This window comes from Ctenocephalides felis, unplaced genomic scaffold, assembly GCF_003426905.1.
Source record: "Ctenocephalides felis isolate EL2017-DRISC unplaced genomic scaffold, ASM342690v1 CF-g0.4_SCAFFOLD_01604, whole genome shotgun sequence".
In the NCBI taxonomy this organism is placed as follows: Eukaryota; Metazoa; Arthropoda; class Insecta; order Siphonaptera; family Pulicidae; genus Ctenocephalides; species Ctenocephalides felis.
The window spans coordinates 2926483-3053465 of NW_020537758.1; the positions used below are offsets into that span (position 1 = coordinate 2926483).

Sequence of the window (126983 nt, forward strand, 5' to 3'; positions counted from 1 at the left end):
TTTCAGAAATATTCTAAGTGTCAAGGTCGAAATGCGCCCTCTACAATTGAATTTTTGAACTAATATTTGAAGATTCCGAAAAACTAGGATTCGAATTTTTCAGCCGAGTCTTTGGGAATCGATCCGAGGGACCTTTAGCCAGTCAATGTGATGTCGACAACTAAACGCTCTCGGCTATCCGATTAATACAGAACACCAATTTTTTTTTGGAAACGCTTTTGTCTAATTCAGGAAGGACTGTTGAAATTTGACAGCTTCAAGTATTTTGTGAAGATCTTTGCATCAGGCGCTCAACTCTAGTTATTTAAATTTAATCAATCCGCCATCTGAATTTATTTCTTTGGACTAACATTTGATCGTTTTGAAAAACTTTACACGAGTTATTTTTCATCCACATACATTTACTTCTTCTGGGATCGATCCGAAGAACATCCAACTACCACGACGACCACTTAACGCTCTTGGCTATTTAGTCGTTTGACAATAACTATTTTTAATGGGAATGCCTTTTGTCTATTTCGAGGATTTAAAGATTTTTGAAAATTGAATATCGTTGTTACGCCTGGAACTTGCACTGTTCTATACATTCTAATGCAACTAGTTTTTATCTATTATCTGAAGATTCGAACTACAGCACCATTGGGCTGGATAACTGCTCTTGCTACTTAACGACCTCGGCTATTCAATTCTCAATCGAAAAATTTTTAATAGGAAAGTTTTTTGTCTAGTTCGAGGTACTGAACTTTATGAAAAATAAACGTTATTTTCTTCTTTATCGTTTAGGAAATTCGAACTACAGAGTGCATCATCGAACAAATGATACTAAACGACCTTGTCCACTCAGTTGCTTCACAAAACATGTGTTTGAGTTCTCATAACGACTTCTATTTTGTCTTTGATATTTTATTAATTATCCAACAACTCATCGTTTATTTTCTTACAGTTTCATTCTAGTCTCCTGGAGGCCAAACAGTCTTATGTGAACAACTGGACTAAAACCACGCCATCAGGACTTGGATTCGAACTGGATCACCCTGGACTTCTGAACTGATGATATTAGTAAAGTCCTTCAGCCGATTCAGCTACCGAGAAGCAAAATGGCCGTCGACTATATGGGAGGACACTGAGAATGGATTTCTGGCCAATACGAGGGTGAAAAAATACTGGAAATTGAAAAAGTTGCCGGAGGGGTTGCAAAATGATGGCATACGATTCTTCAGGACTGTACGGGTTTCACGCGGGGGGTTCCAGGGGGGAGAATTTTGTCCGTTTTTTGCTCAGAACACCCCAAAATGATGATTTAAAAATTTCAAGCGTATTTGGGGTTGTTCAAACCCTAATGTTCTCTTTTATAGTAATTAGAGTGGCAATTACATATACAATTAGCAATCATTGAACAAATAGTTTATGCATATAATTGATTGATTTGATTTTTATACAATATATGAATTAATTGAGTATGTTTGAGCTTATAAAAATTGGACCTAAAATTATTATTGTTATAATATGTATTAAATATATAATTGCTTAATATTTAATATTTTGTAAACTGATATTATGTTGATTTAAATAAATATATAAATTAAAATGCATAAATTTCTTTTATTTATATTTTGTATATTTAATAAAATTTGGTATATAATTTAATTTGTATTTTATTAAGACTTAAATAGAGTCTATGTATATATTTTTTTCAGTTTTGCCACATTTTTTAATTAAAATAATTAATCAAACAACAAAAAAGTCCTCTTAAATATTTACTACACCCTCATATATTTATTAGGCAGTGTATGGACTCCCTCATAAAATTGGTACAGTCACCACAAAATTGTTAAGGAGTTGTTCATGCTCGCAACTATCTCTATATGTACTGATATATAACTGTCGATGGAGTCCCTAAAACACACACGTATTCATGATTTCACCACTACATACATATTCAATGCACTCACACATACACAATGCGTACATCTATTTCCCTACGACGACATAGACGCTAGCGCTACTCTAAACTCGGTGGCTTCGAGCGGAACTAACGTGGACTATGAGAATCTTATTGGAATTTATATATCGCTCAAAGAATCTTATAGGAATTTATATATTGCTCCTATAATTAAAGAGGCGTATATATATATATATATATATTTGTAAAAAATTTTTCAGCCCAACCGTCGAATTAAAAAAACTTTCATCATATATATATATATATATTCTTCATGTTCGTTCATAAAAATTCTATTTATTATAGTATCAACTATTTGAAATAAATAAAATTAATTGTTTTAAATTAAATAATTAATCAATCTAAATTGATTGTCAACAATAAAATCCTCCTAACTATTTAAATATTCATATATTTATTGGGCAGTGGATGGCCTCCCTAATAAAATTGGTACAGTCACCTTCAAATTGACAACGAGTCGTCTGCGCTCGCAACTATCTCTCTATATACTGATATATAACTGTCGATGGACTCCCTAAAATACACACGTATTCTTGAATCCACCAATCACGTGTATTCAATACACGCACACATACACAATGTTCATAGACGCTGGCGCTACTCTAAACTCGGTGGCTTCGAGCGGAACTAACGTGGACTATGAGAAATTCTTATAAGAATTTATATATCGCTCATAGAATTATAGAGGTGTATATATGAGTATCAATGATATTATATCTCACATATAATTATATATATGAGAAGTGTCTATGAAAATCCGTGAATATCTATCCATGGATTTATATACTGGCTTTTATATATGGGACCGTTGTTATATTATAAATTATAAATATATATATATCATGCACGGACCATATATATAGTATATGGACTGCGCCTAGAAGCATGAATGCATGGAGATATATATATATATATATATATATATATATATATGTATATATATTATAATTTATTTAATTTTGGCATTTAATATATTTCATTCAGACATACCTTGAACAGCTCAGCTTGTGTACTCGAACATATGCAGCACAATCGAAGAGTAATAATTATACTTGCTATAAAGAAATACAATACTTCAAAATTTATTTTTTTATACAATTAAAATACAAACTAGAAATAAGTTACATTTTACCTTAGGGCACGTTGTATGAACCTCCAGATATAATTATTTTAATCACCCAGAATCAAAATAATAATAAATATATATTTAATTGAAATATATAAAATTATTAATTCCATACTTGTATATATATATATACAAGGAAAGGATATAATAATATATATATATATTTATAAATATATATACACCAGGAAAGGATATATATATATATATATATATATATATATATACATATATATATAGAATTTTATGATATGAGTGGAACGAATATTAATTGTTTAATATGAACAAAACAGCACTCAGATTTTTTTATCACAACTTTATTTTATTATTACAAACGTTTCGAGACTAAGGTGTGCCTTATCATCAGTGTAATTTCAATAACAGTTATTTATTACTAAACATTCTTTTAATATTTTATTTAAAACTAAATTTGGACTTTTTAATATAAGTTATATTAATATAACTTATATTAAAATTACTTATATTAATATAACTTATATTAAAAAGTCCAAATTTAGTTTTAAATTTAACTTATATTAAAATTACTTATATTAATATAACTTATATTAAAAAGTCCAAATTTAGTTTTAAATAAAATATTAAAAGAATGTTTAGTAATAAATAACTGTTATTGAAATTACACTGATGATAAGGCACACCTTAGTCTCGAAACGTTTGTAATAATAAAATAAAGTTGTGATAAAAAAATCTGAGTGCTGTTTTGTTCATATTAAACAATTAATATTCGTTCCACTCATATCATAAAATTCTATATATATATATGTATATATATATATATATATATATCCTTTCCTGGTGTATATATATAAATATATATATATATATATATATATATATAATTATAAATATATAAGTATAATTTCTTATTGATTAAGTATTAGGAAGTTCACACAACCTGCTTTAAGGCAAAGTACCACTTACAACTAGTTTACATTATTTTAATAAATGCGCAAGACAATTGCATGTAATTTCTAAATTTGTACTTTATGCAAAATCATCATTAATATCAATAATTAATAACTGAGTTTAAAAACCTACAAATCATATATATATATATATATATATATATATATATATAATTAATACATATTAAATAATTAAAAAAATAAATCACTCGATAACAAGAATATAATTTTTAATTATATATGCACATTACATGACAACACTCTTCGTTCATGTCCAATCATTTCTATAATAGCATTAATGTGTAACTTATGGATGTTTGTTAATAGTAATCATCATAATTGTATTTGTAGTGTACATACTATACATATTATAAATATATCTGTCATTATTGATATTAAAACACTGTTTGTTTATATATATAAAGATCGTCTACAGCCTGGTTATGAATTTATATACAATGCAGCATACTACTTTCTAAACCAGAAAGAACTGCTGTACTTTCTACTGTACATACACACACACACTTGCTGGAGAGATAACAGTAAAAAAATAATTTAAAAAAACATTAGATTTTGTGCAAACAATAATGTAGTTAAATTATATCCCAAATTATTTCATAAGTACTATTATCTCTCAAGACAAATTCATAAATTATTATTAGCCCAAAAATATTTTAAAGTGTCGAACCAAATATAAAATCTTACAAACTAATTTTGAACAAATTTATATTATGAAGTTATAAATTTTACTTGCAAGCAAACATGATTTAATTTTTAAATAACATGTACCTTTATTTCATTATATATATATATATATATATATATATATATAACTATTTTTGAATTCTTATAAACTTTCTATTTAGTTTTGCACAAAGTCATTACAAAGTAAAAGCTCTTTATTATTCACGAATTTAAAACAAAAAATGCGGACAATTTACGAAATTTGCGGGTAAATATTTCTTTATTCGTAAATCTATTAAGTAACAACAACATATATAATAAACGGACTCCAATAACTATACAATTCAACATTTATTATAAATATAACTTTACCAAAATTATTATATTTTGTTAAATAATTTCGTCCGCGTTTCGGGCAATGTGCGCTTAACCTAGAATAAGCGGTCGTTCCAGGTTGCGCGCAAAACTGGAAAAAATCCTGGGAAAACATGAAACGTTCATAAAATCTTGACTTGATTTCTTTTAGCTCCAATATTCGACGATAGATATTTATAATAAAAAGTAAGTTTGAAGAACTATATCATTTACAAATACCTTCAAATAGAATAATAACAGGTATAATTTATTTTGTTATCTTGTGTAAAATTAATAAGCAAAATAATATAACGGAACCCGCGGAAAAATTAAGTGAAGCAACTTGCCCATAGGCAAATGTCGAACTACATTTATCATGTGACATATCATTGAATAGATCTCGAAGAGCTGAATACGAATCTAATATCAATTTTAATTCATTTTATCGTTTAAAAACCAAATATGCCGGCTAGATTTTTATAACAAAATTGTAAAATTAGCAAATTGCTACTAGGATTAAACAGATTCGTACAGCACCATTTAAATCAATTTTTAAATTTCATTAATATTTAATTAGTAACAAAATAATAAATCGAATTCATGGAAAAACAGCAAATTGCCCATAGGTGGATTTCGAACTGTATCCATTATGTGACATATAAAAAAATAGAACTTGAAGAGCAGAACACGAATTTAATATCTATTTGCGTTGCAAACTAAATTAGTGATTTTTTTTAAAAACAGCAACTTGCCCATAAGCAAATCTCGAACTGTATTTAGACTTGTGACAAAAAGAGAATAGATTTTAAAGAGCTGAAGACGAATTTAATATCTGTTTTCGTCCAAAACTGTTGAAATCTGATGTAAAATTTATTCCAATTAAATTAAGTGAAAAAAAAAACAACAACTTGCCCATAGGCAAATCTCAAACTGTATATTTAGACGTGTGACATAAAAAAATAGATTTTAAAGAGCTGAAGACGAATTTAATATCTGTTTTCGTCCAAAACTGTTGAAATCTCATGTAAAATTTATTCAAATTAAATTATATGAAAAAAAAAACAGCAATTTGCCCTAAGGCAAAAATAGATCACGTTTCGCAAAAATAGATCACGATCTCGAAGAGACGAATACGAATTTATTATCAATATTCGTTTCAAAAAGAATTTGTAGATAACTTTTGAAGAAAAACAGCAACTTGCCTATAGGTAAATCTCAAACTGTATATTTAGACATGAGACACATAAAAAAATAGATCTTGAATAGCCGAACACAAATTTAATATCTGTTTTGCTTCAGAACTGTTAAAATTCTATGTAAAATTTATTCCAATCAAATTATGTGAGTAAAAAAAAACAGCAACTTGCCCTTAGGCAAAACACGAACACGTTTTTGCATGTGACGTATCAAAAAATGGATCTCGATGAGCCGAATACGAATTTAATACCGATTTTCGTTTAAAATTGAATTTGTGGATAAATTATGTTGAAAAAACAGCAACTCGCCGATAGTCAAACTGTATTTAACGTATGACATATCACAAAATAAATCTAGAAGAGCTGAACACAAATTTAATATCTATTTTCGTTTAAAACTGAATTTGTTAAACAGCAACTTGCCCCAAGGCAAAACTAGAACACGTTTTTTGCATGCGACGTATCAAAAAATAGATCTCGATTAGACGAACACGAATTTAATATCTATATTAGTTGAAAACTGAATTTGTGGATAAATTTTGTTAAAAAACAGCAACTGGCCGATAGGCAAACTGTATTTAACGTGTGACATATCACAAAATAAATTTCAAAGACCCAAATACGAATTTCTCAAGAAGCTACGCAAGAATAAAGAGGTTTTACTGTATAATTTTTGCAAAAAATCCAAAAATAATTTAAATAAATAGTTTATAAATATAAATATATATATATATATATACACGTATATATATATATATATATATATATATATATATATATATATATAATGATTTCATAATCAAGGGGCTAATACAAGTTAAGTGTCCACATTAAAAGCTATAAAATATTTTACATTACTTTACAAACTAACTTATGCGCGCTCACGCGCTAAATTCAAATAGAAAACTTTGTAAAATTTGTATCTCGTATTGAGTATTTTAAAATATTTCCTCTTTAGCAACAAAAAGCATCTTTGTGAATTACAATGCTCCCTTATAGCTACATTCATAGAAACACAAGTAGACACAATTGGAATGTTCATAAATATTACAAACCGAGAACATTGTAAACAAACAACTATTTCTATACGTGCTTCTTAATAATAATAATTTAATTCATAAAATAGCCTAAAAGGTGATTTGTTGTATCTTATATCCAAAATTGTACATAAAAATGTAGCCTTTTAATTAAAATGCTTTTAAAACTTAATATTAATACATAATAAATATGCTTTTGTAAAGTAAATATGTTGTAAAATTGTACATAAAATCACAAAAATAAAATTGTAAAAATGTCTAACCGTTCCCTGATCAAAATGCTTTAAAAAAACTTACTTAAATACAATAAATACGCCTTTTTGTAAAATTGTACATACATGTTCAGCATAAAACTATAATTAAAGCTTAACACGTTTTAACTTTATTAACAAAACTCTTAAGCTAATATAAAAAAAACATTACAACAACACTTGTTTCAAATTTTAAATGTCCAAAATAAACCGTTTGTTTGTTTGTTTGTTTGTTTGTAAATAGATTAATATTGTGTATCATAATTCAAAAGCATAATAAAATTATCACTTTGACTGCCTACCTAGAAACGTCTTGCAGTCGGTAAATAAAATTGTCATCGATAAAACACACACCGTTTGAAGTGGGAAATCATTGTCTGGACAGGCGCCACTGGTGCTCCATGTGGTCCACTTCTGCCCAGGTGCTTCTTACGTCTCGGAACAACTAGAGTAAGTAAGAGTTATTAATAAAATTAATAGTATATTGAATTAATAGAGAATGCTGAGTAATTGTTATTTAATTGAATTTTTACAGATTCATAAGATTAATAATCAAGTATTCAACATTTAGCTAGTTTTTAATATTTTAAAACCAAAAAAAACCTTTCTGTCTCAAAACAAAAATATTTTAAATTGAGCAACATTCTTAATAATAAATTCAAATGACAAAGATTTTCTAAAAATTATGTAAATACAGATTAGGTCAAAACTTCAGATTTGTATATAGAAAAAGCAGTTAAATCTGAAGTGTTATATATATATATATATATATATATATATATATATATATATATATATATATTCAATAGATAAGTCCTGGATTTTTTCAATATATTGATTGTTTCTTTTCCGACCAGTAAATCCAAATTTAAAAAACAATTTGTTTTTTGAAGATGTGTAATAACGACGTTTCGGAACTAGGTACGTTCCATCATCAGGTTTATTCTGTCAAATACAATGTTTTTTAAAAATATTGATTAACATTAATTAATGATGGTCAATACAGATTAATTAGAAAAAAATTTCCATTCCTTTATAAAATTTTTTTCTAATTAATCTGTATTGACCATCATTAATTAATGTTAATCAATATTTAAAAAAAAACATTGTATTTGACAGAATAAACCTGATGATGGAACGTACCTAGTTCCGAAACGTCGTATTAAACATCTTCAAAAAACAAATTGTTTTTTCATCTTCAAATTCACATCTTCAAAAAACAAATTGTTTTTTATTATTGGATTTACTGTTCGGAATATATATATATATATATATATATATATATATATATATATATATATATATATATATATATACAGTAGAATCCGCTTAGTATGACATCGAAGGGACGCCGAAATCTTGTTATACTAACCGGTCGTCATACTAAGCATACTGAAGAAAAACTTTTTAATATGTAAATATGTAACATGTTTCAGTAATTTAAAAGAAAAGCCTATACAAACGTTTTAATTAAAAATAAAAATGACACATATTTAAATTTAATATAAAATAAAATTGACATAGGATAGGGCGGGAGCACAACGGTCCAATTTGACTTACGATAATTATACTGTCTAAACCCAATGAACAACACATAACATACATCAAAAAAGCATCTATCGAACTATGTTCAGAAAAAGTTACATACATACGTACATAATTCTTAATTATATAAATATTATATTTTTTACTATTTTTTAAATATTTGGTATCTGACCCATTTTACTTCACATACGGGGTAAAGTGAAACAACCAGGAGGCAAACAGATGCAATTTCTTCTATTAATTAATTAATTTTGTGGGTACATTTGTTACAAGGACAACACAGTATATTACATTGACCTGCTATTGGTCAGAAATATTCATCAGAAGAGCCGGAATAACAATTTATTCAATTAATCTCTTTTAAAATTGCTTTTTTTAAAAACTTTACTATTTTATTGCTTACACCTAAAGTAAAGGTTCAGCTGGTCCTTTTTATCGCAGTTATGTGCCGCTTATCTTCTGATAGCAAAGTCATAAGAATAAAGGTGACGGCTGGTTATGAGTTTATACATTTTTTGCCCTCTACTATCAAATATTTTTGTTAAAAAAAATCTAATTTTGCTTGTTTACGAGATATCCGTGGTGGGCCATTAATAATTAATCTACCCTACCCATAAACATACAAATGTGTTTTTTTTTAATATAAGTAATCAGTAATTTTTGATTGATTTCTTTACATAATTTTATTGTAAAAACAGTCCCTGGTGCTATTGTGCACAAAAGACATAGCAATTGCTTTCGTAGACTTGGCCACATCATGTAAAATCATGTCGGTCATTATAATTGGACATATTTTTTTGCAAAAATGGGTCATTATAAGCGACATGTCAATGTAAGCGATGTCAATATATCCGACTAGACAGCTGTTTTTTTAAGGAACTTTATATGGAAACCAAACTTTCTAGTGCGATTACGTCATATTAAGCAGTTGTCAATATATCCGGCGGCATACTAATCGGATTCTACTGTATATATATATATAATTTTATAAATTCAATCGAGAAAATAAATATATATAAATTGATATAAATGAATGTTTAAATTTCTTACCTGGCTCAACCAATTCTCATCGGCCAGCAGTTCATTCAGAATAACAGTGGTGTCCTTGTTGGGGTCCTGAGTGCGTTTTTCAGTAACACGTTTTGCACATTCAATAAACATCAAATATTTCTGATGCACCACTTTATTCAGAAGTTCAATTCGTGGTGAGCAATCTCGACACAGCAAAAAGTCCTAGAGGAAAAGGAAATTTATTATAAAATTCATACTTCCGAAATATATTACAATAGTATAAGAGAATAAAAAATAAAAAGATAAAAAATATACAACAAATTCAATTAAAAGTTACAATTTATAGTTGAGTTAAAGATAATGGAGATAATGGACTTGTTCTTTTAGACATTAAACTTAATTATATTTGAGAAAATAAATGAATTAGCTGTAAGTGGAATTCTGTCTTAAGGCAATTAAGGCATCGTGCCTTAAGGCAAATTGCTGGAACTTCCCGTACCAAATATTATTTTTTTAAAAACGGTTAACATTTTTGAAAAAAATTTACTTCGAAAAAATAAGATTTTTGAGAAACTATAAATTGGACAAAAAATTACTTTTTTTTGAAAAAAATTTTTTTTAAATTTTTTTTTTATTATTTTTTTTGAAAAAAAAAATGTTTTCTTTATTTTGACATATTTTGAAAGATCTAAACTTTTTTTCAAAGCAATCGTACTGCTTTAACTGCATAAAGACGAAATATCGAAGCGCGTAAGCGCCGCGTCGACGTCTAACGCGTAAACATTGGTACGGAACCCATAGAAATGTAAACCAAAATGTATACTTATTGTTAAAATCTCTATAAAATATCTGATAATTTTATTTGCATATGTCTAATGATCATTTTTGACCGCCAAATGGCATTTTTTTACTTTTTTCATTAGATCTCCGAAACCGCTAGACCTGCCTTCATGAAAATTTGATCGGTTCTTCGCCTTGTCAATACAAGTAAAATGTTTTCTGAATTATTAAAATCGGACGTTCCGTTCTCTTAAAAACTGAGTTACCGTTTTCGGCACTTTTTGCCCCGTATCTTCGGAATGGCTAGACCTGCCTTCGCCAAAAACTGATCAGCACGTCTCCTTATCAATACGAATCGACTGTTTTTTGAATTATTCAAATCGGTTGATCGGTGTTCCCGAAATCGTCGACAAAAATTTGTATCCGCACATACATACACACACACACACACACACACATACATCCATTTTTTCTAAGGTATGCCAAAATGTTCAGAAACCTCTGAAACGTAAAGATATATAAAAATTTTCATTTTCGATTTTTTTGCGATTGCTATAACTTGCCCTACGGGAAGTTAATAATAACAAATAAGTGGGCTGTTATATAAATTATTTGCAAATTTCATTTACAAATTTTAACAAATTATTCTTACCCTTTAGACTTAAATCTATAATTACTAGGAGACACAAATTATTTAATATATATATATATATATATATATATATATATATATATATATATAAAGCGAGAGGTTTTTCAGATGGTGAAATAATATGATAAAATAGTTCTTGGACATCAATTCAGTAATTAAAAAGTTTTATTGAACGAAAATGTTTTTATTAAGAAAACATACGTTTTGGGTCTTGATTTGACCCATCTTCAGTGCTACAATTAAATATTTCAGGGTTACAATTTAAAACAATATAACTAGCTGTAAGTGGAATTCTGTCTTGAGGCAATTATGGCATCGTGCCTTAAGGCAAATTGCTGGAACTTCCCGTACCGTAACTAAATGTTCGAGGAATACTGAATGTTTTCAAATAGATTATTATAAATATTGTAACATTGTCTAATATTTATAAGAATTATATAAACTGAATTGCAGAGTTGAAATTATTTGTAAAGTATATTAGAACTATAGTCAGAATTAAAAATAAAATCTGAAATGTTTTCGATTTACAAAAAACTAAAAAAAAAAAAAAAAAAAAAAAAAAAAAAAAAAAAAATGGAACAAAATTTTTTTTTCCAAAATCAATTATTTTGTTAAGAGAAGCAGAAAGTTCTTTGAATCATTTAAATCGGACGCTTAGTTCTCTCAAAAACTGCCATTTTTTACATATTTAGCTCCGTATCTTCAAAATGGCTGGGCCTGCCTTTGCCAAAAACTAATAAACACTTCTTCCAATCATTACTAATTGAATGTTTTTTAGATCATTCAAATCGGATACTCCGTTCTCTCAAAAATTCGATTTCTATTTTCTGCACTCTTTGCTCCGTATCTCCGAAACGGCTGGACCTGCCTTTGCCAAAAACTAATCAGCTCTTTTCCTTATCAATAGGAATCGAATGTTTTTTGAACCATTTGAATCGGTTGATCCGTGCGCCCTAAAACGTGACTGGATATTTGTATCCACACATACATACACACACACACACACACACATACACACACATCCATTTTTTCTGAGGTATGCCAAAATGTTCAGAAACCTTCAAAACGTCGAGAAATGTAAAAATTTTCAATTCCGATTTTCGGCCCATTACAATAACTTACCCTACGGGAAGTTAAAAATACATAATTACAGAAAAATATAAATAAAAACATGTAAAAAAACATAAATCTAATCAATTTAATAAATTTGTTTTATAACTAATATATATTGTAAAAGTATATAAAAATGAGAAACAAACGCAGAATAAACAAATGTATTGTATTTTCTTTCAATAAAACTGTTTTTAATTACTGATATTTTACATATATCTATCTATTACCTTTTCCATTCTGATACTTCCATCAGGCTGACAGCCTTCAAGCGTGACCTGATTATAAGGTTGTCCAAACAGAAGCAACCTGGCTTGTCCTCCGTCCCTCAACAAATTTTGACAAACAATACATTGGGCTCCTTGTTGCACCCCTAATTCAGTTATAATATTAAAACAAGGCCAGGTGGCCACAGATAATTCTAGGTTTCTAGGTATACGACTGATGTTCACTAGACAGATCCTTCGGTCGTTTGTTAGATCGTCTACCGTTTTAACGTTGCTCAGGAAATACTCATCTAAGTAAAAGAAAATTATTAGGAGTAAACTTATAACTTAATAGAAGTAAAAAAATAATAATTGTAAGAATACTTATTAATTAATAAAAAAATATATGTACTTATAATGTAAGCTTATAAAAATAAAATTAAAATTAAATAAAATTGATAAAAAAAAGAATAAATATATATATTAAATATATCAATGTAACTATATAAAATTTTGTAAAATATTGTCATGGGCCTTGTTAAAATAATATTATTGTATTGAAGTCTTGTAAAATAAAAAATAAACTAGTGGTGTATGGCATCATGCCTTAAGGCAAATTGCTGGAACTTTCCGTACCGTAATGAAATATTCGAGAAATTTTGAACGTTTTCAAATATATCATTACAAATACTGTAACTTTCATTATTTTTGCTATTTTGTTATATCTGAGCAAATCAAATGAAAATCATAAATCAATCAATTTATCTCTAGAACATTAACAATCGTCATTTCATTTCGAATTCAATTTCAAAATCAAAAAAATAGTTGCCTAATTTGCACAAAATTGAAAAAGTGCTCCTTCATAGTCAGAGTCTAAACGCATTTGGAAACAATTCTGTGCGACATTTTCACTTATACTGTGCTTAGGTTGGCGGCATTTTCACATTTTCAATGGTTTTCTCACAAAATTGGAAAAGTGCTCCAGTACATAAACAGTCTAAACGCACCTAGGTAAACATTTGTACCAAAGTGGCGCTTAGACTGTGCTTAGCCTGGGTCATTTTTTGAATTTTTAATCCAAAACTACAAAAATCTTTTATGGAAAATAAAAAAAAAGTGTAATAATTTTTTTATCCTCGAAAGCAATTGTTTTGCCAATACAAGCAGAAAGTTTATTAGATCATTCAAATCGGACGCTTAGTACTCCAAAAAACTGCCATTTTTGCACATTTAGCTCTGTATCTCCGAAACCGCTGGACCTGCCCTTTGCCAAAAACTAATAACCACTTTTACCCGTCATTACGAACTGAATGTTTTTTGGATCATACAAATCAGATGATCCGTTCTCTCAAAAACTCGATTTGTATTTTCTGCAATCTTTGCTCCGTATCTCCGTAAAAGCTGGACCTGCCTTTGCCAAAAACTAATCAGTACATCTCCCTATCAATAGGGATCGAATGCTTTTTAAACCATTCAAATCGGTTGATCCGTGCGCCCGGAAACGTGGACGAAAAAATGCGGACATATAAAACACACACACACACACACACATTAATTTTTTGAGGTATGCCAGTAAAATGTTCAGAAACCTTTAAAACGTCGAGAAATGCAAAAATTTTCATTTTCGATTTTCGGCCCATTACTATAACTTACCGTACGGAAAGTTAATAAAAAAAACAACTGTTACTCAAACAAATTAACAATACAGTAGAACCTCGATTATCCGGACTAATTGTTGTCGATAGGCATCCGGTTAATCGAAAATCCGGATAATCCAAATTATGAAGAATAATGTTCTGTTTATCAAAAATAACAAATACATACATAGATATCAACAAAAATCAATCCTCTACTTGCCACAAACGATTCATAGTCGCCTAATTTTTCATTTAACTGTAATGCCTTTTCACAGATATCGGCTGTCCAGTTGATCGTTTTTGTAAGAACCAATAATATAAAGCTTCTTCTAAGAGTTAATTTTTCCGTTTCTTCATCATTTTCCGATTTTCACTCCCCTCTTCACTATCTAACTTGCAAATGTACGACAAAATTGAATCGGCATTTTTTTTAATATCGCTTATAGTGGATATATCTACACTACACCATACCTATTAGCTAACTTACGGCCGGTTTCGCCATTTTAATGATTCTAAATATTTATTTTATCTTTAAGAGATAATACCACCCTTTAAAACTGTATATAAAATGCACGTCAAAACAGAGAACGTATTAATGCATATATGCACATCAGAATATGCAAGTTCCGACGCGATTATGTCCGGATAATCGCGAATCCGTATAACCGAGGTCCGGATAATCGAGGTTCTACTGTATTTCAATTTACAACTTGCCATGTGTCTATTATTACCTTGTTCTTGGAAGATCTCCGTCAAAAAGTTCGAATCCAACGACTGCGAAATCAGCGTCTGTATATAAACCTCAAAGTTATCCTGATACACCATCGTCGAATCCATACACCTCTGTATAAAATCATTATCCCTTCCACCGGCTCTCACAACACCACCATGCTGCACTTGCTGATTATTCGCAATCACCTGCTGCTGCTGATTGTTTGCAATCTGATGCACTTGCTGGTTATTCGCAATCACCTGGTGCTGTTGCTGTTGTTGCTGATTGTTTCCCTGCACCACCACTTGCTGTTGTTGTTGATTGTTTACAACGTTCTGTGGTGGAGCAGTCGGTGGATTGTTGGGAGCGTTTGTGTTGTTCTGGTGCTCCTGCTGCTGGTCGTTGAGGACGAGCATGTTGCGCAGAAATTCGACGATGGTTTCCTGGTGCGTGTGGCTGAGGATTCTAACGGGGGCCACTACGTACAGGCGCCTGTTTTCTGGGACCCAGGCCGCATACTGGAAAAAAAATTATATATATATATACATATATATATATATATATATATGTATATATATATATATATATATATATGTATATATACATATTAAATTACAATTCTAACACTTACAGTAGATATATTCCTATAAAGCAGTGTGCCATCTCTCTCAAATGGCTCAAACTTCTGCAACAGCGACTTTCCATCCACACGCCATAGAGTAGGCCTTTCGTGTACCAAATCAGCTCTTGCAATCACAAAGGAATCGTGCTAAAAAAAATTACATAAGTTTAGTAATAGTATAAGAAAATTTATATAAAATCTAGATGAGAAGTAGTAAATGATTGTGATTGTTTGGAACATATTTTAATTTAGAATAAATAGTTATAAACAAATGTATGTATGTAGTAAAGGTAATGTAAAATTACTGACAAAAATTCATATTTTTACTAATTTATTCTTATGAAACTATGTTGTTATATATATATATATATATATATATATATATATATATAATGATTATTATTAAATATTTGTTATATAAAAACTTACATAAATAGAAACCTGTGGATGATATTTACTCCTCGGCCGTGCAAACTACATGAAATGTTACAGAAAAATACATTTAAAGCAAAAGCAAGGCATGCAAAAAATCTACAACTAAATAATAATATTAGTAACTAAAATAATATTGGTAACAAAATAAGCATTATGCATACAAATTAATATACACATTGTTTTAGTAAGAAATAATCAGCTGAAACTCGAGTAACTGGATACAGAAAGTGTATAAAAAATGAAAAAATCATTGAAATAGTTTGAAATCATAAAACGTGCAGGAAGCGAAGATTAAAATTCTACTTCACAAATTGTGCAGAAATATAATTTGTATAATAAATTAGATGAGAAAGTCTTCAAAAAAAACATTTTATTAAGGAAGAAAAATAAAAATGTACAAAAAAAACTATAATATATAAATCTAACAAACAAAAATTTAAAAGTTGTTTCTAAAAAATTATTTAGAAAGTATACAAAGAATATTTTTAACAAATATTTAAGAGTTGTTTTTTAAAATAAATTAGAATTTAAAAAAATCAAAATTTACAAAAAAAATAACTGATAAAGCAGCATAACAACTAGCAAACAAAAAATTTAAAAGTTGTTTATCAAAATAAATTATAAAGTATATATTCTTAAAGTAAAAAAAACTGTAATAATGAGATGTAATAACTAAGTAAATAAATATATTAATAAATAAATGAGTTAATGAACGGATTAATAAATGAAATTATGCAAAAAATATTTTCAAAGTACAAAAATCTAATTTTACAAAAACTTTGATAGGACAAATATAAAACATTTATTTATTTATTCATAAGCAAGCCGTGAACAATAAATATTATTTTATTTAATTAATAACATTATAATTTGCTTCATAAAAATTCGAAGTCTAAGTCGACAAAGTATTTTCTTTTTAATTAGACTATAATTTATACTGATCCCAACAAAAATCAAATAAAACTTTTGATATACAAATAAATTTGTTAAAAATACGAATGTTTTGAAATGAAAAATATGAAGAAAGAATGTTATAAAATTAATTTGAAACCTTTAAAAGCAAAATCGTTTTTCATTTCTTATTTTATTCTATGCAATTTCATTTATCTTATTTATTAATTTTATTATTATTATTATTTGATTTTATTTTATTTTAAATCATCATACTACATTTTAGGATATCATTTTAATGTAAATTATATCCTTTGTACTCTTATTTATTTAAATTTATATCATTGTTTATTATTATTACTAGATGTTATTATTTTAACAGTTGTAATAAATATTGTAATTGAAAAAAAATTCTATGCCAAAGATTTGTTAAAAATTATTTGTTCTGTATTAAAATTTGTTGAATATTTGTTTATAATAAGACTGTTCCAGTTCTAATTGAAAATAACAAAAAAAATACAAGCCTAAAATAATATTTATTATTATTGATTACGGCTTGCTTATGAATAAATAATTAATTAAAATAGTTCTACTATCTAGCAAAAACAATGATGCAACAAGCAACTACTCCATGTATCCATTATCACCTTGAAATGATCCCCCGCAGGCTGCTGCTGCTGCTGAATGACATTCGTCATAATGGCATTGTTCTGCCTCTGCTGCATCATGTTCTGCTGCTGCTGATGCTGAACATGGTGCTGCTGTTGCTGCGAATGATGCATTATGACGTTCTGCTGCTGAGGCATCGTCTGCTGTTGATGCTGGATGACATTCTGCTGCTGCTGCTGCTGGCAGTTCGTGTTAACTTGATGGTGCTGGGGCTGCATCTGCTGGATGACTCCGACTCGCTGCTTCGGCGGAGGGATGTCGTCGTCGTCGGACGAATAGTCGAGGTCGTTTATGCCTGCTCCTTGGGCGGCAACTAGGAATAGAGGAAATAATTAGTATTGTATAATAAATGCACATTTGTAATTGAAAATTGTGAAAAGAAGTTTTTGGGAAAATGGTTAATTTTAATGGTGTTGTATATAACATCTCAATATTGGATTTCAAATTAGTGGAAATTAACAGCTTATTACAAATTGCTTATCCTCGTCTTGATATGTAAGTAGCAGACAACCGAAGTTTTAAGGGGGTATTCTAGTGTAGAATTCCAAAAAATTGTTTTTTTTTGTTTCATATTTTCAAAGTTTAACAACTATCTAAAAATATGGGTACGAAAAGATTTTTGAAAATTTGAATTATTTTCGGAGATATAGGCATTTTATTGACCCGGTCTCCAAACTGGTTTGGCAGGGTCCAATCGGACATAAGGCATAAGGAAGTCATCAGACCAATTTAAGACAGTTTATCGTCAGATGAATTATTAATTCGATGTATAGGTTCAGAAACTCAGAACAATAATGAGTCTCTAAACTCGTTGTTTTGGATTTTCGCGCCGAAACATATTCATTCCCGATCTCGGGTATTTGAAAAGCAACATTTATTGCTGTTTGCAAATTCAGTGAAGGTTTTTTTCCGATTTTAAAAATGATGACCCTTATGGTAATTCAAATTGGGCCAGAAACTCATTCATTTGCTGTAAGACGAGACAATCTGAAACGATCTGAAATACGCACATCCAACGCTTCAAAGAACTGCTCGATTGGAGGAGAGAAATGCAGAAAATAGTTTTTTTTGAAGTAGAAGAAGGTCCGATGCATGAAGCAGGAACGGCAGATTAAATAAAAGAAGTATTACATATCATTTTATGTCTTTGACAGCAAAAAACTTTACGCAAAACTTTAAATGGGTTTTTCTCAGAACAGGCTTTTTCACTGTTGACACGATTTCTCGAGTTCTACTCGACCGATTCACTTGAAATTTTCAGAGAGTCTTGTTTATAGACCTATCTGTTGCCCGAACTAGCAGTATCCCCAAATTCCAATTTTTACTGTTTTTAAAAACTTCGAGAAACTCAAAAAACAGTCAAAAAAGACACTTTTTTCTCAAACAGTCGTCAATTTGTAAAAAAAAATTGTTTTACTCATCGCTAGTTCGGGCGATTGCGACATCATTGTAGATTAATAATCTTTTTATTTCTTTTATTTCGGATGGCTAGGAGGGCTGAAATCATGTCAAGAATGAGGTGACAATTTTTTGAGACCCCCCACTTCATCAGCCGACAGTTTTTTCAATTTTCAACTTTTTTTAAATTTTTGTTTTGTATTTTAATAATATTAGTAAACAAGTGGTAAAAATAATGGATAGTAAAAACATTCATTGCTTTCTTTTACGACATTTTAAAAATGACCTAAAATTTATTGCTCTACACTAGAATGCGCCCTTAAGCAAACCATGTGCAATTTGTACAAATATTTATTAAAATCTCAGAATATATAAACAGAAATTTATTTACCAATAATGTCCAACAGCAAACATCAATGAAAGCGTGAAAAACACATATGCTCATTATAAAAACACATATTAAATATATAAATAATTTTGTTAACATGCCTTAGAATTTTACAATTATAATCCAAGTTTCTTGGATTAAACACCCAAAGCAATTATGAATGATTTTATATCAAGTAAAATTTTATTTATACCTGATAATATATTGGATCTTCTTGCTTTCCGTCCCTGATTAGGCACTTTGCTCTTTTTCTTCTTTCGGCCAACTCCTGATACTGCTGGTAGACCATCTTCATCAGCCTGGGAGGAAAAAATCATTATTAATAATAATTAGGGCTAGAAAATTCTATTAGCTAGGAGGGAACATAAATTATTATTATTAACTTCCCGTAGGGTAAGTATAGTAATCGCAAAAAATCGAAAATAACATTTTTTGCATATCTTTACGTTTCAAAGGTTTCTGAACATTTTGGCATACCTTAGAAAAAATGAATGTTATGTGTGAATTGATGTATTTCGGGAACACGGGTCAATCGATTTGACTGATTCAAAAAACATTCGATTCGCATTGATAAGGAGACGTGCTGATTAGTTTTTAGCAAAGGCAAGTCTAGCCGTTTCGAAGATACAGGGCAAAAAGTGACAAAAATGGTGACTCAGTTTTTAAGAGAACGGAGCGTCCGATTTGTATGATTCAAGAAATATTTTATTTGTATTGGCGAAATGAAGAACTGGTGAAATTTTTGGGAAGGCAGGTCTAGCGGTTTCGGAGATCCAAAAAAAAGTAAAAAAAAAGTCATTTAGCGGACAACAATGATCATTAGACATATGCACATCAAATTATCACATATTTTATAGAAATTTTAATAACAAGAACAAATTTTGTTAGACTTTTTTATGGGTTCCGTACCAATGTTCACCCGGTATATTGCGACCACGCGCTTCTAAAATTTCCAAATATTTGCCAATATATACATATAAGTATTAAAAAATCAATTTTTCAAATAAGGTCAATTTATATCAAGAATTTTAAAGATCTCAAATTAAAAAAAAAATTTTGGTACGGGAAGTTGCAGCAATTTGCCTTAAAGCACATCAATTTTTCATAAAAGGTCAATTCTTTACAAAAATTTTAAAAGTCGCAGAAATCGATTTTTTACATAGTTCTAAAAGAAAATTGAATCTTTTTTAAAAATTTTAGTTTTTGGTGCGGGACCACTTAGTTAATAATTGAAGCTAGAAAAAATCCAATTAGCTGTATTTATGTTTTAAAAATTTGTAAAACCTTCACAATTTTTTAAAAAAAGGTTTAATTAATTTACTCAAGACAATTTAAATATAATACAAAAATAAAACTATACAGACTAACGAAATCTAAGTTTTCTTGACAAAGAAACTGATTTTATTTTGAAGCAATAAATTTTTTAAATTGTGTGTATAAACTGTATAATATTTATTAAAAAAAATTAATAAGAAAAAGATGACATTCCATATTCGCAAAACGTTATATGAAATAATGTAAAAATTAAAGTGAATTAAAAAAATTAAATTAAATTGGAAAAAGGAGGTTTTTAATTCAAAATTTTAAAATCTTAATATATTACATGTATGTTTATATAAATATGTCTTCTTGAATGTTATATTCGCAGCCAATCGTGGAGTTAAAACAACAATAAATAATTCTTATTTATTTATACGTTTCGACACGGTATGTGTGTCATCATTCAGCTTTTTTTTTGATATTTATACAGTATTTAAGAGAATTTTTATAAAGTTTAAAAAACATTAATCTTTTATTCATTAAAAAGAAATCTTTAAATTTAATCTTTTTTAAACTTTGTTACAATTGTTTTAGGTACTGTATATATATAAAAAAATCGCTGAGATGATACTCAACGCCGAACAAAAAAATCTAAATCTTATAAATATGTATCTATTATCTTACCGTGGCTTGTGGGGTCCAAGCAGGGTCCGAATCCGAATCAACAAACTCTGGGGGCTCCTCAGGGTCATCCATATCACCTGCAGCCTGTCTGTCGATCAATTGGGCAATATTGTTGCGCTCCTTGGCCTTCCTCTTCGAAGTCTCTCTCCGTGGGGGCAACAATAATGGATCGGCTACTCAAATAACAATTTGCATAATAATGGATAAATGGATAAAAGATTTGTTGAAATTAATCAGATTAGTTAGTTGTGTCAGCATGCAAAAGCCATGAGAAAAGAAATTTACCTGTGATGATTTTCCTCCACACAATGTATTATAAAAAATATGATTTAAGTTGACCATCTTCTTGAAATGAATTTTAATTAAATTTTAATATGTCTCTGTTTATGAGACAAGCAAATATGTGAAATTAAAATTATATTAAAATTTCTGAAAAATAATGTGAGTATTATAGGCAAGGATAGGATGTCATAGGAGTTGAGAAAACAATACATACTCAGTAAATCATGTACAATTATCAACGACACACAAAAAACACAGAGCTATGCACACAACGGCAAGCCCTGTCATCAAACATCATCTTCGAGCACATAATTTAAAAAAAAAATAATCAAAATATTATCTCACTGGTGATCTTCATCGATCAGATGCTGTTCCATTCGGGGGTGTGCATAGCTCGCATATATTTGTCTGTTGTCTTCATTAAATGTACATGATGTCTGTTTTTGTTTTGATTTTTTTATCTCGTATCATATTGTCTTCCAAACGTATGGTGGGGTGCTACCAAGGATAAATTCACAGTCCGCAGAGAACAGTATACAGCAAACTCCATATATAAAGACTTTCATATACTTTGTATTTTATTTTCTGATTTGATATCAACTATATTACAAAAGTATTTACATAATATTATTAGAGAATCATCGTGCATGAACAAATAACAATAATTAAATAGAATTTTGTCAAATAAAATATCTAGAAAAAATTAAATGTCTTAGCTCAATTTGAGCGTCAATAATACTTTCATATAGTCAATAATTAAAAATTATTGTTGCAAAAATGTACAATTATTACTTAGGTAGCATATATGCGTTATGAAATACTATATACAGAGTTGTGTGTTGCATATATTTTACAACATTTTTATATGCATATAAATTATTTTATACGTATATAATTGATTGGCTGCCTTTTGTCCTATGCAATAGTTACTTATGTCTTTAGCATCAATAAAAATATGTATTTTCTTTATTTCAAAGCTACATTAAAAGTATGATTAATAATATCATTTTTCGAGTTTTTTTTGTGTATGTGTGTGGGTGTGTGTGTGTGTCTGTTATATATATCTAAGGCCTAACTAAAAACATTGAATACTGTCCATATTCAAATACACATGGTTGTTTGTTATTATATACATAATAAAGTCTGTTTGTCTGTCCGATACAGCACTGGGTTAAGATTTGTACAAAGTACGGCGTAGGAGGACACCATTTGTTTTAATAATTATAATATGTAAGACACTAAAAATTAATTTTCATTTCATTAATTAATTACTTTCCATTTCGATTAATAACAATACTGCACAGTAGTGATTTTATACCTGGTAGCACCCCCCGGGCCTATGTTCGAAAACGATTCGTATTCGAGCGAGAAAATGGCAACTTTTTATGAAAACAATTAACAAACGACATAACTTCACCACCTCTGTCGGTTTCGGAAGTGGAAATCTAGAAAATTGAACGCACCTTCTTCGGCCGGCTGTTGATAGTACTGTTGGCCCTGCATTTGCGACTGTGCCGGCGCGTTCGGAGGGTTCGGGGTTCGCGACTTTTTCTGGGCAGTGGCGGCGCACGGCTTGTTCTGCGCCATCGGCGGCCTGCCCGGCTTCTTGGCCTTCTCGGCCGGCATGCCGCTCGGCACGTTCAGCACGGGCTTCATGCGCGAACGGCCGAGGCCGCCGTCGTCGTCGCTCGTGTCGAAACCGTCGTCCGAACTGTCGAAGCCTTTGCGCTTTCGCTCCTTGGGCAGCGGAAAGTAGCGCGGGTCGTCCTCGCTGCTCTTCACCTGAGCGATTATGTTCTGGTGAGGAGTGGGCTGCTGCTGCTGCTGCTGCTGCTGCTGGTGCGACGACTGCTGCATGCCGTTGCTAGCCAGATTGTCGGCGGGTTTTGCTGTCACGACCGGAGCAGGAGATGCGGAACTGGTCACCGTCGGAGTCGGCCGAGACCACGTATTAGTCTTGCGAGCTCCGCGTGACGCAGGCGGCGGCGACGAGTCGCGTTCGCCTTGTAAGAATTTCAAATAGCTCGCCATGAACCCCGAACCGCTCGTCACGGGCACAGTCACTTTCTTCTCTTGGATCTTGGGCACCATGTCGTTGCCCTGCTGTTGCTGCGCCACCGGCATACTGTTCGCTTGCCCCTGCTGGACTATGCCTGCGCCGCCGGCGTTCGCTTGTTGCTGTTGTTGTTGTTGGTGTTGATTTCGATTGTTTTCTGCAAGAAATCCAAGTTCTTCCTCTATATTCGGAACGACAACTTTGGGCTGTTCGTCTTCACGTTGCTGTGATTCAGCAAATGCAGCAGTCTGTTGTTGGGAATTATTGGACGACTGATTCGGATTTTCGTAAGGGAGTTGCTGTTCAGAGGAATTACTGGCAGTGGAAGAATTGTGAAATTCACTACTCGCGGCGGACGAAGGATGATGCGGTGCCAAGTGAAAGGACGAAAAGTATGGAATAGGCGGCGCGTGGTGCGTATGCGGATGTGGCACCATCAGGCTCTGGTGTTGGCTATTGAAATTAGCCGAATGAGAACCGAACGCGGAAGCAGCCCCCGTAAACATTTTGGGAGGCGGAGGCGGTAAATTCCACCGTTCGAAATCGAAATATGTACCGTTCTGTTGGGGCTGATTAGTCGTAGAGCTGTGTGCAGGAGGTGGTACCCGATTCGTGAAATATTCGGCCATGGCAGCTCCAGCTAATTCGTTCAGATTAGGTTTCTCACTACTTTTCCTTCGCTTGGACGCTGCAGCCGTAGGTGCGGGTGAAACTGTAACCTTTTCCACAACAGGTGCTGCAACAGGTTTAACTTCGACCTGCTGTTGAACCTGGCAGCTTTGCTGCTGTAAATTTTGCAAATTTTTTACAATGCTCATAGGATCGCCTCGGCAACTCGACAAATCTTGCAAAGTGGTAGCGTTGCTCGTCTGTCCGTCGTAATACGCTTGTTGTTTATTAGAATCGGCGGCAACGGCAGGTCTCTGCTGCACCACCTGTTGTGCTATATTTTGTTGGTTAACTGAAGGAGGTATAACTAATTGTGATTGTATTTCTATCGTTCTAACATTTTGAATATCGGAATTTGTACTAGTGCTACTGTAAGAAGTGTATTTTCTTTGACGGTTATCATTATTGTCCCAGCAATTTTGTTGGCTTTGTGAAGATTGGGGTGTTGGATTTCTGTCATATCTCGAATTTGTCGATTCCGAATAGCCGGCATTCGATTTACCCTGATCAATGCCCAAAGCTCGAGTTATGACAGAGGGATATGCTACCTGACTGCCTTGAGAGGCAGGTCTTGAAACTGTTACATCTAATGGAGATCTAGGCGCTACAGAACTCTTATTGTAAGTGGACATTTGGGATTGTTCTGCATGCTGAGGGGATGCTATTGAATTCATAGGACTATTATACATGGGATAAGCAGGACTGGGAACATGACCTAAGGGAGATGCTTGTGAACGGGCTTGCAATGGACTGGGCCTTCTTGGGACTACAACTCCACAATCTGGCCCATTTTGCTGGTTCGAACTATTTGAATACTGACTATCGGTATTAGAATTTTTATTTCTTGAATGATACTCAGGATCTGGGTTATTTCCAGATTGATAATGACGATAAGATGAAGGTTGTGCTGATTGATATTGATTTGAAACTATAGATCTAGTTGAACTAGTTTTGGAAGAACTATTACTACCTGAATAACTTAACCTACCGGGGGCATCCATTATGGAATAACTAATTGGGGATGATTGGGGCTGAGCGTTTTCTTCAGATGACCTAGACTCAGGATACACTTTTGCCTGAGCCTTGGTCTGAACTTGAGATGATGAATTTTTACTAGAAGGTGGTACAAAATTACTAGAAGGCGTTGAACGAGAATTAGATACTTTATCAGAGGAACGTGATGTAACTGAGGAACTATACATTGAATTGGAAGTAACTGAAGATCTATTGACACGATATTCTTTTGACGGGGATGTGACAGAGGGAGGAGTGGACACTATACAAGACTGCTGTGATATATGAGAAGACGAACTAGCATTTTGTTGTTGACTGCTCGATGAAAATGACTTACTTCCACTCCCTGATTGGTATTCTTGTTGTTGTTTAGCTGCATTAGTCCCACTGTAACTCGTCAGAGGCTCTGAAGATCCGAAACTAGAAGGTGCTTGATAAAAGGACGCACTGTTGCTCGATGCCTGTGATGCGACAGGTTTCACTGGTGGATTGACTACTTGAGGTGATGCTGATCTTGCACTTTTATTGTTTGCCGACACTATTTGTGTGTTGATATGATTATTTAAAGTTTGTGCTGCTGCAAAATGTGCATTGAAATTCTCATACACCGCCGTAGTTGCTTTCGTTGTATTAGGAGGCCCAGGGGATGAGGGCACTACACTCTCATGTGGCAAAATGCCAAATGGGCTGGGTAACTGATTGTTACTTTGCCAGGCCAAAGCTGACGAGGCAGCTTGAGCCGAGGCCGTTGACTGGTCAAAGAAGCCACTGCTCTGAGCAGCGGCTAGCGACTGATGATGCTGGTTGTAATTCTCACGCAATGTGGATAGATCAGATTCGACACTGGCCTGTTTCGAGGCCGCAGCTGCTTGAGCTTGGGCCAAAGCCTGCCGATGCTGGGCATTGATGGTAGAACTGTAATGAGCCGGTTTCGGATTGCCGTGGTGAAATAGCGGCGAAAACATTGCGTCATAGGCCACTGGGGGTGGTGACAGAAAGGTCCCCGGATTGAATGGAGACGCCGTAGAGCTGCCAAGCTGTCCGGCCAGCGAGGCAGTCGTGTGGGCCGCTTGCAACAGCAGCTGCGAAGTGGTCGAAGGGACTCCGCTGGCCGCGTTGTGCGTCAACCCCGTGGCTCCGCTGGCGGCAAGGTGATGGTGAAAATCCCCGCCGGTAGAACCAGGCTGTACGCCCGTCAATCGGTTGTACGAAGCGTAGGCAGACCATGGTCCCACTGGATCCATAGTGCTTTTGGAAATAACCAAAATAAACTGTTGACGATATCTAGTGCTATCTTAAATATCGTTGCTAATTATTCATCTTCCACAAATGTCGTCCCTTACGCAAGGACTGGCGTTAAATTTTGCGCCGTATTTCGGATCGCCAACCAGGTACATACCTAACTTAGGCAAAATACGTCAGGCCAAGATAGACACTTACTGACCTTGTGTTGCAGGAAAAGATTTCTATATAAATACAAGTTTCGCCTTCGGCAATGGTAACTGCCTGCTTCTATTGAGGTAACTTACGGGAAAATCTGAAAAATGAAAAATATGAGTTGAAAATAGCTAGATAATAAAACAATAAAATGCTTCTGTATATATAATTATGAACACAAAAATTATACAGGCATTTACATTAAGTTGTTAAAAAGAGAAACTCAAGAATGTTTTGAAATTTTATTCAAAATGTATCTTCCATACATTTTGAGTCTCAATTTTAATTATACGTTTCAAGCTTCATTTTTTAATTGTATATAAATTTTTTTTTAATATTGGTTGTGTCACTGTTTAATACTTTTTGTTGATTATTTTATAAATTGTTTTATCATTTGAAAGAGTCAAACTGAGACTCCACATATATAAAAGCCATTAAATTGTTTCATTAGAAATTATATTAAATATTCTATTATAGACCCACACACAATATATATTGAGTTCTTTATAATAATTTTATGTCAAAATATGTTTATCAAATTCTTTAGGACAATACACATGAAATAACAATTAAAGATTTTATAAAGTATCTTTGTTTCTCTCAAAGGTTTTGATATATTCTTATGTCATCTTTAATGATAATATAAACTGGAGCATACAAAAATTGAAATATATTCACAAAAGCATAAATCAATTATTTTTTATAAATATAAACAGATAATTATTGATATAACACAACAATTAATAAAATATACCAAAAAACAAAGTAATTAATTTAATAAAAATGTAAAAAGTAACAAAAAGATAGAATAAGTAAAAAGTAAAAATATTGATAAAAATAAATAAAATTTTAGTATCTAAAATAGAATTAAACTAAATAAAGTCTTCAAATTTAAATGTTATTCACAATGTTATGTGATTTTATATTAGTTAGTTTATATTTGTATTGTTCTTTAATTTTTAGTACCACTGAAGATAACATAAGATAATATTTCAAAACATTGGAGAAAAAGTTATATAAAATATTTTTTTTTGAATTTGATATGCCTTGATGAATTTGATACAAATAACATATATATATATATATATATATATATATATATATATATATATATATATATACGCATACATACAAACATTAGATTGACAAGTTTTGGATACAAATGATTTAAATTTAATTTTTTTTATTTAAAACCAGAAGAAGAGCAGTAAACGGCTAAGTTATTAAAAAGTTAATCCACATAAAATAAGCAAAACTCATGAAAGTAAAATTTCAATAATTAATATAAAAAAAAAAATTGTACGCAATGAAATTGTAAAAATCAATCCAGTTGTAATAAAAACTGCAAACTTTGATTTATCTTCAACTCGCATACTATCAAGAAGATCCCATTTGAATTTTCTTCTTAATCTTATAAAACAACTTACATTTTACTGTAACAAATTTAATTAAAGTAGTAATTTGTTTAATGAGTATAGTTTTGTACCCAAAAATATGATATTTACATAAATATGAAATAAATAACTTCTAATCTTACAACATCGATGGAGTTGACATACAACTTTTTAAATTTATTTTCCTTCGATAAGTAAAACTCCACAGTTAATAATAGCTAATAGTTTTTATAAAATCTCTGAATATGCTAATTTTGACTTCAATCAATAATTTAGATTTTTTTTAGACAGATACTTCTTTTATAAAATATTTTCTTCGTCTATGATACTGGTTTCTTTTCCTAAAAAAGGTCTCAAATAGCTTAAAAACCAAAGCAAAAAATACAGAACACCATAATTTGAAAAAAGAACAAAATGAATAAATGAAATCAAGCATAATGTTTATAATTAGAAAGAGGGCTTTGAAAGTCCTCTTTGCAATATTGTGATATCCTTGTATTATTAAATAAAAAAGATATAAAAATATACCTCTATGTAAATAAATATATGTTCATATAATATATTTAATTAGATACACATTGTTTATTCAATTTACCTATGTAATATTGTTTCGTCTAAAAATTTCGTATCGATCAAAAACAATAAACAATAAAGTTGTGCAAGTGTTCTATCTGTTTGATAATTCGTACACAAAAAGTTAGCCATGTAACCCAAAGTGACATATACAATTATGATTAATTGTTTTCCCATTGTAGCCCACAAATGTAACGTTTTCCATTCCCAAATAACATTTTCGTCGCCTAAAAACGTACATTGTAACAATGTAATCCTTACCGGAATGAAATGAATGGCTACATAATTACAATACAAAAGACCCCGCGTCCACCTTGCCACTTCACAAAAACGCCGCCAAATATCCACCACACCAAAACATTCCACAACAAAACAATAAATCCATTAAACAACTTACATCCGATTAATCTTCTAGCACACTTCCAAAACGTTCCCGGTTTTCCTTCAAAACATAATAATCACAAAACTTGATAACATCATAAATATGGCTTCGTACTCGTATTCGTTTTCGGTTCCTGTGATTGTCTACGATTTTGACTCAGAACGCGCACGTATCTGCACAATTTAACATAACAAACACAACGGGGATGCAATCGTCACTCGCGCAATTAATTAATTAGTATTTGAGAGCGTTTTTATCGTTTGAAACGACGATTAAAATCAAACAACGAGTTGCCTTTCACATTATGCTACGCCATTTTGTTTGCAAAGGCAACTCGAGTATCACAATACAATACAAGCGATGGGGGAGACATCTAGCGGGGGATAGTCGAAACGCGCCGACGGGCGAGTTTCTTTACAAATTCTTTTCGCTCGGGAAATCGATAGTTGGCCACAATGATGGTATCGATATATAGTTTTATTTTTATTGATTGGGCGCGAAATTTAAACAAAAGTTGAACAGATTTTCAATATTTTTGAGATTTTTTTGTTTTACACAGAACAAATGCAAATAAAATATTTTTTTTTTTTTTTTTTTTTATTTCTGTTAATTTTAACAATCAGATTACAATACAATCTATAAGTTAAAAGTTATGGTATTGAAAATCAAAATCAAAAAGAAAAAAAAATAGAATAAAGGAAATTAAAGAAAAGAAATAGAATAAATGAATGAATAAATAATAATTAAAATAATAGTATTAATAATAAAAACGATAATCAATAATAAATAATAATTAAAAATAACTTGTTTGAAAATTTTCCTGTGCGAAACAGGGAAATTATGTTGTTGACGGTAGATCACTGGGCCATTTTCTTTTCAGGCGTTTTAATTTTTCGGCTGTTTGTACTATTTGCATTTCCGGATTGACGTGTGCATCCAATTTGTTTTGAAAGATAAAACTTCTGTTCTTAATAACTTCCGCCACTGTTGGAATTTTTAGGTCTTTATGGATCATGTGGTTGGTCATAAACCACGGAGCCTTACAAATCATTCTCAGAGTTTTGTTTTGTACTCTCTGGATTATTTGAATGTTACTCTTGCTGGCGCAGCCCCATAGCTCTATCCCATAAGTCCATATTAGAATTATTATTGCTTTGTATAAGAGGAGTTTATTTTCTAGAGACAGTTTAGATGATCTTCTCATTAGCCAGTTTATTTCCTTCAGTTTCAAATCTATTTGTTTTTTTTTCTTTAAAATATGCGTTTTCCAATTTAGTTTACTGTCTAAATGTATTCCCAGATATTTTACGGAATCCTGGTTTGGTGCAATATGCAAATTATTACCGACAAAAATATACTTTATATAATTTTTGTATAAATTTATCATTTATATCCAAAAAAATCAATGTGTACAATTATTTTTATCATTATTGTTTCGGCCAGATTCAAGAAATCATTCAATTTGATTGCGCAAGAATAAAACTAGAGCTACATGGCATTGTGCCCTTAACTGCTGGAACTTCCTGTATTGTAATAAAATATTTGAAAAATTTCGATTGTTTTCAAATATATTATTATAAATACCGTAACTTTCATCATTCATATTTTATAGACAGAGTATAAGAGCTAAATTAGACGATGACCTTTTATATAAGCTTACATGCCAAGTAAATGAAAAGAATTTAATAAAGGGGAGTTAAAATAAAGGATCTTATCTCATACTTAGAAGAATTATATAAACTGAATAAAGTTAAAAATATTTATTTGAAGTATATAAGTGAGTTTTAGAATTATAGCTAGAATTAAAATTAAAATTCGAATTATTTTCGATATTAAAAAAATAATTCTACAAAATAAAATAAGAAAAATATTTTTTCCGCTGTCCCCAAAAACAATAGTTCAATCAACACAACCAACCAACCAACCAAAGTTTCATAAATAATTCAAATCGGTTGCTCCTTCTCTCAAAAACTGCAATTTTTAACACATTTTGTACGTATTTCCGAAACGGCTAGACCTGCCTTTGCCAAAAACTAATCACCGCTTCTCTTCATCATTACGAATTGAATGTTTTTTGAATCATTCAAATCGGATGCCCGATTCTTGCAAAAAACGAGTTTTCATTTTCAGCAATATTTGCTCCGTGTCTCCGTAACGGCTTAGCCTGCCTTTGCCAAAACCTAATCAGCACATCACCTTATTAATGGGAATCAGTTGACCTGTGCTCATATACATACCACATACACACACATACATTCATTTTTTCTAAGGTATGCCAAAATGTTCAGAGAGCTTTGAAACGTAAAAGACTACTGTAATTTACCCTACGGGAAGTTAATAAACAAAAATAATCTGAATATATATTATTAAACATAATGAACAGTGTTGTCTTGAATTATGCCTTAAGGCAAATAAAAATAATCAATAATAAATAAAAATTAATCAATGATTATTATTCTGTTTATTATAAATACAATAAATTCCATCATTTATATTTTTTGTAAATATAACATAATGGGCGACGACATGTATATATATATATGCAGGGCCGGTCCTGGGGTCCTTAGCGCCCGCATGCAACTTTTTTTCTAGCGCCCCCCTCCCTATTAATTTTAACTGTTTTAACAGTTTTTCATTAAAATTATATAAATATGTACATATTATTTTTAAATTAATTTTTAATTATTCTGGATTTAGTTTTATCTAGGATTTTTAATTATTTAGGATTTAGTACACAAAATATTAGATATAATGTAAAAGCGTATAAAATAAATTGATTTTAAATTTATTTAGAAAATCGAGGCAATTCGCGGGTTGATTATTATCAAATATTTTTAAATTTTCAATTATTTTTAACGTATTTTAACGCAATATTAATATTTGGATTTTGAAACATTTTACTTATTTATTATGCGATTTATTCTATTGAGCAAATCATGCCAGGAGAGCTAAAAAACTAGCTTGCATGTATTTCATGTTGGATTTTTTAAATTTTAATTTAATTTAATTTTTCATTATTTACAATATCAAAAATTGCGGCGTAAAATTCTCCTTATTGATATCGTAAGACCCGAATTGTATTCATCCCTGTTTTCCCGTCACATTCAGAGTATCAGATTGTTTCAATTGTGATTGTGATAATTTTTTAACGTATTTTAGAAGTATTGTCCAAAAATCAGTAAAAAATGAAAAAAGAAAATACACATTTCTTGAACTATATTGAAAAAAAAATCTAATTATATTTTATATCTATTATTTCTGTATAATTAATAATTATTAAATTTAGAGTATGGGCACCACTAGATATAAAATAAAGCCGTAAGATTTTTGTTCCAAAGTAAATTTTGCTTTCATTTTTTAGATTTAGTCCATTTCCATAACCCTAATCACGCATGTCTTCAACATTCAAAATTCACCAGAAGCGAAACATTTGGAACAAAAGCAAAAGTTACAATCCAATTTCTCATAATCAGAATAAACATGCCATTTTCTAAGAACTGACTCCCCATTTTTTTCCCGATTATAATTTGTTTATATTTTTAACAAGTTCCGTTTCAACTAAATCAGCTCGCAATTTTTCGTCAATAATGCCCAATAATTAATTAAATCTTTCGCAGGTTTGCGCATATGGGATTGAACACTAAATAATTTCTTTTTCGATTCCACGGTAACTTCAAACAAAGAAAATATTGAATAAGTAGATTAAGCAATAAACAGAGCTGTTATTTACTAATTTGCAGAGTTATTAATCGGATAATTGTTCCTACTAATATCACATTGCAAAATAAATATGTTTTTTGTGTCTCCGTATCCCTAGTTAAGTTAGATTGTTTATTATAATTTATTAAAATATTATAAATTTAATTTCCGAAACTCGTTTTGGCGCCCCCTAAGGCGTGCGCCCGCATTTTTTGCATGCATCGCATGCAAGGCAGGACCGGCACTGTATATATGTATATATAATAATCAAAAATAATTGGCATAAAAACTTAAATTTTTCGAAAATCTCGAAATTTTTCTAAAATTTTGAAACTGCCGGACCTATCATCTTCAAAATCTATCTTCTTCACAAAGTCAACACAAACCAATTGTTTTTTGAATCAGCTAATCGGATAAAACTGATATTCTTTGCAATTTCTGTTCTGTATCTCCAAAATCGCTGGACCTGCCTCTGCCAAAAACTAGTCTATTTGAATCCATTCCATTCATATACATTATTTATACCTGTTTCATTTAATTCCAAAAGATAAAATCTTCGACCGAGGAGGTGCAATTGCAACATTTAAGAATATCTTCAAGGTAACTACATATAACATACATATATCGTCGTATGTAATTACGGTCGAAAGAACGTGCAATTATTATTTATTATATCTTTTGTTTTCGTCTTTGGAAACGAAACTTGATTCGAGAAGAGAATCTTTGAGACAAATTTGTGAGGAAGAAGAAACGTCCTTGAAAATGAATTTTTTGTGAAGAAAATAAAAGTAGTTTAAAAGAAACGATTTCTAGTTTCATCAAATGGCTTTTAAAATTTCTGATTACTTTTTTTTAGCTAGATTAAATTTGATATTTATGCATAATTTTGCAAATAATGATGTAAACTGCAAGGTCGCAAAAATCGTGTATTTTCCTATATAACTTTTTTAAATTTAAAGATTTTTACCCACTTTGTTTTATGTTTCAAACAAACCCATTTTACAATTACATATATATTTTTATCTGTTTGTACATATTACATAAATACATTATTATAATAATTATAATATCAGTATTATTTTTCACGTTGAATAAAATATATCATCATCATCTAATGTACTTATTATTATTAACTTATTATCTATACACATATATGTATTCTAAATCTAAATTAAAATATTGGACTTTTTTGAATTTTTTAATTTTCAAAACTAATATCACAAATATATGTTATATAAAATTATATATGAAGGAATATAATCTTTGGTAACTTTTATAAATAAATCAGATTATATTTATATATATATATATATATATATATCTTGATAGTTTTTTCGACGTTGAAACATATTTCAAAGTAACTAGCAGCCCATTCGTCGAAATAAAAAAGGTATAAAGTGTAAATACTTTTATTTATACGTTTCGACACAAGATGCGTGTCATCATTCAGCAACTACAACAATTTGAAAATTTTATTACTAATATAAACAACAATATAGATTAATTGTAGCATAGAGAAACATTATACACACCACAGGACAAAAACACTCAACAAAAATTTATTTTAAAAAATTAAACTTAATAACATATACAATTAATCTATATTGTTGTTTATATTAGTAATAAAATTTTCAAATTGTTGTAGTTGCTGAATGATGACACGCATCTTGTGTCGAAACGTATAAATAAAAGTATTTACACTTTATACCTTTTTTATTTCGACGAATGGGCTGCTAGTTACTTTGAAATATATATATATATATAATAAAAAAAAGTTTAAACAATGATCCATCCAGTTATTAAAGTAATACTAAATTTTATTTAAAATAATTTTGATTCTTCTTTTGTGTATAAAACTACAAAATTTAAACTAAATTATAATACTATTAAATTTTGAAATTATTAGGAATATTTTATTTAAAAATAGGAAACTCAAAATTTTCAATAAAAAGTTAATTATTTTTTTTCAGGATATATAAAAAATAATATACTCAATACATAATTAAAATACTGTTACAAGATTTACAGAAGTATTATTTAATTGTTTATGAAAAAATGTTTTAAACAAAAATTTAATTTTATTTTAATAACTGAAAAGTTTTTAGTTATGTATTTATATGTACCTTTTCCTACAAAAATTAGGAAATAATTAATATGATATATTATTCCTTTGAAAATTTTGTTTAAAAACATATAAACTATATGAAATTTGCAAAAATTTGCTTATAAAGCAAAAAAATAGTATTGTAACTAGTAAAAAATTACTAACAAAATTCTAGAAAGATTTGCAAAGACAAATAACTTTGAAATAAAATTTAGGAACATCATGGAAAATAAATCTATAAATTAATTACTAAATAATATTTTGAACTGCTCTCAATTTCAAATAACAAACAAAATATTTAAAAGTGACTAAAATTTGGAAGAAAGTTCTTAAAAACTAATGAGTATTTCATCTATCTGCATCTACTAAAACTAGAATTTTTATAAAACTAAAACTGGGATTTAGTTATTTAATATATATGTACAAAGTTAGTTAAATAAATAAATTCAAATATAAATATATAGGTGATGACTTCTATTGTCGTTTTTTTGGATTTTGGCAAGATGTGATATCAGAGATAAATATATATATATATATATATATATATATTTATTTATTACCTGGACTGAGCTTTGAATGTTAAAAAAAAAACAGATCATTTATTCCTGGCCGCCATTATCAAACGTCAAACGACTTTAACCACAATTTTTTGCACAAATATCACACAAAACTATTAACGTTATAAAATTTTTGGAACAAACGGTTTACCTTTATTAAAGGCATTTTACAGCATATGAAGTCACAAAATAGCTAAATAATTATAAAAAACTATACTTTTGTATAAATTTGTATCACGAAAGTCGATTCGACGAATATTTAGTGGTTCATATATTTTTTGCACAAACACCACAGAAAATTATAGCGATTTAAATTTTTGAACAAATAGTTTGTTAGCGTATTTTCAAACTTTTAAAGCCAAGAAATATATAAATAAATATATAAAAACAGTACTTTTTGTATTTCAACGTAAAACGAATGACAGTTCAACAACCATGAACAACGCGCGCTTCGCAGTGTTACAACCAACCGCGAACTTTGACATTTCGTTATTAATTTAAAAATAATCTTATAAAAACAAATATTTATTCACATATTAACTTATTTATGCAAATAGTAAAATAAAATTTAAAAACAATTCTTTTGCAACATTTGTGATTCGAAAATCAAAAAAATAACGTCCGTTAAACGTTGCAAACTTCAATTCAGTTTCAGCGACCGCAAACTTTGACAGTTGACGGTTCGTTATTAATTTATGAAAAATATTTTAAAAAGTGATATTTAATTAATAAATAACTTATATAAGGAAATATTTTAACTTAAAATAACTTAAAGAATCGTATGGTTGGCAAAATCCTATATGTTAAAAATACTTGTGCATAAATTATATTTACATTCAAAATTTAACCTTAACAAACTTTGACAGTTCGTTATTTATTTTTGAAAACATTTCAAAAATTGATCTTTACTTAATAAATAATTCGTTTATGTGAATATTTAAATGTAGAACCGCATAAACAACAACTTTTATAAACGATTTTGTGTGTTTAAACTCTCCGTGCACAAATTATATACATTGAAAAAAATTTCATAAAAAACTCAATCCAGGTAATATTAATTTGGTTATTTATATATATATATATATATATATATATATATATATATATATATATATATATATTCTTCTACAATTTAACGATCAAAATAAATATTTAACGTATTAACAAAAATGGTAACTTTCACAAATGGCATTCGATTTATATTTTTTTTGTAAAATTTAGTACAAATCATAAATGTCGTCTTGAATTATTATTTTTTACGACATTACCTGAGTTACTATATAGTATATATATAGTTTAGTATTAGATTCAATAAAACAGTTCAGTAAAATCTAATATTTCTAAAAATCTAACCAGGAGGAAGCACAGATTCATAAAAAAATATTAAAAATTGGTAAAATTATTGAAGATACACTGATACATTTTTAATAATATAAACTTAAATTATTATTGTTAATTTTTCATAATTAAAACAAATATATATGTACAATTTAATAACTTCGATGGTTTTTTTTTACAAACGAAATTTTTGTTTAAAAAGTGCTTTCTCCTGATTTTTATTTTAATCCCCAAATATTTCACTAATAATTTTAATTCTACGTCTGGGTGGTTTTCAAATATTAGTAATGTTGAAGGTTTTTTCACAAAAAATCAGTCATATATTTGGACGAGGTATGAATTTAATATTTGGCATAGAAAAGTCCGAAATAGAATTTAATATCTGAGAAAATTATGTCTTCGGACCAACATTCTACTAAAAAACTACTAAAAAAATATCTACTTAACACTAAAACTATCAACGACAATAATAATAAATTATTGCGTCGATAATTGGTTGAAATAAATAATATTTTATTTTTTAACAATGTGAAGGTATACCTTGGGTTATAGAGTTTTCCAAAACAATATGAAACTCGTCTAAAGGCTCCAAAATTTGTCTAAAAAATGTTAGAAGGCCTCTTCGACGTAGGAAAGACTGCTCTTCGTACATTTCTGCTGTTAATTTGGTTGCAGCCATCGGTTGCAACATTCTGTGGAGTAAATGCTCCCTATAACAGACAAAATAATTATGATTAACCTGGTGTACTAAAGGATTTTTGGAGAGCAAAAAAAATTACGCTAGTATTATTTTTACCTCAGACTGAGACAAATAAAAAGCTGGAACTTCCCATCTTTGCCCAAAGAATGGCAATGTGATGCGTTCTGTATCTCGTCCACCAAATGGCAGTAGCACCTCCAAACGGCCGCCACTTCTTGTTGGTTCTGAGGAGTCGCCGAACCACGAACTGCCGCCAAAGAATCTTCGACTAGATTCGCTTCGAATTCTTCTTTAACACGAACTAAAAAATACAAAAACACATTTTAACATTGTTATAAATCTTATATATAAAAATGAATCGCAAAATGTGTTGGTAAGTGCATAACTCAACAACGCCTGGACCAATTTGGTCAATTCTTTTTTTAAAATGTTCGTTGAAGTCCAAGGATGGTTCTTACGGCGAGAAAAAATCGAATAATTGCCGGGAAACCCCTAAAAACAGCGCCTTTCTTATTCTCATACAAACGTTATCAAACTAAAACGTAGAATAAATTTGAGCTTTATTGCTATTATAAAAAGTTCATATTAAATTACAAGCACTCGCTGTACACTCCTTCTAAACGATTATTAGGATTTTGATAAATCTTTCTGAAGTTTGTTAAGGACATTTTCTAAGGATGTATGAGATCATAAAGTACTGGGATGTACGTGCAATATTGTAGAAATAAATAGCAAAAATTGCAAAAACGACATGTCATTGTTTGCATTGAAAACAAATGAAAACTATCATCTGCCAAAAATTTCAATTTACTTATGAACCTAGACATTATTAGTGTAATAAATTTATGATTATGAATAAGAAAAATGAAATGTCTACATTATTATTGCCGAAAAGCAGCTGAGATGTGCCAGAAATTAAAATAATATAAAATACAGTATATGTATGGCAGATTGAATGATACACACATGAATAGGATATGACAAATTAATTCACTTAAAATATGAAATTAAGCATTAATCAGGGCCGGTCCTACCTTTAATGCGATACATGCGAAAAATACGAGCGCACGCCTTAGGGGGGCGCCAACACAAGATTCGGATATTAAATTTTCAGTATACTTTTTTTCAATATATAATTTCTTTACATCTTTTATTAATTTTTCCACAATATTTTTAAAATTCGTAAAATTTTTACTTTATAACAACAAATGGGAAAGTAAAAATGGATACATACAATTCACGATATCTATTAGGAGAAGTTTAAGACGCAATTTTGGATATCTTAAATAATAAAAAATTGAATTAATTTAATCCAACATGAAGTACCAGTATTAGGTTATGGTTATGGTTATGTTATACCGTTTAGTAAACTTCAATTTCCAATATTACAGTGTGGGAATCGAGACTCATGATTTTATTTAAAGCAGTTCTACATTTAACATCGATCATATTATATATGTATATGCATTTTGTCGTGAAGAGTAATTTAAAAAACAATAATTTTTATTTTTCGGTAAATATTAGTATATTATATTAAAAAATTGTAGGCATGGGTACAGGACAACATCTGTCGGGTCATCTAGTTTTATTATATACATTTGGTACTCACCAAAATAATCCCATAAATACAAGTTGCGTCCAAAAAGCCTGGACGAACGAAAACCGAACAGGAACGCCTGCTGCAAAGATTTGACCAGACCGTTTTCTCCGCACAAAAGTGTTGTTAAAGTACTAACATCTCTGTGCCGACTGGGTTTGTAGTGCCATTTTACTAAAACGTTCACGCAATCACCTAAAAATAAAAAAAACTATGAAAAACATGTGAATCCAAAAATCTCTTATAATGTCCAGAAGAAGTGTTATATATTTAGAGTAATATAAATATTTCCTCTATCTCCTTACTTATCATGGTTTGAATGTCGGACGGTTTCAAGACGGTGCTTCCTCCTGCTGCACAAGGTGACCTTGACCTCGGAGGCGTGCTGCAGGCGACCACGAGGTCCTTAGATGGCACCGTCGAAGGCACCAGGGTTCCTACCAGGAGACGTTCGGTGGAACCGTCGTCTATGCCTCGTCCTAGCCAGCGACCACAGGGAAACCTGGGAAAAAAAAATTAATAATAGTTTAACTAGAAAACTTGTTGTAGGTGTAAAATATTAGTACGATTTTAGCAAGAATATATCAAAAATCTAGCAGGAATTTAGCAATATTTATAAAGATGTTGAAAATATTTTAGGTGCAGTCAAGTCAGAATCCAATTAGAGTCAAGTCGGAATCTAGTAAAAAAAAAGAATTTAGTACAAGATATAACGTTAATTTTTTTAGTAAGATTTCAGTTATAATCAAGTTAGAATCAAGGTTAAATCAAGTTTTCGCTAATTTATATAATTCAGCAATTTTCGTTCGCCTGATTTGTATCATGAGGCGTCCATCGATCACGTGATCATTTTTTAAGAATTTTTGGATCCCTTCTTCCCCCTTGATTATACTTGGTGATATTTAAGATTACCCCTCCTCCTACTGCCACAAAATATCAAAATAGTATTTTTTTTTTAAATATTTTTGAAAATTTTTGGATTTTTTTTTAAATTCAGGTAAAAAATAAATGCACGTGATATCTTACTAGAATCTTTCTCCCTCGACGTGATCATTCACGATTTTTTGTCCAAACATAATATAATTAAATTCGAAAGTAGTAACACTAACATTGCTGCTTTTTAGAACCCAATTTCATTTTAGTAAGATTTCAATTTTTTGCAATTAAATCAGTTAGAACCCAATCACATTCCAATAAGAATCCGGCGAGATTTTGGTTAAAATCGATCAGATTCGAAGAATTCAATTAGATTTCAGCAAAAATTTTGTTAGATTCTGACAAGCATATATTTAGAATCCGAGGAAGTCTCAATAATCTCTAGAATAAAATTCTAAATTATTGTTAGAATCCGATTACACTTCAAGAAAATCTAGTAGAATCTGATAAGATTCTACTGAGAATCTAGTAACATTTCAGTTAGAATCTTCCTAAAAATTTCAGTAAAAGTTAAGTTAGAATCCAGTCAGATTGAATTATAAATCTAATAAGAAACAAGTCGAATTTAAGTTACAGAGACAATATTTTTAGTAATGTTTTATTAAGATTTAAGTTATAATTTAAGAATGTTGTGAAAATCCGATTAGAATTAGTGATTGTTAGTGATATTTTAGTTAATCCAGTCGGAATAAAGTTTTAATATCGTTAGAATAAACTTATAATTAGAATAAAGTAGGAATCAAGTCTTCTTTGAATGAAGTTAGAAGTTAGAGCAAAATCTTAGAATATTTGTACATAATTAGAGAAGTTAAATAAACTGTTTCAAAAGGTGACACAGATATAAAAAATATATTTAGACAATTAATAAAAATTATTAATAACTCTAAATTGTATTAGAATCAAATTGGAATTAAATTAGCTAAATTTCAATTCTTATTTAAGGGGATATTCTGGTCTAGAATTTTTAAGAAATCGATTTTTTTATATTTCCAAAATTTAACTGATCAAGAATCTATCTATGTAAAAAAATTAAATTAATGTCGGCGACATAGTAAATTTTCCACAATAACAATCTCTAAACGCGTTTAAACGATTTCTCAACTTCTACTGAACCGATTTACTTGAAATTTCCACAAACTCTTCTTTATAGACTTCTTTTTAGTATAAACTACGCTCATCCCCAAATTAAGATTTCTACTATTTTTTTAAATTAAAAAATATCAAAAAAAGTTGTAAAAAACACGTTTTTTAAATAAATTATGAGAGGTTAATGCAAGACCGATTTTTTAAGGATTTTTTGACCCCTAGGTCATGATATTTAAAATTACCCCCCTCCCTCAACAAACATCACGTGTATTTTTAGTTACGTAAAATTTTTGAAACAAATTTTTCGAATTTAAGAAAAAATCGTAAAATTTTTGAAAATTTAGGCAAAAAATAAATACACGTGATATCTTCCTTTTCCCACGCGATTTTACATCATTTTATGTCAAACCCACCGTCCCCCTAAAAGCCTCACGAGATTAATGGACTCCCTTTTAAGGCAAAATGCCACATACACCTAGTATTTAGTATTTTATCCCAACTTACTTATAAGAATGTCCAGTAACTTCGTTTCGTACAAGAACATTCTCAACTTTCCAATTGGCCGATAAACCTGTGCTATCATGACCTATCCTCAAAGTCGTCAAAATTCCCAGATTTTTATGCTAAAAAAAATAATAAATCGATATCATTCATATATAAAAAAAACATGTAATAATGTGTATATGATTTGTTTCCTCTTACATTAAATACGAATTCTAGAGAGCCTTTAGGTATGGGGATGTGTTGGGTTTCAGAAATTGTCCCCGAGATCACGATGTAACAATTGGCAGTGGTGCTGCTCGCTGCACTAGACTTCCTCGAAGGAAAAATTATCACACGATAGGGTAAAGCTGGAACAAACAAAATTAAATTGAATCAAAGGATAACTTAATGCAGATATGTCCTTTAATAGATTTGATCAAAGCTTAATTTCATATCCATATATCCTTTCTACTTACTCGTTGTGGGGTACGTATTGGTAAAACAAAAATAATCCACGGCGTTCAGTGTTAGCAAGTGGTACAAAAATTGTTCCCGTTCGTCTTCGCATCTCAAAAAAGCACAACGTCTGTACAGAGTTTTTAGGAGCAATCCTTGGGATAACAGAGTCCTTAAATGTCTCGACAACAACTTTTTTTCTAAGGATAATCTGACCCATGCTCTTGCGTAACCTATGTGGGTCTTTATGTCTGTCATTGCTTGGATATTCCTAAAAATAAAATATTTATAATATTTTTATAATATATTTTCGTTTGTTATTATATTATGTACCTTATATCGAATATTAGAGATTCTGGTAAAGGTTTTAGTTGTTTTTCTGTTAAATTTTTGGTTTCGTCCCTGGGACTGTCTTTTGTACTCGTCGAGGCGTCTTCGATGGTCATCGTGGATAAATCTGAAATTTATTAATAAATAAATATTTTTTTTCATTTTTTCTGATGTAAGTCTTTAAATACACAGTGAGCCAATAAAATTTAAAACTTGTGGTGTATGGCATCGTGCCTTAAGGCAAATTGCTGGAATTTCCCGTACCGCAATGAAATATTCGAGCAGTTTTAAACGTTTTCAAATATATTATTACAAATACTGTAACTTTCATTATTTTGTAAATAATGTTAAATAATTTGTAAAACAATAAATGTAAATCATAAATCAATTTATCTCCAGAACATTAACAATCGTCATTTCATTTCGAATTCAATTTTTTTAAAAAAATAGTCGCCTAATAATTTGCACAAAATTGTGTGCGACATTTTCACTTATACTGTGCTTAGCTTGGCGGCATTTTCACATTTTTCAATAGTTTTCTTTTCCAAAATTTCTTTCACAAAATTGGAAAAGTGCTCCAGTACATTAACAGTCTAAACGCACTTACGTAAACATTTGTACCAGAGTGGCGCTTAGACTGTGCTTACCCTGGGTAATTTTTTGAATTTTTAATAAAAAATTACGAAAATATTTTATGGAAAATAAAAGAAGATGTTACAATTTTTTATCCTCAAAAGCAATTGTTTTGTCAATACAAGCAGAAATTTTTTGAATAATTCAAATCGGATGCTTAGCTCTCTCAAAAACTGGCATCTTTTGCACATTTTGCTCGGTATCTCCGAAACGGCTGGACCTGTCTTTGGCAAAATCTAATCACCACTTCTCCCAATCATTACAAATTGAATGTTTTTTTGAACCATTCAAGTCGGATGCTCCGTTCTCTCAAGAACTCAATTTCTATTTTCGGCACTCTATGCTCGGTATCTCCGTAACGGCTGGACCTACCTTTGCCAAAAACTAATCAGCACATCTCTCTATCAATAGGGATCGAATGTTTTTTAAACCATTCAAATCGGTTGATCCGTGCGCCCGAAAACGTGGACGAAAAAATGCGGACACACAAAACACACATACACACACACGTCCATTTTTTTTTTCCAGGTATGCCAATATGTTCAGAAACCTTCAAAACGTGAAAAAATGCAAAAATTTTCATTTTCGTTAATTATAATCTAATTATTATATCTAATACTTACAATCCAATCGCTTTTTCAAAACACACCAAGACAATCCTATTTAAGCAGCGTGAAATATTATAATATTAAAATAACATACTAAATTTTTACAATAATTTGTTATCAAATCTTATTAGTTTAAAATTAAATCTACCACTTACCAGGTGTTAAAAAATTCGGGTCAGTAGATTTGAGATCATCACCCTTTTGCAATTCTTGATAACTTGTAAGGTGCACCCAGAGGGCAGATTTGCCCTTTTTATCCTAAAATAAATATACACAAAATTAGTTAAAAATTGTGATTTTTTACCTTGAATTACTACAAAATTATTTACCTGCAATCCGTGTGACCAAATCCTTTCCAGAAGGTCACAAAGGGATGAAACAAGGGTGCTTTCTTCGACGCCTCCGAGACCTCCATTGCTTAGACCCAAAGTTCCTGCTTCTGGTCCTAATTTCTCTAAGAGCATCCTTTTCGTCCTACTTTTACAATCCTAAAGGACAAAAACCAGAAATTGATAATGATAAAAAACAGAACCAGAAATCCATGAAGCCAACATAACATTTTTTCAAAAATAAAAGTCTTAAAACGCGTTTTTCTCCAAACTGTTTTTTTCGATATGTTCACGATCTCTCAACTTCCACTGAACCGATTTACTTACAATTTTTAATCAATAAAAAATAAAACTAAATGTACATAAATATATAAAGCATATAATAAATATAAGAAAATATTATAAAAATGTTGAGTAATAAATATTATAATAAAATGCTAAATTTCAAGTATGGATCACAGACATGAACTCTAAGGAATGACTACTTAGTATGATGGTTAAGAGTGTCTTCTGCAAGATCTTAAAAAAATTACAAGAACTGAAAAAAGGAAGGATTTATCAGGTTTTCTATATTTTTTTTATTACCTTTAGTAGTTTTTCGACAAATGTCCAATTAGCCTGAGCAAGGATTGCAGGATTTAATTCGCTAGGTGGAAGTGACAATTTACTACCACTGTCCTCGTTTCCGTCCGGGGGTTCCCTTATTCCCTGATTTTTGTGACTTTGTTTGATCCTTCTGAGACTATTGAAATTCCTGTCAAAAAATAAATTTTTTGTATATATAATATAAATATTTTGTATATATAAATAAATTGATAAATAATAAATACATTTTGAATACAACATCTCGGTATAATAAATTTTTACTTTAGCTCCGATACTAATTGCAACTGATCATTATGTGACTTATTTTTAGAAGTGCACTTGTTTATTAAATCTCTTGTAACTTTTAAACGGTTTGTTTTAAATGCATAAAATATTTGAAAAACTCGTACAAAATTAAATTATCTGCAATATTTACTAACATCATAAAGCCATACATCTACTCGGTATACTTTAAAATCGCGTTTGAAACAGATATATGTATCTGAGAGCCCTACTTACGTATTGACGTCTCTTAGTGGAAGTGCATTTATTTACTATATCTCTTGTAACTTTTAAACGGTTTGTTTTAAGTAAATAAAATATTTGGTAAATTTGTACAAAATTGAATTATCTATAATATTTACTAACACCATAAAGCCATACAACAACTTGGTATACCTTAAAATTGGGTTTGAAACAGATATATGTATCTGAGAACCCTGCTTACGTATTGACGTCTTCTATTGGAAGTGCATTTATTTATTATATCTCTTGTAACTTTTAAACGGTTTTTTTTATAAGAATGAAATATTTAGTTTTATATTTATTTACAATATTTACTAGCATCTTAACACCCTACAGCAACTCGGCATACTTAAAAATCGCAATCGAAAATGGAAAATAAATCTAATGCATTTAATTATATATCGCTTATAGATCTTGAACTATTTGATTAAAATTAATGATGTACGAGAAAAAATATTTAAAATTAAAAAAATGTGATAAAAAATACCTACTACAACTTAGTATACGATAACGAATATTAAAATTAATAGTTTTATAAATTTTGAACTATTCAAACAAAATAATTGAAATAAATTGACTATTGTATAACATTTTTTGTATATGTGTATGTAAACTAATAAATTTCGTTTAAAATATCCTCCAAAAAAATTGTGGTTGTTATGAATTAAAAAATCAAATAAATTTGCATGATAAAAAATATAAAATTACAATATCAAACATGCATTGACATAATTTTACACCAATATTATGTATCTGATTTTTTGTGTTATAAAATAAAATAATTAAATTGTTAACCAATGATTTAAAAAGGATTTTAATATTCTACATTTTCATTACTTGTTAGTATTTTTAGAAAAAGAAATTAACAAAAATATGAAAGATGCAAAGATAGAGTGTTGTGAAAAGGTGATAATTAAAACCCTTTTTAATTCAATTCAGCACATAAATTTATTTATAACAAACTATTCGATTAATTAACAATCAAGCATAAAATATAAATATTTAAAATATATTAATACAAAATTGCACATTGAGCATAACATATAATAATTATTTATTTATTAATTATAATAATTTATTTGCAATATAAATATTATTATATGTCATCATGCTAAATTTTACATTAGTATTTTTTTTATTTTCAGCACCATCTAAAAGTCTTTTATAAAAAAATCAGTAATTAATAAAAACATATAAAACGTATAAAAATAAATATAAAAAATACTTTATTACTTAGTAACAAAATAAACTGGTCATTTATTATATTTTAGTAGAGAGAAGAGTATTTGCTAATTTTCTAAAACTCGAGTAAATTTCCTTAAGAGAAGATATTATGTTTTATATTATCATAACACTTTTTTTAATCTACAATTGCACTAATTATGAGAAGTATATAATTAAAGAATACTATTAATTTTTTTGTACTACCTAAATAAAATTTTTGTGACATCGTACACACCACCTAAGGATAATTCTATTTGGAATGATGCAAACCGAATACTTTATTTTTGCTAATTTCATCTCTAATTTCCTTGATAGTTATAATACTTATTGTATTTTCAATACTGTCAATAATGCGAAATTCAATTTCTTCTATTTAAATACTGCATAAATTTCTACTAACATCTAACAATAGATATAATAATTTTCATTCCTTTTATATTAAATATTTTAAATTATTATTAGCATCTGTTATATATTATATAATTTTTGTTGGCAAGACAAGACAACAATTATACGAGTACAAAAGCCAAAATGATACAATAAAGCCAATACAAAAGACATGACAATTAAATTAAATTTGTTTTTAATTAATATCAAATTATTAATTTAATTATTCATGTACAACATATAGTAGACGATAGGGAATGCAATACCGGTATACCGGTATGCCGAATTACCGGTAAACCGCCCGATTTTTCCCGGTATTATTCCAAAAATACCGGTATTTTCGGTAATTTTACATTAGCGCTATTTGATACATAATACCCTAATGTTTAAATTTCTCGGAACAAATTTATCTTTAAATTCCATAATCGCATAAACAGCTATATCTTCAAGTGATTCTATAAGATAAACAAATGTCAAATATTATCTCAACTCGTCATTAATCTGAATATTTATTGCTTTCCAAAGGGATTCATATCGTGTTACAATAAATAGAATAGGACTGATAGATAATTCAGTTTGTTTCATCTTTTGTAAAAATGTAACGATTTTTTAAGTGATATTTGCGCCAAAATATTTTATATCATACTGCGTAATCTTTATTTTTTTCTAACTTTATACATAATAATTATGATAATTACTAAATAATTTTGCTTCTTATTACAATTATAAAATATTATTTTTCGAAAACGTTTCGAAGTTTGAAAATACTATAGAAGCATCACATTGTCTTAAATAACAATACTCAACAATTATAGTAACTTGTTATTTATCTCGACAAAGAATCTAATCTTAAATTAGTGTAGACAAATTATTTTTTTAAAATATTGAAGATTATGCTTACTTAACACATTGGATACAGACAATACAGTTTATTATAATAATGTAATATGATCTTTATGAGTTTTTGGTCTTTCTCACTCATACGTTTGTTTTTGGTGAAAAGTACTCAATATACTCGATGGTGATAATGAATTAATTAAATTGCATATACTTTTGTTAAATTATTATATAAAAAAATAAATTTATTATTTTATTTTATTGTTTAGTTGAATATAGTTGTAGTTGTATATACATTTTTTTATATTTGTACTAGTAACTTTCAATTTTGTTTACGTTTTACGGTAATTTACCGGTATTCCGGTTTTAAAATGAAAAATTACCGTTATTGAAATTTTCTATTGGTATTGCATTCCCTAGTAGACGATAACACAACATTTATTAATTCTAAAAATCAATACTGACATATGTGTGGACTGATAAAAGATAATTTCAACCAGAAGTTAAAAATGCAATAAAAAAGGGTGTTCAATATTAAAAAACTAACTAAAATCTATTATTTTATCCCCTTGGTTGAAACTATTCAATAAAAAAATCCACAACATATAAAAACTTATCCTGTTTACCTAGGCCTGTCCTGGTTGAGTACACTTTTGTCCAGCAAAGGAAAAGACCTGAAATAAGCTGGTCTATTTGGTAGCAATTCCCTCGGAGGTGGTGCCTCAAAATCAGCACTTGCCAACCTTCTATCGAGAGCCCTTTGGGACTCCCTTGAACAAGTACAAGGCTCGTAATTGGGACTCCTGGACAAACTGTCTCCACCGTAACGTTTCCTAGAGGAAAAAGACATATGTTGTAGGTATTTGGTACCAGAATAATTTAGTTGTGTATGTGTAGACATACTTTAAGAGGTTCAGTCTGTGTTCGAAGACTCCCAGACTAGGATGTGGGTGATCTGATGAAGGTTGGGCTTTGTGATCGATAAGCGAAGCAAACATTTGACTTTCCAAAAACCTCGATAAGAATTGTCTGTGTAGTAAAGGCTGGTCGGATAAGAATGACGCTTTGTCGAAACTGTGCAGGGATGAGTTTGGAGATCCTTGTTCCTACAAATAATTAAGTAAATAATTGCAAGTATAACTGGTGTATGGCATCGTGCCTTAAGGCAAATTGCTGGAACTTTCCGTACCGTAATAAAATATACGAGAAATTTTAAACGTTTTCAAATATATTATTACAAATACTGTGACTCTAATTATTTTTGCTATCCTGTTATATCCGAGCAAATCAAATGTAAATTATAAATAAATTAATTTGTCTCCAGAACATTAACAATCGTCATTTCATTTCGAATTCAATTTAAAAAAAAAATAGTTGCATAATTTAAACAAAATTGAAAAAGTGCTGCCGTATAGTCACAATCTAAACGCATTTGCAAATAATTCTGTGCGACATTTTCACTTATACTGTGCTTAGCTTGGCGATATTTTCACATTTTTCAATAGTTGTCTTTTCACAAAATTGGAAAAGTGCTCCAGTACATAAACAGTCTAAACGCACTTGGGTAAACATGTGTACCAAAGTGGCGCTTAGACTGTGCTTAGCCTGGGCAATTTTTTGAATTTTTAATCCAAAATTACAAAAATATTTTATGTAAAATAAAAAAAAAAGATGTAATAATTTTTTATCCTCAAAAGCAATTGTTTTGTCAATACAAGCAGAAAGTTTTTTAGATCATTCAAATCGGACGCTTAGTTCACTCAAAAACTGCCATTTTTTGCACATTTAGCTCGGTATCTCCGAAATGGCGGGACCTGTCTTTGCCAAAAATTAATCACCTCTTCTCCCAAACATTACAAATTGAATGTTTTTTAGATCATACAAATCGGATGATCCGTTCTCTCAAAAACTCGATTTGTATTTTCTGCACTCTTTGCTCTTTATCTCCGTAACGGCTGGACCTGCCTTTGCCAAAAACTAATCAGCACATCTCCCTATCAATAGGGATCTAATATTTTTTGAACCATTCAAATCGGTTGATCCGTTCGCCCGGAAACGTGACTGGAAATTTGTATCCATACATACATACACACACACACACACATACACACACACACACACATCCATTTTTTCTGAGGTATGCCAAAATGTTCAGAAACCTTCAAAACGCCAAAAAATGCAAAAATTATCATTTTCTCACCCTACGGGAAGTTAAAAAGTGAGTCTATTATCCTTACCTCAGTATTTTGAGGATATATCACAAAGTGCTCGTAAGCTGCAAACATTTGTACAAATCTGTTCAAAAATATTTCACGTATAGCATTGTTTAATCTCATGTCTTCACAATATTGTTCCATCGGTGGTAGAGGTCCTTTGGGTGATGACGGAAGAACTGCACAATCTACATCACCTGAAAAAATAAGTGAGTGATACCTGTTTTCCAAATGCAATTTCAGTTCTCTTACCTGTTCGTCTAACCCTCTGCAAAGCTTCAGACCTCGGTCCAAATTTCCCATCATGTTTTGGAGGTTTCTGGTTCTCGACATCTGGTGAATTGGGTCTGTCCCAATCCAAGACATCGTGCAGAGAATGTTTACGCCTTAGATGCATACCTGAACCAACAAAATTTTTTAATATAAACCACAACCAACCAAAATCGAAATTTATTCCCACCTGACGGTAAAGTACAACTGGCAGTCATAACATCAACTTTAGCATTACCACCAGCAAACTGGTTCTGAACAACAGTTTGCTGATTAGTGACAACCTCATCCTGATGGCAAACAACCTGGTGTTTATCCAAGACAGCTTGGAGTTCCTGGATAAACGCGTTTCTGTGTGGAAACACTGGAATTTCTTCAGGAAGTTGGAGTAAAGGTTTGTCTATATCTACGAAACACAAGGCAGCTTCTGAACCAATTTTCAGTATAGAATCAGCTTCTGCATGCAAACCTGGGGGAAAAGACATAGTAAAAATTGTGATAGTTAACTTCCCGAAGGAGAAGTTTATGTTTTCATCAATAAATCCGACTCGCTAATTTTATGTTTTCTCGACGTTTCAAGCCATTCTGAATCGAATGAGACCAAATTTGGAAAAAGTATGTGTGTGTGTGTGTGTGTGTGTGAACAGATTTGTTGCCGTAAATCGACGTTTTCTCGAAAGCGGCTGGGCCGATTTCAAAAATTTAAAAGCAATTCTATGTATCTCGACGAGGACTATTGTTTGTTAGTTTTGTGCGACGATCGACCAAGCCGTTTCTTTATAAATCGCAGAAAAGTGAAAAATTTTTCGTCTACGTTTTAACCCGCAATTCTAAATCGATTTCGAAAATTCAAAAACCGTTCGAAAGATATTGATTGGGAATCGTGCTGATTAGTTTTTGGTAAAGATCGGCCGGGCCGTTTTCTCGTAATAAAGTTTTTAAAAAATTTTTTTCGAAGATTTTTATGATTATTTTTTTGACGGTAGATACCATAGTCTTCTAGATCATACTAAAATATTACGGCCCTACGACAATTGGTTTAACTTTAAACATTCGTCAAAGTTTGCAAAAATTGGTATCGTTTTTTTGGCATTTGCCAAAATTAGACCTTTCATCGACGTTTTCTCAGAAACGCCTGAACCGATTTCAGAAATTTAAAAGCCATTTGATGTATTTCAATGAGGACTATCGTTTGTCAGTTTTGTGAAACGATCAGCCCAGCCGTTTCTTTGTAATTTGAAAAAAAGTTTTAAACTTTTCGTCCACATTTAAGTTCAAACTACCGAATCGATTTTAAAAAATCAAAAACTGTTCGAAAGATATTAGTTGGGAATGATACTGATTAGTTTTAGGTAAAAATCTACCGAGCCGTTTTCTTGTAATTAACTGTTGAATAAAAAATTTAAGCCGATTTTTATGAAACTTTTTCTAGCGATATATATCATGGTCTTATAGAACTTACTGAAATATTACGGCCTTACGACAAGTAGTTTAATTCTAAAAATTCATCAAAGTTTGAGAAAATGAGTAGTTGTTTTGACGTTTGTTAAAATTAAAATTAGACGATTTACTTGGTGTAACGATAGAGTACTTGGTCCTAATGAACATACTAAACCATTAAAGTCCTGCGGAAACTTGTTCAAATATAAAAATTGTTGATCTTTGAAAATTTACTTCTAAAAAAAATTCCGAGTTAACGTGTTCGTTCGTTTTCAATTATTTGTAATAAATCCTCTCGGAATACTTTTAATCACTCATAAATTAATTTCTATTTTATTGATTAAGTCGATTATTTACACATATCGGGAAGTTCATGTAACTTGCCTCAAGGCAAAATACAAATACCAACTAGTATTTTGGTTGTTTTATCAACTTACCCATTACAAATGGTACAGGTGCGTCCAGAAAGTGATGTAACGAGGCAGGTAAAACAGGTACGTAAACATGAGGCCAGGCGAATGGAAATAGTAAACCTGTGATGCATTCTGCGACTACCATCAGACGTTGACAATCTAAAACACACATAAATACCAAACCAAATCACCAACACATATCGATGCTTTTCTGACGCAACCTCGTAACTCGATTTTGACGATTTTGAGTTTTAATCGGAAAATCAATCACTAAATATAGACGCATAGATCTGTGAAGTTTTGTAAAAAAAAATCAACCGAACGTTTTTTATTGAGGAAAATACAATCACATATCTCAATTCAGAAAAATGTGCCAAGCGCAACCTCGTATCTCAGAATACATGGTGGCGTATATAAACAAGTTTCGCTGTCAGCAATGTTGTTTAGTTCAATCCTTCTAATAAAAATTATTATTCAATTAAGTTAATTGTTATTAAAACTTAATGAACGATAATTAATAAATATATTTATTATTTACTTACCGCAAGTTATAGTAATTTTCCGAAAATTGAAAATGAAACTTTTTGCATATTTAACGTTTCAGAGGTTTCTGAATATCTTGACATACCTTAATAAAATAGATGTATGTGTTTGTGTGCGTGTGTGTGTGTGGATATAATTTTCTGTCCACGTTTTCGGGAGCACAGATCAACCGATTTGAAACGTTCAAAAAACAATCGTTTCCTATTGAGAAAACAGAGCATCCGATTTGAATTATTTAAAAACATTCAATTTGTATTGATGGCGTGGTGATTAGTTTCTGGAAAAGACAGGCCCAGTCGTTTCAAAGCTTCCGATTCGAATGATTCAAAAAACATTTTGCAGTATAAAGAATCGATTAGTTTAGGAAAGCAGAATTTTTTCTTGTCCATTTTTTTTAATTTACAATTATTTCTTTGTTTAAATATGAAAAATGATTCGAATAATTTTAATGCTAGCTAAAATTCTAAAATTCTCTTATATACTTCAAATAAATAAATTTAAATTTGCAAATTAGTTTATATAATTCTTAGAAATATGAGATATGTTCTTTTTTTACTTTTACTTACTTTTTATGTAAACATACATAAACGTCGTTGTCCAATTTATTCTTATATTTTGTCATTCAAATACGAATAACAAAAGTTACAGTATTTATAATAATCTATTTGAAATCATTTATTATTCCTCGATTCTATTTAATTACGGAATGGAAAGTTCCACCAATTTGCTTAAAGGCACGATGCCATGCACCACCAGTTATATTTTTATTATGTTGAGAACAAATATCACAGTAAGCAACAAAAATTAAACAATTATTATCAATTCTTACCGACAATAAATTCTCACATGAAATTAAATTTTGTATTTTTTAGAGTTAGATAACGTGTCATCCGCAAATAAAAAATCATTAAATAAAGAAATAAGAACGAAAAAGAATAAAAGTAACAATAAAAATGATAATCACAAAATAGTAAATTATAAATCCATGAAAGAGCTAAAAATCCTAGATATTGAAATACCTAAACTATGGCCAGATACTAAATTGTCGTAATTATAAACTAACATATACCACAAGTTTAATAATGTTTGTTTTTTATTAAGGATTATTTAAAAAGTTGATCGATTCTCAAAATAAAACAATTGAAAAAAGTTATTCATGTACTCTTATTTGAAAACAGCATGACGCAACCACGTGTGTTACATTTTTTTCCGTGCGACAAACACGTATCTCAAAGAATTGAAGAAAAAATAATGATTAATTGTTTGTAATATCATACTTGTCTCAAATAATTGTCACAAGGTTGAATATTTTTAAAATCTATAAAAAAAATTGTTAACAGCAGTTTAAAAATTCGGTATAAAACGTTTTTTGTCTCTCCTGAAAAGTAGTAGTTTCTGAGATACGAGGTTGCGTCAGAAAAGCATCGATATGTCAATTATCCCTTACCACTGGATCTTAAGAGAACTTGGTTCTCGAGCAACAAACACGTGAACAGCTGAACAACATTTTCAACCCCCAGCAACTTAAACAAAGTCCTTAAAGGATAATGCAAAGGTGGTAACTCGTTTAAACCAGGTTTCTGCATAACAGCAGCCAAAGGTGCTCCTGATGGATTTGGAGGCGGTAGAAAAAGTCTTACGGATTTTCCAGGATGTGGTGGTGCTGCATCATAGAGTAAATTATATATGTACGCCTCTGGAGACAGACCTGGACCAGGTTGACGTGGTAAAGATCTAAAAAAATATTAAAATTTATTTTTGCTCCAATGGAAGTGTTTGTCGATGTCTACTAGGGTTTATCGGTTTTCAAAAACCGGTTTTAAAAACCGATTTTTTGGCGAAAATTATGGAATTCGAAAACCGGGTTTTAGTGAATAAAGTTTAGCGGTTATAGCGGTTTTCACTGTATAAATGGAAAATGACAAATATAGCCAAATATAAAAGATATATGAAAGCGTTTTGATTCTTGAAATCATATCGGTTCAATAACATATGATATCTTATCAATCTGCAATCGTTCCCAGAAAGGTTTTGTATATATTAATTTAGATTTTTATACCAGAGTATATTTTAATTTAAATCAGTGTGACTTCTTCTTGAAGAAGAAGTACTCAAACTTAAAAAAAGAGTTTTAAACCCTAGAAGCCACAAATAAAAGAACAAAAAGCTTGGAATTATTATATCAGGCTTTAAAAACAATTAAGCATAATTTAGCCGCAAGTATGAGCGTATTTTCTATTTCAGTAACAATTCGATAGACGTTCTCAGTTTTTTGACATCATATTTTATTAAACAAAAAAATACAATTAGAATCTTTAAAATTAAGTAATTAAAATTGCTCGGAACAAGCAGTACCTGAGTTTAACTTAATTGTTTTTAAAACTAAAATTGATATTAACAAGTATGTATCAACATGTATCTAATTTTTTTTTAAATTTAATGAATGTTTTTTATTTAAAAATGTATTATTTTTATTTATTCGAAAACTTTACTTTCACTATCATAAAAATATTTTCATTCTTATATGTGAAAAAGATGCATGAATAACGAATAATTATTTTCAAAGTTATTCAATCAAGATAACCTCTTATTTCTTAGTTCTACTGATTAAACTTAAAATAATTTTGTTTACTATCCATAAAATTGAACAATAAATAAATTCAGTCAAATACTGCTCTAAATCACACTAAATTTGCGGATAAATTACAGAATATTCGAGCAAAAATTTATTTTTTATATAAAATTCGAAAACCGGATAAAACCGTTTTTTTTAGCATAATTAAAATTCGAAAACCGGTTTTCTGAAATGTCGGTTTTTGTATAAAACCTAGTGTCTACGTACTTGTACAAGTTGGTGAGGAATATTTCAGCTACATAAGAGTAGCATTCTTGGGTAAGTATCACAATGCTTTTGGAAACGAATAATTTATCTTTGGCAACATCATAGTAAGTCAAGGCAGAGCCGGAGTGTGGTGACATCAATTTCAAATGACGGGGCAGTGATCTTGAGTGGGGCCCTTTAGGGCGCACTATACCTTGGCCACTGGATAATTCGGTTAGATGCATCGCCTGAAAAAGAAAAAATGAACTAGGTGTAAGCGACATTTTATATAAAGAAATAAATAAATTTTATTTACATTCCGCAAAACAATTTGGAAGTTATAAATTATTTAGTAAATTTAGTAACATCAAATGTATTAGTCACTTTTCTTTTGCGATTATAAGTACACCTAGTTGTTCTAGAGATTTCAATTATATGATAATGTTCTGAATTATTTAATTTTAAAGAAATTTGCCAAAAACATTATTTAGTTTCGACAAATGGTTTAATAATTATAAATGATTTAGTAATTAAATGTACTACTGCACGAGTAAGAAGTCGAACCGTTACTCTGACCAGAGTCAAAAAAATTCTTCATTTTAAGTGCGTTTTACAAGTAATACAAGTCGTTCTAGAGTCTTGTATCATATGACAATTTTGTAAATTATTTAATTTTAAACAATTTTGCCAAAAACATTATTTAGTTTCGACAAATAATTTAATAATTATAAATGATTTAGTAATTAAATGTACTTCTGCACGAGTAAGAAGTCGATGCGTCGCTATAAGAACAGAGTCAAAAAAATTCTTCATTTTCAAACGCGATTTACAAGTATACCGAGCCGTTCTAGAGTCTTTTATTATATGACAATATTGTGTATTATTCAATTTTAAACAATTTTGCCAAAAACATTATTTAGTTTAGACAAATAGTTTAATAATTATAAATTATTTAGTGATTATATGTACTTCTGCACGAGTAAGAAGTCGACCCGTTGCTAAGACCAGAGTCAAAAAAAACTTTATTTTCAAATACGATTTACAAGTATACCGAGTCGTTCTAGAGTCTTTTATCATATGACAATGTTGTGTATTATTTAATTTTAAACAATATTGCCAATAACATTATTTTGTTTCGACAAATAGTTTAATAATTATAAATTATTTACTGATGTCGACTTCTTGCTCGTGCAGAAGTACATTTATACTTCTGCACGAGCAAGAAGTCGACCCGTTACTCTAAACAGAGTCAAAAAAATACTTCATTTTTAAGTGCGATTAACAAGTAACACAAGTCGTTCTACAGTCTTATATTATATGACAATGTTGTGTATAATTTAATTTTAAACAATTTTGCCAAAAACATTATTTAGTTTCGACAAATAGTTTAATAATTATAAATGATTTACTGATTAAATGTACTTCTGCACGGGTTGGAAGTCGATGCGTCGCTAAAAACAGAGTCCAAAAAATTCTTCATTTTCAAATGCAATTTACAAGTACTACAAGTCGTTCTAGGGTCTTTTATTATATGACAATGTTGTGTATTATTTAATTTTAAACAATTTTGCCAAAAACAATATTTAGTTTCGACAAATAGTTTAATAATTATAAATGATTTAGTGATTAAATGCACTTCTGCACGAGTAAGAAGTCGTGACCCGTTACGATGACTGGTCTGGTCACCAGAGTCAAAACAATTTTCATTTTTAAGTAGGATTTATATGTACTACAAGTCGTTCTAGAGTCTTTTATTATATGACAATGTTGTGAATCATTTAATTTTAAACAATTTTGCCAAAAACATTATTTAGTTTCGACAAATAATTTAATAATTATAGATAATTTAGTGAATGTACTTCTGCACCAGTAAGCAGTCGACCTGTTGCTATGAATAAAGTCAAAAAAATCTTCATTTTCAAATGCGATTTACAAGTATACCGAGTAGTTCTAGAGTATTTTATCATATGACAATGCTGTGTATTATTTAATTTTAAATAATTTTGCCAAAAACATAATTTAGTTTGAACAAATAGTTTGATAGTTGTGGGTGATTTGGTGAATAAATATAGAATTATCTATTACCTGTAGGGTGTGCATGGCATTACAAATGTTCCTATATCGTACTTCTTCGTAGAAAACCAAAGAAAATCCATAGCACCTCTTTCCATCTTCCTTGGTCATCAGGAACCCATGGAACCTTGGTTCCAAACAGTTTTTCTGGGTTTTGAATTGGAGACCCAGAGGAAGAGAAAGCTGGAAAAAAAATTCCATATGTATCAAAAATACATATCTATTTAAATACAAAAGTAAGTATTTAGCGTCAGGATGTTTGACCTATAAAGAGTCCTAAACTACTGTACCGATTTTGATTTTTTTTTGGCTCACTGTGTGTTTTAATATCGAACTTAGGTTATAGGCAATATTAGAGACCACAAATTATAGTCAAAATAATACATCATTTTTCAATTAATTTTGACAGTCACGCATTTGAAAGAAAATACACTCATATCACCACAACGATTTCTTCATATATATATATATATATATATATATATATATATATTTTTGAATAGTCTTGAATTTGATGTTGATATATATGTTTAATTTGAGTTTAATATTCGGGCGTAACATCAATAAAAATAGTATGAGTTTTTTTAAAAAATTTTATTTATTTAAAATCCATACGTTTCGGCTAGCATCTTAGCCATCATTCAGTGGTAATCAAGTTAACTATAAAAATTGAAACTAAATAAATTATATGAAAGGAAATTTCATGGAAAAACAATAATAATAATATTATATTATTATTATTATTGTTTTTTCATGAAATTTCCTTTCATATAATTTATTTAGTTTCAATTTTTATAGTTAACTTGATTACCACTGAATGATGGCTAAGATGCTAGCCGAAACGTATGGATTTTAAATAAATAAAATTTTTTAAAAAAACTCATACTATTTTTATTGATGTTACGCCCGAATATTAAACTCAAATTAAACATATATATATATATATATATATATATATATTTTATATATATATATATATATATATATATATATATTCATATGATTATTATAATTATGAATGAATATTATCCCATGTGTGCATTTATGTTTTTTGTCAAGTCAGCCGACCATCGTTTTCATACTGCGAATTAATTATCTTCATAGTTTATCTTTAAAGAATTTGCAAATTTATAAACAATATGCGGAATTTGCAAATTGTCAGGTCTAACAGTTGGTCGAAGATTGCTGAGAAAATTATTTTTTGTAATTATAAATAGAAAAACAATCTGCAACATTGTAAAATAATAATCTGTAACAATAATAAAATAAACTACTTAAATATATTTTTTTTAATATTTAAATAGGATTAAAATAAAACTATGTCAGGCTTAGGTTTTATAATAATTGGCCAAAATATGTAGTTGTAAATAATTTGCAATTATGAATGAAAAATCTGCAACAATTGATAGATACAGCTTAAAATTTTAATTTATTTATTTTTTTCAATTATCTTCTCTGCTACAGTTATATATTATAATTATATTATTATGTTGTAAATTATATAATTTTTTTAAATAATTTAATTATAAAAGAAATATTATTTCTTTATCAATTAATTATTACTTTGCTATACTATAATTAATTATTATTTATGCTGTACTTCAAAATTACAAATTGATTTTATGCCTCTATCTATTATATCTTTTGTAACTTCTAAACTCGATAATAAAGAAAATAACCTAATAAAATAATGACAATTTAAATTTAAGTGTTAATAAATAAATTTTATATATGAAATTTGATTAATATCTAATTAATTTATGTAATAAAGAAAAACGTGTCAGATCTCTATTTAAGATATTATTTGCATTAAATTACCATGACGTGATTTTTTGCACGTATAACATTTAATATATATATATATATATATATATATATATATTTATTTATTTATAATTACCATGCAGACTGCATGAGGATCGAAAGGATTCCATGATACACTTTCAGGATAATGTGCAAGGACTGCACTTTTATAAGATCTTTCCAAAGGAGAACAATGCAACTTATCACCTGAAAATAAATTAAAAAAAAATACTTAATATTCAAGTTATTATATATAATAATTTTGATAAACATAATATACAATTGAGACATCAAATATATAAAAAACTAAAAGAGTACATATATGGATTGAAATTGCTTCACAATTTTTCAAATAGCATGAAAATTTTGTTTAAGATTGTTTAATTTATTTGCATCATTAGAAGCTAGATAAAATTTACTAAGATTTAGTATAAATTGCTATATGTACTTGCATATAAAATTTTTAAGTAAAAATTGTCGGAACACAGACTTGTATATAATGGTGATTGCAAAAAAATAGAGTCAAGACATTTTTTTTACATTTTGTCAAATAACCTGGAAATTTTGTTCCAGACACTTTATTTTATTTACATTACCAGAAACTAGATAAAATTTACTAAAATTTAGTATAAACTGTTATATGTACTTGAATATAAAAAATTTATTAATTAACTTGAATAATAAAACTAGTCGAAACGCCGACTTGTATATAAACGTGATTGTAAAAATAGTCAGTACATTTTTTTACATTTTGTTAAATAATTTGGAAATTTTGTTCCAGATACATTTATAAGTAGAAACTAGATAAAATTTACTAAAATAAGGTATAAACTGCTATACATATGGATTTTTGGAATAAAATGAGTCGAAACGCAGACCTAAGTAGTTTGCTAAATATTTCGTTACAGGACATTTTTTTAGATTTTGCCAAATAACTTGCAAATTTTGTTTCACACATATTAGTTTGTTTATATAAATGAAAACTAAACTAGTGGGGTGGGTGGCATCGTGCCTTAAGGCAAATTGCTGGAACTTCCCGTACCGTAACGAAATGTTCGAGGAATACTGAATGTTTTCAAATAGATTATTATAAATATTGTAACATTGTCTAATCTTTATAAGAATTATATAAACTGAATTGCAAAGTTGAAATTATTTGTATCAACAAAAAACTAAAAAAAAAAAAAAAAAAATGGAACAAAAATTTTTTTTCCAAAATCAATTATTTTGTTAAGACAAGCACAAAGTTTTTTGAATCATTCAAATCGGACGCTTAGTTCTCTCAAAAACTGCCATTTTTTACATATTTAGCTCCGTATCTTCGAAATGGCTGGGCCTGCCTTTGCCAAAAACTAATAAACACTTCTCCCAATCATTACTAATTGAATGTTTTTTAGATCATTCAAATCGGATACTCCGTTCACTCAAAAATTCGATTTCTATTTTCCGCACTCTTTGCTCCGTATCTCCGAAACGGCTGGACCTGCCTTTGCCAAAAACTAATCAGCTCTTTTCCCTATCAATAGGAATCGAATGTTTTTTGAACCATTCAAATCGGTTGATCCGTGCGCCCTAAAACGTGACTGGAAATTTGTATCCACACATACATACACACACACACACATACACACACACACACACACACACACATCCATTTTTTCTGAGGTATGCCAAAATGTTCAGAAACCTTCAAAACGTCGAGAAATGTAAAAATTTTCAATTCCGATTTTCGGCCCATTACAATAACTTACCCTACGGGAAGTTAATAAATTTTACTAAAATTTAATGCAAACTGTTATATATACTTGCATATTGAAATTTTTAATAAAACTAGTCGAAAAGCCGTGTAACCTGAGTAACAGTTTCTTAACCAGTATTGTCAACAAACTAGTTATTACCTAAATTAAAAAAAACTGTAAAATAAACTTGTACGTATTTAAAAAATTACAAAATAATTGGAAGCATTACAAAATAATTTACTAACAGGAAATTTTTTAACATGAAATAAAACAAAACACAGAAATATTTTCAGCTATTTGTTGATGTAAAAATCTTACATGTTTTTTAGTTACTTAAGTTTTTGTTAAATAAAATCACAGACTTAATTGTAGTATTTTTTTACTAATTTGAATAATTTAATAAGTATCAAGCTTTTTAGCAAGTCAGCGTTTCAACTACGAATTATTAAAAATTTTGATATGCAAGTATATATAAAAAATTACTCTAAATTTTAGTTAATTTTATCTAGTTTTCGGTAAACTAAATAAATTAAAGAGCCCGAAATAAAATTTTCAAGTTATTTGACGAAATCTAGATGTCTAAATGTCTTAAATTTTAATCCGAATATGCTTAAAATATTCAAGTCTGTGGTTCGACTATGTCTTACTCAAAATTTCAATATCCAAGTGTATATAACAATTTGTACTAAATTTTTGTAAATTTTATCTAGTTTTCATTAATGTAAATAAATTAAAGCGCCCGGAACAAAATTTTTAAATTATTTGTAAAAATCTAAAAAAAATGTCCTAAAATCACATATTGCTAATAAGTAAAATATTCTGCGTCAAGTCTGCGTTTTGAGTAGTTTTATTCTAAATTTTAATATCCAAGTGAATATAATAATTTATACTAAATTTTAGTACTTTTTATCTAGTTTTCACTAATATAAATAATTTAAAATGTCCGGAACGAAATTTACAAGTTATTTGAAGAAATCCAAAAAATTCTGTAACTAACTGTATTTGTTTCATGTATTTTCCAAAGTCAGCGTTTCAAACAAGTATACATTAGTTTAAAATAAAAGCAAAAATCCACAAGGTTCCTACTTTATGATTTGTTCTATTTTTGAAACAATTAGTTTAACTAAAATAAATAAATACACAAAGAATTAAGATAAACCTTTTGGCGAACAATAAAATTATGTATATTTACTCTTGAACTAATTATATAGATAAGAATTTTGTTTAATCTCTATTATCCAAAAAGTTAATCTTTTTGTTTGCACTCTTATAATACAGATTGTTTTATATATTTTTAATATATATATATATATATATATATATATATATATATATGTATATATATATATATAAATATATTAATATAAATATTGATTACTAAAAATACTCTGCAATAAAATAGCACTTGAGCCAATTGAGATCGTAATTGAGTAATTCTGCAACAGACAAATAAAAAAATGATTCAATAAAATTGCTCAGGTCTGTTTTATATCATAATAGATATAAAAATATTTTTAAATTGGAGTCAGGAATAATTTTACTCCAATTGAGATAATTGGTATTTATTAATAAAGTTTCCATAATATAAACTTTTTAACAAGATTCGATTTTTTCGATACGATTTTTTTATAAATAAATCTAGATTATCTAATTCTTTAATTGGCAATCGATATTATTATATCATTTTGTAGAAAGTGAGAAATTTGATTGAGAAAGTGTGTCACACGAATATTTATGATTTTACGAAACCCTGAGTGTCTTATATTGTATTGTTGGGTTTTATATATTGATTTTTTATTGAATGTCTATTTATAACTAAAGCATTTTCAAGGAATCTTTATAAATAATAACATGAATTGGAGACTAATTTGTTTTTAACAAAATTATAATAGAACTCACTCGAGTTGAAATTTAGATTTTTTTTAAAACTGCAAGTATATATAACAATTTGTACTAAATTTATTCAAAATTTTTATATATAAGTGTATTTAACAATTTATACTATATTTTAGTAAATTTTCACTCATATAAATAAACTAATATGTGCGGAACAAAATTAGCAAGTTATTTAGCAAAATCTACAAAAATATCCTGAAACCAAATATTGAGCAAAATACTCAAGTCTGCGTTTCGACTAAATTCATTCATTTTTTTATATATAAGTGTAGGTGGCAATTTATACTACATGTTAGTGAATTTTATCTAGTTATTTGACAAAATTTAAAAAAATATCCTAAAACCAAATATTTAGAACAAAGTTTAGTATTTTTATTGGTTCTGCCAGATTTTATCTAACCATTTTAAGTTTATATTTGTAAAAGATATATGAATTTTATCACTTTTTATTTCTTAAACTTTTACATCCCTATCTGAATATCGTCTTTTAATTCCCTAAATCTTTTTTACATCAAAAGTCACCTAGTATTTACTTTCTGAGGTCCTTTCTATTTTACCAAAAATTGGCCCAACCAAATAAAATATTTAAACTTAATAAAATATTTTAAATTTATATTAAAATATTTCTAACGTTCCGATTTGTAATTTTATCATTCACCAGCTATCAAAATATTTAATTTACCTTTCTAATAATTTAACTCAGGAAGTCTGAATTATTTTTTATGAATGTCGTTCGCCTTGAATTCAATATCGAACAGAGAGTCTCACATTGAAATCGAATATATAAATTGTACTACATTATTCATATAAACTTTGTTCGCATTTTGTTATCTTTAACATATTCGGGGTTAAAAGATAATTCGAAAGGTTAAGTTTTAAATTTAAATTTAGATTTATTCGCGCCGAGAAAGAGGACACGTAAAATATATAGTACTGTCTCCGACTATTGTCTAAATAGAGTAGAAAAAAATTAATGGGTTTTTGAAACAGTTTTTGGGTATACCGAGTTGATATAGAGCTTATGGTATTAGACAATATTGTAGATTGTTTAATTTTGTACAAATTTGTTGAATACATCATTTGCATTAATCAATTAGTTTAAAAGTTACAGAAGATGTAACGCATAATTGTACCGAATCCATATTGCCATAGTGGATTAAAAGTTGTAAACAAGATTTTTTATATATTTTTTGTTTTGATTTTATTACTATTTTAGAGTATACCGAGTAGCTCTAAAGTCTTAAGAAAATGTTGTAGCCTTAAATTTAATTTTTTATTTAATTTTCCTCGAATGAGCAGTTTATTTATTATTTAAGGTCAAAGCATTGCTCTAGATTTCGCCAAATAATTTAAAAATTTTGTTCCGGACACTTTAATTTCTTTACATCAATAAAAACTAGATAAAATTTACAAAATTTTAGTATAAATTGTTATATATAATTGGATATCAAAATTTTGAATAAAAATAGACGAAACACAGACCGTAGTATTTTGCTCATTAATAATATACGTGTACAATTCTAAGACATTTTTTGGATTTTTTTCAAATAACATTTTGTTCTGGACTCTTTAATTTAGTTATATTAGCAAAAACTAGATAAAATTTACTAAATTATAATATAATTTATTATATGCACTTGGATATTGAAATTTTGAATAACACTACTCCAAACCTAGACTTGAGTTTTTTTTGCTAATAAGCTTATTTGCATTTAGGACATTTCTCTATATTTTTTAATATAACTTGGAAATTTAGTTCCGGGCTCTTTAATTTATTTAGGTTAGTAAAAACTAGATGAAATTTACTGAAATTTAGGGTCAATTGTTAAATACACTTGGATATAAAATTTAAAAAAAGAATAGTCGAAACGCAGACTTAAATATTTTGCTAATAAGCATATTTGGTTTTAAGACATTAATCTAGATTTTGTCAAATAACTTGAAAATTTTGTTAAATTTTGTCTGAAGTCTTAAGAAAGAGTGGTAGACTTTAATTTAATTTTGTGTAATATCAAAATATTTCTAATATGTCTTTTCATCAGGCCTGAATGCATTTATTTATTTCCCCTCGGTCGAAAGAGCAGTTTATTTATTATTTAAGGTCAAAACGTTTGATAAATTCTAAATTGGACCTAATTGGTGACCATTTAACAAAAGCACATGAACTCTATATAAAAGCACTGAGAAAGACATACATATAATGCAACTTGAAAATATTGCGTTAAATTCTTATATTGAAGTCTGCTTTCGACAATTTTTATTCAAAATTTTAATATCCAAGTGTATATAACAATCATACGGAATTTTAATAAATTTTATTCAATTCAATTAAAGTGCCCGGAATAAAATTTCCGAATTATTTGACTAAATGTAAAAAAAGTCCCAATTTCGCATAAAGCTAATAAGCTAATTAGCAAAATACTAAAGTCTGTGTTTCAATTACAAAATGGTCAAAATTTTGTTATACAAGTATATTAATTATTTATCTAGTTTTTAATGATATTAACAACTAACAAATTAATGTGTCCGGAACGAAATTTCCAAATTATTTGACAAAATGTGAAAAAGTGTCCTGACTGTATTTTTGCAATCAAGTTCATGTACCAACTAGTTTTGTTCAAAAATTCAATCCAAGAGTATATAAATTTTAAATACTTACAAGTGTTTTGCAATAAATGGTGATGATAAATTTGAGCAATTAAATGCAACAATGATTAATTTGAACAATAAATGTAGCGATAAATTTGAATAATTTGCAGCGCTAAATTTGCAGCGATAAATTTGCAACGATAAATTTGCGGCGATAATTTTGCAACGATAAATTTGCGGCAATAAATTTGTAACGATAAATTGTCGGCGATAAATTTGCGGCGACAAATTTGCAACGATAAATTTGCGGCGATAAATTTGCAACGATAAAATTGCGGCGATAAATTTGCGGCGATAAATTTGCAACGATAAAATTGCGGCGATAAATTTGCAACGATAAATTTGCTGCGATAAATTTGCGGCGATAAATCTGCAACGATATATTTGCGGCCATAAATTTGAACAATTTGTAGTTATAAATTGTAGCAATAAATTTGATATAAGAGTGTTTCGAGCAACAATAAATAATTTGTAGTTTTGGAACTGCTTTGCATTAAATTGCAGCTGAAAATTGCAACAAGTAAATTTTTCGATTTACAAGCGTTTTGCAATAAATTGTGACGATACATTTGAGCAATTAAATGCAACGATGATTAAATTATTTATTTGACAAAATGTGAAAAAATGCCCTAACTCATTTTTCCTATCACCATAATGTATAAATCTGCGTTCCAACTACAAATTGTTCAAAATTTTAACATCCAAGTGTAAATAACAATTTCAGTGAATTTTATCTAGTTTCAAGCAACGTAAACTAATTAAATTGTCCTGAACATAATTTCCAAATAATTTGACAAAATGACAAAAAATGCCCCTACTCTATACTTTTACAATCATTATTATGTACAAGTCCACGTTCCGACTAGTTTTAATCAAAATTTTAATAACCAAAATTATAATATAACAATTTATACTGAATTTTAAAATTGTTTATCTAGTTTCAATTAATGACATCAAAGTATTTAGCCAAAAATTACTGAGTTATTTGACAAAATGTGAAAAAATGTCCAAAATTTTATCAAACTCAAATCTGAGTTTCAACTACAAATTATTCAAAATTTTGATACTTAATTTTAGCGATAAATTTGAGCAATTTGCAGCAATAAATTTGAATAATTTGTAGCAATAAATTTGAACAATTTGCAACGATAAATTTGAAGCGATAAATTTGCAACGATAAACTTGCGGCAATAAATTTGCAACGATAAATTTGCAACGATAAATTTGCAACAATAAATGTGCAACAATAAATTTGCAACGATAAATTTGCGGCGTCGCATAAATTTGCGACGATAAATTTGCAGCGATAAATTTGCAACAATAAGTTTGAGCAGTTTGCAGAGAGCAATTTGCAGCGATAAATTTGAACAATAATTTGCAATTATAAATTACAATAATAATTTGAAGTACAAAATTTGTGTAAAAATGTGTAAAAATAAAATGTAGCAATATATTTGAACAAAACATGTGTAAAAATAAATTGTAACAAAAATTTGAACAAATTACATGCAATAAATTTGAACAAATTACTTGCAATAAAATTGAACAATAACTTGTAACTATAAATTGCAACAATTAATTGGAACAAAATTTGTGTAAAAATTTGTGTAAAAATTTGTGTTTCAAAAACACTCGTATCTAAAAATGCTCGTATTTCAAAATTTATATTTCAAGTTTACAGCTACCATTTATTGCTACAATTTGCCCAGTAATTGTTAAATTGCAATTTGCAATTTTTTAGCTCTACAAATGTCCTCTCTAAAAATTCAATAGACTATTTGCATTCGCTAAAAATAACTTAATCGTTTTTATTGCAAAGTAAACACTCTCCTGTCGAATAAAAAGGGCGCAGCTTTTGATTGATTGTGTTTATTTAGTACTAAGTACACACTTTTACATATAAAAATAATAAAAGTAATAAATCGAAATAGTAGATAATGTACAATGGAATTTTATTGCAATGTAATTGTTGTCAATCCATGAAAGATTGAAGTTAATAAGAAATAGAGAAGTTTGTGTTTGAACTCGTTTTACTCAAAATTTCAATATGTAGGTGTATAAAACAACTTATATTAAATTTTGGTGAATTTTATCTAGCTTTTACTAATGGAAAGAAATTAAAGTATCCTGAACAAAATTTTAAAGTTATTTGAAAAAATGTAAAAAAATGTCCCAAATCCGCATATAGCTAAAAGACTTTAGCTTTAGATTAGCAAAATTCTCAAGTCTGCGTTTCAACTACAAATTGTTCAAAATTTTGTTATACAAATGTATGGACAGTATAACAACAATTTATACTGAATTTTAGTACATTTTATCTTGTTTTTACTGATATAAACAACAAAAAGTGCCCAGAACAAAATTTGTAAGTTATATGATAAAATGTAAAAAAATGTCAAATCCACTTATAGCTAATTATCAAAATACTGAAGCCCGTGTTTCAACTACAAATTATGCAAAATTTTAATATCCAAGTGTATATAACGATTTATACTGAATTTTAGTACATTTTATCTAGTTTTGACTAACGTAAACAAATAAAAGTGTCCAAAACAAAAATTCCAAATTATTTGACAAAATGTTAAAAAAATGTCCTGACTCTATATTTTTCCTCCGCATTCCGGCCAGTTTTATGCAAAATTTCAATATCTAAGTATATACAACAATTTATACTAAATTTTAGTAAATTTTATCTAGTTTTGACTAATATAAACAATTAAAAGTGTCCGGAACAAATTTTTCAAGTTATTTTCCATAAATGTAGAAAGTGTACCATTAGTGTAATTTTCACTTTTCGCACATTTTTGCATTATAATAGATTAGAGAGCGTTCTGGATTACAAAAAATGTGTGATCTTTCTCATTATAGAATATGTAGAATCTATAGAACATTTGTATTTATAATTAATTGTTGTAAAATACCAATGGTTCCAAATAATTAGGAAAAAATGTGTTATTTAGCCACCAAACGTAATTTTGTAGTTGGGAGTAGAAATTATTTAAATTTACTACTTACTAAACTTACTTACTAAATTTATAAAGTACTTTACTATTTTGTGAATTGAAATTTGTATAAATACAATAATAAAAATCACTACAATTAACTAAAAAATTCACGAAAATCTTTATTATTAAACAAAAAAGCTAAAACAAGAACAGATGAGCTTTAAGTTGTTGACTCCATCTCATTTGAAAAAAACATTGCAAAAAAATATTTTAATATCGTTTTTAACAAAATAAATATTATTATCAATTATCAATATTAATTTTTTATTAATTACATATAAAATGTGAGCATTTTACATATAGTTTATATCAGTTTCTTTTCTCTTTGCCACAAAAACAAAACATCAACAAAACGAGATCAGAGAAAGTTTTCTATTAATCATAATAACACATGCTTATAGAATGTAGGAGAATTTATCAAGTTAAAATATAAAATTATGCTTGAAAAATAACAATACTAAACTAGGTGTGTATGGCATCGTGCCTTAAGGCAAATTGCTGGAACTTCCCGTACCGATAAGTAAATTTTTTTAGGTGCGCATGGCTTTAATGATCATTTTTGATAGCCAAATTATAATTATTAACATACTATAATAAATTAGTATTTTATTAGTATATTAATTTTTTTGAAGATAGTTAGCTTTTACCTTTCGACCTAATAATAAATATTTAGATATAATTATTTGGAATCGTTAACATAATGAAACTTAGGTTATTAAGAAAATGTTCTTAGATCTCTATATTTCTATATTACTGCAAATTTACGTTCTGACAAGTTTTATTGAAAAAAATAGTACAGAAGTATATATAATAATTTATACCATATCTTAGCAAAGTTTATTTAGGTTTTCCTGATATAAACAAATAAAAGTGTCCGGAACAAAATTTCCAAGTTATTTGACGAAATCTAGAGAAATGACTTTATTCCAATTATACTTCTTAGCAAAAAACTTAAGTCTGCGTTTCGACTAGTATTATTCAAAATTTCAATATGTAAGTGTATATAACAATTTATACTTAATTTCAGTAAATTTTATCTAGTTCCTACTAATATAAACAACTAGAAGTGTCCGGAACAAAATTTTCAAGTTATTTGACAAAATTTAAAAAAATGACCAGACTCTATATTTTTGCAATCACCATAATATACATGTCCGAGTTTTGACTAATTTTATTAAAAAATTTTATATGCAAGTGTATAAAACAATTTATACTAAATTTTAGTAAATTAATATAAACAAATAAAAGTGCCCAGAATAAAATTTCCAAGCTATTAGACAAAATATGAAAAAATGTCCTGGATCTATATTTTTGTTATTACATTAATGCAAAAGTCTGCGTTCCGACTAATTTTACTCAAAATTTCAATATGCAAGTATATATAACAATTAATAATTAATTTTAGTACATTTTATCTAGTTTTCATTAATATAAATAAATAAATGTGTCCGGAACAAAATTTCCAAGTTATTTGACAAAATCTAAAAAAAATGTCCTGACTCTATATTTTTGCAATCGCCACAATCTATAAGTCTGTGTTTCGACTGATTTTCCTCAAAATTTCAATAGGCAACTGTATATAATAAATTGTACTAAATTTTAATAAATTTTGTCTAGTTTTTATTAGTATAAATAAATAAAAGTGTCCGGAACAAAATTTCCAAGTTATTTGACGAAGTCTAGAGAAATGACTTTATTCCAATCATGCTTCTTAGCAAAAAACTTAAGTCTGCGTTTCGACTAGTATTATTCAAAATTTCAATATGTAAGTGTATTTAAAAATTTATACTAAATTTTAGTAAATTTTATCTAGTTTTTAGTGATATAAACAAATAAAAGTGTCCGGAACAAAATTTCCAAGATATTTGACAAAATCTAAAAAAATGTCCTGACTATATTTTTGCAATAGCCACAATTTTTAAGTCTGTGTTTTGACTGATTTTCCTCAAAATTTCAATAGGCAACTGTATATAATAAATTGTACTAAATTTTAATAAATTTTGTCTAGTTTTTATTAGTATAAATAAATAAAAGTGTCCGGAACAAAATTTCCAGGTTTTTTGGCAAAATGTAAAAAATGACCGAAACTCATGTATTTTTAAGTATCATCATAACAAATTTGCGTTTCAACTACAAATTACTCAAAATTTAAATATGCAAGTGTATATAACAATTTATACTATATTTTAGTAAATTTTATCTAGTTTTTGCTAATATAAACAAATAAAAGTGTCCGGAACAAAATTTTCAAGTAATATAAAAAATTGTCCTAACACCATATTTATAATTAGTAGAATGAAGAAATTAATTTTAATATTTAAAAAAATATTCATGTATTATCTTTTAAAGATAAGAAAATATTCGTGTTATATAAAATTATGTTTTAGAACGTGATATTAATGACATAACGATTTTAGATAAAATTTTGTATGTTTATTTTTTAAATAACAATTTTATGGAAGAAATATGAAATCTCTATTTTGCAATTTCTGGCAAAATTTATTAAGAGCATTAAAGAAATATTTAGAGAAATTTTGTAAACAATAATTATATAGTACGTTAATAAGTAATCATATAAATTCAATTTTTGTAAATACCAAAATTAAGTCTAAAAATGATAAACGTTTATATATTTACTGATTAAGATATTGTTACATTTAATAAAATTTGATCTAGTATTTTTCATATAACACAATATTGCAAATTATTTTTGAAACGAACTTGATAAAAAAATGTGATGGATAAATTTAATAATGCTTACTAAGGGATGATACATGGGGAAAAGTATTATATAAAATTGAGATTATATAATTAGTATATATATATATATATATATATATATATAATATTTATTAGTTATCTTACCAAAATATCTGTCAGGTTCGAGTCCAGCTTCAATATCAAGCCCGCATATCACAAAATAATCCACTAATCTATTATAGCAATCATGATTTGAAAATTTAGCACAACTTTCCGTTTCCATATTTATCACCACAATTTTCTTCTTCAATTAACTAATCACCATCACACCATTACACCACTCACATTTTAATTGAACTAAATTAAATTAAACTGATGAGTATTTCAATTAAGATGTAAACACTTTCTTCTCTCCGGGGATGCTGTAAGGGATGCATGGTAAAGGATTTTACATGACACGCGTTGGGGTTTGTTGTTGTTTGTGGTAATGTTGGGGTTGTTTAGAGGGTTATTTTAACTCTTTTTTTGTTATATACAGTGACATTTGCGTAAGCCAGCTGTATTTACAAGCGTTCTCGTTTCTAATCTGTGGCCTGGGCATTTAGTGACAGGCCGTGATGGTGGGGAATGACGTTTGAGGAAAGCATAGACATGCTTGTTACCTATATAGATCGGACTTTGCGGTTTAAGTAAGGGGTCCTTCACACAAAAACGATGACTTGAGGAATGAACTAGTGGGGTGTATGGCATCGTGCCTTATGGCAAATTGCTGGAACTTCCCGTACAGTAATGTAATAATCAAATATATTATTACAAATACTGTAGCTATCATTATTTTTGCTATCTATTGTTATATCTGAGCAAATCCAATGTAAATTATAAATAAATCAATTCATCTCCAGAACATTAACAATCGTCATTTCATTTCATTTCGAATTCAATTTCAAAAAAATAGTTGCCTAATTTGTACAAAATTGAAAAAGTGCTTCCGTATAGTCACAGTCTAAACGCATTTGCAAATATTTCTGTGTGACATTTTCTCTTAGACTCTGCTTGGCTGGTCGGCATTTTCACATTTTCCAATAGTTTTTACAAAATTAGAAAAGTGCTCCAGTAAATAAGCATTCTAAACGCACTTGGGTAAACATTTTTACCAGAGTGGCGCTTAGACTGTGCTTAGCCTGGGTAATTTTTTGAATTTTTAATCCAAAATTACAAAAATATTTTTTGGAAAAAAAATAGAAACAAAAATTTTTTTTCCAAAGGTAATTATTTTGTTGTAACAAGAAACAAAGAAAGTTCTTTGAATCATTTAAATCGGACGCTTAGTTGCCAAAAACTAATATTCACTTTTTCCCTTTACTCTATTAATTCACTTTTCAATTAAATTAATTGTAACATTTTTTACACAACTAGAAAAATTTTGTTACTTGCGCACCATCTGGTCGATCTGGTCACTTACCTTTTAGACAATCTTTTTGCAAATCTAGTCGCGGCTTTTTCTTAACGAATTTATTCCAAAGGCTTGTAAACTTGTAAAATTTAGATTTTAATTTAACACATTACAAAAGCGACTTTTTTCACAAATTTTGACTAAAAAAATTTTTCAAACCTTGATGAATTTTTAAAATTAAACTACTTCTCGTAGAGTCGTAATATTTTAGTATGTTCTATAAGACCATGATATCTATCATTATTCAAAGTTACATTTAAAAAATCGTTAAGAGTTAATTACAAAGAAACAGCTCGGTCAATCTTTGTTTAAAACCAATCAGTACGATTCACAACCAACATCTTTCAAATGATTTTTGAATTTTTAAAATTTATTATATAGCTTTATATTGTATTGTATTATATCAAGCTAATAAAATTTACTTTACATCTAAAATTATAATAATAAAAATTAAATGTTATGTTAAAGAAACATATGAGTAAACAAGAGTAGAATAAATTTTATTTAACAATAAATTGAAATTTATATTTTATCACTGACTGACTAAATTTGAATATGTAATAATTATATAAAGGAACTTAATTTGATAATCTGAAAACAATTGTAAAATAAACATTGCTCAAGTATAATTTGGTATTTTATTTAAATATTCAATATAAAATAAATATAATTTGGTATTTTATTTAAATATTAAATATAAATTCAAATTATTTGAATCAAGTCTTCAAAAACTAATTCAAATCAAACTTTATTTGATTTGATTGCACTCGTATAAAGCCAGAAAACATATTTGTTATATAATATGTATGAATATAAAGTTTAATAAATATCAAGAACATAATTTTGTTAAATATAAATATAATATTTGAATCATATATCTTTCTAATTCGAATCGCCATCACTGATCGACTGATTTGAATGAATATAGTTCTGCTTTTCGCTACCGAGCGGCGCTGCATGTCGATTTATCCATGTAATTTTCATCGTCAATGACGGCGATTATCACTTTGAGTCTGTTCGCAGTGGCAGTTTGTGACGATCCACAACTCTTCCAAACTCATTCTGATTTGTTATGCTGCGTCTCCACTGCACGAATCCGTGCGGCGAATCCTGTTCGCGACGCACGCATGCGTTGGCTCTTGTGCGCGACGCACACTGCGAGCAATTTGATACATTTGAAATTTTTAGGATTCCATAATATTTTTTTTCTTGATACAGTTCAATTATAAGAAGTGTAAAGAAGTATAACATCTTCTCTACGCATATCCATTTTCAAAATTGAGGATAAGATGAAATATCTCAATGCCTTCACTGTACAATTGAACTTATACCGTAGCACAGATCAACGTTTACGTACAAGTTCAAAGAAATAACGGATACGGATACAGAATGCAGGCTGACCAACAATAATTGTCAGTTTTGAATAAAAATTATTACTTCTGTTCTAAATATAAATACTTGTCAGAAAAGACTTAGAACAATAATTCAGTCTGCATATGAATAAGATTTTAAATGATATTTAGCGTAATTGCAAATAATACAATATTACCATTTTTTTTTGAAACATTTAATTTATTTTAATTATAAATATATGATACGTCATATAAGTAGTAAGAGTATATATATGTATATATGTATATATATATATATATATATATACATGATAATATCATGATGATATAAAATTAACTCTGAAATATGATAAATAAAGTGCACCAAAATATATTTTAGTTGGATATACATATATTTTAACAAATCTATAACTTAATTAACGATGTATTTTCTATACTAATAGTTAGATAAAATTATAATCAGTACATCAATTTTAATTACTGCTTACTTATTTACATTTTTGATCAGCGCTTTGACGCTAATTTATTAGTGTCGGTTCGGGTATTCTCGGCAGCCCGATGCGTCGGGTTGCTCGCGGCGGGTGGGAGCGCCGCGAACGCAAGCTATTGAAATTTTCGTGTCGCTTCGACCATGTTCGGCAGGGTACGTGATTCTAAAAATAAACCCCCTCCCATTTTCAAACAAAAAAAAAAGAAAAAAGTGCGCTATGGACATGCGCAGTGAACAAATTTGAAGGAAATTCGTGCGTTCGCACAGTATCACTCCGCTGCGCACATTTGTTCGTGACGCACCATTCGCCGCACGGATTCGTACAGTGGAGACGCGGCATTACACTGCGCATGCGCCGTCTCATGACTGTTTCCAACGATTTGACAGGATCGAACGCGACCTAACCTTCACAAACCGTTTAGTATAATTCGTTTTGTTTTTATGTTTGTTTGGGCAGTTGAATATTGATATAATACTACTAGTTTTAATTAAATTATATTATTTATTATTTATATTTTTTTTAGCTTTATTGTTTAATATAATAATAGATTAAAAATATAATAAATAAGTTTTTCGATGCTTATTTTCATCAAATATATAAAACAGTTATTCAATTATTTATTTTTAATCGTTAAACTCCTGTAAATTTGATGAATTTATTAATCTCATACTTTATTTGAGGTTAGAAAAGTCAAGAATTAATGTTTTCAAAGAATCGGCATCCATGTTCTCTGACAGTCACAAACGCATCAAACCGAGCTGACCGAACGCGTAGATAAAAATCCACAACAGTTTGGGATTCAGTTTGGACACATCGAACGGTCAAAACGATCTGCGCATGCGTCTGACGGTTGCGGACTGTCGGTGACTGTACTCCGAACAAACCCTTTGTTTTCTGTTAAAAAGAAATTCATTCTTCATTATACAGTTACAGTTCAATTGCAACAACTTGATTACACCGACACGAAATTAAAGTTCATAGAAATCATAACAGAAGTGTAAACTATTACCGCAAGTTTTCTATTATCATTTATCATTTATTATTTTATTTCTCTAGTTGTCTTTATCAGGTATGTTTATACATTCCAATGACAGTGCGTTAAACAAAACATTATTGTTTAATATTTTTCTATTTCCTTTACATATTACAATGCCGATTTTATACAGCGTTGTGTTTCGTGGCACAACGGTTTTAGCCAAATATGCCTCATGTACTGGTAATTTTGCACAAGTCACCGAAGAAATCATGGTCAAAATTCCAGCCCATGATATATCATAGGCAAACAGATAATTGGTAAGAGGAAATGTCAATTTATTATAACAAATTGACCTTTTCTCATACCAATTATCTGTTTCACTACATCTGCAAGAACAGGATCATTTATATGTGCCTCACGAACAATGTAAGATAACAGATGTAGGATTTATGAGTATATTGAGTCTTATTGAAATGCTATATAGATTTTGGGTTTTTGATTAGGATTTTGAAGTATACCGAGTTGCTGCAGGGAATTTTGATGTTAGACAAGATTATAGATTATCTACTTTTCTACAAATTTGGCAAATATTTCATTAAATTTGATATACGGTTTAAAAGTTACAAGAGTTGCTGTAAATGCTAGAGTCTTTTCTTTGAACTATTTAGTAATTTCAGATTGTTTTGCTGCTTTCAGTTGAGTTTTTAAAGTAAACTGAGTTGCTGTAGAGTGTTGGATGTTGGAAAATATTATAGATTATTCAATTTTGTACAAATTTGCGAAAAGTTTCATTAAAATTAAATGAACAGTTTAAAAGTTACAAGAGATGGAATAAATAAATGCACGAATATTTTTCTTTTGTTATAATAGTTAGAAAATTTTTTTGTTTTCAATTCTAGAAAATATTTTAAATTAGGTGGAAATGGCATTTTCTCTTGAATTAAGATTTATCTATTTAAATCAAGATTATCAAAATATTATTGGATTTTAAATATCCAAAACAACTTAGTATTCCGAGTTGCAAATTTAATTGTAATTAGATTTTAATCGTTTTGTTATTGTATAAACTATTATAATACATCACAATTTTTTATTTTATCTGTTATTATTCATCATTTTTAAATTCATTTTTAATTTTTATAATATCTGTATATAATTAAGTCTATTAATAGATTTTGATAATCTTGATTTAAATAGATAAATCTTAATTCAAGAGAAAATGCCATTTTCACCTAATTTAAAATATTTTCTAGAATTGAAAACAAAAAAATTTTCTAACTATTTCTAAATTTATAATAATAATAATTGTATTTATAATCATTAAAAAGGTTTATTAAATATCATATATTATATATAATATATATATATATATATATATATATAATGATTAATATTACATAATAGGAATAGAAATACATTATATATATATATATATAATGTATTTCTATTCCTATTATGTAATATTAATCATACCATATATATATATATATATATATATATATGTAAGTTGTAATTAAGTTTCAGGTTTGCTTAATTATTTATTCATATAAATACCAATTATTTATTACTGTATTTACAAATTTATTTTACTATAAACCTAGATCTTTACAAAATCATTTTTATTGCATGTTTTATTTAATAGACTTTCATTATAAAATCTAATTAATAATATATAAACAAAATATATAATGTATTTCTATACCTATATTTCTATTTCTCTTATAGAAGTTTGAAAGAGCAAGAGCCTTCCTATTTCTAAACGAAATCAAAAGAAGATCCTTAGAAACTATTGAAAATGCAATAGCCTATATTATGATAAACAGTGATTTTTCAAAAGTTTTGGCAGCAGAAATGAAGCACTTTTTAGAATCTCGAGAAATAGGCAAAGTTAATGGACAGTTAGATGAACTTAATAACAGTATGGTCAAAAATATATTTAATTATAATATATATATATATATATATATATATATATATATATCTTATATATAAAATTGTTCTGTAACTATGTATGAGTGGTTAATCCTCCTAAACTATAATTCGGATTTTCATGAATCTTCCTGAAGTTTGTTCGGGAATTTTTTTAGTATTTTTAGATTCATAGAAATATAGTTAGATTTTAGAAAAAAATGGAAAAATTTACAAAAAAACGCGTATCGTGTTTTACCCTACTTTACCAAATCACGATACAAAAATAATTTACTTATTCAAACAATTATTTAGAAGTTTCATTGTGTCAAAAATTCATATGTTTGGCATTGGATACGAAATATTTACTAGACAATGGAGCATTTTGGGTCTGAATATTTTTAATGTGCTCCAATTTGCATAAAATTTTGGAATTAGGTTCATCTTACTCTCTTAAGTTTAAAAGTAAAAATAATTTAGAATCATTTGCCACTTTCTGGGGTGATAACATCCCTTTTCAGTGGTGCAATTGTATCTCTTTCAAATTAACGACGGATATCGATAAAAGAACTAATTAGAAGAGAACTAGCTGTAAGTGGAATTCTGTCTTAAGGCAATTAGGGCATCGTGCCTTAAACCAAGCAAAGCTGGAACTTCCCGTACCAAAAATTATTATTTTTTTTTAAAAACGATTAACATTTTTGAAAAAAATTTACTTTGAAAAAATAAGATTTTTGAGAAACTATAAATTGGACAAAAAATTAGTTTTTTTTGAAAAAAAAAAAGTTTTTTTTAAAAAATTTTTTTTTAAAAAATATTTTTTTTTTTGAAAAAAAAATTTTTTTTTCTTTATTTTGACATATTGTGGAAGATCTGAACTTTTTTTTCAAAGCAATCGTAGTGCTTTAACTGCATAAGGACAAAATATAAAGCGCGTAAGCGCCGCGTCGCTGTCTAACGGATAAACACTGGTACGGAACCCATAGGAATGTTAACAAAACTTATACTTATTGTTAAAATCTCTATAAAATATCTGATAATTTGATGTGCATATGTCTAATGACCATTTTTGACCGCCAAATGGCTCATTTTTTTTTTACTTTTTCCTCTATATCTCCGAAACCGCTGGACCTACTTTCATGAAAATTGTATCGATTCGTCATCTTGTCAATACAAATAAAATGTTTTTTGAATTATTCAAATCGGACGCTCCTTTCTCTTAAAAACGGAGGTACCGTTTTTGGCATTTTTTGCCCCGTATCTCCGGAACGGCTAAATCTGCCCTCGCCAAAAACTAATCAGCACGTCTCCTTATCAATACAAATCGATTTTTTTTTTTGAATTATTGAAATCGGTTGATCCGTGTTCCCGAAATCGTCGACGAAAATTTGTATCCGCACATACATACACACACACACATATACATGCATTTTTTCTAAGGTATGCCAAAATGTTCAGAAACCTCTGAAACGTAAAGATATATAAAAATTTTCATTTTCGATTTTTTTGCGATTACTATAACTTGCCCTACGGGAAGTTAAAATTGTTTAATAATGATTCTCAAAAATGAAATTACTTTTCAAGTTACTGGCTACTAAAAATTTGTTGTTTTTTGCGTTTTTTATCATTTTTGCAAATATTTCTGAAAATATACATTTAAACAAAAATCATGTAATGAACAAAATTATATCAATTAAAATCCTAATAAATCGGTGTTCTATAAACTGTTCTAGGAACAATATTAGGCTAGATATGAAAATGGGGTTTTATAGTACTCAAAATAAGCTTTAAAATGAGTACTTAAATAAATATAGAATAATGTGAAAGTATCCTTTTCTCTTCGTGATTATAAATATCATGGAACTTAGTCACCTATTTCATGTTAATTACTTATCTAATTTTGTTATTGTATTATATAGGATTTGAAGAAACTGCATTACCTGCTCCAGAAATCAGAGAACCAGCACAGACGTAAGTACATATTTCAGATCATAAAGTCATATTTAGTACCGTTTTATTATTGTCATGTATTGTCAAGTTATTTATATGTTACATATCGAAAGTAACGGCTTCTTTTTGATATTCTTTAGTAATACTATAATATGTAGAATTAGTTGTAGGCTTAATTAAATATTTTCCCAAAAGGGTTACATCTATAAGCTAAACATATCCAACATCAAATCAATCACCAATGGGTGACTTTTTGACCTTTTTTTCTTTTATCTAATAAACCATCAAAATTACTAAATGTTGTATAAGAACGACAGATTGTAATCCCCAAATGTAAATTAAAAAAAACTAAGCTAAACATATCCAACATCAAATCAATCACCAATGGGTGACCTTTCAACCTTTTTTTCTTTTAACTACTAAAACCATCAAAATTACTGAATGTTGTATAAGAACGACAGATTGTAATCCCTAAATGTAAATTAAAAAAAACATATCGAAAGTATAATATTTGTCGATATCATTTTAGCTTATTTTACAACTTTGAAAGGTAATAAATTCGAATTAGCCTCTTCAATAAACTTAAAATTTTGCATACTATTTAATATTACTGCAAAATTTTTGAATGATTGGTTCAGCTGACGATTCTTAGCTGCTTAACTTCTTTTATTAAATGTTGGTAAAAAGTAAAATTTTGGCTCACAAACACATTCTCTTACCAATTCTGATGGTGAAACATAAATGAATTTGAATCGTTTAAAAAAATAAACAAGAAAGAATATAATAATCAGTCTTGAAAAATAAGTAAATTATGGGCTATTTCTGAATCTTCTCATTAAGAAAAATTAAATATATAAAATAATTGTATAAATATAAATGTAACGTTTTAATATATTTATGTAAATTACAATATTCCATAAAATTATTCTGCTGGAGTTTAGACCCATAAACATGCAACACTATTTATATAACTACTAGCCCGTACCAAATATTATTATTTTTTTAAAAACGATTAACATTTTTGAAAAAATTTTACTTTGTAAAAATTAGATTTTTGAGAAACTAGGAATTTGACAAAAAAATACTTTTTTTGGAAAAAATGTTTTCTTTATTTTGACATATTTTGGAAATTCTGAATTTTTTTTCAAAGCAATCGTACTGCTTTAACTGCATAGAGACAAAATGTCAAAGCGCGTAAGCGCCGCGTCGCCGTCTAACGAATAAAATTGGTACAGAACCCATAGGATGCAAACAAAATTTATACTTTATTTTATTTATTAAAATCTGTATAAAATATCTGATAATTTGATGTGCATATGTCTAATGTTCATTTTTGATCGCCAAATGTCAATTTTTTTTACTTTTTTCATTAGATCTCCGAAACCGCTAAACCTGCCTTTATGAAAATTTGATCGGTTCTTCACCTTGTCAATACAAGTAAAATGTTTTTTGAATTATTAAAATCGGACGCTCCGTTCTCTTAGAAACTGAGTTACCGTTTTTGGCACTTTTTGCCCCGTATCTTCGGAACGCCTAGACCTGCCTTCGCCAAAAACTAATCAGCACGTCTCCTTATCAATACGAATCGAATGTTTTTTGAATTATTCAAATCGGTTGATCGGTGTTCCCGAAATCGTCGACGAAAATTTGTATCCGCACATACATACACACACACACATATACATGCATTTTTTCTAAGGTATGCCAAAATGTTCAGAAACCTCTGAAACGTAAAGATATATAAAAATTTTCATTTTCGATTTTTTTGCGATTACTATAACTTGCCCTACGGGAAGTTAAAATTGTTTAATAATGATTCTCAAAAATGAAATTACTTTTCAAGTTACTGGCTACTAAAAATTTGTTGTTTTTTGCGTTTTTTATCATTTTTGCAAATATTTCTGAAAATATACATTTAAACAAAAATCATGTAATGAACAAAATTATATCAATTAAAATCCTAATAAATCGGTGTTCTATAAACTGTTCTAGGAACAATATTAGGCTAGATATGAAAATGGGGTTTTATAGTACTCAAAATAATCTTTAAAATGAGTACTTAAATAAATATAGAATAATGTGAAAGTATCCTTTTCTCTTCGTGATTATAAATATCATGGAACTTAGTCACCTATTTCATGTTAATTACTTATCTAATTTTGTTATTGTATTATATAGGATTTGAAGAAACTGCATTACCTGCTCCAGAAATCAGAGAACCAGCACAGACGTAAGTACATATTTCAGATCATAAAGTCATATTTAGTACCGTTTTATTATTGTCATGTATTGTCAAGTTATTTATATGTTACATATCGAAAGTAACGGCTTCTTTTTGATATTCTTTAGTAATACTATAATATGTAGAATTAGTTGTAGGCTTAATTAAATATTTTCCCAAAAGGGTTACATCTATAAGCTAAACATATCCAACATCAAATCAATCACCAATGGGTGACTTTTTGACCTTTTTTTCTTTTATCTAATAAACCATCAAAATTACTAAATGTTGTATAAGAACGACAGATTGTAATCCCCAAATGTAAATTAAAAAAAACTAAGCTAAACATATCCAACATCAAATCAATCACCAATGGGTGACCTTTCAACCTTTTTTTCTTTTAACTACTAAAACCATCAAAATTACTGAATGTTGTATAAGAACGACAGATTGTAATCCCTAAATGTAAATTAAAAAAAACATATCGAAAGTATAATATTTGTCGATATCATTTTAGCTTATTTTACAACTTTGAAAGGTAATAAATTCGAATTAGCCTCTTCAATAAACTTAAAATTTTGCATACTATTTAATATTACTGCAAAATTTTTGAATGATTGGTTCAGCTGACGATTCTTAGCTGCTTAACTTCTTTTATTAAATGTTGGTAAAAAGTAAAATTTTGGCTCACAAACACATTCTCTTACCAATTCTGATGGTGAAACATAAATGAATTTGAATCGTTTAAAAAAATAAACAAGAAAGAATATAATAATCAGTCTTGAAAAATAAGTAAATTATGGGCTATTTCTGAATCTTCTCATTAAGAAAAATTAAATATATAAAATAATTGTATAAATATAAATGTAACGTTTTAATATATTTATGTAAATTACAATATTCCATAAAATTATTCTGCTGGAGTTTAGACCCATAAACATGCAACACTATTTATATAACTACTAGCCCGTACCAAATATTATTATTTTTTTAAAAACGATTAACATTTTTGAAAAAATTTTACTTTGTAAAAATTAGATTTTTGAGAAACTAGGAATTTGACAAAAAAATACTTTTTTTGGAAAAAATGTTTTCTTTATTTTGACATATTTTGGAAATTCTGAATTTTTTTTCAAAGCAATCGTACTGCTTTAACTGCATAGAGACAAAATGTCAAAGCGCGTAAGCGCCGCGTCGCCGTCTAACGAATAAAATTGGTACAGAACCCATAGGATGCAAACAAAATTTATACTTTATTTTATTTATTAAAATCTGTATAAAATATCTGATAATTTGATGTGCATATGTCTAATGTTCATTTTTGATCGCCAAATGTCAATTTTTTTTACTTTTTTCATTAGATCTCCGAAACCGCTAAACCTGCCTTTATGAAAATTTGATCGGTTCTTCACCTTGTCAATACAAGTAAAATGTTTTTTGAATTATTAAAATCGGACGCTCCGTTCTCTTAGAAACTGAGTTACCGTTTTTGGCACTTTTTGCCCCGTATCTTCGGAACGCCTAGACCTGCCTTCGCCAAAAACTAATCAGCACGTCTCCTTATCAATACGAATCGAATGTTTTTTGAATTATTCAAATCGGTTGATCGGTGTTCCCGAAATCGTCGACGAAAATTTGTATCCGCACATACATACACACACACACATATACATGCATTTTTTCTAAGGTATGCCAAAATGTTCAGAAACCTCTGAAACGTAAAGATATATAAAAATTTTCATTTTCGATTTTTTTGCGATTACTATAACTTGCCCTACGGGAAGTTAATAATAAATATACAATATTATTAGTGCTAAATCCGTTTTAAAATATTAACCAATAAAATATAATATTAGGCGATAATTATTACAAATATTACAGGAGGAAGCCAAGTATTAGTTCGGAAATTGATTTAGATGAATTTCTCACTGATCCACGTCTAGCTGAAGACATTTTATTGGTAAGATTATTGGTATTTCATTGAGTTTGATTAGGATAAAAAAAAATGATTAATGATGTATTGAATAGTAGTTGAATCCTTTTGTAATGACATCAAAGGGACGAAAAACATGTCGAAAGAAGGAGATGACATAGAAAAACATATTAAACTACAGACATTGAAAATTTTACATATGTTTTATTTACATGATCACATTACAAATTCAGTGTAATTATATACAACTAGCAAACCCGACGAACTTAATTTGGCCACCAGATGGTTTCGTGAGAAAGATGAAGGAATTTTTTGTTTGTTTTATATTTGAAAAGGAAAAATTTGATTTTATTATACAACAGTAATGAATTTATTTCGATTACAAAAATGAAGTGTTTTTTAGTTGAACTTCTCTAAGTAAATGAAAGTGAATCCGCCAATTATCCGTTTCATTGAAGTGCTCTTTGGTAAACCACATTTTTTGTTTTTTGGTCTGACGTTAACACAAACAAAGCGGATGGTTTTCCAACTCGTGAACAGGCAACGTATAACTGCCCATGTGAAAAACAATGATTTTCTAAATAATCTATTTGAAATTTATCCCGCAAACACTAAGCGATTGGCCTTGCGACTTGTTATTGCAAACGCAAGGCAAACTGGGAATTGCAATCGTTTGAAGTCAAACGGAAGACCAGTCGGAATCATTGGTATGTCACCAAATCGCCAGAAATTTTTGATTGAATGGTGAAATTCAGTGCGTGTACATCATTATTCTTTGCGGCAAGAATTGCTCGTTGGCTTAACCAAGCATAATTCTGATAATTCTCACTAATGTCATTACTCGAATTTTTAATTACGGTGAGTAAAGTTCCAGCAGCTTGCATTAAGGCACGATGCCATGCACCACTTTTTTTATTTTTTTAGCTATAAACTTGCGGAGCCCGAGACCTTTCCAACGAATGCAAAATTGTCGAAATCGGTTCGTGCGTTCTGAAGTTATTTCGTCAGGAAGGAAAACCCGACTTATTTTTATATATATAGATGATAACAATGTTATTATTGTTTCGCCGTTCAAATGATTAATTTTTTCATTTATTATTTTATGAACTTAATATTTAATAATCAGGAACGCCCACCTGGTTGGCAGCCAGCACGGCGTCCCAGAGCAAGAAGGCGTGTAAAATTCGATAAAAAAATTTCAATCGATGACTGGCATTCACCAGAGCGTCTTAGCCACATATTACAGCCTAGATTAGATCCAGATGTAAGTTAAAATTGTCCAATAGCTTACCAACTAAAATTTTTCATTAGCATTTTTAAGTCTGAGTTTCATTTATATTTACAGCATTTCTAATTTATTAAATAGTATTTATATTTATCTTACAATTTAACCTATTGAATTAATCACCATCATCTTGTTATATTTACAGTGTATATATGTATAGATAACGTTGAGAAAATTTTATTACAGGAAATGCTCCCTCGTCCACGGCAGCAGGGGTTTTTCAGCAGAATTCCTGACGCTTGGTAATTATGAATTTATCATTTATATACTCATACATATTTACATATAATACAACAAATACGTATATCTCCGACACGTAGGTAGATGACATAAAATCCTATGTCTAAACGTTTGGGAAAATTAAGGATTAACTTCTAAATCTTTGCCTTTTATTTGATGTATTTCCCTTGAAGAACTTACTCATATTTCTCAACATCTAAATTAACTTCTTTAACATATATATATATATATATATATATATATATATATATATATATAAATATATATATATATATATATATATGTTATTTAACATATATATAATATATATATATATATATATATATATATATATATACATACAGGGCCGGTCCTGGGGTCCTCAGCGCCCGCATGCAATTTTTTTTCTAGCGCCCTCCTCCCTCCCTTATTATTTTAACTGTTTTAACAGTTTATCATTAAAATTATAAAAAGATTTACGTTATTTTTTTAAATAGTTTCTAATAACTCTGGCTTTACACAAAAAATTAGATATATAATATAAAAGCACATTGATGTTAAATTCATTTAGAATATCGTGGCGATTCTTCATAATCACTTTCAAACTACTTTTAAATTCTTATTTTTATTACAAACTTATTTATTTTGGAGATTTTATGCGATTTATTCTATTAAACAAATCATGGAAAGCAAAAAAATCTAGCCTTTTATTATTAAACATTATAACACTGGTGCTTTATGTCGGGTTATTTTATTTTGTTTTTTTATTATCTAAAATATCCAAAATTGCATCTTAAATATTGTTAAAAAATTAGTGAAAAATGAAAGAAATAATGTTTCTTGAATTATATTGAAAAAAAACTATATAGATAATTTCATTTCTGAATCTCGTTTTGGCGCCCCCTAAGGCGTGCGCCCGCATTTTTTGCATGCATCGCATTCAAGGCAGGACCGGCTTTGTATATATATATATATATATATATATATATATATATATATATACAGTGGTGTTTTGCTAATATTTCTTTTACCGGAACGCTAAAATTAAAAATCTGGTTCAAAAACCGTTTCTCATGTTTGTTCCGGTTCCGTTCTTCAAAGAAAAAGAAACAAAAATCATTACAAAACTCATTTTATACATATATATGTATATTTATTTCAATAATAAAAACGTTTAATAAAAACAGTTAAATTATAAATTAAAAAATTTACTTATCAAATCATTTTCTGTATGTAGGGGGAAGAACGATAGGAATTACTAGTAAATAAAACTGACAATCTGGGCAATAACGTAAGTACATAAATACATTTTTATCTTCCTCTGTTTCTTCTTACTCATTTTTTTTTATATTCAGTCTGTTACATTTCGCAAAACTTCAAGAAACCTGGCAAGAGCTATGTTTTGGAGAAAAATAAAAATATACTTGGTAATTGCTGGAGTTCTAATTCTTGGGACCTATCTAATCGGGTCCTTGTGACTTGCCTGGAAATCATGCACTGGATAAATAAAATTTAATCCAAGCTAAGAAACCTTATTATAAATCTAAAATTATATAAATCTAAAAGAAACATAATTTAACAATTAAAGTAGGAAATAATTTTTGAGTAGAATAAATTTTATTTAACATGATTTAACAATAAATTTAAATTTATATTTCATCACTGACTGTTTATATAATATTTGAATATGTATTAATTATATAAAGAAACTTAATTTAATAATCTGAAAAAATACTTATGAAATACTGAATAAATTTTATTTAACATGATTTAACAATAAATTTAAATTTATATTTCATCACTGACCGTTTATAAACAACTGTTATATATATATATATATATATATATATATATATATATGTATATATATATATATATGTATAACAAACTGTTTATAAATTAAGTTCTTTTATGTAATTAATACATATTCAAATATTATATATATGTAATATATTAATTATATAAAGGAACTTAATTTAATAATCTGAAAAAGTACTTATGAAAAACTGAATAAATTTTATTTAACATGATTTAACACTAAATTTAAATTTATTGTTCATCACTGACTGTTTATATAATATTTGAATATGTATTATAATTATATAAAGGAACTTAATTTAATAATCTGAAAAAGTACTTATGAAATACTGAATAAATTTTATTTAACATGATTTAACAATAAATTTAAATTTATTGTTCATCACTGACTGTTTATATAATATTTGAATATGTATTATAATTATATAAAGGAACTTAATTTAATAATCTGAAAAAGTACTTATGAAATACTGAATAAATTTTATTTAACATGATTTAACAATAAATTTAAATTTATTGTTCATCACTGACTGTTTATATAATATTTGAATATGTATTAATTATATAAAGGAACTTAATTAATCTGAAAAAATACTTACGAAATACTGAATAAATTTTATTTAACATGATTTAACAATAAATTTAAATTTATATTTCATCACTGACTGTTTATATAATATTTGAATATGTATTAATTATATAAAGGAACTTAATTTAATAATCTGAATAAATACTTATGAAAAACTGAATAAATTTTATTTAACATGATTTAACACTAAATTTAAATTTATTGTTCATCACTGACTGTTTATATAATATTTGAATTTGTATTAATTATATAAAGGAACTTAATTTAATAATCTGAAAAAGTACTTATGAAAAACTGAATAAATTTTATTTAACATGATTTAACACTAAATTTAAATTTATTGTTCATCACTGACTGTTTATATAATATTTGAATTTGTATTAATTATATAAAGGAACTTAATTTAATAATCTGAAAAAGTACTTATGAAAAACTGAATAAATTTTATTTAACATGATTTAACACTAAATTTAAATTTATTGTTCATCACTGACTGTTTATATAATATTTGAATATGTATTAATTATATAAAGGAACTTAATTTAATAATCTGAAAAAGTACTTATGAAAAACTGAATAAATTTTATTTAACATGATTTAACACTAAATTTAAATTTATTGTTCATCACTAACTGTTTATGTAATATTTGAATATGTATTAATTATATATAGGAATTTAATTTAATAATCTGAAAAAATACTTTGTTTTCTCAAAAAAAACTGTAAAATAAACATTACTCAAGTATATTTTAATATTTTATTCAAATATTTTAAGTAATTCGAATCATTTGAATCAAGTCTTCAAAACCTAATTCAAATCAAACTTTATTTGATTCGATTTAACTCGCGTCAAGCCGTAAATATATACTGTAATACAAAATATATAAATATACATTTCAATAAAAACTATATAACAAATAATTTTGTTAAAAATATATATAAGTAATATTTGAATCTTATATATTTTTTTAATTCGAATCAATGAATTTTCGAATCGCCATCACTGATCGACTGAATTGGACGGATATAGTTCTGCTTTTCGCCACCGAGCGGGGCTGCATATCTATTTATCATGTAATTTTCATTGTCTATGACGGCGATTATCAAAAGTCAAAAGTGAGTCAAAGTGTAAATATCGAGACTTGTTTTTCTGTCAAAAAGAACGTCATTCTTCATTATACAGTTCAATTGCAACAACATGAATACTCCGATACGAAATTAAAGTTAATAAAAATCATAACAAAAGTGTAAACTATTACCATAAGTCTACTATTATCATTTATCATTTATTATTTTATCTCTCTAGTTGTCTTTATCAGGTATGTTTATACATTCCAATGACAGTGCGTTAAACAAAACATCATTGTTTGATATTTTTCTATTTCCTTTACAGATTACAATGCCGATTTTATACAGCGTTGTGTCTCGTGGCACGACGGTTTTAGCGAAATATGCCTCATGTGCTGGTAATTTTGCAGAAGTCACCGAACAAATCATGGCCAAAATTCCACCCGATGATAATAAATTGACCTATTCTCATGGCAATTATCTGTTTCACTACATCTGCGAGAACAGGATCATTTATATGTGCATCACGGACGATGTAAGATAATAGACATAAGATTGGATTTATAAGTATATTAAGTCTTATTGAAATGCTATATAGATTTTGAGTTTTTGATTGGGATTTTGAAGTGTACCGAGTTGTTGTAGGGGTGTAGGATGTTAGAAAATGTTATAGATAATTTAATTTTCTACAAATTTGGCAAATATTTCATTGAAATTAGATAAACGGTTTAGAAGTTACAAAAGTTACAATAAATAAATGCTAGAGTTTTTTCATTGAAATTCCTAGTAAGTTCAGATTGTTTTGCTGCTTTCAATTGAGTTTTTAAAGTACACTGAGTAGCTGTAGGTTTTGAATGTCAGAAAATATTGCAGATAATTCAATTTTGAACAAATTGGCCAAATATTTCATTTATATTAGACAAACGGTTTAAAAGTTACAAGAGTTACAATAAATAAATGCTCAAGTCTTTTGTTCAAACATTTCTGGTACATACAGATTCATTTTTTGCTTTTGATTCAAATTTTAAAGTATACCGAGTTACTGTATGGATTTGGATGTTAGAAAATATTATAGATTATCTAATATTGTACAAATTTGCCAAATATTTCATTGAAATTAGATGAACCGTTTAAAAGTTACAAGAGTTACAATAAATAAATGCATAAATATCATTCTCTTCAACATTCAGAACAATTTTTTGTTTTCAACCCTAGAAACTATTTAAAATTAGGTGTAAGTGGTATTTAGCCTTTCATGAATTGAGAGCTATTTAAATCAAAATTAGTGAAATTTTATTATAATAATATTGAATTTTGAAAATCCAAATCAACTTAGGAGTATACCAAGTTGCAAATTTATTTTATCTGTTATTCATCATCATTATTAAATTTATTTTTAATTTTTATAATACCAGTATATATTCAAGTCTATTCATAATAATAATAGTATTTATAATAATTATAAAGATATATTAAATATTATATATACAGTTGCAATTAATTTTCATGTTTACTTAATTATTTATTCATATAAATACAAATTATTTATTTCTGTATTTATAAATTTATTTTACTATCAATCTATTTAAAATCATTTTTAATGCATATTTTATTTATCAGACTTTCATTATAAAAACTAATAAATAATATAAAAAGAAGATCTTGGTCAAACAAAATATATAATGTATTACTGTTCCTATATTTCTATTTCTTTTACAGGAGTTTGAAAGAGCAAGAGCTTTCTTGTTTCTAAACGAAATCAAAAGAAGATTCTTTGCATCTTTCGGTATGACTGCAGAAAATGCAATAGCTTATGCGATGAACAGTGATTTTTCAAATGTTTTGGCTGCAGAAATGAAGCACTTTTCAGAATCTCGAGAAATAGACACCATGGCCAAGGTTCATGGACAGTTAGACGAACTTAAGGACATTATGGTCAAAAACATAGGTAATAATATACATATGTATATATATATATATATATATATATATATATATATATATTTATATATATATATATATATATATAAGGGTGGTCCTTAAAATGGTCATTTTCGAATTTCCTCTGAAAGTTGTAGCTCTTAATATTAATGTTTAGATAGAGATAGTCTCCTTAAAATCTATTCTCTTTATGTCACATGTCTAAATACAATTTGAGATTTGCCTATGGGCAAGTTGCTGTTTTAAAAAAAAAATCACAAATTTAGTTTTCAATGCAAAGAGATATTAAATTCGTGTTCTGCTCTTTCTTCTATTCTTTTATATGTCCACCTACGGGCAAGTTGCTTTTTTTCCATGAATTCGATTTATTATTTTGTTACTAATTAAATATTAATGAAATTTAAAAATTGATTGAAGTCGTGCTGTACGAATCTGTTTAATGATATGCTAAAAGTTCTTAGCTATTTTCCTAGTGGCAAGTTGCTAATTTACAATTTTGTTATAAAAATCTAGCCGACATATTTGTTTTTTAAATGATAAAATGAATTAAAATTGATATTAGATTCGTATTCAGCTCTTCGAGATCTATTAAATGATGTCACATGATAAATGTAGTTAGACATTTGCCTATGGGCAAGTTGCTTCACTTAATTTTTTGCGGTTTCAGTTTTATTATTTTACTTACAATAAAAGTGTCTATCCATAACTAATATAAATGCAAACATTTCTAAAATGATTCTTTTTTTTTCAGGTCCTTTTAACATCTTCATTTTCGCATTTTTTATCTGGATATATTCTGGTTATAGTTTTTCTAACATAAGCGCGACGTCTTCGATGACTTTTGCTATCAACATATGAATCATTATTAACTTCTGAAAATTGTTTCTCTTCATTTGTGTACATTAAAAGAAACAGCATTAGCATAAATTTATTTTAAACCTAATTTTTTTATCACAATTATACCTCTAAATTGTTTAAAAGTTCTCTGATTTCTTGCAATTCTTTAAAAATGTACTGAACACTCTGTTCAAGACACTTTTCCACTTTGGTTAGTTTTTTTTCTTCTTTCGTTTTAGACATTTTGTGAGAAATATATTTATAATTAAATAAATAAATGTACTGCTTAAATTCTGCTTGCAGACTGGGTAAAAGTTGAACTAAATATGCCAATCGAAATAATATATTTCATATGTTTTATTTAATTTTAAGTTATTTTAATTCCATTGATGTAATTTTATTAAAATAAATAAATGTACGTATAGAAATTTACAAATGGTGTTTTATATATTAAATTATATATGTGTGCAATATTTCTTTCAGTTTTTGACAAAAACAAAATACTTTTTAAACAGACATGTTTCGAGTCCCAATTTGAATCTTCTTCAGTAGATGAATAAACGAAAAATGTTACAAAAAATAATACATAAAATATTTCAATAATTTCGTAGTTCTTACAATGGAAACAACTATAGATCCATATTCTCTAGTGAAAATTGATATCATCATTGCATGGTACAAAGTCAGGTTATATGTACATTTTATTTGACTATTTCATTAATATAATATCTATTATAATTAAAATATCTTTATATATATATATATATATATATATATATATAACTCTTCAGTTTTCTTTTTCTTCAATTTCCTTATACTCGTATGTAGTCTTTCTTTATTAACTTCGCGTAGGGTAAGTTATTGTAATGGGCCGAAAATCTGAATTGAAAATTTTTACATTTCTCGACGTTTTGAAGGTTTCTGAACGTTTTGGCATACCTCAGAAAAAATGGATGTGTGTGTGTGTGTGTGAGTGTGTGTATGTATGTATAGATACAAATTTCCAGTCACGTTTTAGGGCGCACGGATCAACCGATTTGAATGGTTCAAAAAACATTCGATTCCTATTGATAGGAAAAAGAGCTGATTAGTTTTTGGCAAAGGCAGGTCCAGCCGTTTCGGAGATACGAAGCAAAGAGTGCAGAAAATAGAAATCGAATTTTTGAGTGAACGGAGCATCCGATTTGAATGATCTAAAAAACATTCAATTAGTAATGATTGGGAGAAGTGTTTATTAGTTTTGGGCAAAGGCAGGCCTATCCATTTCGAAGATACGGAGCTAAATGTGCAAAAAATGGCAGTTTTTGAGAGAACTAAGCGCCCGATTTAAATGATTCAAAGAACTTTCTGCTTGTCTTAACAAAATAATTGATTTTGGAAAAAAAAATTTGTACCAACTTTTTTTTTTTTTGTTTTTAATTTTTTGTATATCGAAAATAATTTAGAATTTATTTTTAATTCTGATGACTATAGTTCTAATATGCTTTACAAATAATTTCAACTTTGCAATTCAGTTTATATAATTCTTATAAATATTAGACAATGTTACAATATTGATAATAATCTATTTGAAAACATTCAGTATTCCTCGAACATTTCGTTACGGTACGGGAAGTTCCAGCAATTTGCCTTAAGGCACAATTAGTGAATGATTATTTGTTTCTCTCTGTAAGTATTTGGTGGGTGTTAGAAGTTTCAAGTTTAGAAAATTTATTATAAATCTAAAATTATATGAATAGAAATTAAATGTTATGTAAAAAATATAATTTGGCAACTGCAATGAGAATTTTTAAACAAACAAGAGTAGAATATATTTTGTTTAACAATAAATTCAAATTTATATTTCATCACTGACTGTCTATTTAAAATTTGAATATGTATTAATTATATAAAGAAACTTAATTTAATAATCTGAAAAAATACTTTTTTCTCAAAAACAACTGTAAAATAAACATTGCTCAAGTATAATTTAGTGTTTTATTTAAATATTTCAAGAAATTCGAATTATTTGAATTAAGTCTTCAAAACCTAATTCAAATCAAACTTTATTTGATTTGATTCAACTGGTATAAAGCCAAAAAATATATTTTGTGATATAATATGTATGAATATAAAGTTTAATAAATATCAAGAAAATAATTTTGTTAAATATAAATATAATATTTGAATCATATATCTTTCTAATTCGAATCGCCATCACTGATCGACTGATTTGAATGAATATAGTTCTCTTTTACGCCACCGAGCGGCGCTGCATGTCGATTTATCCATGTAATTTTCATCGTCAATGACGGCGATTATCACTTTGTTTTCTGTTAAAAAGAAATTCATTCTTCATTATACAGTTACAGTTCAATTGCAACAACTTGATTACACCGACACGAAATTAAATTTCATAAAAATCATAACAGAAGTGTAAACTATTACCATAAGTCTACTATTATCATTTATCATTTATTATTTTATCTCTCTAGTTGTCTTTATCAGGTATGTTTATACATTCCAATGACAGTGCGTTAAACAAAACATCATTGTTTGATATTTTTCTATTTTCTTTACAGATTACAATGCCGATTTTATACAGCGTTGTGTTTCGTGGCACAACGGTTCTAGCGAAATATGCCTCATGTGATGGTAATTTTGCAGAAGTGACCGCAGAATTCATGGTCAAAACTCCAGCCTATGATAATAAATTGACCTTTCCTCATGGCAATTATCTGATTCACTACATCTGCGAGAACAGGTTCATTTATATGTGCATCACGGACGATGTAAGATAATAGACATACGATTGGATTTATAAGTATATTGAGTCTTGTTGAAATGCTATATAGATTTTGGGTTCTTGATTGTGATTTTGAAGTATACCGAGTTGCTGTACGGAATTTTGATGTTAGACAAGATTATAGATTATCTACTTTTCTACAAATTTGGCAAATATTTCATTAAATTTGATATACGGTTTAAAAGTTACAAGAGTTGCTGTAAATGCTAGAGTCTTTTCTTTGAACTATCTAATAATTTCAGATTGTTTTGCTGCTTTCAGTTGAGGAAATATTATAGATTATTCAATTTTGTACAAATTTGCCAAAAGTTTCATTAAAATTAAATGAACCGTTTAAAAGTTACAAGAGATGGAATAAATAAATGCACGAATATCATTCTTTTGTTATAATAGTTAGAAAATTTTTTTGTTTTCAATTCTAGAAAATATTTTAAATTAGGTGAAAATGGCATTTTCTCTTGAATTAAGATTTATCTATTTAAATCAAGATTATCAAAATATTATTGGATTTTAAATATCCAAAACAACTTAGGAGTACACCGAGTTGCAAATTTAATTGTAATTAGATTTTAATAGTTTTGTTATTGTATAAACCATTATAATGCATCACAATTTTTTATTTTATGTTATTATTCATCATTTTTAAATTCATTTTTAATTTTTATAATATCTGTATATAATCAAGTCTATTTATAATAATAATAATTGTATTTATAATCATTAGAAAGGTTTATTAAATATCATATATATATATATATATATATATATATATATATATATATATATTACCATATATATATATATATATATATATATATACATACAGTTGTAATTAAGTTTTAGGTTTGCTTAATTATTTTCATATAAATACCAATTATTTATTACTGTATTTACAAATTTATTCTACTATAAACCTAGATCTTTACAAAATCATTTTTATTGCATGTTTTATTTAATAGACTTTTATTATAAAATCTAATTAATAATATATAAACAAAATATATAATGTATTTCTATTCCTATATTTGTATTTATCTTATAGAAGTTTGAAAGAGCAAGAGCCTTCCTACTTCTAAACGAAATCAAAAGAAGATTCTTAGAAACTATTGAAAATGTAATAGCCCATGCTGTGATGAACAGTGATTTTTCAAAAGTTTTGGCAGCAGAAATGAAGCACGTTTTAGAATCTCGAGAAATAGACAAAGTTAATGGACAATTAGATGAACTTAAAAACAGTATGGTCAAAAATATATTTAATTATAATATATATATATATATATATATATATATATATATATATATACATATATATATCTTGTATATAAAATTGTTCTGTAACTATGTATGAATGGTTAATCCTCCTAAACTATAATTCGGATTTTCATGAATCTTCATGAAGTTTGTTCGGGAATTTTTTTAGTATTTTTAGATTCATAGAAATATAGTTAGATTGTAGAAAAAAATGGAAAAAATTACAAAAAAACGCGTATCGTATTTAGCCTTACTTTACCAAATCACGATACAAAAATAATTTACTTATTCAAACAATTATTTAGAAGTTTCATTGTGTCAAAAATTCATATGTTTGGCATTGGATACGAAATATTTACTCAAGACAATGGAGCATTTTAGGTCTGAATATTTTTAATGTGCTCCAATTTGCATGAAATTTTGGAATTAGTTTCATCTTACTCTCTTAAGTTTAAAAGTAAAAATAATTTAGAATCATTTGCCACTTTCCGGGGTGATGACATTCCTTTTCAGTGGTGCAATTGTATCTCTTTCAAATTAACGACGGATATCGATAAAAGAACTAATTAGAAGAGAAAAATGTTTAATAATGATTCTCAAAAAAGAAATTACTTTTCAAGTTACTGATGGCTACTAAAAATTTGTTGTTTTTTGCGTTTTTCATCATTTTTGCAAATATTTCTAAAAATATACATTTAAACAAAAATCATGTAATGAACAAAATTATATCAATTAAAATCCTAATAAATCGGTATTCTTTAAACTGTTCTAGGAACAATATTAGGCTAGATATGAAAATGGGGTTTCATAGTACTCAAAATAAGCTTTAAAATAAGTACTTAAATAAATATAGAATAATGTAAAAGTATCCTTTTCTCTTCGTGATTATAAATATCATGGAACTTAGTCACCTATTTCATGTTAATTACTTATCTAATTTTGTTATTGTATTATATAGGAAATGAAGGAACTGCATTACCTGCTCCAGAAATCGGAGAACCAGCAATTCGGCCGGAAGAACACAACGTTTCATTGTAAGTACATATTTAAGATCATAAAGTCATATTTAGTACCATTTTATTATTGTCATGTATTGTCAAGTTATTTATATGTTACATATCGAAAGTAACGTCTTCTTTTTGATATTCTTTTGTAATACTATAATATGTAGAATTAGTCGTAGGCTTTATTAAATATTTTCACAACAGGGTTACATCTATAAGCTAAACATATCCAACATCAAATCAATCACCAATGGGTGACTTTTTGACCTTTTTTTCTTTTATCTAATAAACCATCAAAATTACTAAATGTTGTATAAGAACGACAGATTGTAATCCCCAAATGTAAATTAAAAAAAACTAAGCTAAACATATCCAACATCAAATCAATCACCAATGGGTGACCTTTCAACCTTTTTTTCTTTTAACTACTAAAACCATCAAAATTACTGAATGTTGTATAAGAACGACAGATTGTAATCCCTAAATGTAAATTAAAAAAAACATATCGAAAGTATAATATTTGTCGATATCATTTTAGCTTATTTTACAACTTTGAAAGGTAATAAATTCGAATTAGCCTCTACAATAAACTTAAAATTTTGCATACTATTTAATATTACTGCAAAATTTTTGAATGATTGGTTCAGCTGACGATTCTTAGCTGCTTAACTTCTATTATTAAATGTTGGTAAAAAGTAAAATTTTGGCTCACAAACACATTCTCTTACCAATTCTGATGGTGAAACATAAATGACTTTGAATCGTTTAAAAAAATAAACAAGAAAGAATATAATAATCAGTCTTGAAAAATAAGTAAATTATGGGCTATTTCTGAATCTTCTCATTAAGAAAAATTAAATATATAAAATAATTGTATAAATATAAATGTAACGTTTTAATATATTTATGTAAATTACAATATTCAATAAAATTATTCTGCTGGAGTTTAGACCCATAAACATGCAACACTATTTATATAACTAGCTGTAAGTGCTAGCTCGTACCAAATATTATTATTTTTTTAAAAACGATTAACATTTTTGAAAAAATTTTACTTTGTAAAAATTAGATTTTTGAGAAACTAGGAATTTGACAAAAAAATACTTTTTTTTGGAAAAAATGTTTTCTTTATTTTGACATATTTTGGAAATTCTGAATTATTTTTCAAAGCAATCGTACTGCTTTAACTGCATAGAGACAAAATGTCAAAGCGCGTAAGCGCCGCGTCGCCGTCTAACGAATAAAATTGGTACGGAACCCATAGGATGCAAACAAAATTTATACTTTATTTCATTTATTAAAATCTGTATAAAATATCTGATAATTTGATGTGCATATGTCTAATGTTCATTTTTGATCGCCAAATGTCAATTTTTTTTACTTTTTTCATTAGATCTCCGAAACCGCTAAACCTGCCTTTATGAAAATTTGATCGGTTCTTCAACACAAGTAAAATGTTTTTTGAATTATTAAAATCGGACGCTCCGTTCTCTTAGAAACTGAGTTACCGTTTTCGGCACTTTTTGCCCCGTATCTTCGGAACGGCTAGACCAGCCTTCGCCAAAAACTAATCAGCACGTCTCCTTATCAATACGAATCGAATGTTTTTTGAATTATTTAAATCGGTTGATCGGTGTTCCCGAAATCGTCGACGAAAATTTGTATCCGCACATACATACACACACACACACATATACATGCATTTTTTCTAAGGTATGCCAAAATGTTCAGAAACCTCTGAAACGTAAAGATATATAAAAATTTTCATTTTCGATTTTTTTGCGATTACTATAACTTGCCCTACGGGAAGTTAATAATAAATATACAATATTATTAGTGCTAAATTTTAAAATTTTAACCAATAAAGTATAATATTAGGCGATAATTATTACAAATATTACAGGAGGAAGCCAAGTATTAGTTCGGAAATTGATTTAGATGAATTTCTCACTGATCCACGTCTAGCTGAAGACATTTTATTGGTAAGATTATTGGTATTTCATTGAGTTTGATTAGGATAAAAAAAAATGATTAATGATGTATTGAATAGTAGTTGAATCCTTTTGTAATGACATCAAAGGGACGAAAAACATGTCGAAAGAAGGAGATGACATAGAAAAACATATTAAACTACAGACATTGAAAATTTTACATATGTTTTATTTACATGATCACATTACAAATTCAGTGTAATTATATACAACTAGCAAACCCGACGAACTTCATTTCGCCACCAGATGGTTTCGTGAGAAAGATGAAGGAATTTTTTGTTTGTTTTATATTTGAAAAGGAAAAATTTGATTTTATTATACAACAGTAATGAATTTATTTCGATTACAAAAATGAAGTGTTTTTTAGTTGAACTTCTCTAAGTAAATGAAAGTGAATCCGCCAATTATCCGTTTCATTGAAGTGCTCTTTGGTAAACCACATTTTTTGTTTTTTGGTCTGACGTTAACACAAACAAAGCGGATGTGAAAAACAATGATTTTCTAAATAATCTATTTGAAATTTATCCCGCAAACACTAAGCGATTAGCCTTGCGACTTGTTGTTGCAAACGCAAGGCGAACTGGAAATTGCAATCGTTTGAAGTCAAATGAAAGTCCAGTCGGAATCATTGGTATGTTACCAAATCGCCAGAAATTTTTGATTGAATGGTGAAATTCAGTGCGTGTACATCATTATTCTTTGCGGCAAGAATTGCTCGTTGACTTAACCAAGCATAATTCTGATAATTCTCACTAATGTCATTACTCGAATTTTTATATGCGGTGCGTGAAGTTCCAGCAATTTGCATTAGGGCACGATGCCATGCACCACTATTTTTTTTAGCTATAAACTTGCGGAGCCCGAGACCTTTCCAACGAATGCAAAATTGTCGAAATCGGTTCGTGCGTTCTGAAGTTATTTCGTCAGGAAGGAAAACCCGACTTATTTTTATATATATAGATGATAACAATGTTATTATTGTTTCGCCGTTCAAATGATTAATTTTTTCATTTATTATTTTATGAACTTAATATTTAATAATCAGGAACGCCCACCTGGTTGGCAGCCAGCACGGCGTCCCAGAGCAAGAAGGCGTGTAAAATTCGATAAAAAAATTTCAATCGATGACTGGCATTCACCAGAGCGTCTTAGCCACATATTACAGCCTAGATTAGATCCAGATGTAAGTTAAAATTGTCCAATAGCTTACCAACTAAAATTTTTCATTAGCATTTTTAAGTCTGAGTTTCATTTATATTTACAGCATTTCTAATTTATTAAATAGTATTTATATTTATCTTACAATTTAACCTATTGAATTAATCACCATCATCTTGTTATATTTACAGTGTATATATGTATAGATAACGTTGAGAAAATTTTATTACAGGAAATGCTCCCTCGTCCACGGCAGCAGGGGTTTTTCAGCAGAATTCCTGACGCTTGGTAATTATGAATTTATCATTTATATACTCATACATATTTACATATAATACAACAAATACGTATATCTCCGACACGTAGGTAGATGACATAAAATCCTATGTCTAAACGTTTGGGAAAATTAAGGATTAACTTCTAAATCTTTGCCTTTTATTTGATGTATTTCCCTTGAAGAACTTACTCATATTTCTCAACATCTAAATTAACTTCTTTAACATATATATATATATATATATATATATATATATATATATATATAATATATATATATATATATATATATATGTTATTTAACATATATATAATATATATATATATATATATATATATATATATATATATATACATACAGGGCCGGTCCTGGGGTCCTCAGCGCCCGCATGCAATTTTTTTTCTAGCGCCCTCCTCCCTCCCTTATTATTTTAACTGTTTTAACAGTTTATCATTAAAATTATAAAAAGATTTACGTTATTTTTTTAAATAGTTTCTAATAACTCTGGCTTTACACAAAAAATTAGATATATAATATAAAAGCACATTGATGTTAAATTCATTTAGAATATCGTGGCGATTCTTCATAATCACTTTCAAACTACTTTTAAATTCTTATTTTTATTACAAACTTATTTATTTTGGAGATTTTATGCGATTTATTCTATTAAACAAATCATGGAAAGCAAAAAAATCTAGCCTTTTATTATTAAACATTATAACACTGGTGCTTTATGTCGGGTTATTTTATTTTGTTTTTTTATTATCTAAAATATCCAAAATTGCATCTTAAATATTGTTAAAAAATTAGTGAAAAATGAAAGAAATAATGTTTCTTGAATTATATTGAAAAAAAACTATATAGATAATTTCATTTCTGAATCTCGTTTTGGCGCCCCCTAAGGCGTGCGCCCGCATTTTTTGCATGCATCGCATTCAAGGCAGGACCGGCTTTGTATATATATATATATATATATATATATATATATATATATATACAGTGGTGTTTTGCTAATATTTCTTTTACCGGAACGCTAAAATTAAAAATCTGGTTCAAAAACCGTTTCTCATGTTTGTTCCGGTTCCGTTCTTCAAAGAAAAAGAAACAAAAATCATTACAAAACTCATTTTATACATATATATGTATATTTATTTCAATAATAAAAACGTTTAATAAAAACAGTTAAATTATAAATTAAAAAATTTACTTATCAAATCATTTTCTGTATGTAGGGGGAAGAACGATAGGAATTACTAGTAAATAAAACTGACAATCTGGGCAATAACGTAAGTACATAAATACATTTTTATCTTCCTCTGTTTCTTCTTACTCATTTTTTTTATATTCAGTCTGTTACATTTCGCAAAACTTCAAGAAACCTGGCAAGAGCTATGTTTTGGAGAAAAATAAAAATATACTTGGTAATTGCTGGAGTTCTAATTCTTGGGACCTATCTAATCGGGTCCTTGTGACTTGCCTGGAAATCATGCACTGGATAAATAAAATTTAATCCAAGCTAAGAAACCTTATTATAAATCTAAAATTATATAAATCTAAAAGAAACATAATTTAACAATTAAAGTAGGAAATAATTTTTGAGTAGAATAAATTTTATTTAACATGATTTAACAATAAATTTAAATTTATATTTCATCACTGACTGTTTATATAATATTTGAATATGTATTAATTATATAAAGAAACTTAATTTAATAATCTGAAAAAATACTTATGAAATACTGAATAAATTTTATTTAACATGATTTAACAATATATTTAAATATATATTTCATCACTGACCGTTTATAAACAACTGTTATATATATATATATATATATATATATATATATATATATATGTATATATATATATATATATGTATAACAAACTGTTTATAAATTAAGTTCTTTTATGTAATTAATACATATTCAAATATTATATATATGTAATATATTAATTATATAAAGGAACTTAATTTAATAATCTGAAAAAGTACTTATGAAAAACTGAATAAATTTTATTTAACATGATTTAACACTAAATTTAAATTTATTGTTCATCACTGACTGTTTATATAATATTTGAATATGTATTATAATTATATAAAGGAACTTAATTTAATAATCTGAAAAAGTACTTATGAAATACTGAATAAATTTTATTTAACATGATTTAACAATAAATTTAAATTTATTGTTCATCACTGACTGTTTATATAATATTTGAATATGTATTATAATTATATAAAGGAACTTAATTTAATAATCTGAAAAAGTACTTATGAAATACTGAATAAATTTTATTTAACATGATTTAACAATAAATTTAAATTTATTGTTCATCACTGACTGTTTATATAATATTTGAATATGTATTAATTATATAAAGGAACTTAATTAATCTGAAAAAATACTTACGAAATACTGAATAAATTTTATTTAACATGATTTAACAATAAATTTAAATTTATATTTCATCACTGACTGTTTATATAATATTTGAATATGTATTAATTATATAAAGGAACTTAATTTAATAATCTGAATAAATACTTATGAAAAACTGAATAAATTTTATTTAACATGATTTAACACTAAATTTAAATTTATTGTTCATCACTGACTGTTTATATAATATTTGAATTTGTATTAATTATATAAAGGAACTTAATTTAATAATCTGAAAAAGTACTTATGAAAAACTGAATAAATTTTATTTAACATGATTTAACACTAAATTTAAATTTATTGTTCATCACTGACTGTTTATATAATATTTGAATTTGTATTAATTATATAAAGGAACTTAATTTAATAATCTGAAAAAGTACTTATGAAAAACTGAATAAATTTTATTTAACATGATTTAACACTAAATTTAAATTTATTGTTCATCACTGACTGTTTATATAATATTTGAATATGTATTAATTATATAAAGGAACTTAATTTAATAATCTGAAAAAGTACTTATGAAAAACTGAATAAATTTTATTTAACATGATTTAACACTAAATTTAAATTTATTGTTCATCACTAACTGTTTATCTAATATTTGAATATGTATTAATTATATATAGGAATTTAATTTAATAATCTGAAAAAATACTTTGTTTTCTCAAAAAAAACTGTAAAATAAACATTACTCAAGTATATTTTAATATTTTATTCAAATATTTTAAGTAATTCGAATCATTTGAATCAAGTCTTCAAAACCTAATTCAAATCAAACTTTATTTGATTCGATTTAACTCGCGTCAAGCCGTAAATATATACTGTAATACAAAATATATAAATATACATTTCAATAAAAACTATATAACAAATAATTTTGTTAAAAATATATATAAGTAATATTTGAATCTTATATATTTTTTTAATTCGAATCAATGAATTTTCGAATCGCCATCACTGATCGACTGAATTGGACGGATATAGTTCTGCTTTTCGCCACCGAGCGGGGCTGCATATCTATTTATCATGTAATTTTCATTGTCTATGACGGCGATTATCAAAAGTCAAAAGTGAGTCAAAGTGTAAATATCGAGACTTGTTTTTCTGTCAAAAAGAACGTCATTCTTCATTATACAGTTCAATTGCAACAACATGAATACTCCGATACGAAATTAAAGTTAATAAAAATCATAACAAAAGTGTAAACTATTACCATAAGTCTACTATTATCATTTATCATTTATTATTTTATCTCTCTAGTTGTCTTTATCAGGTATGTTTATACATTCCAATGACAGTGCGTTAAACAAAACATCATTGTTTGATATTTTTCTATTTCCTTTACAGATTACAATGCCGATTTTATACAGCGTTGTGTCTCGTGGCACGACGGTTTTAGCGAAATATGCCTCATGTGCTGGTAATTTTGCAGAAGTCACCGAACAAATCATGGCCAAAATTCCACCCGATGATAATAAATTGACCTATTCTCATGGCAATTATCTGTTTCACTACATCTGCGAGAACAGGATCATTTATATGTGCATCACGGACGATGTAAGATAATAGACATAAGATTGGATTTATAAGTATATTAAGTCTTATTGAAATGCTATATAGATTTTGAGTTTTTGATTGGGATTTTGAAGTGTACCGAGTTGTTGTAGGGGTGTAGGATGTTAGAAAATGTTATAGATAATTTAATTTTCTACAAATTTGGCAAATATTTCATTGAAATTAGATAAACGGTTTAGAAGTTACAAAAGTTACAATAAATAAATGCTAGAGTTTTTTCATTGAAATTCCTAGTAAGTTCAGATTGTTTTGCTGCTTTCAATTGAGTTTTTAAAGTACACTGAGTAGCTGTAGGTTTTGAATGTCAGAAAATATTGCAGATAATTCAATTTTGAACAAATTGGCCAAATATTTCATTTATATTAGACAAACGGTTTAAAAGTTACAAGAGTTACAATAAATAAATGCTCAAGTCTTTTGTTCAAACATTTCTGGTACATACAGATTCATTTTTTGCTTTTGATTCAAATTTTAAAGTATACCGAGTTACTGTATGGATTTGGATGTTAGAAAATATTATAGATTATCTAATATTGTACAAATTTGCCAAATATTTCATTGAAATTAGATGAACCGTTTAAAAGTTACAAGAGTTACAATAAATAAATGCATAAATATCATTCTCTTCAACATTCAGAACAATTTTTTGTTTTCAACCCTAGAAACTATTTAAAATTAGGTGTAAGTGGTATTTAGCCTTTCATGAATTGAGAGCTATTTAAATCAAAATTAGTGAAATTTTATTATAATAATATTGAATTTTGAAAATCCAAATCAACTTAGGAGTATACCAAGTTGCAAATTTATTTTATCTGTTATTCATCATCATTATTAAATTTATTTTTAATTTTTATAATACCAGTATATATTCAAGTCTATTCATAATAATAATAGTATTTATAATAATTATAAAGATATATTAAATATTATATATACAGTTGTAATTAATTTTTATGTTTACTTAATTATTTATTTATATAAATACAAATTATTTATTTCTGTATTTATAAATTTATTTTACTATCAATCTATTTAAAATCATTTTTATTGCATATTTTATTTATCAGACTTTCATTATAAAAACTAATAAATAATATAAAAAGATGTTGGTCAAACAAAAAAATATATAATGTATTACTGTTCCTATATTTCTATTTCTTTTACAGGAGTTTGAAAGAGCAAGAGCCTTCCTGTTTCTAAACGAAATCAAAAGAAGATTCTTTGCATCTTTCGGTATGACTGCAGAAAATGCAATAGCTTATGCGATGAACAGTGACTTTTCAAACGTTTTGGCTGCAGAAATGAAGCACTTTTCAGAATCTCGAGAAATAGACACCATGGCCAAGGTTCATGGACAGTTGGACGAACTTAAGGACATTATGGTCAAAAATATAGGTAATAATATACATATGTATATATATATATATATATATATAATATTTAATAAATAATAAACAATTTTTTAGATAATGTTGCAATGCGTGGAGAACGATTAGAATTACTAGTAAATAAAACTGACAACCTGAGCAATAATGTAAGTACATAAATACATTTTTATCTTCCTCTGTTTCTTCTTACTCATTTTTTTTTATATTCAGTCTGTTACATTTCGCAAAACTTCAAGAAACCTGGCAAGAGCTATGTTTTGGAGAAAAGTAAAAATATACTTGGTAATTGCTGGAGTTCTAATTCTTGGGACTTATTTAATCGGGTCCATGGCTTGTGGTGGACTTGCCTGGAAATCATGCACCGGATAAATTCTACATTTTACTCACGTTATTTTGTATATATGTAACCAATATTAAACGACACAGTAGAAATGCAATATCAGTAAACTAAAGACTATATATACATATATATCTATCGTTCAATTTATATTTTTATAGTATTATTGTTTTTATATCAAATTGATGGTCAAGGAGGATATGTTTGCATATATTTTTTTGATGCGGTCAATACTTTTGCTCTTTTGCATATGTGATACAACGAGATGAAACTTGTGATGGAAAAATATTTAGCTACATGATTTAAACTTTTCCTCTTAGTATAAATATGATAAAAACATTTCATAGTAATTGAAAGACTAAATTTTTGTCACAAATAAAATATAGTTTCAGTAATGAAAGACATATACATATATCTTTATATGTGACAGAAATATAAAATAAATTTATACATGTATAGAATATTTGCAATGCTTTTTAGCAGTTGTATTTTTATATATTTAGTTGTAATTATATATTGACATATTAATTGTATATTATATTATAATAAAATCTTTACTTTTTAACTATTTGCATTTGTTTAACTCATAACTTTTAAACTGTTTGTTCAAATTAAATTATAAATGTGGCAAAATTAAATAATCTATAATATTTTCTGATTAGCAACTGAATAAAAAAATGTTTGTACAGAATATATTTATTTTATATATTGATTATACATTTTTAACAATTCAAATTAACAAATAGAAAAAACAAGTTATAGTTTATTAATTATTATTATTAATTAACAATATAACTCATATATTTCAAACAAATCCTAAACAAATTTTGATGAATATAAGTGAATTTCAAATTTCTATTTGAATTTCGCGCTTTAAATTGTACAAGAAGTGACAGTGATTCTGACACATGTTGATAACTTCAATTGTCAAAGAAATTTTCGCGAATTAACACGCGGTTGAGTTAATTAACGTTTTTTAATTAAATCCTTGATTAGTTTTAATTAATTTATGCATCAAAACGTGTAATTAATTTAGTAGATCATCTTGATATAATAAATTTATCGCGAAATGTTAATTAAAAGCCAGAAAAATGGATATGTTTGGAAGTGCCTAAATGTACCTTGAATAGTTTTATAAGCATCTCTTTCAGGGCCTCCATTTTGAATCAATTTTATAATTAAACAATTTATTTACAGCGCCAATGTATCCTTCAATTATATACATGTCATTATCAATAGTATAATTTATATATGTGCTTTTGTAGGTTATTAATTCATTTACAGCACCAATGTATCCTTTTATAATTTATATTTGAGTACTTCCAACACATATCTCTTTATTATCGATTTCTAAATTCACGAAAGTCTCTAATGTAAGTCGTGTGTCGTGTATTGTGTAAAGACTTTACTCGGACAATTGCAACAGGTCGAATAGACTTGTAAAAGACTAAAGTTATGTAGTGGTTATAAAGTAGTGATTTTGTGTCGAGTACTTGAGATTTCTGGCAGATGCTCCAGAGGTGGTTCGAGTAATGAGTTAGTGCTCTGGGAGCTGCTGTAGATGATATCGAACAATGTAAGTGCAAAGCATGTTTTATACAAAGCGAGTCAAAGAATATATTTCTGATATATACAGACATTTATCACACTACATCTGATATGTAGTACTTTATTTTAAATATTAATTATTTAATTCTTATGTGTATATATATATATATATATCTATATATATATATATATATATATATATATATATATATATATATATATATATATATATAAAGAGAGAGGGTTTTCTTCAGATGGTGAAGTAATATGATAAAATTGTTCTTGGGCATCCATCCAGTAATTAATAACAGTTTTATTGAAAGAAAATGTTTTGATTCAATTAATTTATTAAATTGGTTAGATTTATGCTTTTTTACATGTTTTTATTTATATTTTTCTGTGGATGGGTCTAATCAAGACCCGAAACATATGTTTTCTTAATAAAAACATTTTCTTTCAATAAAACTGTTATTAATTACTGGATGGATGCCCAAGAACAATTTTATCATATATATATATATATATATATATATATATATATATATATATATATATACACACATAAAAATTAAATATTGAATATTTAAAATAAAGTACTACATATGCAGTATATATGGATTAAGTTTTTCTTATCTTTGAATTTAAAGCAGTAAAATAATTTTGAAAATGTTTACTTCATCACAATATTTTTTGTAATCTTTAGTGAAACTATAATTTGGATAGAAACAAATAAAAAGATATTACTCATAATTGATTTTCTGAAAGAGGTTTACAATTAATGACCGAGTTTTTTATCATATACTACTTTTATGCTTGTAATGATAATATTTCTTATATAGTTATGTATTTGATGCTTGTTTTTCACATTAAATGAAATTAATTGAAAGATGCTTTAAGAACTTGTGCCTCTCTTATCCGATATCATTTATAAAGGAGTCTGTATATATTTTAGTGAAATATTTTCTGGCCCGTGCATTATTAATATAGTTGTATACATATATCTGCTGAAAATATTGTTTATACTATTATATTTGAGTCAATATCATTTTCTTTAATAAGATATACTTTATTAATTTTTAATTCATAAAATACAATATATTCTTTGTTTATTCAACTACAACTATTGTGCTAATAACAGATTTTAAATTAATTTGGCAGACATATGTATAAAAGATTATGTTCATATTTAATTTGTTATGGGGAAAACATGTTGATTCAGTTTTTTTATTTTACTTATGAATTAAAATTTTATGAATGTTTTGATAAAAGTTTGTACTTCTCGTATGTATCAAAGACATTGAAAGTAATTTATATTATTACAATTCCATAATAATATTCCACCAGAAATTCTTTTGTTCTATAACAACACTATGAGCTAATTTTGTGTAGAATTCAAAATTCTTATATATTAAATTTTTGTTACCAAATTATTAGTTAACCAATACAGCTTTTTGTAAGCATCGATTACTTATTTGTTGAAGAGGTCTTAGCATCCTTCCTTAGGTAACTCCTAAATTGATGGTATTTTGTTACAAATTACAAATTTCTCTAAAAAAAATCTCTTTTTTGTCACACCTCTTGTTCATTATTATACAGAAAAAATATTTGTATTTGTATTTGACATTTCCAGTATCAAGAATCATGTGTTTTCCCTGTAGCGATATTGACTGCATGTACATTTTTATTTATTGGATAACACGATTGTTGGTTTTGATCAAATTATTTCAAATATTTAATACGACTAACCAAATTGTTAATCAAATGCAGCTTTTAAAAGTTTTAACTGTAGTTTTATTCTAAATTTATTCAATTATATCGCTGCATAGCTAAATTATAGATTTTTATTCTTTTATTGCTAAAACAATTTTGATCAAGACTTGCAATCGAAGTTTCGAAGAGTTGACTTGAATGATTAGACAAAACATAATTTTGTTTACAAGTTTATTATTCAATTCAAGTTGTAAAAATTATTTAACTCGATTTCTAAAGGATAACAATCAGCTTTATACAGTTTTCAAGTTTTTAATGTTTAAGTTTTCGAACATTTTTCATTATTTCATTTTACAAGTTTTATTGAATTTCTTTTATGGCCTTTTCTAATAGTTTGTATATTATTCAAGTCAACTAAATTTGTTTTTGTCTCGATTAATTGTAAAGGTTTCACATATTTTATCTAGTCGTATAAACAATTTTGATTCGATTAATATCATTTCATTTCATCGGTTAATTAAATAATTCTCTCGAATAATTTTTTTTTCTAAGTCCAAATTTTCTGATTCTAATTCTTTCGAATATTTTTTTTTTAAGTCCTTTCAGATAATTTTTTTTTCTAAGTCCAAATTTTCTGAAACCTTTTCAATTAAGACAGACGAGTTATTTATGCATGCAGAATTATCCCAAAGCCAACATTCGAATGAATGAGGCTCACATTGAATATTTCACAACGAGAAAATTTTATTGGGGCAAAGTTAAATATTTTAACTAAGTCCCAGTAATTTTTTCTCGTTGTGAAAATTTCAACGTGGACTTTATTTCATTCGAGTGTTGGCTTTGGGAATTGGTGTGAGGGAACACTAAAAAACATAAAAAAGTTTCAACGCTGAACAGAAAAGAGAAAAATTGACCTGGGACTTAAGGAGTTTTTTTTTAGGCTCTCCATCCCTCCCCTTCCTCTTCCTCCTCCTCTTTCCCCTTTTTTTCGCTTTTTTTCACATTTTTTTTCCTTTTTTGGTGTTTTTTTCGCATAGTGTGGTTTTTGGGTAGATTTTCGGGTTAGACATGCATCTTCCGCAATGTGTCTCTCTCTGCGTGTGACCTCTCGCATCATGGACCTCAGGTTGACCATCACTTGGTGTGTTCGTTTCAGGACCCTTTGCGCTCGCCAACAGCCAGCCACCAGCACTGCTCCATTTTTTCTGCTTCAGAGTTCCTTGTAGTCGCCTTCAGCCGGATTCGATCCGTCTCACCTTGTGCCTGCCTCCAGAGTGACTTCACCGAGTATGCGGTCACTTAAACCGCTCGGCTATTTAAGTTACTGATGATAAAAGTTATTTTCATTCTCATATTATATTAATATTGAATTTGAATAAAGAATATGTATCATACTCATCTCTCTTATTCATCATCTGCCTCTACCCCTCTCTTTCCCCAGTGCTTCCTCTACCTTTTTTTTTTTTTTCTTTTTTTTTTCTCTTTATGTATCTCTCTTACAGTCAAGTGCGAAACTTGAGTTTTTTGTTTCTCAGAAATATTCTAAGTGTCAAGGTCGAAATGCGACACCTGAATTTAATATTTTGAACTAATATTTGATATTTATGAAAAACTATACATTCGATTTTTTGGAATTTTTAGCCTCTTCTGGAATCGAACCGAGACACGCTGAGCAATCGTAGTGGTCACTTAACCATCTCGGCCAATTGGTTTTACGAAACCGTTGTCTTTTGTAAAAATATAAAGTGTTATTTTCAAACTGAAAGATATAAGTTTCCTAAAAATGTTGTGTACGAAATGTGCGAATGGTCGAGGTCGTAAAGATACGGTTCAGGCCAGAATATCAATTAGAGGTTTGCCAGTTCGAACCCCATTTAACTGAAAAAAATATTTGGAACCAATAATTTTTCAAACTGTGTAAATAAATAAGACATATAGATAGAATTAAATTTATTGAGTGTCAGTATTACAAAAATCGACATAATATATATATATATATATATATATATATATATATAAATAAATATATATACACGCATATATATATATATATATATATATATATATATATATATATAAAAGATAAGAAATAGTAGGAGGAAAATTTTTGATAAATTTATATTTACGCCTGGTTAACAGTAAACCAAACCTACTTTGGTGTAATTTAAAAAGCTTATTATTTTTCCGATGAATTAACAGTCTATCAGGAGCAGCCAAAATTGGCCAAAATCGTGACTTTCAAATGCAATTTTATGGCCCTTAATGAATGAAATTAATAATTTTAATTAATGCTTTGTGTAGACTAAAGTACAATCTTTATACCAAACCAAAAAAATTACAAATTTATCATCGTCTTCATAGTTAAAATCAGCTTCAAAATTGGCGATTTTTCAAACTTCAATTTGGTACCAAGGGCAGAAGAATTTTGCTTTCCAAAAACTGATTTCATATTCGGAATCAGCGCCTCGAAAACTATCAGAATCGGTCAAAACATTTTGAAAATCGCGAAAAAAATTTTAATTTCATTAGTAAAATTTTGATTTTGCTACCAATGATTTCGATTTTTCGCAGCGGTATGTGGATTTATCCAAAAACGGATAATATTTTCGAAATCAGCGTCCCAAAATTAATGAAAACCAATCAAAACATTTTGAAAATCGCGAAAAAAAACCGTTTTTTTTTAAAAAAAATCGATTTTGCAACCAAAGATTTCGATTTTTCGCGGGGTGTATGTGGGTTTATCAAAAAATAGATAGCATTTTTGAAATCAGCGTCTGAATATCTTTTGGAATCAGTCAAAACATTTCCAAAATAGCAAAAACAAACCAATTTTTTTGCTAAAATTCCGATGTTGCAACCAAAGTTTTTGTTGTTTTGCAGTGATACAAGCCCTGAAAGCTCATCAAACAGGATAATTTCTTCCTTGGTGTAATCAAAAATCATCAAAAAACTTTGTCTAATAAGTTTTTGATTATAAATTTCCTGTCGGTTCTGATCGGTTCCTGTTCCTATAAGTACCTGTAATAAGAATAAATATTTATTCTAAGGGTATACGTTTAAAATAAGATTATTTGTTACTCAATACCAGACTAGCTAGCAACAACAAGTAAGCTTTGAATATTCTATTTGAAAATAAAACCACAAAAACTTGAAAAAGTGAAAAAATCCGTGGATTTTGACCTTTGAATAATTTGTATGTGAGTACAGCCGAATAGTTCATCATTTATGTTAAACGAATAACTTGATATCATTTCCAAAGTTTAAAAAAAGCCCTTAAAAGAATCCATTGATTCAATTCCAAATAATTCAGTTATTATAATCGAATAATTTGATATCATCACTGAAGTTTTTAAAAAAAGCATGAATAGCAGTCTATGGTTTTAATATGGTTTATGATGGATAAATCTAAATTTTATCTATTTTTTACTAATATAAATAAATTAAAATGCCTAAAACAACATTTTCAAGTTGTTTGATAAAATGTAGACAGACACAAATTCGTGTTATAGTTAAAAATTATACGAAATTTTAGTATCCAAGTATATATACTAGTTTGTACTAAACTCTAGTAAATTTGATATAGTTTTTACTGATGTAAATAAATTAAATTGTCCGAAAAGAATATTAAGAGCTATTTGAAGAAAAGTAGAAAAAGTCCCAAATCTATATATTACGTTTAAATTTGAGTTTCAACTGAAAATTATTCAAAATTTTGATATGCAAGTATATAAAACAATTTATACTATTTGTTAGTCAATTTTATCTAGTTTATACTGATTTAAACAAATAAAAATGTTCAGGGCACAATTTTAAAGTTATAACAAAATGTAAAAAAACGTCCAAAATCCACCTATAGCCAATTATTCAATCGACTCAAATCTCAACGGAAACGAAAATTCGCATTTCAACTACAAATTATTCAAAATGTTGATATCCAAGTATATATAACAATTTATACTATTTGTTAGTAAATTTTATCTATTTTCCACTAAAATAAACAAACAAAAACATTCGATACAAAATTTCTAACTTATTTGAAGAAATGTAAAAAAATGTCCCAAATCCACATATTGCTAACTATCAAACTCAAATCTGCGCTTCAACTACAAATTATTCAAAATTTTGATATACAAGTGCATATAATAATTTATACTAAATTTTAGTAAATTTTCTAAAACAAAATTTCGAAATTCTTTGAAAAAATGTAAAAAAATGCCTCGAATCAGCAAGATCCAAAAGTTATTCAAATTGAGTAAAATGTATTAGAAAAAATCCGTCCATGGATTCAATATGGTTGATGATTTATAAATATTATAAAACATAATTGTACTGTTAGCTAGCTAAAATCATTATTCTTCTTTTGAATGACATTTTAAAGTATACAGAGTTGCTTTATAAAAAATATAGGTAATTTAATTTTGTGCAATTTTTTTAAACATTTCATTGGCATTAGATACACTATTTAAAAGTTACAAACAAAAATCCATCTATCATTCTATAATTATAATAATTATGACAATTGTTTCATCAATATACTTTTTACGTGTCTTTCATAAATATTATGGGAAGAAAGTGGTTTTTGTAAAAATTCAAGAATATTTTTGTTCTTAAAATTGCGATTTTATTGAAAAATATTAGTTCTAAAGCAGACAAACTACTAGAATACATCAAACTCTTTATATTAAAATTTATTCAATATATAATACAAATAATTTTAATTTTATCAATTATTAATTAGTAATAGCACTTAGGATTTAAAAGAAAACTATTACTTACAAATATTTTTCGACCCATTTATGATGTAAATATTGAATTATTAATAACAACTGCACTTATTATAACTATTATTAACACAAAAGAAAATATACTAATATATTTTTCAAAGAAAATCATCTAAAAACTAATTTCTTTGTATAAATAACATACCTTTTGTTTGAACAATGACAAAAATTACTTCACTCTTTTGAAATATTTCTGATTTTGAATAATAATAATAAAGCAAGAAAAAACGCATACAATTGGAACTATTTTACTTGATTATTAAACATTTATTTAATTAATTAACTATTTTGAAACACATTTAAAAATAAACCTGTCACAACAGACATTTTTAATCTAAAAACAACTGTCAAGTTTGACGTTTGACATTTTTAACCTCAAACCAATATAATTTAAATTTAATGTTTAAAGTGATAAATTCATGTATTAAAAACTGTTTTGGACTTAAATAAATACTACAATGTAAGCAAAAAATATATTTAATTAGAATTATGCCAACAGTTTGTCAAAATATTTATGAATGCATAAGCCTAAACCACTTTTAATATCTAAAACATTATTGGGTACTTACCTAAAACATATATTCACTCAAAACACACTTTAACTTTAAATCTATTTAAATTTGTGACTTGTAAATTTATTATTATTATAAAGAAACTTGTCCAAGCAAGTCTCAGCACAGACTGAATAATTTATTTTAATAATTCTTACCCAAAAATTAAACATAGGGTATAAAATATATATTTATAGACTGGTAACATAGTTGTTATAATAATAATAAAACCAATAAATAATTTTCAATTGTTGTGTGTATTCTATTTTTCAAAATATACATCTATATATATATATATATATATATATTATAAATAAATTTAATTTAATTTAAAAACCCTTCAGCATCATTAATAATGTTGTAATTATTCTTTATTACTTTCATTAATATTTTTATATTACTGCACATATAAAATATATAAAATTTATACATATATAAAATATTTGCACTGTATTCTACAATATAATAAAAATCTTTCAAACACTTTTTTACAATCTCAATAAATAAATAAATAAATAAACATATATCTACTACCCAGTTCTTTTCCTCTTACCGCCAATTTTACCCATCTCTTCCTTCAATTTTTTTATACAATCCAAATGGTGCTGTATATGAAACCTGTATAAATTTTTACTCATCTCTACAGGATCGATAAAATTATCATCCATGAATTGCAATTTATGCTTCGTAAACAAATGCATTTTTTGAAAAGGCTCCAAAGCTGCAATTGCTAAAGCTGCTAAACTATCTGCAGCCTTTTTGTTTTTGGCTTTTAACATCTTTTGACGATTAGTAAGAACTTCTTCAGGTTTACTTTTTAGAAGAATATCATTTGATAGGGATATGTAGGGATCGTTTGGACCAGGTTGTTGGTGGTTGAAGTATGATGTAAGGGAATCTAAATTGAAATCACTCGTGCTGCTGATTTTTACCAGGACGTCTGGTACTTTGGCATCTTCTTGCTTAACTGGAAAAACAATTTTCTCTTCAGCAATTTCATTTAACAAAACATCACTTTGTAACTCCTTCTGATCATCATTACAATGTATTGAAGTCTCAGACAGTCTTGGGAATACTCTTGGTCTTCTACATAACCGTCCATAAGTTTTCAATTTAAAACTTTCACCTTTGGTAGAACTTTTTAGACGAATCGGTTTAACCAATTTGATCAATTGGTACAAAGCTTGTGCAGTTGTCCGATCTTCATAGTTAACAATGTGTACACCAACTTTTCTCAAGTCCAACATTTCTTTAACAGAATACATTGCTGAAGGTATTATTGTTATAATGTTTTTATTCATATAACGTCTGAAATAAATAAAATCATCTTGTTTATATATATATATATATATATATATATATATATATATATATATTAGGATGGTCCATATATGTATTTGTTCCAAAAGTTGAAAATTGGTAAATGCAGTTGTGTAGAGAATTTCATAAGCTTCTTATATGTATAAAACAAAATTTATGTGTTGTAACAATTTTTTGCGCAATTCAAACAAATGTGAGAAAATGTATAACCATTTTCATTTATGATTGCAATTTTATTAAAGTTTGACGACTTTTTTCGTCATGTTTTTGTTCTAAAAGTTGAAAATCGTTAAATGCAGTTATTTAGAGAATTTTATAAACGTTTCATTCATATAAAATACAATCAACGTGTTTTAATAAGTTTTTGCACATTTTAAACAGATGCCACAAAATGTTTAAAGCATTTGTTTGCTGAGTTATACGAATTCAAAGTTTGATGATTTTTTTCGTAATATTTTCATTCCAAAAGTTGAAAATCGTTATATGTAGTTATGTAGAGAATTTTATAAGCTTTTTATCTATATAATATAAAATTTATGTGTTTTGACAAACTTTTGCACAATTTAAACAAATGTTAAAAAACGCACAAACATTTCGTTAGCAGTGTTACACAATTTTAAAGTTTGACGATTTTTTCGTCACGATTTTGTTCCAAAAGTTGAAAATCGTTAAATGCAGTTCTGTAGAGAATTTCATAAGCTTTTTATACATGTAAAATAAAATGTATGTGCTTAAAAAAGTTTTTGCACAATTTAAATAAAGGTCGAAAAATATGCTCGCATATCAATTCTTATCGATTAAGCGCTACCACCATTCTGGAATTATAGAATAAATTTATACACAAAAATATTTAATTAGTAATTGTAATATTTACTTTTATGTGTTCAATTTTTTTTTCGGACAATTTCTCTCGTGGACCTCCTAAAATGAATATTTTTGTTCCTGATAAACTTCTCTCGTATATTTCGTCCTTGTTACTGAAGAAATCAATTTTATATATTAGTTCGAGTATATTAACAAATTTGTAGAATGTTGTTCTGCGACCAATCACATGACGTATGTTATTAGTTAATATTGTTCGTTCGTTTTTTTTCGTTTCCTTTCGCCCCTTTCGCGTAGGTTATAAATAGGAGTGCGCGAAGGAATTCTTGGCAGTCGTCGGCCGCGTCCGGCGCCAGCGTCACCTATGGCGGCGCTGAAAGCCCCCGGGGCACCAGACCGGCAGCTCCTGTGGAGCTGGAGTGGTCAGGAGCCCCGGGGCATCCGCCGGAGACTCCCGGCCACGGAGATTCCGTGCCACGGAGACTCCGAGCCACGGAGATTCCGTGCCACGGAGACTCCGAGCCACGGAGACTCGGTGCCACGGGGATTCCAGGCCACGGAGACTCCGAGCCACGGAGACTTCGTGCCACGGAGACTTTGTGCCTCGGAGATTTCGTGCCACGGAGACTTTGGGTCACGGAGACTCCGTGCCTCGGAGACTTCGTGCCACGGAGACTTCGGGTCTCGAAGACTCCGTGCCTCGGAGACTTCGTGCCTCGGAGACTCCCGGGTCATGGAGACTCCGCGCCACGGAGACTCCGAGGCACGGAGACTTCGAGCCTCGGAGACACCGTGCCATGGAGACTCCGGACACGGGGACTCCGTGCCATGGAGACCCTGGGCCACGAAGACGGGATTGCGACGAAGTCGATTCAAATTGTATTTTTATAGTGTCCTAATTACATTTCACTCTCCGCGTGCGGAGTCTCCGGGGCCCGGGGTCTCCATGGCACGGAGTCCCCGTGTCCGGAGTCTCCATGGCACGGTGTCTCCGAGGCTCGAAGTCTCCGTGCCTCGGAGTCTCCGTGGCGCGGAGTCTCCATGACCCGGGAGTCTCCGAGGCACGAAGTCTCCGAGGCACGGACTCTCCGAGGCACGGGGACTCCGAAGCACGGTGTCCCCGTGGCTCGGAGTCTCCTTGGCACGGTGTCCCCGTGGCTCGTAGTCTCCGTTGCCGGGAGTCTCCGGCGGATGCCCCGGGGCTCCCGACCACTCCAGCTCCGATGGGAGCTGCCGGTCTGGTGCCCCGGGGGCTTTCAGCGCCGCCCTAGGTGACGCTGGCGCCGGCCGCGGCCGACGACTGCGACGATTTCCTTCGCGCACTCCTATTTATAACCTATGCGAAAGGGGCGAAAGGAAACGAAAGGAAACGAAAACAAACGAAATTAATTAGCCAATTTTCGAGCGTTGTGATTGGTCGCAGAACAGCATTCTACAAATTTGTTAATATACTCGCGAATTAATGTATGAAATTTATTCCCTCAGTAACAAGGACGAAATGAACGATAGAAGTTTATCAGGAGCAAAAATATTTATTTTAGGAGGTCCCCGAGAGAAATTTTCCGAAAAAGATATTGAACACATAAAAGTAAATATCATAGTCACTGAATAAATACTTTTGTGTATTAATTTATTATCCAATTCCAGAATTATATCAACAATGGTGGTTCAGCTTAATCGATAAGAATTGATTTGCGAGCACATTTTTCGACATTTATTTAAATTGTGCAAAAACTTGTTCAAGCACATACATTTTATTTTACATGTATGAAAAGCTTATACAATTCTCTACATAACTGCATTTAACGATTTTCAACTTTTGGAACAAAAACATGACGAAAAAAGTCGTCAAACTTTGAATTCGTATAACTCAAATGCTTTATACATTTTGTGACATCTGTTTAAAATGTGGAAAAACTTGTTACAGCACATAAATTTTGCTTTACATCATTAAAAAGCTTATGAAACTATCTACATAACTGCATATAACGATTTTCAACTTTTGGAACAAAAACATGAGGAAAGATTTTGTTAAAATTAATTTAGAAGAATTTGAGCCCTTGGGAGAAAAGAAATTCGAAAATGTCCATGCTAAGGACCACCCTAATAAATATAAATATATATATATATATATATATATATATATATGTGTGTGTGTGTGTGTGTGTATTATTCATATTTCTATTACCTGTAACAATCATCGATGTTCACACAAAATGCTTTATTAACAACTCTTAAAACAGCATCTCTAGAAGTTGTAAAATATGAATCAGCATTTTGGATTCTCAAAAAAGCATTTCTGGAACACCCAGTGTATACAGAGTATCCTCGACAGGCTATTTCAAATAGCAAATCTTCCATTCCAAAAGTATCCATACTAATAACTATCTTCATGTTTGAATAATTCCTAAAATCAAAATTTTAATTACTTTGTTAGAAACATTTCAGTTTATATTTTCAATATATTTGGATATTTATTTCATCTTTGACTATTTCTTATATAATATATAGGAATAAATACTTATTACATAAAATTGTAAATATTGAAAAGAATGTCTGGATAAAATGAATAATTCAATATTTAGGCATTTCTTAATTAATTTATCATATTAAATCAATCAGTCAGTCAATTATTCGTTTTTTTTTATACAGTTGAGACTAAAATAGTTTAAATAATTTGTTACTAACATTAGTATTAAATCACGAAGATATTTTTTATTTATGTAACAAATAGCATTTCGAGGTACTTTTTTATACAATTTTAAACTACCTAAATTGTTACAAGTAATCAAATATAAATAAATTAAAGTGTCTAGAACAAAATTTTCTAGTTGTTTGATAAAATGTACACAGACACAATTTCGCGTTCCAGCTAAAAATTATACAAAACTTTAGTATCCAAGTATACGTACTAGTTTCTACTAAATTCTAGTAAATTTTATCTAGTTTTCACTAATATAAACAATTATAAGTGTCCGGAACAAAATTTCCAAGTTATTTGACAAAATGTAATGTAATAAGAATCAAGTCTACAATTCCAATTCATTTCTAAATTTTAATAATTTTAATATAGTACCTGATAATACTTTCAATCTTATCAGCAGCATTTTGCACATTAAAATCAACAGGAACATCAATAATAGAACTATCACAAATTAGAGTATCTATTTGTTCTTTCTCCCCCAAATCTTTGATGTATGAATTGTTTAAAATATTGGACGTTATGCACAATTTTCCAGTGTATAGATAGTCTTGATCATTACCTACAAAATAAATAAATAAATAAATAAATAAATAAATATATATATATATATATATAAATATATATATAAATTTATTATTATTATCACTTACATGTAAAACGATACATGACAGTTCCAGTCAAACTCTGAGTATCAATCGCTGTGACATAAAACTGGAAATCGCTTACAATGATCAGAGTTTTTTTTCTATATGTGAGTGGTCGTAGTAAATCCTTATTTACCTAACAAAAAATAAATATTTATATTGTTTACTATAGTTTATTATTATATACAATTATGGTTTACCTTGGTGAAACATGCAACAGCCCTTAAATTTGGTTCCGATGAATAAATTGGATATGGCCATGTACTGTTTATGGCCGAGCTGATGTCTGGTGATATTTTGCTTAAGAAGTAAACCGTTTTGGGAGACTGGAAAAAAATAAATATGTGTTGATATATATATATATATATATATATATATATATATTTGAGTAGAGCCTTAAAGAATCCAATAGTAATAAGAAAAAATTAGTAAATTTTGATAAGAATGATTTATGAAAGATAGGATATTATATAAAAAATAATACATAATAGAAATAATAGTGAATGAATGGATTATGTGAAAAATTATTAAGATAATAGCTAGGATTTTTTTTGAAAAAATAGGGAATTAAGAAAAAAGCAGAAATATTTATCTGCATAATTTAAGTTTAGCGATACATTGTTTTGAAACATTTTTTTGCATTTTGTCAAATAACTTAAAATTTTGGTCCTGGACATTTTTATTTGTTTATTTTAGTATAAACTAGATGAAATTTACAAGAATTTAGTATAAATTGTTTTATACTCTTGAATATCAAAATTTTGAGTAAGTTTGCTAAGTTTGAGACTTAGCAATATGTGAGTTTGGGAAATTTTTTTACATTTTGTCAAATATCTTGGATATTTTGTCCTGGACATTTTTATTTGTTTATATTAGCAAAAACTAGATAAAATTTACTAAAATTTAGAATAAATTGTTTTATACTCTTGGATACCAAAATTTTGAATAATTTGCAGTTAAAACGCCTGATTTGACTTGATAATTAGCTATAGATTAAGTTTTGGGACATTTTTCTATATTTTGTCGAATATCTTAGAAACTTTTTTCCGGACACTTTTATTTGTTTATATTAGTAAAAACTAGATAAAATTTACTATCAATTAGTATAAACTGTTATATATACTTGGATATTGAAATTTTGAATAATTTGTAGTTGAAACGCCTGATTTGAGTTTGCTAACTAGCTCAAGGAGGTTTTGGAACATTTTTTTACATTTTGTCAAATAACTTGGAAATTTTGTTCCACAGATTTAAATATATTTATTTTGGTAAAAACTAGAAAATATACTAAAATCTAGTGTAAATTGTCATATACACTTGGATAGCAAAATTTTGAATTATTTGTAGCTGAAACACAGATTTGAGTTTCATAATTGGCTATAGGTATAGGATTTGGGACATTTTTTTACATTTTGTCAAATAACTTGCAAATTTTATTCCGGCCACTTTTATTTATTTATATCAATAAAAACTAGATAAAATTTAGCAAAATTTAGTATAAATTGTTATATATACTTGGGTATTAAAATTTTGAATAATTTGCAGTTGGAACGGGTGATTTGATTTTGTTAATTAGCTTTATGTGGTTTTGGGACATTTTTTTACATTTTGTTAAATAATTTGGAAATTTTGTTTTAAACACTTTTAGTTGTTTATATTAGTAGAAACTAGATAAAATTTACTATCAATTAGTATAAACTGTTATATATACTTGGATATTGAAATTTTGAATAATTTGCAGTTGAAACGCCTGATTTGAGTTTGCTAACTAGCTCAAGGAGGTTTTGGGACATTTTTTTACATTTTGTCAAATAACTTGGAAATTTTGTTCCACAGATTTAAATACATTTATTTTGGTAAAAACTAGAAAATATACTAAAATCTAGTGTAAATTGTCATATACACTTGGATAGCAAAATTATGAATTATTTGTAGCTGAAACACAGATTTGAGTTTCATAATTGGCTATAGGTATAGGATTTGGGACATTTTTTTACATTTTGTCAAATAACTTGGAAATTTTGTTCTAGACCCTTTTATTTTTTCATATCATTATAAACTAGATAAAATTTACTAAAATTTAGTATAAATTGTGATATACACTTGGATAGCAAAATTATGAATTATTTGTAGCTGAAACACAGATTTGAGTTTCATAATTGGCTATAGGTATAGGATTTGAGACATTTTGTCAAATGACTTGCAAATTTTATTCCGGCCACTTTTATTTATTTATATCAATAAAAACTAGATAAAATTTAGCAAAATTTAGTATAAATTGCTATATATACTTAGATATCAAAATTTTGAATATTTTGTAGTTGAAAATCAATAAGTATCAGTTAAAAAAATTATTCCGGACACTTTTATTTGTTAAAATTAGTAAAATCAAGATAAAATTTACTATCGAATAGTAAAAATTCTTATATACACTTGGATAATAAAATTTTGAATAAAACCAGTTGGAATAGGGTAAAGATTGGCCAGACTCATAATTAAATTCTTTAAACTTTGTAGTTCTCAAAAAGAGTACTGAATGAATAATTGTTAATATTTGTTTGATATTTTTGTTAATTTGACGAATTTTGTGCTTAATTATATCAATCATCTAGAGGAAAAAATATATTAATAAAAAACTAATTATATACTTAACACATAAAGGCACGTTCCCGATAAAAAAATATTATATCTGAATTCTGGCACTTAGAAAATATTAACTGGAGTTAAACTGTCTGTAGCATTTATTTACAGCATTTTAAATATTAAATAAAAAAGTTGAATAAATAATCTAGGATTTTGTCTAACATTACAAGACCCTCCAGCAACTCAGTATACTTGCAAATCACCCATAAATTAATTTAGCAATTGTTTATATAATTAATTTTATTTAATAGTTACACATTATAGTTATTAATGATGAACACCATATTGAGAACCAAGAGAGTATAACTTTTAATGAAAAATTACTTTAAATAAATAAATATTGTATATATATATATATATATATATATATATTATATATATATATATATATCTATAGTATATATATATCGTATCTCTATATCTATATATATATATATATATATATATATATATATATATAGATATCTATATATATTGCCATTTACCTTTGGTTTCTTTCCTTCCTTTCTTCCCCGATCAATATAAATCCATTTATTAATCACAGTACCATCCATCACAACGATTTAAAATCAAAACAAACGAATTTACAACTTTCAAAAAACTCAATTTTCCAATTTAAACTGAACTAAACCTTATCGAACAACTTCAAATTTATATTGAGCAAATATTTAAGATACATTTTGCACTTTGTATTTAATTTGATACCTGAAAGGTTTCTTAGAATTTAATAAAATTGAAAAGAAAACTATTAATGTTGACATTTGTAAACTTGAACGAGCTTGCTTGTCAAAGTAGTTCGGGCAAAAGGACGACTGTGGCGCTGCTGTAGGAAAATGACAGTTGGAATTTGAAAATATTCAATAATAATATAATATTTTATTATTTTACTTTAGTTTAACTATTTGGTTTAGTACCTGAACGGTTTCTTCGAATATAATAAAATTAAACATAAGTATTAATGTTGATTTATCCTAATATGGATGAGCAGGCTTGTCAAAATGATTCGCAAAATGATCTGTGGCGCTACTGTAAGAAAATGATAGTTGAATTTAAAAATATTTTAATGAACTACAGTAGAATCCGATTAGTATTACGCCGGATATATTGACAACCGCTTATTATGACGTAATCGCACTAGGAAGTTTGGTTTCCATATAAAATTCCTTAAAAAAACAGCTGTCTGGTCGGATATATTGACATCGCTTACATTGACATGTAATGACCCATTTTTGCAAAAAATTATGTCCAATTTATAATGACCGACATGATTTTACATGAACTTACATTAAAAAATCACATTTGTACGTTTATGGGTAGGGTAGACTAATTATTAATGGTTCACCACGGATATCTAGTAAACAAATAAAATTAGATTTTTTTTAACAAAAATATTTGATAGTAGTAGAGGGCAAAAAATGTATAAATTCATAACCAGCCATCACCTTTATTTTTATGACTTTGTTATCAGAAGATAAGCAGCACATGAGTGGAATAAAAAGGACCAGCAGAACATTTACTTTGGCAAAGGTGTAAGCAATAAAATAGTAAAGTTTAAAAAAAAGCAATTTTACAAGAGATTAATTAAATAAATTGTTATTGCGGCTCGTCTGATAAATATTTCTGACCAATAGCAGATCAATGTAATACACTGTGTGTTATCTTTGTAACAAATGTACCCACAGAATTAATATTTTGCATTGGTTCAATAAATGTAGCGTAAAATCCCTTTAAAATTTAATAGAAGAAATTGCATCTGTTTGCCCCCTGTTTGTCCCACTTTACCCCGTATGTGAGGTAAAATGGGTCAGATACTAAATTTAAAAAAAATAGAAAAAAACATAATATTTATATAATTAGGAATTATGTGAATTTTTTTCTGTACATAGTTCGATAGATGCTTCTTTGATGTATGTTATGTGTTGTTCATTGGGTTTAGACAGTATAATTACTGAAAGTCAAATTGGACCTTTGTGCACCGCCCTACCCTATGTCAATTTTATTTTATATTAAATTTAAATATGTGTCATTTTTATTTTCAATTAAAATGTATGTACAGGCTTTTCTTTTAAATTACTGGAACATGTAACGTATTTACATATTAAAAAGTTTTTCTTCAGTATGCTTTGTATGACAACCGGTTAGTATGACGAGATTTCGGCGTCCCTTCGATGTCATACTAAGCGGATTCTACTGTATTTTGTCAACTAAACTTTTATTACCTGATAACTTTCTTCGAATTTGATGAAATTAAATAGTAAGTTCAATTAATGTAGATTAAATTTGCAAACGTGTACTAGCCTTTTCAAAGTAGTTTGCAACAAGGACGAGAGCGGCACTGCTGTAAGAAATTGACAGTTAATAAACTATTTTATTAACTACCTTGATTTAGTTAAATACCTAATAGGTCTCCTTGCATTTAATAGAATTAAATAAACAAGTATTAATGTTGATATATCTAAACATGGATGAGATGGTTTTTCCAAGCGGTTTGCCAAAAGGACGATGATGACGCTACTGTAAAAAATTGACAGTTGGAATTTAAAACTAAACTACACCTAAGTCTGTTTTTACACGGTAGATTGGTTCCAGAAGAAGCCGTGTAAAAAAAAAACATGTAAAAAAAGACATTGATCTTATACAAAAATGGGTAATTTGTTCCTAATCTCTAAAACCTATTAAAATTAGTGAAAAACAAGAATTTTTAAGAACAAGAATTCATGTTTATTTTATTAAATCAAATATATAATGCTTATTTTCACAAGCATAGTAATTAATGATAAAAAAGATATGCACTCTAATCTTAAAAGTAATATAAATTAAATGTATGGCATGAATTCCCCTAAATTAGTCCTATTTATTCACATTTGCTTTGACCAGTAAAAATTGTTTGTACGCGCTAAAGGGGAATTCACTTAAATCTTTAAGCCAGTGTTCGCAAACTATCGATACTAACGATGTTTTCAGACTTTTTTCTTTCATAAATACTTTTTTGTGATATGAACATACTTCGCAAAAATTAAATTTGATAAAAAAAATTTAAGTACATAAAATTTCAAATCGTGCTAAATGGAATAAACTCGTGTAAAAAAATTAAAAATATTCAATTTTCAAACCGTGTTATATCAAAACCATGTACAAAAAGACCGTGTAAAAACAGACTTAGGTGTATTTGTATTTAGCTTATTACCTGATGCGTGTGTTCGAATTGATTAAAATTAAAACTAAAACTATTAATGTCGACAATTCTAAACCAGAACGAGCTTGCTTGTAAAACCAGTTTACCAAAAAGACGACAGTGGCGCTACTGTAATAATTGACAGTTGGAATTTAAACATTTTTAAACAATTGCAAATTTACTTGTATTTAGTTTAATACCTCAGTTGGATTCTTTGCATTTAATAAAACCAAACAGAAAACAATTAATGTTGACATATCTATACATGGATAAGCTGGTTTGTCTAAGTAGTTTGCAAAAACGACGCCTGCGGCGCTGCTGTAAAAGTTGACAGTATTAACTAAATTTTTATTTAAAATGCATTTTGCACTTTGGAGTTATTTTAATACCTGAACGGTCTCTTTGAATTTAATAAAATTAACAGAAAAATTAATAATTTCGACATTTCTAAACTTGTTTGAATTTGATTGTCAATATTGACAGTTGATAAACTATTTTATTAATTACCTTGATTTAGTGCACCAAATTCAATAAAATAAAATGAAATATTGATGCTAATTAAATTTCTAAACTCAAAAATTCTTGCTTCTCAAAGTAGTTTGCAATAAGGACGGCTGCGACGCTTCTGTAACAAATTGACAAATTTATCGAACACCTGATTTAGTTAGTTAATTATTTAGTTTATTACCTTGTAGGACACCTTGAATTTAATAAAATTAAATAAATAAGTGTCAACGTTGATATATCTAAATATGGATAATCTGACTCGGCAAGGTAGGTTGCAAAAAGGACGACTGCGACGCTGCTGTAACAAATTGATAGCTTGAAATTGAAAAATAAACTAGTGGTGTATGGCATCGTGCCTTAAGGCAAATTGCTGGAACTTCCCGTACCGTAATGAAATATTCGAGAAGTTTTAAAACGTTTTTCAAATATAAATACAAATACTGTAGCTCTCATTATTTTTGCTATCTTGTTATATCTGAGCAAATCAAATGTGAATTATAAATAAATCAATTTATCTCCAGAACTTCGACATTTCATTTCGAATTCAATTTCAAAAAAAAATAGTTGCCTAATTTACACAAAATTGAAAAAGTGCTCCCGTCTAAACGCATTTGCAAATAATTCTGTGCGATATTTTCATTTATACTGAGCTTAACTTGGTGGCATTTTCACATTTTTCAATAGTTTTCACAAAATTGGAAAATTGCTCCATTTCATAAACAGTCTAATTTTAATTAGAAACAATTTTTTTCAAAAGCAATTTTGTTGAAACAAGCAGAAAGTTCTTTGAATCATTTAAATCGGAAGCTTAATTCTCTCAAAAACTGCCATTTTTTACCATTTAGCTAATTATTAACTTCCCGTAGGGCAAGTTTATAGTAATCGCAAAAAATAAAAAATGAAAATTTTTATATATCTTTAAGTTTCAGAGGTTCTGTGGTGTATGTACGAGGTCTGTTCAAAAAGTACCCGGAATTTTCGTTTTTCAAAAAAATATT

At 28.1% G+C, this 126983-nt stretch overlaps 7 protein-coding genes across 7 annotated transcripts; 4 read left to right on the forward strand and 3 right to left on the reverse strand.

Moving 5' to 3' along the window:
• Positions 1-7765: 7765 nt before the first annotated feature.
• Positions 7766-29646, reverse strand: LOC113372178 (AF4/FMR2 family member 4-like). Its single transcript, XM_026612505.1, has 11 exons — positions 29357-29646; positions 23280-27092; positions 21535-21707; positions 19784-19889; positions 17783-18117; positions 16239-16283; positions 15819-15956; positions 15207-15705; positions 12863-13149; positions 10130-10312; positions 7766-7979 (listed from the first exon to the last, which is right to left on the reverse strand). Exons 2-11 carry the CDS (start codon positions 26797-26799, stop codon positions 7905-7907), a joined length of 5361 nt encoding a protein of 1786 aa, XP_026468290.1. The 5' UTR covers positions 26800-27092; positions 29357-29646; the 3' UTR covers positions 7766-7904.
• A 7913-nt stretch (positions 29647-37559) lies between these two features.
• On the reverse strand, positions 37560-71917 carry LOC113372401 (DENN domain-containing protein 5A-like). Its single transcript, XM_026612722.1, has 22 exons — positions 71486-71917; positions 59429-59538; positions 57541-57711; positions 55477-55703; positions 54082-54368; positions 52116-52250; positions 50429-50707; positions 50221-50367; positions 49993-50165; positions 48659-48861; positions 48388-48588; positions 44198-44342; positions 44024-44126; positions 43884-43919; positions 42631-42754; positions 42318-42568; positions 42061-42209; positions 41863-41981; positions 39642-39838; positions 39349-39531; positions 37836-38040; positions 37560-37749 (listed from the first exon to the last, which is right to left on the reverse strand). The coding sequence occupies exons 1-22, from the start codon at positions 71601-71603 to the stop codon at positions 37560-37562; spliced, it is 3753 nt and encodes a 1250-aa protein (XP_026468507.1). The 5' UTR covers positions 71604-71917.
• Positions 71918-75765: 3848 nt separating this feature from the next.
• Positions 75766-86597, forward strand: LOC113372838 (vesicle-associated membrane protein 7-like). The gene is made up of 9 exons (XM_026613173.1): positions 75766-75885; positions 75938-76018; positions 77318-77510; positions 79420-79471; positions 83553-83631; positions 84731-84868; positions 85076-85131; positions 86346-86399; positions 86464-86597. Exons 1-8 carry the CDS (start codon positions 75766-75768, stop codon positions 86368-86370), a joined length of 744 nt encoding a protein of 247 aa, XP_026468958.1. The 3' UTR covers positions 86371-86399; positions 86464-86597.
• Positions 86598-88637: 2040 nt separating this feature from the next.
• Positions 88638-91466, forward strand: LOC113372538 (vesicle-associated membrane protein 7-like). Its single transcript, XM_026612880.1, has 4 exons — positions 88638-88834; positions 88909-89118; positions 90303-90531; positions 91276-91466. The coding sequence occupies exons 2-4, from the start codon at positions 88915-88917 to the stop codon at positions 91380-91382; spliced, it is 540 nt and encodes a 179-aa protein (XP_026468665.1). The 5' UTR covers positions 88638-88834; positions 88909-88914; the 3' UTR covers positions 91383-91466.
• A 2212-nt stretch (positions 91467-93678) lies between these two features.
• On the forward strand, positions 93679-101423 carry LOC113372536 (vesicle-associated membrane protein 7-like). Its single transcript, XM_026612878.1, has 9 exons — positions 93679-93848; positions 93923-94132; positions 95189-95381; positions 96356-96431; positions 98305-98383; positions 99438-99575; positions 99783-99838; positions 101060-101113; positions 101177-101423. The coding sequence occupies exons 2-8, from the start codon at positions 93929-93931 to the stop codon at positions 101082-101084; spliced, it is 771 nt and encodes a 256-aa protein (XP_026468663.1). The 5' UTR covers positions 93679-93848; positions 93923-93928; the 3' UTR covers positions 101085-101113; positions 101177-101423.
• Positions 101424-103356: 1933 nt separating this feature from the next.
• Positions 103357-105864, forward strand: LOC113372537 (vesicle-associated membrane protein 7-like). The gene is made up of 5 exons (XM_026612879.1): positions 103357-103553; positions 103628-103837; positions 105022-105250; positions 105322-105389; positions 105454-105864. The coding sequence occupies exons 2-5, from the start codon at positions 103634-103636 to the stop codon at positions 105610-105612; spliced, it is 660 nt and encodes a 219-aa protein (XP_026468664.1). The 5' UTR covers positions 103357-103553; positions 103628-103633; the 3' UTR covers positions 105613-105864.
• Positions 105865-114673: 8809 nt separating this feature from the next.
• On the reverse strand, positions 114674-120024 carry LOC113373064. The gene is made up of 5 exons (XM_026613397.1): positions 119861-120024; positions 119667-119796; positions 119389-119575; positions 118501-118719; positions 114674-115478 (listed from the first exon to the last, which is right to left on the reverse strand). Exons 2-5 carry the CDS (start codon positions 119680-119682, stop codon positions 114701-114703), a joined length of 1200 nt encoding a protein of 399 aa, XP_026469182.1. The 5' UTR covers positions 119683-119796; positions 119861-120024; the 3' UTR covers positions 114674-114700.
• Positions 120025-126983: the final 6959 nt, after the last annotated feature.

Coding starts and splice junctions, on each gene's coding strand:
- LOC113372178 (XM_026612505.1), bottom strand. CDS start 26,799: ATGGATCCAGTGGGACCATGGTCTGCCTACGCTTCGTACAACCGATTG. Junction 19,890..21,534: donor CTTGGACCCCACAAGCCACG/GTAAGATAATAG, acceptor TTTTCCTCCCAG/GCTGATGAAGATGGTCTACC. Junction 7,980..10,129: donor ATGAGAATTGGTTGAGCCAG/GTAAGAAATTTA, acceptor TACTTACTCTAG/TTGTTCCGAGACGTAAGAAG.
- LOC113372401 (XM_026612722.1), bottom strand. CDS start 71,603: ATGGAAACGGAAAGTTGTGCTAAATTTTCAAATCATGATTGCTATAAT. Junction 59,539..71,485: donor CGAACCTGACAGATATTTTG/GTAAGATAACTA, acceptor ATTTATTTTCAG/GTGATAAGTTGCATTGTTCT. Junction 54,369..55,476: donor TTCCTCACCAACTTGTACAA/GTACGTAGACAC, acceptor ATATTTTTTTAG/ATCTTTACCACGTCAACCTG.
- LOC113372537 (XM_026612879.1), top strand. CDS start 103,634: ATGCCGATTTTATACAGCGTTGTGTCTCGTGGCACGACGGTTTTAGCG. Junction 103,838..105,021: donor ATATGTGCATCACGGACGAT/GTAAGATAATAG, acceptor TTTCTTTTACAG/GAGTTTGAAAGAGCAAGAGC. Junction 105,251..105,321: donor CATTATGGTCAAAAATATAG/GTAATAATATAC, acceptor ACAATTTTTTAG/ATAATGTTGCAATGCGTGGA.
- LOC113373064 (XM_026613397.1), bottom strand. Junction 118,720..119,388: donor AAGATTGAAAGTATTATCAG/GTACTATATTAA, acceptor TTTTGATTTTAG/GAATTATTCAAACATGAAGA. Junction 115,479..118,500: donor AACATCGATGATTGTTACAG/GTAATAGAAATA, acceptor TATTTATTTCAG/ACGTTATATGAATAAAAACA.
- LOC113372538 (XM_026612880.1), top strand. CDS start 88,915: ATGCCGATTTTATACAGCGTTGTGTCTCGTGGCACGACGGTTTTAGCG. Junction 89,119..90,302: donor ATATGTGCATCACGGACGAT/GTAAGATAATAG, acceptor TTTCTTTTACAG/GAGTTTGAAAGAGCAAGAGC. Junction 90,532..91,275: donor CATTATGGTCAAAAACATAG/GTAATAATATAC, acceptor TTTTTTTTTCAG/GTCCTTTTAACATCTTCATT.
- LOC113372838 (XM_026613173.1), top strand. CDS start 75,766: ATGCCGATTTTATACAGCGTTGTGTTTCGTGGCACAACGGTTTTAGCC. Junction 75,886..75,937: donor TCAAAATTCCAGCCCATGAT/ATATCATAGGCA, acceptor ATTTATTATAAC/AAATTGACCTTTTCTCATAC. Junction 85,132..86,345: donor AGCAGAATTCCTGACGCTTG/GTAATTATGAAT, acceptor TTCTGTATGTAG/GGGGAAGAACGATAGGAATT.
- LOC113372536 (XM_026612878.1), top strand. CDS start 93,929: ATGCCGATTTTATACAGCGTTGTGTTTCGTGGCACAACGGTTCTAGCG. Junction 94,133..95,188: donor ATATGTGCATCACGGACGAT/GTAAGATAATAG, acceptor TTTATCTTATAG/AAGTTTGAAAGAGCAAGAGC. Junction 95,382..96,355: donor ATTAGATGAACTTAAAAACA/GTATGGTCAAAA, acceptor TGTATTATATAG/GAAATGAAGGAACTGCATTA.